This window comes from Hemiscyllium ocellatum, chromosome 17 (genome assembly GCF_020745735.1).
Source record: "Hemiscyllium ocellatum isolate sHemOce1 chromosome 17, sHemOce1.pat.X.cur, whole genome shotgun sequence".
Lineage (NCBI taxonomy): Eukaryota > Metazoa > Chordata > Chondrichthyes > Orectolobiformes > Hemiscylliidae > Hemiscyllium > Hemiscyllium ocellatum.
The window spans coordinates 21,070,914-21,215,092 of record NC_083417.1 but is presented as its reverse complement, the minus strand read 5'-3'; the positions used below and the strand labels follow the sequence as shown (position 1 = coordinate 21,215,092).

General features: G+C 40.4%; 2 protein-coding genes across 6 annotated transcripts; one reads left to right on the top strand and one right to left on the bottom strand.

Moving 5' to 3' along the window:
- Positions 1–31,774: 31,774 nt before the first annotated feature.
- hsbp1b (heat shock factor binding protein 1b) lies at positions 31,775–49,670 on the bottom strand. Its single transcript, XM_060837611.1, has 4 exons — positions 49,540–49,670; positions 41,969–42,035; positions 35,862–35,959; positions 31,775–33,119 (listed from the first exon to the last, which is right to left on the bottom strand). Exons 1-4 carry the CDS (start codon positions 49,582–49,584, stop codon positions 33,108–33,110), a joined length of 222 nt encoding a protein of 73 aa, XP_060693594.1. The 5' UTR covers positions 49,585–49,670; the 3' UTR covers positions 31,775–33,107.
- Positions 49,671–59,297: 9,627 nt separating this feature from the next.
- si:dkey-246g23.2 (solute carrier family 66 member 2) lies at positions 59,298–129,903 on the top strand. 5 transcript variants are annotated; one of them, XM_060837984.1, is made up of 6 exons: positions 59,298–59,694; positions 60,553–60,991; positions 71,223–71,356; positions 100,570–100,786; positions 115,784–115,876; positions 124,671–129,903. In XM_060837984.1, the coding sequence occupies exons 2-6, from the start codon at positions 60,774–60,776 to the stop codon at positions 124,843–124,845; spliced, it is 837 nt and encodes a 278-aa protein (XP_060693967.1). In that variant the 5' UTR covers positions 59,298–59,694; positions 60,553–60,773; the 3' UTR covers positions 124,846–129,903. The 5 variants fall into 5 exon arrangements, with proteins under 5 accessions (XP_060693967.1, XP_060693971.1, XP_060693969.1 ...); XM_060837986.1 differs by lacking the exon at positions 59,298–59,694 and adding an exon at positions 59,889–60,073; XM_060837987.1 differs by lacking the exon at positions 59,298–59,694 and adding an exon at positions 60,207–60,248.
- The last annotated feature ends 14,276 nt before the right edge of the window (positions 129,904–144,179 follow it).

The following is a 144,179-nucleotide window of genomic DNA, read 5'->3' as shown; positions in this document are numbered from 1 at the left end:
GCAATAGCGTGGGTTCAATTTTCTACATCGGCTGAGGTTATCTGGAAAGATTCTTTTTCTCACCCTCTCCCCTTGCCTGAGGCATGGTGATCCTCAGGCCAAACACCACCAATTCTCTCTCTTTCTTTCTATCGAGAGAGTAGTCTCATGGTTCATTGGGACTGTGGTGATTTTATCTCCGGACCAGAAGGCCTGTGTTCAAACCATTCCTGATAAAGGGCTTTGGCCCGAAACATTGATTTTTCCTGCTCCTCAGATGCTGCCTGACCTGCTGTGCTTTTCCAGCACTACTCTAATCTTGATTCAAATCATACCTGCTCTGGAAATGTGTCATCACATGCCTGAACAGGTGGATTTACAAACATCTAACTAAAAACAGAGCACTCCAACTGTGCACAGAGAGTGCCAGCCAACCTTGCGAGGGCTCCAGGGGATCTTCAGGGCTGAAGACTCAAGGGACCAAACAGAGGATTAACTATGGGGAATGCAGTTCCCAGTTATCTCCCTGGAAACATATCCTTTCTGGCCCCGAATGTTTTTTGTTGTATTGTTTTGAAACATACCTGATCCAGCTCTCGGGCATCCTGCCCACCTCTGCTGTGATCACCTCCCTCCTGCTAATCAGTTTCGGAGGTATCAAGCCTCTTACCAAGCAGACAGCATCAGACACTGGTTCCCAGTGTTTCAGTGGGATGCAGGCTCACCGTTTGTCAACTGAGAGAGTGCCTGTGTTAAGATGGCCAGCAATTCGCACTGGAGCCAGGCACAGTCTTGGGACCCAACATTAAAGTTCTGACATCAAACAAAAAACTGCAGATGCTGGAAATCTGAAACAAAAACAGATTGTTGGAGAAATTCAGCAGGTCCAGCAGTATCTGTGGAGAGAAAACAGAGTTACCATTTCAAGTCCAGTGATCTTTCTTCAGAACTGAACTCACTGGACTTGAAATATTAAGTTTGTTTGCTCTGCCAAAGCTGCTGAATTTATTCAGAAATTTCAGTTTTTGCATTTCAGTTCTGATGTTCACATTTAAATTCAGGCCACCTTCCCCCACACTGAAAATTAACTTCTTATTCTTTTAAATCTTAATTATTGGGAGATGTTTTAAAAATGTTTCATAATTGTGATTTCTAATGTTCTTTCCTTCTAACTATTTCATTTTTCATACTTAACGCGATGTTAAATGAGACATTTAAATTTATTTTAATTATTTAAAACATAGTTGTTTAAACCTGAGATCTCTTACTTCAGACACTCTTTTGCTCATTAATGCAGCTTCAAACTGATAGGTACAGGAGTTTTATAGCCTCCCTTACTCATATAACCTTGTAGAGGGTGTATGCTGTTTAAAAGCAATCCAAAGTGCAACACGTTTCACTGCAAAAACGCGTAAGAAGTCCTTAGATAAGTGCAGGTCCAGTAAATGGCTCATTTATCCATTTTGGTGAGCTGTGCAGCTGTGACTGCCCTGACAATTCACTGATGAGACCCAATGACCCATTTTCCATCAATCATCTATTTCAGGCCCAGAACAATTTCTAGTTAGAAGTGTATCAAGTAAAGAAAATAACTTAATCTGTCATCTAAAAGTTCAACATATAAATAAGTAGTTTATGGCTTTATGAATAACTGAGCCAAAAACTGCAGCAGAGTTCCTGATGCAATTGTTGGAAGACAAATCGGTGAAGATTGGTGAACAGTTGGCACCATTCTGTCACTGCTGGGAGCAAAATCCAATCCAATCTGATGTGGTATTACATACCACCACTGACAAATATGTTTATGGTAAAATGTTGAGATCTCTCATTGCTTCTGATATAATGGGTTATATCTGTGCAGTCAATGGCAAAACAATAGCACTTGTTGCTGACCTACAGAGATTCTGCCTACGAAGAGCTGGTGTCCTCTGCAGCATGTTTTTTCCTTTTCTGATGGCAGATTAAAACCTGTACCAAGTCAAAGCATTGTAGTGATTGTAGCAAGGTCAACCAGATGGACCTCATGGATTGAGTTCCCTGATTGGGGCTGTTAATCTGGTCCAATCAGGGAGCGCTGGATGACAGATATAAACAGGAGTATCCGCCACTGCTAGAGCCCACCTCCACTGCTGCTGTCTGGGACTTGGCTCAGGGACCCTCCCCAACAGGTCTGCCCCCACTGCTGTGACCAGGGGCCTGCAAAAAAAATTTAAAAATAAATAAACAGGAGTATCAGAGGTTCTGTTCACTCTGAGACCTGGCTCTGAGGGAACTGTATCAGTGTCAAGGACTCTCCATGTAAATAAAGGGTGATTTGGTAACAGGATACTGGCCTCTGTGCAGTTATTTCAGGTGTCACTTTTGATGTCTGCATTAAATAAATCAGCAGCCAACTACATTGAAGAATTCACACAGACAGTAAACTCAAAAGTTTGAAGTACTTTCACTTTTCACTTGTAAATTAAATTTTCAGACAGCTTTCAAATTCAAAATTAAATGATCATTTTGGAATTAAGATTTATAAAGCAAAACTTTGTAAAACGGTGAGGATTGTTTCATCACAATGGAGAAATGTACCTTTCCTGCAAATGGAAATGTCGTTTTTCAATTACTATAATGGTGATGAGCAGTAAGAACGAATGTGGTGCACTTTAAAAAATATTAATTAAGTCTCATTCATAGAGTCATACAGAATGGAAATAAACCTTTTGGTCCAACTCAACCATGTTTCCCAAAGTAAACTCATCCCATTCGCTTGCATTTAACACATCTCCCTCTACAACTTTCCTATTCATGTCCAAACGTCTTAAATGTTGTAATTGTAGCTGCCTCTACACTTCCTCTGGCAGCTCGTTCTAGAAACACATCACCTCTGGATGAAAAGGTTGCCTTTTTAAATCATTCTCCTCTCACCTTAAACCTATGCCCTTTAGTTTGATACTATACAGCGCACCCCCCCGCCCCCTCCCCCCCCCCCCAACCCCACCCCACCACCACCACCACCACCCAAGAGAAAATATCTTGGCTATTCACCTTACCTCCACCCCTCACAATTTTATATACATCAGCAAGGTTACCCCTCAACATCCTACGCTCCAGGGGAAAAAATGTCCCAGCCTATCCAACCTCTCCTTATAACTGAAACCCTTCAATTCTGTCAAAGGTTCCCTCAGTGATATTTCGGCCCCAATTTTAACTCCTGGGTTGAGATACAGAGTCAGGAGAAATCATGCAAGTTCATCTTGTATCACAGTGTAGACTTTGAGTGGACAATTGAGAATTCTCTGTCTGATGTCATCCAATTCTGGTTGCATTCTTGTTGCCTCTATGTGCAACTCTCTTTCAATTTCTCTCATTGACATTGTTTCGAATGTAGCATGAACTGCCACAAACTGTACAAACAATTCGGTCTCCCTCTCTAGTGAGGAGCTGTGATTGATACCCCCTCCCTTCACTGACATACTATGAATCACGTGCCTCTACTATTGCTTCCATTTTAGCATTGAATGGATTGATTCCACCACCTGTGAAGTTTTAGAAATCTGCTACACCCAGCCAGGATTTGAATGCATTTCTTGTTAATCCTCCCGACTGCAATCTTGCCAATTCTAATCTCAGCTTCTTGTCGTTTTCATTTCTACTGACTCTGTGAATAATGATTTCATCTCAGATATTGTCTCTTACACCAACTTATAGCCAACTAGCTATCTCTTGTTTCAGGAAAATCCATAATAAGTGGCAAAAGCTGCCACCTTCCTGGATCAGAAAGGAGAACCGAGTATTATTATCATCATTTTAGATAATAAGTTGGAAAATGTCTTGCTTATTGACAACTTGTGGTCCATAATGGGCATTGGAGTATGTTACCTTACTCCCATTTCATTCACTTGTCACATAAAAACACAGAGTTTGACATTACCATCTGGTTTTAGCACATACAATAACCGCAACTGAATCACTAGTGTCCCAGTCAATCAGTGCCTTGAACTTTGCCTCAACGTTCCCTGACAGACGAAAAAGTGTTCTGTTCTCATCAATATTTAGTCTCACTGGACAATTGTACAACTTCCCAATTCCTTGAAACACTGTTCCAAATTCTGTTCTAAGCTTTGCATATGACTTCACAGAGCTCACATCAATCCAATGTATAGCACCCGAAGTTTGGGCTGTTTCTCTGCTCAGAATATGTTCACATCCTCTTATATCACTATAAGTTGTGCCTCCACATTCCAGTCCCTGTCTCTCACACCTCGAGTGAAGCAGCCATCAGTTTGAATTGTGATTTTTATTGTATAAGGAGAGAACATTTTGATACATTTTTCGGATGTGCTCCTGAGTTTTCCTTGTTTTCAGTTCTTCCCACAGTGTACTGTCAATGACATGACTGCCACAGTCTAAATCTACACTAATGAGCATTTCAATACCACCAACAATTGTTGGCACTTTTTTGTGGTTGCTCCCAATGAAAGAAATACAGAATATCCATCATTGCTATCGTGTCCTCATCTCTTCATCATCTTCAACTCCACTCATAGTTGCAATTCCTATTTCTCTTCCTTTTGCACAATTTGCTACGCTTCTTTCTCTGTTCAATTTTGTTGTTGCACTTCTTGACAAAACAGTCCTTTCCCTCACACCTTGTGCATATCTTTCCCTTGACAGGATTTCAGGCATCCCTTTCATAATGCTGCAGGTTGTCACATATGAAATACTCTCTCTCAAACCATTGCTGTTTGCACTTACACGTACCTGGATTCCATTGTAACACTCAGTTAATGTCAGTCTTTATCACACTGACAATGGAGAGATACTGAATTTCATGCAAATTTCACATCTATCAATAGTATCTATGGCAGCTGCTGTTTTCAAATTATGATCCAATGTCAGAGCACCTCTTCTATTCAGCAGTTTACATCTCAACCTAGTCAGTTCTGCTATAATGTGGTCATTCCGTTCTCGTGCAATCCCGTGTTATAAGAAAATCATGTAGTAGCAGCACCATTTAAATTAATTGGGCCGGAATTGCATTATAAACGAAGTTCACGCTATAGAAATGTAGCCTCCAATTCATCAATCACATTATAGCAAATTTGCATCAACGAAACACACATACTGGCAGAACAACCTGTATATGACTTGTAATGTTGGGCAACCTTGTCCATTATCCAGTTATTCAGATTGTGGGCGACACAGTAGCACAGTGGTTAGCACTGCAGCCTCACAGCGCCAGAGACCCGGGTTCATTTCCCGACTCGGGCGACTGACTGTGTGGAGTTTGTATATTCTCCCCGTGTCTGCGTGAGTTTCCTTCGGGTGCTCCGGTTTCCTCGCACAGTCCAAAGATGTGCAGGTTAGGTGAATTGGCCATGCTAAATTGCCCCTAGTGTTAGGTAAAGGGGTAAATGTAGGGGTATGGGTGGGTTGCGCTTCGGTGGGTCGGTGTGGACTTGGTGGGCCGGAGGGCCTGTTTCCACACTGTAAGTAATCTAATCAGTCACATCGTAATGCATCTTGTGATCTTTGTCTCGTGATCTCACTTCCAGTATTCTCTGAAGCTAAATGCCTTGTCTAAGTTAGAAACCTACTTCATAAACTGCTCCAGCAAGTGTGTTGTGCTTGTTCTGGAATGCTTGGAGGGTAGATTGTCCAGTTCAAATACCTGTCCCCGTGGTCACAGGATCCAACTAAACCTGCACACATGGCACTTTATGATAAGCTGTGAATGCAACCTGAACTTTTCACATTATTCTCTAGGTGGACATCTGTTCAGTGAGTTCAAAAAATCAAGTTTCATTCAAGTTACCTAAAGGCAAGTAGTACCTTTAAAGACAGGTTGTGTTCTAGTTTCCAATGGTAGAGTACACTTTCAACTCTCAAAGTGACAGCACGAACTACAGAGAGGCTACCCCGATTTTCTGATGATGAATTGAAAGTCCTCATCTCAACAGTGGACCAGAGAAGGGAGATCCTGTTTCACCTGGTGAGATAGAAAACCTTCCAGACCTCAAATTTGTTGCCATTGGGAAGAGTTCCTTAGAAGATTAAGCCAGGAGCCTCCTAGGCCATGCCTGCAAAGCTTGAGGAAGTTCATTGATCTTACCAGAGCTGCCTTTTGACTCAATATCTGTTCCATCTGTAGCCTCATTACTTACATCACTCCCATTCTACACTTGTCATACATAAGACCGTAAGAAATAGGATTGGGGTAAGCTATTTCAACCGCTGAAGGCTGCTCCACCATTTAATAGGATCGCGGCTAAACCAACATTCATCACATCCACTTTTCTGCTCATTTGATCAAGTTCTGTTAGCTACCTAAGAGAATCTGTTACAATCCCAGCTGATAGTACTACTGGACAAGTCAGATCCCAGAATGAAATCTGGCTTGAAAGATTTATGTTAATGTGGTGGTCATTCATTGAAACAAAATCACACAAGGCAAACAGTTTCTTTAACAACTGTAAAAAATAGGAACAGGAGGGGGCCATTCAGCTCCTCGAGCCTGCTGTGCCATTCAATAGCATCATGGCTGATCTGGCACTCCTTACATCCATTTGTTTACTGCCTTCTGAAAGTCCAAGTACAACACATCTACTCACTCCCTCTCTCCTCTCTGGTTGACATTTCCTCAAAAAATTCTAATTAATCAGTCACAATTTCCTTTACATGAAGCCATGCTGACTCTGCTTGATTCAATTATGCTTTTGCAAATGTTCCTCTAAGTCCCTTAGTGATTGATTCCAATAATTTTCAATAGATGTTAAAGCTAGTCAACCTTTAGTTATCCAATTTTTAATTCCCTCCCTTTTTGAATAGGGGTATCCCTGTGGTAGGTTTCCAATCCTTGGGTACCTCTCCAGAATCCAAGTATATTTGGAAAATTACAACAAATGCATCCACTATCTCTGTAGCTGCCTCTTTTAGGATCCTGGAATGCAAGCCATCAGGGCTAGGGGACTATTTGCCTTTAGTCCCATTATTTGTCTAATATTACTTCTCTAGTGATGGTATTCCTCTGTATTCTTCAGTACAAATGGGATGCTGGATGCATCTTTCACCATAAAGACTGATACTAAATATCTGCTTAACTCCTCTGACATTTCTTTGTTCACTGTAACAATCTCCTCAGATTCATTTTCTTAGGGAACTATGTTCACTTTAACTTTTTTTTAAATAAAGAAGCTCCTCTTGTCAGTTTCTAAATTCCTTGCTGGTTTGCTCTCATAGTTTATTTTGATGTTTTTATTATTTTTTTCATAATCCTCCATTGCTGGATTTGGAATAAATCCCTAATACAGTCGATGAATTCATTGTCACAACTACCCTTTCCAATTTGATTAACCCAATCAACATGAAGATTAAAGCCATCTATAATTATTGTTCCACTACTTTTACATGCTCCTACTATTTATTGATTTTTATCCTTTCCTACAGAATGCCTACTCTTTGGAGGTCTGTACGCCACATGCACCAATGTCTTTTCTCCCATGCTGGTTTTTACCTCATTCAAATACATTCCCAGTCATCCAATCCCATATTGTCTCCAGCAACAGTCCTCAGCGACTGTCCTCATCTCTTTTAATAGTCCTGCTGCTCCTGTTTTTCCATCCTTCCTGTCTTTCTGAAAGGTCAAATATCTCAGAATGTTAAGATCCCAATTTTAGAACATAAGAACTAGAAGCAGGAGTGGGCCGTCCGCCCCTTCGAGCCTGCTCCGCTACTCAATAATATCGTGGGCTGATCTTTTGGTGGATTCAATTCCACCTACCCGCATTTTCACCATATCTCTTAATTCCTTTATTTTTCAATAAAGTTCTACCTTAGCTTTAAAAGCCATTACTGAAGTAGTGTCAACCACGTTCCTGGGCAAGAAATTCCATAGATTAACAACCCTCTGGATGATAAAGTTCCTTCTCAGTTCAGTTCTAAACCTGCTTCCTCTTATCTTGAGGCCATGCCCTCTTGTCCTAGTCTCACCTACCAGTGGAAACATCCTCTCTATTTCTATTTTATCAATTTCCTTCATAATTTTATATGTTTCTATAAGATTCCACCCGCCCGCTCCCCCTCCCCCCCGCCACATCACCCCCACCCCCTACCATTTTGAACTCCTTGTAACCATGGTTCTGTAATGGCAGTGAGATTATATCATTTACCTCAATTTGCGCCATCAGTTCATCTATCTTATTCTGAATGCTTCAAGCATTAAGACACAAACCCTTTAAGCTTGTTCTATTTTGGATTTCCTGACATTTTTATGCTTCCTTGGTGCAATATGACATTCACACATTCTGTCCCTTCCTTTCATTTCCTGGTAACAATCAGCCTCATCACTATCAGCATCTCGCCTTCTCCTTTACCTTTGATTTTCTGAACCAAACCACCTTCCCCCCAACCCCCAAATATTTAGTTTAAATCCCTATCTACAGCCTTCCGCCAAGACTCTGATCCCAGCATGATTCAGGTGGAGCCCATTCCTTTGGAATAACTCTTTCTTTCCCCAGTGCTGTTCCATGTATTCAAACCTATTTTTCCCACACCAATCTTTGAGCCACGTTCGATTAGATTAGATTACTTAGATTAGATTAGATTACTTACAGTGTGGAAACAGGCCCTTCGGCCCAACAAGTCCACACCGACCCGCCGAAGCGTAACCCACCCATACCCCTACATATACCCCTTACCTAACACTACGGGCAATTTAGCATGGCCAATTCACCTGACCCGCACATCTTTGGACTGTGGGAGGAACCCGGAGCACCCGGAGGAAACCCACGCAGAAACGGGGAGAACGTGCAAACTCCACACAGTCAGTCGCCTGAGGTGGGAATTGAACCCAGATCCCTGGCGCTGTGAGGCAGCAGTGCTAACCAGCAGTGCTCAAGTAGTAAACCAAAGATTATTACCTAAAACACAAGTTTGTTAGATGAAGAATGAAAACAAAACTAACAAGTTATGTGGACTTTAAACACTGTAGAAAAAAATCCTTTGCAAAACAAAGTTTCAATCTATTCCCCATATTCTTTAATATGAGTATCTGCCACCATAAAGACTGATGCAAAATATCTGATTAACTCCTCTGCCATTTCCTTGTTTGAAATTTAGGAGTTCTTTCCAAGGTAAATCTGCACAGTGGCATAAATATGGCTATTTTCAGCACTTTTTCTAATCTTTAGACCTAAACAGCTTTCTCATCACTCAGTTCACTAAGTATCAATTACTCCGTAAGATAGAGGTCCACATAGGGTTGTATAAAGCATAGCATTTCTGTGGGATTGCCTATTTATGATATCTAAAATATATTTAAATGGAATGCTTTCTCAAGTGTAAAGCTGTGTTCTGTGAAAATAAAAGACAACACTCACTTCTGCAGAAGGAGGTTATTTTCAGGAAGCCTGTAATGTAACAATTACAGTGATTAAAATAGAAGATTTTCCACACTGCACTACCCTCTGAGAGATATATGTCCTGCATTACTTGGTTCATTGTGAAATCAGATAACTGTCACATTCTGATAAATTAATCCCCTGGGGCACAGAACTTGTAAACTCCATGTTACAGTTCATGAGCATAATAACCACCCATTTCCTGTTGGCATAATGACTTACGCTTAATAATTAAGGCTGTCATCTATATTAAGTTGTCAAATCCCTTTCCCTATTTTAAACAAGTTCAGTATTCATGTTACGATTTACTGAATAAACTTTAACCAGAATTTCACATCTTATGATGAAAAGAATGACATGGATCTGCACATCTTGCCTCAGAACCACTAGATGTCTCAAAGTGCTCTACGGACAATCAAATGTTTTTGAAATGCATTTGCTGTTAAGGTAAATAAATACTTACATGTGAATGGTATTGAATCATGTTACTAAAATGTTAGCAAGTGTTTCACTCTTTGAATTTTTTTTTGCTTTAGAATGTGTAGAAAAATATAGCAGCCATTTTGGACGAAACAAGTTTCCAGAAACACATATAAATTTCTTACCATTTAAGATTATTGCTTGGAGATGCTCAATCAATCCTTTGAGCATGTGCTTGCACTTGGTTAGAGTAACAGAAAATTGCTTCTAATCCCCTGTTCTCTCCCCATAGTCCTGAATTATAGAGTCTTAGAGCTACAAAGCATGGAAACAGACCCTTCGGTCCAACTTGTCCAGGCTGATCCAATATCCTAAACTGATCTAGTCCCGTTTACAACATTTGGCCCATATCTCCCTAAACCCTTCCTATTAATTGACCCATTCAGATGCCTTTTAAATGTTGTAACTGCACCAGCCTCCACCACTTCCTCTGGCGGCTCATTCCATACACTCACCGCCCTGTGCTTGAAAAAGTAGTCTCTTAGGTCCCTTTTAAACCTTTCCCCACATACCCTAAACCTTTGCTCTGTAGGTTTAGACTCCCCTACTCTGGGGAAAAGACCTTGTGTATTCATTTTATCTATGCCCCTCATGATTTAATAAACTTCCATAAGGTTTTACTATTTCAAAATATTTATCAAATCTTCCCTAAAAACATGCAGTGGTCTTCTCCTTCCTTCTTCCAACAAAGTTCAATACAAATAAATTTCTCTGAAGTTCCTCTTCTATTCTTAATCTCTTAAGCCCTTAGCAAGTTTTTAAAAAAGTATATTTGTTCACCTCTTTGCCTTCTTTGCTCCAGTACAAACATTCTCAATATTTTCTCCTTTTCCTTATAACTAGTTACACATTCCTAGCACTATTCAGGTGAAAATAAGTTAGATGTAATGACAATTCTGTGACAACCCATCCAAAACTGCACCCAGTACTACTGCTGCGATGGAATCATTAATTTGCTTAATTATTTCTTCATTTTCTTGGGCACTGTACACATTATAAAACCTAACATTGCATTGGTTTTTGTTATGATATCTCCCAGTTTACATACACCCGCACATTAAGGGATTGATATATTTGAAGCGCTAAGTCACTTCTATTCATCCATACCTTTCAATGTCTTTAAGGGTTCAATCCTATTCCTGCTGTTTTCATCCAAAATGCATTTTTTTTTTCAAAATGAGATTATTTGTTGTGGTCTGCTGACATGTAGAGAGTTTTAGATTCTAACAAATTTCTAAGTGAAAACACTTCTCTTTGTTTCTACAATGGATTTTTGTGAATGGTTTTGAATCTATCTTTTACCATTTGTAATTATGAGTTTAGCTTTTGGTTCATTCTCTAAAGACAATATTCTTATCCCTTGTATTCTATCAAAATTTCACATCTTTTTAAAAATCTCTCTCTTAAGTTAGCTCTTAATTTTCTCTATTCCAAGGAGAACAGTTTTGTATTATGTCTCATATTAAGGAGACACAGTATGTTAGTGTATCTTTAATAGATGTGCCTTTTCATTACATCTGACATGAAGGTGTGAAAATCTTAGCCTGGTGGCCTGGCGGTTCAGTGGTTAACACAGCTGCCAGGGAGCCGAGTTTAATTCCGGCCTCAGCCAACTGTCTGTGTGGAGTTTGCACATTCTACCTGTGACTGTGTGGGTTTTCTCCAGTTCTCCTGTTTCCTCCCACAATCCAAAGATGTGTAGATTGTTAGCCACACAAATTGCTCTATTGTGTCCAGGGATGTGTAGGCTCGGTGGATTAGCCATGGTAAATGTGGGGTTACAGGATACAGTGGGGGCTGGGGCTGAGTGGGATGCTCTTCAGAGAGTCAGTGATCTCTTGATGGGCTGAGTGGCCTTTTTCCACACAATAAGAGTTCTAAGATGCATGTTAACCCAGGTCAGTTACAGCATGACTTGCTGAAGAAAGTGAATTACTCTTTTTAATTATTTCTTACTTTAATGAGTTGTTAATATAACCTTTGTAGTCTTACTTAGCTGTAATAAATATCTGTTGGATCTTTCAATATCACATTGTCCAACATTGTCCTAGTTTCTCATGATGCAAGGAAGGAATATGCATTGCCATATCAGTGAAGATGCCCTGCTGAAGGCAAAATACACTTCATGGCCAGGAATGGTGTCATCTCTAAAAATACTCCAACATCTCAATGGTAAATATTTGGAAAACCAACTGAACAAAGACTTTGGTCATCAGAGAGTGTGGACAATTGGTAATATCAGTTTCTGTGACAGCCACACAGAACTGTAGATAGGGCACTGAGCAGCCAGTAGAAATAGCTCATTTATTTTTGGATTAAATGTCACCTTAATTGATTATAAAAAGGATAAAATCACAAATATGGGCAAAATTAGAGGGTTACAAACCTCTACTGATGCATCAGTGTCCTACTTCTCAATCTCTTAAAAACAATGTCAAGGGCCTGTTGTTTTGATTTTAAAATAAAATTGCAGGTAAATGGCACTGACAGCATGGTCCCAAGGTGCTCTAAAGAGGAAAATGCAAATTTATTTTTTTTTCGGATGATTTCCTACTCTCAGAAGACTTACCTGAGTCCAGACTTCAGTTGACTCTGCCATTTTCTTTTTACAATTTAGTGTAGAAGAATACATCAACCACCATGTCATTGAATGATATCAACGGCTCAAGGGGCTGAATGACCTACTTCTGTTCCTATGTTCCTAAGAGGGAAGTCCGAATGAGTCATCAATCTTTCGTTTGTGTAAATATCACCAGCAGGCAGAAACCTGTTACTATAAGCCTGCAATTCTTAATGTTTTAATAGACCAAGATCAATAAAGGAAACCCAAAACAAAAGAAAAATGGAAAAGAAAAGGAGAAAGAAGCATAACTAGGAGAAGAAATCAACATCTATACAGTATTCTACTTCTTAAAATGAAAAACAAAGACCTACAAAGAGCAATGGAAGGCAAAAACTTAATTATGAATTTGGGCATCCAATAACACCTTGACTGAATACCAACTTTTCAATGGGTCTGTTTCACAGATCAAGTGATAGAAGGATGCCCCCTTTGTGTGGCAGAGTGAGCAGTACCTTTCAATTCTCTCAAGCAGGTTTGGTCAGACAGGTATTGCTTATTGTAATACTACAATCACAGGAAAATTGTGATTTTTAAGCAAATGTATCGCACATTGCTTAGCCATGTGTCTTTTGTAAAGTGAGAAAATGTTTACTTTTGATTTGAAAACTCTGTCATTTATACAAGCCAACTATTCCAAAATAAAGCCCAAAACAGCATCTCTGGCACTTGGCATCAGTGGATTTTACACATGCTTATTTGGCAACCTGCATACAACCAAGATATTCCTGCTGATCTACACATTGATGCTCTAGTCTATGAAGTTACACTTTAGTGAAAACCAGTGTGCACAGTTGCAATCAGCAACTGTTGAAAGTGAGTAATTAAATGAGCAGCAAAAGATCATTACCCAGGGACAGGCTAACAATATTGAAGACATACCTAAGAGTTTTTGTTTACTTTGGTCATATGGAAATGAATTTGGTGCATCACAACAAGTCATTTTTCAGGGCCAAACAAGTCCTTACACTAAAGCATTATGCCAAGTTATAATGTCTATGTTACACCAGGGAAACATGGGTATTGAATGCTGAAGACAGCTTGCAGCTGGATCTGTGTACTAGTCAGGGATGAACCACATGCGTCAATGATTTGTGAATACATGTGAGACATGCCAAAAGCATTAATTCCAGCAGCAGAGGGAGCTTCTTCATCACATAATGTTCTATCCAACCCTTGAAGGAAAGTAGAAACAGGCTTATTCACAGTGCACAGGGAAAATTACATCCAGTGATGGATTATGTCTCTAAATTTCTCATTGATTGAAGACGTAGCAACAAAACAAGAGCAACCAATCCTAACATGATGATTGCTATTTTCAATGTATTTGATGTTTTGGATCAGGTATGCCTAATCATGGACAAGAGTTCATTATCAAAATACTTAAAGACCAAATACTTTTGGAGGAGGGAGGGAAGTGACCCATGTCGAATCATCATCCAACTCTACTCATTGAAAAGATCTAGCAGAGTGAATGGTATGTTCTATCAACTTAACGATCAAGATTTTCACATTGCATTGCTGCATTTTCATTCACTATCAATGGGTTTGCTATCCCCAGCACAACTTATGATTGGAAGGTTCATTGCAAACAACTTGTCATGCAATCATTCTAAACAGGACATTCTTCTTCAAAGAGAGGAAATGAAAGAGACACAAGATGAGTGAGAAGGTAGACAACTACTACAATACTGCATTGTGCAAAGAGTGAGAGTTAGAAATACAAATATTTGGATACCATTAAAATAGGCAACTAACCTAAATCATACAGTTATTCCTGATGATGATGCTACTTTGTAATAGAACATACATCAGTTCAGAACAATGTATGACCCACCAATTCATGCATAACATAACTGAAGAAGAATGCTTTACAATGATAATGTTCAGTGACAGCAAGCAACAGCAAGACAACTAATTTGTTGAACAAAATACAACAAAGAACAATGTGTACCACTCTGGACAGGTGTATGATCACCAGATCAGGGTGATTGTCAAAATACCAAAGTGTTACGTGGAAGTTTGAATTGTTAGTCTTGTAACCTCTGTTTTACCTATTTATATAATTGTCGAAATAACAATACATGCCTATGCAAATTCCTGTACATTTGTTTTCTGGACATCTTTGGAAAGAGAGGGGACGGTGTGCTACATCAGTATACCTTTGAGAGACACAGCATGTCAGTACATCTTTAAGAGACATGCTTTCGTGATATTGTCACCATATCATTGCATATGACCAGAGAATATAAAGATCTCAGACTCCATCTTAACTCTGGCCATTTCAAGCGTATGCTGATGGAAATAAGCAGCTCTTTGAAGCCAAATAACTTAATATTAGCCCCAGATACTGATGCAGGTATACCATGTGAATATAACATTTGTCTATATTAACAAGCTGTAATAAACATTCAATATTTTCCAACATTGTCATAGTTGAGTCCCTGGGTACATCTTCTCTATGTCCTTCACAATACCTTTATATCCTTCCTAATGTGTGGTGTCCAGAATTATCCCACAATACTCCAGCCGAAATATAACATTTCAACAAAAGTTATTGTCAGCTTTAAAAGAATTGCCATCTGATAGTTACTCAATGTGTCTTTGCTCATATACTTCTAAGAAACTTCTGTGTTATATGGTAAAGATCCAAATGGTGCAGCACCCTTGATGTGAGATTTGAGATCTGTGTGGACAGAACTAGGAGAATGTATCTCCTCGACCACATTGATGAACCTTTAAGAACAATGCATTCTGAACCAGGGCATGTTAATCAGAATATTGAATGTAATCTCAAATCAGGAACAGAAAGGAAAATAAAGAGGGGGATGAAGGATAAAATTATGTGGGGGGGTTGGAGTAGGGATCAGTGGAGAAAGATGAGAGAATAGGGACAAAAAAAAGTAAGTACTAAATATTATTTTGTTTATCTTTATAAATAATTAACACTTACGAATGGGGTCCACACCTCGCACAGAGTCAGAGAGGTTGTTTGGAGCAACTGGAATTCAGTTGGTCATTGATAGGATACTTAGGGTAGATTTGATTAACCTTAATTTCTATAATACATTTAGCTTATATCTGTCAGTTGGGGTACAGGAACCTCATACAGTTTAATACAATGCCTCAGCCACAGAACCACAATGCATAAGAATGTAGATGCATAATTGGTCTATGAATACTTGTCTTTTCAGGAAATACAAAATCACAAAAGAATGATCCACTGTCCCTATAAAGAGGTGTATGCCTCTTTTTTGTTGTAACTGCATGTTTCAAATCTAGACAAGTGAAGTGGAGATTTGAATTCACTTTCCTTGGCCAACACCGCTGTCCCAGACTTACTGCCGTGCAGTGAAGCTCAGCGAAAGCTGGAATACCAGCATCTCATTTTCCACTTGGGGACTCTGCAGCCTTCGAGTCATAAAGTCATAGAATCTTACAGCATAGGAACAGACCCTACGGTCCAGCCAGCCCATGCTAAACATAATCCCAAATTAAACTATTCCCATCTACCTGCTCCTAGCCCATATCCATCCAATGAGCTGCTCTGAGGAAATGATCACTGTTTTATATCGAAATCAGCAACCCATTTCCAAATCGGTTTTCCAAATTCAGAGGATGGCATGGTGGCTCATTGGTTAGCACTGCTGCCTCACAGCGCCTGGGGTCTGTGATCGTTTCTAGCCTCGGGCAACTGTGTGTGTAGGATTTGCACGTTCTCCCCGTGCCTGTGTGGGTTTCCACCAGGTTGTCCTATTTCCTCCCACAATCCAAAGTTGTGCAGGTTAGGTGGATTGGCCATACTAATTTGTCCATGGTGTTCAGGGATGTATAGGTTAGGAGTATTACTCAGGGGTAATAGGACAGGGAATGGATCTGGGTAGGTTACTCTTCAGAGGGTTAGTGTGGACTTGTTGGGCCAAATGGCCTGTTTCCACACTGTAGGGAATCTATGATAACCTATCACCGGTCTTTTCTGCCCACCACTCTTATGCTGCACATTTAAATTATTGCTCTAAAATCACTTGTTGTAAGCAGTCTTCAGGGCCTGCCTCAGAATGGTCTGTGAACTCTGAGTTTGTATGTAGTTCCCTTTTAATTTTTGATCATTTGAATTTAAAGATATCCAGTAGCACAGCTTCATGTTTTAAACAATATAAAAGGCAGTTAGCACAGAACTGTTGCTGAAAGCCAAGTAAAATTTGTAATGGTTGTTAGCTAAAATACAATACAAAGGCTACGGGTTACATATGAAGATGAAAATTAGATCAGTCTCTGATATCACTGCAGGGCTGGTTTGCTTAAAGGTACTCTTTCTGAAGTAGAGGTATTGAAACTTGAAGTCAGGCTGCAATGATTGTACTGAAGAGAACCATCTGCACAATCAAACAAATATTTGAATATCAAATTCAATGTTGATAAGTCATTTACAGAAACACATTCTGTGGCACAGAAGATGACCATTCCATCCCTTATGACCGCACCTGCTTTCTACATCAGCATTAAGACTTAGTGCCATTCTTCTGCCTCTTCCCTGTACCATGGCACATTGCTTCTTTACAAATAACCTATCAATGCCCTCTTGAATGCCTCAACTGGCTCTCCTTCGATTACACTTCCAGGGAATGCATTCCAGACTCAAAGAACCTGTTATGTGAAAAAGGTTTCTACTTTTGCAAATCACATTAGATCTGTACCTTCTTGTTTTCTAACCCCTTTTAAGTGGGAACAATTTATTGCGAGCTACTCTGTGCAGACAACTCATTATTTTGAAAACATTTTTCAGATCTTCCCTCAGTGCCTTCTCTCCAAGGAGAACAGTCCATACGTCTATTTTCCTCACGGAATTTTCTTATACTTGTAAATTGCTTCTGCACAATTGCCAATGCATTCACATGCAAGAACACTCCTGCAAGTTAGTCAAACATAATGTCCTCTTTAAAAATCCATGCTGGCTCTTCCTAAACAACACACCTTTTTCACTGTGACAGGTCATTCTATCCTGAATATTTGTTTTAGACGTTTCTCCACCTCAAACGTTAAACTGTTTAAAGTGGGACATCAGCATCATTGACTGCCAGCATTTATTGCCTGTCCCTAGTTGCCCTTAAAGGTAGTGGTGAGTTGCCTTCTTGAACGATTGCAGTGCTTATGAGCTGATCTGTAACTGCTGGGCTTATCGACAGCTTAGTTTTGAACAAGAGTGGAATGTTTGCACTAGTACCATCACTGAGTCTAGGGAAGAATGAAAGATCATGGCTAATACCCCCTTAATGTCCACTCGCACTTCCTTCAATATCAATGGATGCATCATATCCAGTCCCAAAATCTTGTCAACTTTAAGTTTTGGCTGTCTATCCAACTCTTTTTATCAATTTTGAACTTTTGTCAGGACAAAATCTCTTCCTCTTGTCACTCGGACCTGAGTAGCATTTATCTCCTTGTTAAAGACAAATGCAAATTATTTATTTAACACTTTAGCTGTGCACCATGATTCCATGTGCAAATTCCTTTTTTATTTCCAGAATGCACATTATCCCTCTTTCGCGTTGGGGCTAGAATCAGGAATCACCAGTAGGGGGCAGAGGATAGTCAGCCTAACTTAAATAAATCAACCAGTGATTAAGGAAATTTATTTTCAACTGAAACATTTGCAACACACTGCTCAAATGAAGCTTCCGTTTGGTGGAATATGCCAATATTCTTGATGAGCCATGTTGCACTTTTTATGCCCATGCCACGTTGTACAGGTTTTCCAACTACCCTCCCTACATAAGGGGCTGAGGGGTAATTTTAAGGAGACCTCTTACACCCAACTCACTTCCATCCACTCCCTTTCTGCCCACTGCATCCAGATTGTTATGGCTCCATATTTCTGAATAATTTGCATCCAGCCACTAATTGAACATTGTTCTTGTGCAAAAATAATACATTTTCTGAGTTATTGATATGCTTTCCCATGGTGTAGCTAACAAAACTTTTAAGAAGTTAGGTATGAAAGTAAAATCAGTCAATTCATGTCCCCAGTGAGTGACATTTTGATGGTTGTATGTTAATATTCACGGGAGATGCTCCAACACATATGTTTGAAAACCACCAGCTTGTTTTCTGAGTGATGTGGATTGGACAACGGTAATTTATAAAACACACAACTGGCACTGGTTTTGTAAGTGTGGCTGAGAATCTGATTGAAGTTGGATGTACATGGTAATAGAGCAAATTACGCCAAAAGGTGGCAGTAGAGTGTGAGTATGTGTATCTGAATTCTCAGACCTGAAGGTAGTTTTCAATGGCCAGAAGTTATATAATTGTAAATACTTCATGAAGTTTTGTGAGTTTGCTTGAAAGTTTATTTTTGCTCCAGGGCTGGAAGAAAGTGTGTATCAGTGCCAACGTGTTCAGCCTTTGAATGGGTGAAGGGCAAGTTGCAAACCACTTGAAGATACTGATATGATCCGGATGATGCATGTTAGCATGATACTTCGGCAGCGAATGTGCATTCTTCAGGCATCAGGTACATAGCCAGCACAAATGCAAACCACACGTTATGTGTCAATGCATACACGTGTGTGACATAAATATATTTAAAAGTATTCCCTCATTCTTTGATGAATGCAGTCAGTTCCTAAACTCATACACATCCTTTTTTTTAACTTAATCTTTCAAAGGCCTCCAGAAAACGATGCAATCAGAAAACGTAAACAGTATTGAAAAGTATTAGTTTAACAACAGTCCAACGCATTTTTCTCCATTTGGTTTCTTTTAGATTTTAGAATTATGACTTTTCACATCTTTCACACACATGCGGTAGAAAAGAGAAGTGTGATGGCCCTCCATTGTTATAATCTAAGCTGTTATTACCAGAAAAGTTAGATACTACACAGAAACCAGGCTTGACAGATTATATTTTGATTTGTTGTGGTTTTGACATAAGTGGGTTCTCACTGAAACATAATTTCTCTGTCTTTATTGTACATCCTTTCCAACACATAGTCACAACAATAAAACAAATTTGTCACCAAAAGAAATTAAAATATAATAAACCAAACTAAATATTTATAATACTATTCAAGGATTTTTAAACACACAATAAAAGTATAATTAATTCCAAAATACAAAACAATCTTTCATAAATAGCAAAGAATAGTTTTTTATACAGTTACCAAAATACATCCTGGTACAGTACCTAAAATGACATTCATACAATACTCACATTAAAGTCTCTTGTGACTGCAACTTTTAAACAGGAACTACAGATAACGCCATTACGAGGCTATCACCTAACCGAGTTTCAATGTTCTTCAAAATTTGAACCCAATACGTCTGGTCAGCAGCTAACATCAATTCTTTACTCTAACCTAGCCTAGTTCACTAAATATACTTCCTTTCCCAGAAGCATGGCTCTAAGTAGCCACCTTATCCAGGGACTTAACAGGACTGTCCAAAATGCAAAGTAAAAGTGTCACATTCTAAGCTTGCGCTACACAATCTAAGACAAACAACAAACAATTAGTCAACAATGCACACAAACCCCTTCACTGTAAAGCTTCAAAAAATTGTTTTTAAAAAGAAATCACCATGGCTACAGATATACAAATAAGTTAGTTATTAACCTGCGACATGTGAAAAATCCAGAGGATACCAAAGACCAGAAACCTAAATTTACAATACATGATATTGAATATAACCCCATGGTTTACATGACACTATTCACTGGGGAAAGCTTGTATTTTCTTTTATTCAATGTTCCTTTGTACCAAAATGTGTTGAGGAGCATTTTAAAAGAGGATGAATTAGCTTCCTGATTATGACATAATTAAATTGCAAGAAATGACCATTGATCTGGAGTTACCATGGTGATGAACAGCTAGAGAGTAAAGGGTAAAATGAAAGCTCAAAGCAAAGCAAAATACAGTGAATGCTGGAGGTCTGGAAAACTCAACAGGTCTGGCAGCATCTGTGGAAATAAAAAACAGAGTAAATATTTCGAATCCAACGGAAAGCTAATTGCAGGATGAGGATTAATATGTTTTTTGGATTGACAGTTCAAAAGAACTGGAAATTTGTCTGAAGAGTAAACAGGCAAGGGTCTCTTCAAATAGAATGGTTTTCTGTTTTGCAGTCTTCGAATAGATCTTGGTGGTAAAACAGACCTTTCAAAATAAAACAGAAACTGTCACTGTGTATTGCATAGTTGCAAAGGATAAACACGAGAACAAGAAACTATAGAGATTGCAGATTGCAAATACGTATTGTTGGGAGTGTATATATGGTGCCAGATTCTGTATAAATAGGTTCGAAAAGACTTGAGGGAATTGAGTGCTATTAGAACTCCTACAACCTGAGTGAGAGAGTTCTTAGATGTGTGCCTTGTCTATATCTGAGGATTTCAAATTGATCAGTGCGAGTGAATATGAATCAACAGCTGTAACAATTGGATAAGAGTGAGAAATCACACACACATTAAGCACAGTTGGAAATATGAGGTTACACGTGGTCTCACACTTGTATGCAAAATAGTGCAAGTGCATTTTGCTACGAGGAGTATCAGTCACATTGACTACTTAAAGCAAAATTTATAAATTTGAAATATCCTTTGCTGCTACTTAATGTTTGAATTATGTTCATTTTAATTGGTCTGTTATTGAGAAAGCTTTAAAGCATGAAATCTTGTTCAGCAATTTTCCTTCCTTTGGCATTGTGGTGACCATTTTTCATTTAAAAAGTCATCATTCACTACAGGGAAGAGAACAGCAAGTTCCAATCAAATTATACAGTGCTCTGATCTGACTATACTTTAGATCTGTGTGTGGTTTTGGTTGCCAGGACATAAGTGACATAACATTAACCGCTGCAGGCAAGTGATTAATTTGTAGAATAGGAAAAGACTAGAGATATTTGGGATTAACAACTTAAAGGAAGGCATTTGAGAGATGTTCTCACAGAGGTGCATAAGATTGTTGTTGATATGGAAATTTAAATGATGGGGGTAAAACAAGTGAAGACTGGTTCAAACTAGTAAGAACTAACTTACAGACTGGCTCAGGTTATAAGTTTGCTCGCAGAGCTGGAAGGTTTTGTTTTCAGACAGTTTGTCACTGTGCTAGGGAACATCATTAGTGAGCCTCTGGTGTTCTGTCCTGCTTTCTATTTGTGTGTCTTGATCTGTTACGTTGGGTGATATCATTTCCGCGTCTTTTTCTCAGAGGTTGGTAAATGGGGTCCAAATCAATGTTTTTATTGGTGAAGTTCTGGTTTGAATGTTAGGCCTCTAGGAATTCCCATGCATCTCTCTGTTTAGCCTGTCCTAGGATGGATGTGTTGTCCCAGTTAAAGTGGTGTCCTTCTTCATTTATAAGTCAGGATATTAGTGATAGTGAGTCATGTCTTTTGGTGGCTAGTTGGTGTTCATGTATCCTGGTGGCTAGTTTTCTGCCTGTCTGTCTGATGTAGTGTTTGTTACAGTTCCTGCAGGGTGTTTTGTAAATGACATTCATTTTACTGGTTGTTGGTATGGAGTCCTTTAGGTTCATCAGTAGCTGTTTCGGTGTATTGGTAGGTTTGTGGGTTACAATGATGCAGGCCAGCATCTACAGGAAAGCAACACACACAGACCAGATACTTAACTACAGAACCAATCATCCCAACACCCACAAATGGAGCTGCATCAGGACATTATTTAAATAGGTCACAACACACTGCAGAACCCAAGAACTATGAGTGGCAGAAGAAAAATACTTATACAACATATTCACGAAGAAGGAGTACCCAATAAATACCGTCCACCGATTCTTAAACAACAAATCCAAACAGGTAGATACAACATGTCCAGAAACTTTAGCCACCATACATCAAAGACATCATAGAGATGACGATCAGACAACTCCAACCCCTTGGCATCATGGTAGCCCACAAACCTCCAATACCACTGAAAAGCGACTGATGAACGGGAATTTCTAGAGGTCTGGCATTCAAACCAGAACTCCATCAATAAACACATCAATTTGGACACCATTCACCAACCTCTGAGAAAAAGAACCGGAAATGATATCACCCACCTTAACACACCAAGACACATAAATTGAAAGTGGAACAGAACACCAGAGGCTCACTGATGATGTTACCTAGCATGGTGACTAAGCTTCTGAAAACAAGCCCTCCAGCTCAGCGAGCAAACTTACAACCGGAACTCCAAATCTTCTCCAAAAGTACTTACAGACTGGCATTATTCACAGTGAGCAACACTTGGAATGGGCTACCAGACAGCAGTCTGGAGGAGAAAAACTTGAAATAATTTATGCAACCATTAAATGTAGCAGAATTGCAATAGAACTAACTGAAATAGAAAAACTATGATTGGCCAAATGACCTTTCTCATCCACCTTGTTAACGATAAATATTTTATTTTAATGCAAGAAAGTTTAATTTTTAAATGACATCAATCGAGGCAAATGCTTCTCCAAATGTTTAAAGTTTTCTTTCTTGCAATCTACTCAAGTGAGGACTGAAGGCATTCATTGAAGCACTGGAAGGTGGAGGAACAATCCTTTAACTTTACCTAATTCTTTAAATGCAATCAAGGTAGACACAACATCAATAGTTCCTTTTATGAGAGTGCAGTTCATTATGTTATAAGCACTCCTAATAATATCATGCCATCAATTGATATGCCAAGCTGGTCTTCAAAGGTGTCCATGGTAATTTGCATTTATAAATAAGGTTTTCGAGACGACCTTAAAATGTGTGAATTCATTAGCAAATGCCATTCTATTCAAAATGAAGTAGCCAAGCTGTTTTTGATAATGCAGTCAAAAGGACTGAAGTTATATTGAACTACATTAATTATTAACAGTTTCTGCCATTTAATCACTAATGAGGAAGTTCTTTATAAAGATGAAATTATAAATAAAATAGCAGATTAAAAATGTTCGGATGAATCATAAATCACCTTTTGAATAGTGAAAAATATGTGTATAATAAGGTGAATGTGACCTTAACGCGTGCAAAATTACGGTTTTTTTTAAACTATCCCTTTTCCGCTCACAACATCGCACCAGGGCAGCATGGTGGCTTAGTGGTTAGTGGTTAGCATTGCTGCCTCACAGTGCTAGGGATCTGGGTTTGATCCCACCCTTGAGCGACTGTCTGTGTGGAGCTTGCACATTCTTCCTATGTCTGTGTGGGTTACTTCTGGGTGCTCCAGTTCTTTCCCACAGTCCAAAGATATGCAGGTTAGGTGGATTGGCCATGCTAAATTGCTTATAGTGCCTCAGGATGTGCAGGCTAAGTGGGTTATCCTTCGGAAATGTGGGGTTACAAAGATAGGGTGGATCTGGGTGGGATGCTCTTCATAGAGTTGGTGTGGACTCAATGGCCTGAAATACTGTAGGGATTCTATGAAAATGACAGCATAATCTTTTCTCAATTGAAATGTTTGATATGGAATGCTGCAACCCATTTGTAGGTTTAATGTGTACATTAAGCCGATGATACGAAGTTAGGTGGACAGGCAGGTAGTACTGAGGAAGTGGGGAGGCTGCAGAAGGATCTAGACAGTTTGGGAGAGTGGTCCAGGAAATGGCTGATGGAATTCAACGTGAGCAAATGCGAGGTCTTGCACTTTGGAAAAAAGAATAAAAGCATAGACTACTTTCTAAATGGTGAGAAAATTCGTAAAGCCAAAGTACAAAGGGATCTGGGAGTACTAGTCGAGGATTCTCTAAAGGTAAACATGCAGGTTGAGTCCGTGATTAAGAAAGCGAATGCAATGTTGTCATTTATCTCAAGAGGATTGGAATATAAAAGCACCGTTGTGTGACTGAGACATTAAAAAGCTCTGGTTAGGCACCATTTGGAGTACTTTGTCCAGTTTTGGTCCCCACACCTCAGGAAGAACATACTGGCACTGGAACGTGTCCAGCGGAGATTCACACGGATGATCCCTGGAATGATAGGTGTAACATACGAGGAACGGCTGAGGATCCTGGGATTGTATTCATTGGAGTTTAGAAGATTGAGGGGAGACTTAATAGAAACTTACAAGATAATACATGGCTTGGAAAGGGTGGATGCTAGGAAATTGTTTCCGTTAGGCGAGGAGACTAGGACCCGTGGACACAGTCTTAGAATTAGAGGGGGTCAATTCAGAACAGAAATGCAGAAGATATTTCTTCAGCCAGAGAGTGGTGGCCTGTGGAATTTATTGCCGCAGAGTGCAGTGGAGGCCGGGACACTAAATGTCTTCAAGGCAGAAATTGATAGATTCTTGATGTCGCGAGGAATTAAGGGCTACGGGGAGAATGCTGGTAAGTGGAGTTGAAATACCCATCAGCCATGATTGAATGGCGAAGTGAACTCGATGGGCCGAATGGCCTTACTTCCACTCCTATGTCTTATGGTCTTATTTGAATTGAGAGGTGAATTTGTCATATGAAGCAATGATTTGGAGGTGCTGATGTTGGACTGAGATGGACAAAGTTAAAAATCACACAATGCCAAGTTATAGTCCAACAGGTTTATTTGGAGACAATACCTTTCATTGTAAAAGGTTAGCTGGAAAATGAGATGGATTTATGAAGAATCCAGAGGGAAATTGTCACATAGAACAAGAGGATATAGCTAAAGTAGTAAATGAATATCAGAAACAAAAACAGAAATTGCTGGAAAAGCTCAACAGGTCTGGTATCATCTGTGAAGAGAAATCAGAGTTAACTCAACATAGTGGTAGGATGCTGAGGAAGGGTCACTGAACCTGAAATACTAACTCTGATTTCTCTCCTTAGATCCTGCCTGACATGCTGAGCTTTTCCAGCAATTTCTGTCTTTGTTTCTAATTTACAACATCTGCAGTTCTTTTGGTTTTTATTTAGTAAATGAATATGTTGCATTTGTCTTCTCAAAGGAAATTGATATGGTTTCAATAAAGTCAAAAGAAAAATCATAAATACAATGGTATTAAAAAAGTTATGCTAAAAAGGTTAGCATCACCGCAAGTTAATTCAGGTTCTGGAGAAATTAGACTTAAGCTACTGAAAAGACATGGAGCAATGTTTACACTTTTCAATTGTCATTAGATACAGTAATAGAAGAGGACTAGACAATTACAAATATTAAATCACTAGTCAATAAAGGTGAGATAAATAGGACAACTACAAATCTGACATGCCAATATTGGACTTGGGGAAATTAATAGATACATAATTACAGATAAAATAAACAGACTGGATGGACTTTTGCAATAACATTCCCAGAGTCTAATTTTGGGTCCAACACATTTTACAATTTTTGTAAATGATCTAGACTCCAATGCAGGGAACAGAATTACATTTGCACATAATATGAAACATGGCAAAACTGTCAATTGTGATGAGAATAATTGCAGAATTCAGGGTAACAGGCAGATGGAGTTCAATGCCAACAATGAGAAGCCATGCACTTTGAGATTATTAATATGAATAGTATACTATAAATCCTTTCATGTTGAAAAGAGTAGATGAACAGTAGCCTTGATATTCACATACATAAATCCTTGGCAGAAGCATTTCCAGTTGATAAAGTGATTTTAAGTGAAAGCATATATTATACTTAGGTTTATAAATAGAAACATTGTATCTAAAGGCAAAAAGACCACACTAAAACTTTAAAATCACTTGTTCAACCTCAGCTGGAATACTATAGACAGTTCTGAACACCCTGCTTCAGAAAGATGCAAAGGCCTTAGAAATACTAGCGGTTTACTGAGATGTTACCGGGGGTGAGGGATTTTGGTTATGAGAGATTGGAAAGGGTACGACTATCTGTAAAATAAATTCCATTTGAAGTTTTCAAGGTCACAAAATGTTTTTAAGGTAATTACCAAAGGAAACTATTCTCTTTGACAAGTGGCTTAATAACCGGGAGTTATGAATTTGGAATTAATGACAAATGATTGTGATGGGAGATAGTTTTTTTTTGGCTCAGTTGTTGGCATCTGAAATGCTGTATAATATAATAATGGTGATAGAAGTTGATTTCACAGAAAAAGAAGTTTAAAAAGATATCGGCCAATACTCATAAACAAGAAACTTAATTGTCACAAACAAATGGAGTGTTAGACTGAACATGATTGCATTCATAGTGCAATAGGATTCTATGATAATCAAAAACTTAAAAACTTCAGTAAATCAGTGCCATCCGGCAGCATTTCGGAATTTATTTTCACCTTGCTTTAAAAATGTTGCTAAATATTTTTCAAAAGCTGAGCTGGGTTTATCATTTTAAAAATCTTTTTAATAATTCTCAATGAGCAGCTGTGAGAAGATGGATTTTAAATAATTGAAAATGATGTTTAAAAATTCTACCTACCATTTAGAGGTTTAATTAGTCAAGACTAATCAGCTTCTTTGCCAATTAAACACACTAGTGAGAAGGACTTTGCAAAGTTGACAGGACTTTTTTTTTAACAAATACTGTTTCCCAGAGCCTAGGTTGATGCAAAGTGGTCTGTTCGGTTCCATTTCTTTTTTGAGATGTTATAAAGATTGTTAGAACTAAGTAGCTTACTGGGCCATTTCAGTCAACCCTATTGCTGTGTTGGAAATCATCAAGGATGGCAGATTTCCTTTTCTGAAGGACATTTGTAAATCAGATGGCCTTTCTGCAACAATCAGCAATGGTATTATGATTATCACTATGCTCTTAATTTCAGATATTTATTGAATTCAAATTCCATCATTTGCCATGGCAGAATTTGAACCCAAGTCCCCATGAGATTTCCTGAGCTTCTGGATTAATAGTCGAGTGAAAACACCACTAGGTCATTGCTGATGTAGTCAGTTGTGAGGACAGGACCTGCTTTCAGCATTATAATGTCGATAATGAAGAAACTGCAGAAACTTGAATTTTGATTTGCACAAAGCATAGCGTACAATTAAAATGATCTTTGACACCAAGTGGATCATTAACCAGAAGTCAACGGTTTGAAAGCAATGGCAAAAAATTATGAAGAGAGATCAGGAGGTTTTATCAGTTGTTGGCATTTGAAATGGTCTGATTTTTTTTCTATATGGCTATGCTTTTTGGCAATTTTTGGTAAACTGTGGTCAATTAGAAAAAATCCTCATGTTTAATGCAGCAAATTCTCAGTAATGGTTCTTCTCAGTGTGCACTTCTAGCCTCGAGATGATTCCAGAACAGCCTATCAGGTTGGAGAACCTCAAGGTGAGACCTGGCGAAGAGTTGTTTGGAGACTAAGTGCCAGCGTGGACTGGGTTGGAAGGACCGTTCTTCTGAACTTCTCATTTCTTTATTTTTCTAATTTTCTTTTCCTAAGAACTTGCACTGGAGAATCTGTACCTAGATATCTTGTGTACCTAATATTGTGCTGTAAGTGGCACCTTACAAACTTTTCACTATAATAGTGACAATAAAATGAATTCAATTCAACTGGATATGATGCACTTCCGTTTGCATGACACAACCTAGGCAGGTCTGACATCTTAATTGCCTTGGAGCACTGAAACTGACGTAAGATGAGGTATATCTTTTGACCTGCATGTAAGTAAATGGGAACATTATCTCGTGGTCCTTTGATGCAGTAAAACATTTGTTTACATTTATGCTTGCTTTGTTCTCCACCTCACTGCAGTTCTGCAGTTTATAATTTGCTACCTGACATTTTGTTCAAATTTCCTATTTTGTAACTAAATCCAAAAAAAAATTCAGCTGTGTTGCTGTCAACTGCATCTATTAACTGTCATGCCTGATGCAATGAAAAATCCAAATCAGTCACCATCCTAAATTTTTGATTAGTTTTCTGAACCAAGTGCATGCATGACTCTACATCAATGATTCATAAATACCAGCTAAATATTGTACTAACGCAAATAAGAGATTGCCATCTAGTGAAAAGGAAAAAATTTTAATGCACACATGCACCTGAGCAGTTTTCATTAGTTCATCACATACATGAATTATTTTTAAAGCTATTTCCCCTGCTCAATAATCAAACTTAATAAAATGCGCAAACTTAGCATAATTCTTTCTTCTCTCTCCCCAGCAGCTCATGGGTAACAGGATGGTTAATCTTCTCCTCACTTAGCAATTCCTAAGAAAAGTCTTGAGCAGACTTGCATCGCAGAAATTCTTTCTAGTGCGAACTGATTTCTCATCTTTTACAAAACTGCTTCACTTTGCAATCATAATTTCGGTTAGTTTTCAGACCATTGTACCAGCTATATTAAAGTCCAAGAAGGAGGTCATTCAGCCTGCTGAGTCTATGCCAGATCTCTGAAGAGCAATTCAGTCAATTTCATTTTCTGTTTGATTCCAATAGCCCGGGAAAATTATTTCCTGGAAGTGGACATGCAAATTCATTTTGATATTGTGGATTGTCACAAGTATGGTGGAAATAGAGTCAGTATTCTGAGCTATTATAATTCATCACAAAAATCATTTGGCCTCCTAACCCCTGTATCTTTGGCTCAAAACCTTAAATCTGTGTTTCCTAGTTCTTGCACCATCAGCTAACAAGAACTTCTTTGATAGACTTGAACTAAACCCAGCCAATCTTGTGCACCTAACCAAATTTTTCCTCAAGCTCCTTTGTTCCAAGGAGAACAAGATCAGTTTCTCAAACTTACCTAAAATTCATTATTAGAACCATCATGGTGAATTTCCACACTTTCTCAAGGACCCTCACACACTTCCGAGTGTAGTGAATCAATCTGACTGCAAAACTCCAGTGGCCTAACCATAGCTTTATAAATATTCAGTAAAACTTCCCAGTTTTCACACACAACATCCTACTTATGAAGCTCAAATGCCATGTAGTTCAATGTCTCAATGTCACACCACATACAAAATTCAACAGTGTTCTGTTCTTGCACACAGTTTGGCAAGAGTGCCATTATACCTATTACATTCCCTATTCCTTTATACTCCATCTGATACTTGTCTGCCTATTCAACCAGCCGAAGTCCTGCTCAGTCATAATTAATCAACTTCATCGCCTGTAAGTCTGGCCCCATAAGCAAATTTGGAAATGTTATTGTTTTCCAATGTCAAAGCCATTTACATATAGCAAAGAAGCAATTTGGAGCCTGAATTTTATTCTGAAGAGACCTGAAGTTTTCTTTTCCCTCTATCATTATATCATCAGAAAAAGTCAAACATTGATCAGACTCCACATTTGCAAGATATCAAACTTGCTGAGGTTTTTTTAAGATTAGATTAGATTACTTACAGTTTGGAAACATGGGAAATGCAGGGTTACATGGAAAAGGGTGGGGTGGGGAGGATGGGACTGGGTGGGGTGCTTTTCAGAGGGTCAGAGTGGACTTGTTGGGCCGAATGGCCTGCTTCCACACTGTAGGAATTCTATTTTTTAAAAACGTTATGATTTAAAAAGACCTGTTTTTGTCTCATCCAAAATGTGCAAACTTGTTCGGCCCAACAAGTCCACACTGATCCTTCAAAGAGCAACCTGCCCAGACCCATTTCCCTACATTTACCCCTACAGGCAATTTCACATGGCCAATTCACCTAACCTTCACATCTTTGGACTGTGGGAGGTAAACGGAGCACACTCCATGCAGACAGTTGCCTGTGGCAGGAATTGAACCTGGATCTCTGGCGCTGTGAGACAGTACTGCTAACCACTGTGCTGCCTGATGCACTAGTGATTCAAAGGTAAACCTCAATTTCTACATTTAAAGGGGCTATGGATGCTTAGGATTTGGACCTTTCCTTAAACCAGATTGCTTACAGTAATTTTGCCACTTTTATGCTCAGGACTATTCCAACAAAGCCCACAGGAAATGAGCTAACTTGATACCAATACATTGGGTATATATTCAAGCTAAATCTATGGATTGAGATTTGTGGGGAATTCCAAGTCAATATTTACAAATAAATATACTCTAAAATCAGAACTTAACGCCCTTCTATCTAAAACAAAAAAAGCAAACATCCCATTTAATGAAGACACCTTGTCCTAATTATATCAGAACTTGTGACCTGGAAACCGCACTAGTGCAACTTTTGTTTAAACTAACCATGGTTTTGTGTCAGTCAGAAAGATGCAAACTCATATTAAGGTCTCAAATTCATTACTTAGAATGTGATTCCAGTGCTACAGTGAGGGAGCACTGTATTTCCAAAGTTTGCACATTTTGGATGAGACAAAAACAGGTCTTTTTAAACCATAACTTTTTTAGAAAATAGAATTCCTACAGTGTGGAAACAGGCCATTCGGCCCAACAAGTCCACTCTGACCCTCCGAAAAGCACTCCACCCAGTCCCATCCTCCCTACCCCACCCTTTTCCATGTAACCCTGCATTTCCCATGACTCACTCACCCACGCTCCATATCCCTGAACACAATGGGTGATTTAGCCTAGCCAATCTATCCGACTTGCACATCTTTAGACTGTGGGAGGAAACCAGAGCACCCAGCGGACACCCACACAGACACAGGGAGAATGTGCAAACTCCGCACAGACAATCGCCCAAGGGTGGAATCGAACCTGGGTCCCTGGAGCAGAGGTAGCAGTGCTAACCACTGAGCTACCATGCCACCCCTGGTGAATAATGTTCAAAGAGCAGAAACCTCCGTGTCAATTGCCAGCCAACATCACCAAAGTGATTAGCCAGTTGTTCAAGTGTATTATCGTTTATAAGGATGTTGGTATTTTCAAAATGGCTAAACATTCGAGTTTATGTAAAATCACTAACTTCAAAGTAATTCATTCTGTATGAAGTAGTTGAAAATATTTCTGACATGTAAAGAACAGCCACCACCAACTCTCAAGGGTGCAGAAATGTTAATTTTTCAGTATCTTGGTTGTGTAGCATTTAGGTTTATACATAAGGATTTTGACAAATAAGTGTTACATCGTTTAAAGTACTAATCTTATAATCATTCTGCATATTTGGTTGGTAATGTGAACTATCCTATAGATTGGGTTGGGATATCTGGTCGGCATGGACCGAAGAGTCTGTTTCCAAGCTGTTACACCTCTATGATTCTATAACTGTTCAGGTTTTTAATCTGAACATCGTCAATGCCTCTCAACAAGGTCAACAATCACACATTTTAACCCTTTCAAGACTTTTTCTTAATATCAAGGTATTCCTAAGTTCTAAATATAAGTATGTAGAAGGGCCTGTTTCCACACTGTAAGTAAGTAATCTAATCTAACCTCAATAGTTGCTTGTTAGAAACTGAATAAATATGAACAAGTAGAAAGGATTTTAAAAAGCTTAAATAAAAGCCTAGCTGTTCAATTATTTTGAAATTACATTGAGATGATTTATTTTATGCCTTTTGGGGATAGTTTGCAAGAACAATACAAATAACACACAGCATTAAGACTATAAATAGCAGCAGAGTAAACTGAAATAACACATAAATCAACACTAGGTTGCCCATCACCTTTAGATTAAGCTGACCCCTGGATTAATGATTTATATATTTTATTATGATCTCCAAACATTCTGCTTAAGCAAAGCATGAACGTATGACAGAGAATGTCAGATGAAAGTGAAACACATTATAAAGTACAAAACACAAGAAGTCAGAACCAAAAAGTGAAATAAAAAACACTTCTATACTCACACTGTTTTTTTAATGAGATACATTGTTGTACAGAAGATCAAGTGTTTAATAAGCAAATATGAAATCACTGAATCAACATATCTGTTCCAATTAAATAGTTTAAGCCAATGCTTTTAAAAATCTAGAATGAGCATAATACGTTGTACTAATTAAAATATGCCAGAGCTTCTATTGCAGATAGATTTTCAATGCATTCAAAAAAAATTTGTATGCAATGAAATCTTTTCAAAAACAATCTGTGTGTGTCATAACTTAAAACATTGAAAATTCTACTCCTTCACCACTTAGAATTTTCTCTAACAATGTCACTACCTACAAGTTGATTATAATTGCTACCTATTAATATGTTAATCACATTGAAAAATACATGGCACCCACTAAGATTAAGCACAGGCACTCATATGTTAGAGCAATCTTACCCAAGATATATTCAGAAAAACAAGAAAGCCAATATTTAGAGTAAACTTACGATGACAACTGGCAAATTAATCACATTAAGTGCCATCCATCAAGGCATTACCAGGTTAGCAACAATTACATTATGAAGACTTAGGAGTTGCCCAATAAGATTGGAGTTTTCTGTATGACAACACCACGCTGGCTTCTGATAGTATCAAGAAAAAAGGAAAATTGGGCCTTCATGGTCTTTTACTGAAAACATCAAGGGATGAAAACATAGCAACAATGGCACAAATATAGTTGAAATGAGATCTTAAATCAACTTAATTTCAAAACAGTGTAGTGTGAATAATTTAATGAAAAATATTTTTAAAATTTTTTGTCAGAAAATGGAGTTTAATTAGCTACATCAAAATTGTCTTCTCCTTAGAAATATTTAACAGGTACCCAATTTGTAAACAATTGCACAACTTCCTAACGTGTACTAAAGTTTAAGCAACACATTTTTTTACAAAGACAATTCGAATACAGCTGTTAGTACATCCATTATTTTCAATATAAAAACGCATTTTAGCACAGCACAAACTCTTGAATTAAGTAAGTAGATTGGATAAGTGTAAAGACAAAGACTTCCATCATCCTTTTCAGGTTATTTGGGAGCCTGTGGAAGGGGAAAAAAAATATTACAATTGGTAAAACACATGGAAACAATAGTGCAGCCAAAAGTGCTTACCATGCCTCTGTTTACATTGATTGAATGTCAATTTCCATTAATTTCTTAGAATTCCTGAATTTTTGCTGCTACTTTGAGAGCTGTGCTCCATAATTCAGTAATTAGTTCCTGTGCAAACTGTACATTATTTGCTTTTACCATTATACTTAACTCTCAGTGCCCTGATCCTAGCAACAAGCTTCAAAAGCACAGCCTCCTTTTCTTTAGTTTTTAAAGAGTGGTCTCACCTTACTACATGGAAACATTAAATTCAGAAAGACAGAACATGAGTTGAATCATACATATTGGAAAGGTGGACACTAACATCATTTCATTTCTAAAGTCATCATAACTTCAAAAAGGAACTTTAAAAACTATCCATTCATGGGATGACGGTATCACTGGCTAGGCCATCATTTATTGTCCATCCTAATCGCAGAGATGGCAGTTTAGACTCAACTATACTGCTGTAGGTCTGAAGTCACATCCAGATGAGCAGAGGTAGGGATGGCAGATAAACTTCCCCCAAGATGTAGTGGATGGAATTTTGCAACAATTACTAACTTCATACAGTCATCAGGTTCAAACCATAAAGTCTGCACTGGTCAAAAACAACAACTATAATTCCATTTTCCAGAACTTGGCCTTGTAGATAATTCTTAAATGTCAAGGGTTTCTGCCCCTGTCATGCTACAGGCAGCAAGTTCCAGATTCCCACCAACCTCTGGACTGAAAGCCTGATTGCCAATAGCCTCTCTTTATAATTACAGACTTTCATTGACTTCAAATTTCCCACATGCAATAGTGAGATTCAAACCTATGTCCCAATAACATTAGCCTGGGGTTTTGATTACCAGTCCAGTGACATTACTACCACACTACCTCCCTGCAAAGCCTCATTTCCTTTAAATTGAGAATAAGTTGTCCACTGGTGTCAAAATCTTGTCAGTACTATTTTCGTCAATGTTTTCATTAATTTTAATATTAAAACCCGACATATTTATGGAACTGCAGTAGATTGCTGATCATTTACACATTATACTAAATAATTTTATGGACCATATCATAAGACTGTAGGTTTCATAAATGTCAACTGGAATTTATTTGCAGTATTTGTTATAACAGAGCCAGAAATATGTCTTTAACATCAATTTGTGGCTGCACTACTAAAGGGAACACTTCTTAATTCCTTTCTATATTAACAGCAACATTTTTAGTTAACAGGAACAATGCAATTTGTACCAGTCATCCATTAAACAGATTTTACTTCATAAAAATATTGTTAAGATGCAACTTTTTTTGCACTATTTATATATCATTTATTTTCAGCTTGTGTTCAATCAAGAAAGTATAGCAACAAAATGAAGAGCAGGATAGTAGCACACCAAGTAAAAAACAAAATCACATTTCACTCTAAATCAAGGTTCTCCCACACTTATTTTCTTAGAAGTTCAGTTCCTTGTTTGAATAATAACATATTAGTCAATTATCACTCCCTGTCATTCTGTCAAAGTGGCCATGCAAGAGAACTTGGACAGTGATTAAACAGCTGTTCAATCAAATCAGCATCACAGGAGATCCTTAGCCCACTTTCAGCAGTCACGAAATTACAGTCAGGAGTTATTTATCCTCGTCATAACTTAAAAGCAATTTTAATCTTCTCACAGATAAATTCTCAGACAAGGATTCAAATCTGGGACTTGACTGTCTATGTGACTGAACTACCTGTTCAACAGACTTATCAAATCGCTGGAGGAAGTAAACATTTTAGTATCTTTCACTTTTTAAGTTCAATTTATAATGCCAGTTATCAACTTCCCCTACAAACTGTTATTTTAAATTTTCCATTGAAACCCTTTTATAATTTCCGGTGGTTCAACAAAAGGCACTTGACAGCACTGTGAGGCAGCAGTGCTAACCACTGTGCCGCCCACTATAATATTTGAGACATGATTGTGATCAAATGAGCTTTTAATTTCAGATTTTTACTGAATTCAAATTTCACTAAATGCGGGTTCAAGTAGCACCACAGCAAATAGTGAAATTTGAATTCAGTAAAAATCTGAAATTAAAAGCTCATTTGATCACAATCTTGTCTCAAATATTATAGTGGGTGGCACAGTTGCACAGTGGTTAGCACTGTTGCCTCACAGCGCCAGAGACCCGGGTTCAGTTCCTGCCTCAGGCGACTGACTGTGTAGAGTTTGCACGTTCTCCCCGCGTCTGCGTGGCTTTCTTCCCACAGTCCAAAAATGGGCAGGTTAGGTGAATTGGCCATGCTAAACTGCCCGTAGTGTTAGGTGAAGGGGTTAATGTAGGTGAGTGGGTTGCGCTTCGGCAGGTCGGTGTGGACTTGTTGGGCCGAAGGACCTGTTTCCACACTGTAACTAATCTAATCTAATTAAGGCCACAGCATCAAAGATACCAAAAATATTGGCCAAATGTTCAGATTTTGATTCAAGTGAAATCAATGCATGTGCATACATAATGCATCCACAATAAGCTTTCAAACCTCTCAGGTTCCTCTAGATGTTAAAGTTTGTACTTATATTAACTAGCCAAAACCAAATAAGTGAATACTACAATTTGCTTAACAAATCATTCATAGGATTTCAAACTTGAACCAAGTGGAGTGAGTGGAGGGGACGGGGGAAGAAAGGAAAGGGTTTTCTAACTGTTTAATATTTTTACCTTGTTTTCTCCTCCTTCTATTTCTTCAACTCCTGCTTGCGTCATGAGGTCAGCAATGTTCTTCTCTAGGTCATCAATGCGAGCACTCATCTCATCAAGTGAAAGATGTCAAAGAAATATCACTTTCTTTGGAAAAATTGTATGCTTTTATTAGTAAGGATTGAAAATTTGCTCATTTGATTACCTGCAATAAATACTGCTGCTTGCGAATCTTATCAGATCGAATGGATCGATTGGAGAGACAGTTAGAAACAATGAGGAATTTGCAACAGCAACAGTATGTGATGGATGGCAGTTATGGCAGGGGGGAAAGTTTCAGATACGGTCACATAGATGGGGTTAACTCCAGGAAAGATAAGAGAGGTAGGCAGGCTAGTGCAGGAGTCTTCTGTGGCTATACCCATTTCAAACAAGTATGCTGATTTGGAAAATGTAGGGGATGATGGGTTCTCAGGGAACGCAGCACGATTAGCCAAGTTTCTGGTATTGAGACTGGCTGTAATGCAACAAGGGATATGTCGACTTCCAAAAGATCAATTGTGCTAAGGGATTCTCTAGTCTGAGGTGCAGACAGACATTTCTGTGGCCAGCAGCGAAAAATCAGAATGGTGTGTTGGTTCCCTGGAGCCAGAATCAAGAATGTCTCAGAGAGGGTGCAGAATGTTCTCAAGGGGGAGAGGGGTCAGCAAGAGGTCATTGCACAAATTGGAACCAATGACATAAGGAGGGAAAAGGTTGAGATTCTGAAGGGAGATTACAGAGAGTTAGGCAGGAATTTAAAAAGGAGGTCCTCGAGAGTAGTAATATCTGGATTACTCCCAATGCTACCAACTGGTGAGCGCAGGAATAGGAGGGAGCAGATAAATGCACGGCTGAGGAGCTGGTGAATGGGAAAAGGATTCACATTTTTGGATCATTGGAATCTTTTTTGGTGTAGAAGTGACCTGTACAAGTAGTATGGATGGCACCTAAATTGAAAGGGGACTAACATACTGGCAGGGAGATTTGCTAGTCCTGCTCGGGAGAGGAATCCAGGGAGATAGCAAGGAAAGAAATCAATCTGAGGCTGGTACAGTTGAGAACATAAGCGAGTCAAACAGTCAGGACAGGCAGGGACAAGGTAGGACTAATTAATTAGACTGCATTTATTGGAGAAAGGCCAATTTTGACGGCATTAGACAAGAACTTTCGAAAGCTGATTGGCAGCAGTTGTTTGCAGGTAAAGGGACAGCTGGAAAATGGAAAGCCCTCAGAAATTAGCTAACGAGAATCCAGAGAAAGTATTTTCCTGTTAGGGTGAAAGGAAAGGCTGGTAGGTACAGGGAATGCTGAATGATTAAAGAAATTGAGGGTTTGGTTAAGAAAAAGAAGGAAGCATATGTCAGGTATAGACAGGATAGATCGAATGAATCCTTAGAAGAATATAAAGACAGTAGGAGTATACTTAAGAGGGAAATCAGGAGGGCAAAAAGGGGACATGAGATAGCTTTGGCAAATAGAATTAAGTTGAATCCAAAGGGTTTTTACAAATACATTAAAGGACAAAAGGGTAACTAGAGAGAGAACAGGACCCCTCAAAGATCAACAAGGCGGCCTTTATGTGGAGCAGCAGAAAATGGGGGAAGATACTAAATGAATATTTTGCATCAGTATTTACTGTGGAAAAGGACATGGAAGATATAGACTGTAGGGAACGAGATGGTGACACCTTGCAAAATGTCCATATTACAGTGGAGGAAGTGCTGGATGTCTTAAAACGCATAAGGGTGGATAAATCCCCAGGACCTGATCAGGTGCACCCTAGAACTCTGTGGGAAGCTACACAAATGATTGCTGGGCCTCTTGCTGAGATATTTGTATCAATTGTCACAGGTGAGGTGCCAGAAGACTAGAGGTTGGCTAACGTGGTGCCACTGTTTAAGAAGGGTGGTAAAGACAAGCCAGGGAACTATAAACCAGTGAGCCTGACGTGGGTGGTAGGCTTTTTTCCCCTGGTGTATCGAAGGCTGAGGGGTGACCTTATAGAGGTTTACAAAATTATGAGGGGCATGGATAGGATAAATAGGCAAAGTCTTTTCCCTGGGGTTGGGGAGTCCAGAACTAGAGGGCATAGGTTTAGTGTGAGAGGGGAAAGATATAAAAGAGACCTGAGGGGCAACTTTTTCACACAGAGGGTGGCATGTGTATGAAATGAGCTGCCAGAGGAAGTGGTGGAGGCTGGTGCAATTAAAATATTTAAAAGGCATTTGGATGGAAGTATGAATAGGAAGGGTTTGGAGGGATATGGGCCATGTGCTGGCAGGTGGGACTAGATTGGGTTGGGATAGCTCGTCGGCATGGACAGGTTGGACCGAAGGGTCTGTTTCCATTCTGTACATCTCTGTGACTCTAATTATCATTAGTGAAAGAAACAGAGTACTCAACCTTATGTCAAGTCCAAACAATTTGCCAATTTCCATGGGATAAATCAAAATCTTCTCAAAAGATACCTAACAACTCCAAACTTTAGAATCAATTTTACATTTACATTTTTCACTTTAGCCATCAGAATGGCCTCAGAATTAGATGTTAATTTAATCTGATTTATTGCCATGTGTACCTAAGGACAGTGTAAAGCTTTGTCTGTGAGCAGTACAGGCAGATCATAAATAAGCAAGGACAGAGCATAGGGTGCTTGGACAGAGTGAGCCATACAAGTTACACCTTACAGAATGTGCATGAAGCATGATCAACATTAACTAGATTAATATTATTTGAAGTTAGAGTCCATTCATCAGTCTAATAACAGCAGGAAAAAAGCTGTTCTTGAATCTGTTGATGCATGTGTTCAAGCTTCTGTATCTTCTGCCTGACAGAAGAGGTTATAGGTGACCATTACTGGAGTGGGAAAGGTCTTTGATGATGTTGACAGCCTTTCCACGACAAAGATAAGTGTAAATGGAGTGCATGGACGGTAGGTTGGCTTCTCTGATATCCTGGGCTGTGCACACAACATTCTGTATTTTCTTACAGTCCCGAGTGGAGCAGTTATCATACCAGATAGAATGCTTTAGGTGAAACCAGGTGCTACTGGAAAAGTTTGTCAGGGTCCTCCTGGACATGCCGAATTTCCTAAGCTGCCTGAGGAAGAGGCAACGTGGTTGAGCCTTCTTGACCACTGCATCTATGTGGGAAGTCCAGCACAGGTTGTCGATTGTCATTCCTAGAAACTTGATGCAGTCAACCTTCTCACCCTCAATTCAGTTGATCTAGATGGGGAGGTGCTCTCCTTCGTTTCTGAAGTCAATGATCAGTTCTTTTGACTACATTGAGAAAGAGGTAGGTTTCAGTGCACCAGGACACCAAGCCCTCTATCTCCTTTTTACATTGTGACTCATCATTGTTTGATATCCATCCTACCACAGTCGTGTCATCAGAAAATCTGGAGATGGCGATCATTTGGAATTTGGCTTCAGAGTCGTGGGTGTACAGGGATTATAGTAGGGGACTTCAGGGTTGTGGGTACAATTGTACATCTTCACTGAATATCTAATACAGGAAAAGGTTGTGCTACAAACTAATCTCTACTAGAAACGGAATCAAACTGTCTAACTCTTTTCAGTTTACAACTGATAATGCTACATTTTTCGAAGAGTCCGGGCTAGATTCAAACTCAGGTCTGAGAGGTAAAACAGCAGCATGTGATCGTCGCTGCACTGTACGGCTGTCTATTGGATAACATTCAAACTATCTAGCACAACCTGGCAAATCTCACATTCAACATTTCAAGAAGCTCAAAAGATTCTTAAACCAATATTTTAAAAATGGGAACTAACACAACTGTCTAACTTTTTGCAACTATTTCTTGTAATCCCTCTGCTTTCCAATCTGTTTCTTCCGCTTTTAGACCCACTTCTTTGACCAAGATTTTGGTTTCTCTTCCCAATCTCTCCTCCTTTATCTAAGCTCCACAGAGCATTTTGGAATGTTTTGAAATGCTACAGGTGCGATATAAACACAACTTCTTATTGCCACAGAGAAACCTCAGCATAAACAAACAATGCACAATAAGAGAGGAATAATATTTTTGCATAGAGCATTTTTTTTTGCTAATCTACTGAAGTATTTATTTTCCAAACCAAACAACAATTATTGGGGTTATAAATGATTTTCAGACAGTGCAATCCGCAAAGCAATTTTGCAGGCTTTTGAATGGTTTTCAATAAACAATATCACTAAGTTAAAAAACACAACACAAGGTTATAGTCCAACAGGTTTATTGAGAAACATTAGCTTTCGGAGTGCTGCTCCTTCATATAAGGTCCACAGCCACCTGATGAAGGAACAGTGCTCTGAAAGCTAGTGCTTCCAAATAAACTTGTTGGACTATAACCTGGTATTGTGTGATTTTTAACTTTGTACACCCTTGTCCAACACCAGCACTTCCAAATCACAATAACACTAACATCTCCTCAGGAGATCCTCTGAAGGATCAGTGCTTAGCACCTGGACAGGCACTCAAATGAAATAATGCATTTCATCTAGGCAAGGTATCCCTGGTTTCTATGACAGAAGTGAATGCATGTTGTCTAGGCTATTGACTGCATCAATGATTTCTTCCATTTCTTTAATTAGGTTACCCAATGATGCTCATCCTATGTTATCATTATAATGTCCTAACTTGTCCTTTGGTTGAAGATAGCAGTCCTGCTGAAAGCAGCAACGATTACAGTATAGCATATAAACATTTTGAAACTCTGCATTGTTGAAGAAGCCTCCTGAGTTAACAGTTGAGACTGTCTTCCCAATATCGTGATAAAAAGACTCCTAGATATTTGAAAAGACCTGGTGCTGTGTGCTAATTTAAAATACTCCACAACTCTGGTTTAATTTTTAATTGAACCTGATGACTGACGTGATCATGAAATTGCTCATTTCAACCAACAGATCAATTTAAGACTGTCTGATATTCTTCAACTAAGAAAAATCTCCTAGCATAACAAAGTCAATCTTGGTACAACCATGGAATTTAATGATACATGCTGGCTTCTCTATATTCATCAGGATGCTGCTGAAACTTCAAGTAATCTCCTATTTAAAATGTACAGTTCTAGGTAAATCATCTGCCATTGAGCACAGCACACTATTGGATGTACAAGAACATTGAATAATACATTCTGGTCAGATAATTTGGAAACTTAGAGCTCCAATTGTATGCAGGAGTACATTCAAAGTGTAAGCAAGTAGGGAGAGGAATTCTGCTTAGTGGATAGCAAAGCAATTTAATCCAAATTTCCTCCATGTCAGGTGGACAGATCGGACTTTAACTTCCAATTAAAACTTATAAAGTAGTTAGCAATACCAAATTTGTATTCACAATCAAGTGCTGGAGCTGAGAAAAATTGCCACAGTTAATTCAACCAATCATTAAAAAAAATGCTCAATCACACATACAACACAACCATGCTGGTCAACCTGTATGTGTAACGAAATAATCACTTTACACTAAAGCTAACTTCTTCTGTATTGTTTCAAAGCAATTTAGTTTCTAGTTTTGGATTTGGAAGAGAGCATAGCACAGCAACAGGTTGCTAGTAGTGTCAATTTACCACATTTAAATGTACTTAAAATGAAATTTTCACCTACAGTAAATTATAGTATTATTTTAGGTGCAACCCAATGTCTCTTTTATATTGTGGAGCTGTCTCCATTGCTATATATAATCTCTCATGTCTGAAGACAATCTGAACAGGCTAGTAGCACAACAGCATTGGGCTACAGGACTACCACAACAACAATCTTGCCTTCAGAGACAACCTTTAATACAATAGGCTTGTAAGGTATCTCTAAGATCAAGATGATCACCCAGATTGGGTCTTGGAGTCAGTGCAGAAAATTGTGTTAATGTCTGCACAAAATTTATAAATAATAAGTTCTAATATAAGGCTACTGAGGTTTCCTTGGAATTTACATGCATTACAAAATTACATTGAATTTACAGAAACGGCTCATCCAGTCCAACTGGTCTATGCTGGTGCTTTTTTCACATTAAATTCGAAATCCCTTCCCACCATATTTCAATTAACTTTAACACTTGGAACTTTATTTGTCTTTAAAAGAAAGGATATTTCTACCGATGATCTGGTCAGACATTGTCTGGAATTTGTCTTGCATCTGTTGGAGCAGCGTAGTAACCTGAAAAATATAAATTAACTATGCTTTTATCAGCTTTAAAGCTGTAACTTCTTTAGTAGAAACTGGGTGCATCAGTCACCCACATTTTCTTTTCTTTTATTCTTTCATGGGATGTGGGCTTCACTTGCAAGGCAAATACCTGTTGATTATCCTTAATTGCTTTTGAAATGACTGGTTTGTTGGCCATTTCAAAAGATAGTTAAGAGGCGAATGCATTATTTGGAGTCTGAAGTCCAAGGATGTCAAGTTTTGTTCAGTAAAAGGCATCAGTGTTGCCAGGTGAGATTTTACAACAATGGATAACAGCTGCCATAGTCATCAATACAGTATTAAGATTATTTTTATATTCCAGATTTATTCATTAAAGTTAAGTTTCCTGATACTGTAAACATTTATCCAAAGCCTTACTAAATATTTAAAGAGTAAAACAAAACAATTATATATGACAATTCTGATTTGTGTACCTCAGACCTTGGTAGTGCACTGAAATGTCAATTTTGAAGCTGATCTTAAAGTTTGGAATGGACCTTAAATCCATAACTGCGTGACTCAAAAATGAGAATGGTCACTGAGCCAAGGCTCATGCATGGGGTAAACAGGGCCAGCCAGTATTAATTTCCAAAAGCTTGTCATGTTAGGTCAAATGTATACAAATCTTTGAATAAAGCAAGAGAATACAGTGAGGAAGCGCAGTAAATTTGAATTCAATTAATTTCCAAAATCACAGTATGTGTCTAAGTCGTAGCACGTGCTAACATTTCCCTCTTTCCATAGTTAGGGATGATATTTTCAAGCAAATGACAAGGTTAAAAGCAGGCAAGTTGTGCTAAGTGATTTTTCATTAAGGTCTCTACTAGGGATGATCTGGAAATTCAGGAGACAATACCTAAATGTGCTAAGCACCTCAGGATATGGAGTAAAGCAAATTATACTTTTTCATGCAACAAGTGTGAGGGGTCTGGAATGTGCTACCTGAAACTTTGGTTAATGCAGGTTCAATCTAGGCTTTTAAGAAGGAACTGGATTATCATTTGAAATGGCCAGAAGTAAAAAGGGAGAAGGCCAGGAAATAGTAATTGGCAAATTGGTCTTTTGAAGAACAGGCCAAAGAAACTCCGCCTGTGATTCTGTGAAAGCTAGCTACAAGACTTGGGGCATTGATTAGCATAACCAGCAGATAAGTGGCAGGTGCAAATAAATGCAAATAAATTGAAGCATTATTTTTTGGTTAAATTAGAAACATTAACACACCTTGCAGTAATAATTTGCTTAAATTAGAAACATTAAGACATTAAATTTTAAGCAGAAAATCTTGATATGCAGATACACCAGACAAATGGTGGCAATTCAAATAGGGATGTTAATTACAGAAAGTGAGATGTTTGACTTATAGATGTTTAGAATAAAAAGGTCACAATACTGACTTATGTAAGCATTAGTTAGGTAGCAATTTGACAACTGTGTACTTAAAGATAGAAAGGCAACAAATAATGTGCAGTATAGATTCATTAAGATGTCAACAGAAATAAGGGGTTAGAATATGGAAACTGACTTGTGAAATTGGTCCTAATTCAATCAAACAGAAAATTAAGGTGGAGACATGAACTTGATGAGGTTTTCAAATTATGAAGGCTGTGATAGTTAAACAGTCATCGATGCCACTGGTTGGTAAGATAGCTGAAAGCTAGTGAGTAAGACAAGTAAAAAGCCATACAAAAAGTAATTAGGATTGGAACGTTGACTTTTATTTTAAAGGTGAGGGAGCTACAATACAAAGGGGTGCAAGATATATTTGTCATATAAAGGCCAGATTAGATCCTAGTTAAAGTAAATGAATTCAGTTTTTGGCATCACAGCATTAAGGACATATTAGCTTTGGCTGGACATCAGTGCAGATTAACTAGAATGATACTTGAGATTAGGTTTGGGGAGAGATTATACCAATTAGTCTGTTTTCTCTAGAATTTAGAAGATTATGGAGTGGCCTGATCAAAGTCTTCAAGATATCAACATGAAAATACAGGTTAGATATAGATAAACCGTTTCCATTTGGTGGGGATTCTAGAACTAGGGGCATGGTTTAAGAATAAAGGCCAGACAGTTCTGGGGAAATGTCAAGAAGCAATTCTACACAACAAGGATGGTGGATTTGGCCAAGCTTGTCCTCACCCTCAACAACTTCTTTTAACTCGTCTAATTTTCTTTAGGTCAGAGATGTGGCCATGGATACGCCCATGGACCGCAGTTATGCCTGTTTCATCATGAGGTACGAGGAACATTCCTTGTTCCAGTCCTATTCTGGCCCCCATCCACAGCTCTTTCTCCAAGTTATCGATAATATCATTGCTGCTGCATCCCTCTCTCTTCCGGAACCGGACAGGTTTATCGATTTTGCTTCCAATTTCCACCCCACCCTCACATTCACCTGGACCATCTCTAATTCCTCCCTTTACTTCCTCGACATCTGTTCCCATTTCTGGGGATAGACTGGGCACAAACATCCACTCTCAACCCACCAACTCCCACAGCTGTCGGGATCATACATCTCGCATCTTGTTTCCCGTAAAGACTCCATTCCACTCTCCCAGTTCCTCCATCTCCATTGCATATGTTTCAATGAGGTCAATCTTAATGAGGAAACCTCTGAAACATGTCCCTTCTTCCACAACCAAGTATTCCCCAACACTGTTGTGGCACGCCCCTCAACCAGATCCAACCCATTGCCCACACTTCCCACCAACAGCGACTGGGTTCCCCATGTCCTTACCCAACATCCCACCAGTATCCACACCCAGGTCATCACCAGTTGCCATTTCCACCACCTCTAGCGAGATGCCATCACCAGACACACTTTCCCCTCTCCTCCCTTGTCCACCTTCTGCAGGGTCCATTCTTTCCAGGACACCCTGATCCACTCTTCCTTCACTCCCAACATCTTCCCAAAGCCCTATGGCATCTTCCCATGCAACTGAAGGTACAACACATGCCCACTTACCTCCTCCCTCCCACAGTATCCAAGGGCCCAAACATACCTTCCACGTGAAGCAGCACTTTAACTGCACTTCTCACAATCTAGTCTACTGCATTCGCTGCTCACAATGTGGTCCCCTCTACATTAGGGAAACAAAGCATAGACTGGGTGACTGCTTTGCAGAACATCTACGTTCTGCCCCCCCAAAAGACCCTGATCTTTCTGTTGCCTGCCACTTTAACACACCACCCTGTTACCTGTCCAACATCTCGGTCTCAGACATTTCAAATGTTGGCAAGTTATAAAGTATAAAACTTTAGTTAGGCTATATTTGGAATATTGCATGTACTTGGTGGTCACACTACCAGAAGGACGTGGATGTTTTGAAAAGGGTACAAAAAAGGTTTACCAGGATGTTGCTAGTCTGGAGGGTTTTAGTTATGAGAAGAGATTAAATAAAGTCGGATTGCTTTCACTGGAAAGATGGGGTCTGAGTGGCGGCCTGATCAAGAGATTTACAAAATTATGAGACGCATAGATAGGCTGGATAGTCAGAAGCCTTTTTCCCATGGTGGAAGGGTCAACTAAAATATAGCATAGAATCAAGGTGAGAGAGGGAAGGTTTTTTTTTGGGGGGGGGGGGGGGGGGGAGGTGGTCAGCACAGGGAAAATGTTTCAGAGTAATGGGTACCTGGAATGCACTGCCAAAGGTGGTGTGGAAGCAGGTGTGTTAGCAATGTTTAAGATATAGCTTGATATACCATGAATGGGAGGCAAACACAGAGGGATAGAAACCGTGTATCAGCAATAAGAAGCGGAAAAAATAAGGATTAAAAATTAGCACAGCCTTGGTGGGCCGAAGGGCCTGTTCCTGTGCTGTATTGTGTTGTACTGTATTACCTACTGTACCTGCATACTAGTTTTCTGCAACTTATGTATGAAGACACAGGGAGCCCTGCACACTGAAGCACTCTTCATTTAAATAATGAGTTGCCTTTATATTCCACCAACCAAAATAATTAACTCGCATTTCCAAATTAAACTTCATCTGTCAAATTTTGACCATTCACCTACCCTAACCATACTCATTTATAAATTTCTTATTTCTTTATTGCGACTTACTTTCCCATCTTTTTGAGTGGGCTATTTTAAAAAGCTAAAGATACCTGCTCAAAAGGAGGAACCTTAAAAGTTTTGGGAGTCTGAGAGACTAAGCAGCTTAACAAAGGCAGAAATGAGATTTAACGAATGATCTGTTTCTACACTGGAACATGCTATCATTCTACAGCCATATAAAATGGGGAAAACTAAACGCAGATGCTGAAAATCTGAAATTAAAATAAAAACATTAGTTTAGATTAGATTAGATTACTTACAGTATGGAAACATGCCCTTCGGCCCAACAAGTCCACACCGACCCACCGAAGCGCAACCCACCCAGACCTATTCCCTTACATTTACCCCTTCACCTAACACTATGGGCAATTTAGCATGGCCAATTCACCTAACCTGCACATTTTTGGATTGTGGGAGGAAACCGGAGCACCTGGAGGAAACCCACGCAGACATGGGGAGAATGTGCAAACTCCACACAGAGAGTCGCCTGAGGCGGAAATTGAACCCGGGTCTCTGCCGGTGAGGCAACAGTGCTAACCACTGTGCCGCCCACACTCTGGCGATGATAGCAAGTCTGGCAGCATATGTTAAGATAGAATCAACGTTAATGAATCAGATCAATCAGCTCTTATGAAAAGGCATTGGTTTGGAAGTTAACTCCATTTCTCTCCACAATTGCTGTGATCTGTTCAGCACTTCCAGCATTTGTGTTGTTTCTATTATATGAAGTGAGCTTTGGAATCAATGCAGCCGATTGAAATAACTTCTGATGCGTACCTCGGCTGCATGCTGGGAACATGAAAAATGGACAAAATCAGAGCACATTTAATTTTCATATGTGAAGTAAACTGTAAAATATGGATAAGAGGTGTGAATGTCAATACACTATGCCGTATGAGCTTCTGCTTGTGAAGTTTGCTGCCACTGTACTTTTTAAGTATAGAAAACTAAAGATCTTACTTGGTCTCGTGTAGTGAGAGGGAAACTGCTTCCTGGTCTAACTGGAAAAGTCTCTTAGGGCGAACTGTATCTTATTAACTGTACGTTAGCAACGAGTTTTAGATTACATTGAAGTGATAGACATTGTTGGTGCCCATGGCTACCCCTTTCGTGTGGATGACGTGGGAGAATTTGAAGGGGAAATTGTTGAGGGTGAGGACCAGTTCAACCAAATGAATAAGAGAAGGGTACTGGTGGGGACATTGGGAAAGGAAGAAATGGAGGGCTTGGTCATGGCGGATCAAGGTGTAAAGGGACTAGATGTCCACGGTGAAGATGAGGTGTTCAGGGCCAGGGAAATGGAAGTCTTGGAGGAGGTGGAGGGAGTCAATAGTGTCCCAAACATGTGTGGGGATCCATCCGCCATCGACTCAGCATGCTCCTGCCCCACCGAACTCATCTGGTCCTACCTCGACTCCATCCTCTCCCCCATCGTCCAGCACTTTCCACCTACATCCGCGACACCTACCGCACCCTCCATATCTTCGGCAACTTCCAGTTCCCCAGTAGACAGCGCTTTCTCTTCACTATGGACATGCAGTCCTTATACATGTCCATACCCCACAATGACAGCCTCCAGGCCCTCCGTTTCTTCCTCTCCAGTAAACCCTTCCTCCACGTCGCCGAACTGGCCCTCACCTTCAATAACTTTTCCTTTAACTCCTCCCATTTCCTCCAAATCAAAGGACAACCCCAGCTATGCTTGCCTCTATATCGAACAGCCTCTTCAGTATGTACACAGGCACTGTACCCCAATTCTTCCACCGTTACATTGATGACTGCATCACTACAGCATCCTGCTCCCAGGCTGAACTGGAGCAGTTCATCAACTTTGCACAAAACTTCCACCCTGCCTTCAAATTCACTTGGTCCATCTCGGACACTCTCTCACTTTTATTAACCTCACCATTTCCATCTCCGGTGACAGTTTCCAGATGGACTACAAAGCTACAGACTCCCAGACCCACCAGGACTACACCTCACCCAACCCAGTATCCTGCAAGAACTCCATCTCATTCTCCCAATTCCTCCACCTCTACCCCATCTATTTGGACGAGGAAATATTCCACTCGTGAGCATCCCAGATGCTCACCTTTTTTGAACAAGGTGCTTTTCCTCCCTCTGTCATCCAGACAGCTGTCTACCCCACCACCTCCATTCTACCGCTCTAACCTCACCCCACGCAATAAAGACAGAGTCCCCCTTATCTTCACCTGACACCCCACCAGTCTCCGCATCTAATGCATCATCCTCAAACACTTCCGCCAACTCCAAATAGACGACACCGCCAAGAACATCCTCCCCTTCATACCCTTCTCTGCCTTCTCCAAGGACCGCTCCCTCCAATAGTCCTTGGTTCACAACACCCCACCACTGAACCCACAGGTACCTTCCCCTGCAACCAGAAAAGGTACAAAACCTCCCCTACACCACCCCCCATACCTCCATCCAGGGCCCCAAACAGTCCTTCCAGGTAAGACAGAGGTTCACCTGCCTCTCTTCCAAACTAGTTTACTGCATCAGATGCTCCCAATGTGGTCCCCTCTACATCGGGGAGACCGAACATAAACTCAGAGAATGGCTCACCGAGCACTGCAGTCACCACCTATTTCAATTCGCCCAACCCCTCCCCTTCCGACATGATAATCCTTGGCCTCCTCCATTGCCAAAACAAACCAGAGGTCCCAAATAAGGAACAACACCTTGCCTTCTGCCTGGGCACCCAATAGCCCAGAGGACTCCACATTAAGTTCTCCAATTACAAATAACCTCCCTTCACAGTCCTTCCCCCTCACTTCCTCTGCACTCTGCCATTGACCAACCAGGTCATACTCGCTACCTGTTTTCACCTATCCCCAACTCACAACCTGCCCCCACCTTCCCCTTCATCTGTGTTTGGGTGAAGCTGCCTCCCCTCCCCCCCCACTTTGGGACTAGTGGACAGTGTGTTTGGGTGAAGCTGTCCCCCCCACTGGGACAGGGGACAGTGTGTGTTTGGGTGAAGCTCTCCCTCCTCCCCCCCCCCCCATTGGGACAGGGGATAGGGGACAGTCTGTGTTTGGGTGAAGCTCTCTCCCCCACCCCACCCCCCTCCCATTGGGACAGGGGATAGGAGACAGTCTGTGTTTGGGTGAATCTCTTCCCCCCCATTGGGACAGTGGACAGTCTGTGTTTGGGTGTAGCTACCCCCCATTGGGACAGGGGACAGTGGACAGTCTGTGTTTGGGTGAAGCTCTCTCCCCCACCCCACCCCCCTCCCATTGGGACAGGGGACAGTCTGTGTTTGGGTGTAGCTGCCGCCAAGGAGAGAGAGTCAGGAGGTTGAGGCCTAGTCTAATCGGCACAGCCTAAGCCTCCAGTCGCGCAACTCGCCCACCACCAGGGTAGCACCTTAAGCTCCCTCCATCCCTCACTCACCACTGCGGTCAGGTCCTGCACCGTCTTTGGGTCCGTCTCCGACATCTTGGCAGTTATTCGGCCTCAGTTGCTCGGTTACCACAACAACCCACGGCACGGTGACCCTGCCCACTCCGACAATACCGTGTTCTCGCGAGAATCCCCGCGCGCCCCGCTGCATCATGGGTGTTGTAGTCCTCTCCCTGCGCTCCCTAATGTGAATTGACAATGTGCTGAATCTGGATCAGTGGTGCTGGAAGAGCACAGCAGTTCAGGCAGCATCCGAGGAGTGCTGTGCTCTTCTAGCACCACTAATCTAGAATCTGGTTTCCAGCATCTGCAATCATTGTTTTTACCTGACAATGTGCTGAGTCTGGTTTTCCCACCAACTCTCAATATTCTACTTTGGCCTTATTTACTTGGTCTATTGTAACTTGCCATACCTTCCAACTCAAGCACATTTGGAAACAATCACGTATTTGCTTTCAAAATGCATATCAATCCATGGCACACAGGGAGCCCTATTCCAATATCCTAGAGGGAAAAACCATTAAAACTCAGAAATGACACATACTGATCTGACATATCTTGTTTCTCAGAATTGCTGTCTAGTACAAACCAGTATATCTATTTCCAAGATTTGTCTAATCCAGGTTTTCCCCTGTGATGTTATATTTAAGTTGAGTAAGTGTGCGAGGGGCTTGCAAAGGTTGTTGTTCCTGCAAAAATCACAAGGCTGAGTCATGGGGAGGGGTGAATGTTAAGCTAGATATGTTTGCACAAACAGTTACAAGTAGCTGTATCTTGCTTCTGCAAAAATCACAAGGCGGAATCACGTGGGTGTATACCAAAAAATAACTAACCGAAAAGGGAGGTGGTCGATTGGTAGAGACAGGTGTATTGACATGACAGTTGCAATTGTCACGCACATAGGGAGTTAGTATGAACAAGTTAACCAAGTAAGACCCAGTGTTGTGTCAGCAAACATAATAAGATCCAGCTATCAAGGGAGGGGGGGGGGGGGTTGTATGCCAACAACAGGCCACAGACAGATGTGGTAAGCTGATTAGATTAGCAGCACAGAGCAGTACAACTATCAAATATGAAGTAAAAGGGGAGTACTGAGAGACTCAACAGAACTGTGTAAATTGTAATGTAACCTCCTGATCGAAGTGCCTACTTTGTGATCACCCGGCTTGCAAAACCGTATGAATAAAGACTGCTTCAGAATTTGACTCGGACTGAAATTATTGAACAGTGAGCTTCGTTTCTCACAGCAAGGAATAACTGAGCACACAGAACGTCCTTTTTTCCACTTTTAAATGAGTGCTCCACCTGGTTGAATTTGCTTTCATATTGAATAATAGATCCACACAATAAATACTTAGACATGCAGAATGTGGCAAAGAAGGAAGTTGATGGGAGAAGAACAGGGGAATGTGAATGATGATGAGTGGGTATTATGAGATGGTGGGTTAGAGAAAAGAGGGAGCAGGAAATGGAAGGACATTGAAGATAGAAGTAGCCATTCAAGGGAAGCTGGGAATTTTTCAAGTGTGAAGGAAGAATTTTTGTCTTGGTTAGTGAATAAATAGCACGTAGAAGACAAAGAGAAAGTCAAAACATTTTTCATATAAAATGTCAGCAGAACATAGAGCATTTTACCACTATATTTAAAAAAAACATTTAAACCAAAATTACTTTGATATCTGGAAAGAGTAACACACAAAAGGCAGGAAAATGGGATTGACAGGGTTAATGGCTTGGATAGTACACTTGCAAATCAGACACACCACTCCTCCATAAAGTTAAAACAAGATTGATGCCTCTGATCAGGAACATGTCCAAAAGGAAAACGCAGTAAAATTTGCAAATTATCAATACTGGTCCAAGCCATCTTTTATTCTTCAAAATGAAGTTCAATGTGATGATACCATTCATTTGCAAGTAAGACTGTTTTTATTGACTTTCCACTTGGTGATGTCTTTGTACCAGTTTTCAAAATTATGCAAGGCGAGGAGCCAAAAAAATTGGCAGGGAATTACCATTTGCCAATCGTAAGTCATAGAGACAGAAACAGACCCTTCGGTACAGCTCATCCATGCTGACCAAGTTTCCTGAACTGGGTTCATTTGCCTGCATTTGGCCCACATCCCTCTAAACCTTTCCTATTCATGTAATTCAGAACATTACTAATTAACAAGCCAATGACTTTGTTAATGAACCAACCATTTGACTTTTTTTGGTGCCTACTGTAATCTTTTCTGGTGTCAGCCATGAAAATCTTTGAGACTACTTTACTGCAGTAATGACAAGGTGGCACAAGGACAGAAAGAAAAGATGTGCAAGCAGCACAATGGCTAAATGTAGCAGTAGATTCTGTTGGTGAAGGTTTTGAGCTTTAATGAATCTTCAATTACGAGAGATTTGGAGAGCAAAGGGTCTTTAAACTTGTAACCATGAATGACTTCCCATTCATTGCATTATCTCTGCCTCAAGATGTCCCTGCTGACAGTCGCAAATGTACAAGGTCCCCTCCTTTGTTCCTCGTATTTCTTCCTTCCTGTGGAACATCTACTAATTGGCCATCCAGCACTGTTACTGGACAAGCTGACACAGCAGAGCAGAGAAAATGGATGTGTCATTTTCGGTTCCGCCTCCTTCACATCACTGAGAAATATAATATTTGAATAACAAGTCTCAGTAATAATGGGCTTCCATAGTAGGAGGAAAGGAATAAGATGCATTAAATATTGTTTATGTTTCTATTCCTCTACTTGAAGAGAAAATGTGTCAATCTTTTTATTCACTTATGGGATTTAAGCCTCACTGAGGCTCAATGCTAGCCAGTATTTATTGCCTGTCCCTAAAGGTGCTGATATCTTATCATAATTCAAAGGTTAAAATACGGTCCTGAATAAGGCCATTGTACAGATTAATGTCTTATATCATAATGTTTCTTTACTTGTCTCAATTAATCTTCTCCCTGCTCTTTTTAACAGCCCTATGATATTCAACTTCACCAACAGAGATGAAAGATTGGGAATTTGCTCCTTGACAGTGCTGCTATATTGTGCAATGAAGAGGTACCTAGCATTAGGGTAATGCAGTATTACATGTAATCTTCAAATTGAAACAAAGCTAAGGATTTACTGATATAAAATACTGCACACAGAGTGATTGTTCTAATGTGTGACTCCTGCATTTGAAATTAAGGAGTATTAGAGATAAATATTGTTATGTACATAGTTGTGATGCTGAATTTCATTGTATTATCTCGAGAACCAGTGGAGTGTGTGCTTACACAAGTAACTATAATCCAATAGACAATGTCAGTACTCTTTATTTCTCTGTATAAAGACAACATGGATGATTTCTTGAGAGTAGTCAAGACTACCTATGGTCCATGAACCCAAGGATCCATTCCCAATGAAGTGCAGGTCAGATATCAGCGTCAAGATTAGAGTGATGCTGGAAAAGCGCAGCAGGGCAGGCAGAATCTGAGGAAAAGGAAAATTGATGTTTCAGGTAGGAGCCCTTCATCAGGAATCCGTGGGAATGGTGGCTGTCACGGTTTCACGGCTAATGGCGGGTGAGCAGTTCCCGAGGCTGGGGGAAGCTTCTGGAAAGTTTGAGGAGTGCTGGCTATGGAGGTAGATATATAAAAGTTTGTTGTACTTACAGTATTTGATGTTTGAAATTATGTAGAAATTCAGTTTGTTGAGAGTATGAGTTCTTCTTAGGATATAGTACAAAAGGGGTCCTTTGCAGTTCTGAGAGAGTGTGGCCCTCAGTTGAGGCATAGCTGACTGTAGAGAGATTAGGTGGCAGTGCATGGCTGCGAGTGTGGAGCGGAGGATTTGGAAGAACCGTGGCTGGTGGTTTTAAAGTTGTAGTCTGTACTAGTTTTCCTTTCAGATCCAAACTGTGCTGGTTTCAATATAGTTTGCAGTCCATGTGGGATCAGTTGGTTGTGGAGGCAGGCACTGAGGAAGCAGATGTGGCTGTGGTAGTGAGTCTGTTTCAGGACTTGGTTGAAGAGCTTCAGGACAGGGGAGATGACCTGGGGGGTTGCAGTGAGAGAGAGAGAGAGAGAGAGAGAGAGACTCACTGAGATCTTTGTAGACAGAGGAGGAGAACTTCTTCAAAGTAGGCATTCGTAGGATTCGTAGTAAGGTTAAAATCAACTCGGTGAAAGTGAGGACTGCAGATGCTGGAGATCAGCATCAAGATTAGGGTGGTGCTGGAAAAGCACAGCAGGTCAGGCAGCATCCGAGGAGCAGGAAAATCAATGTTTCGGGCAAAAGCCTTTCATCAGCATCACTTTCGCCTTTCGCCTGCAGGTCAGAGATATTGAAGTTGAGCGACCCTGAATATACAGGAAATCCAGGTACAACCTTTGCAAGGTCATCAGGGATACCAAGCTAAAATAAGATTAAGACCTAGACTAACCACATGGACATCTGTCATTTGTGGCAAGGTTTACACCGAGATAACGGGCTACGGAGCAAAGTCATACAGAATCACAGGCAACAGTACATCCCTCCCTTTTGAGGTCAATGCATTCTACACTCATTTTGAATAGAAGGGCAGTGAAATGATAATCCATCAGCCTCAGAAGCACCAGTACCCTAGGCCACTGCGTCAAACATTAAATCGGCCTTCTTAAGGTGAATCCATGGAAAGCAATCAGCCAGATGGAGGCCCTGGCCATTCACTGAGATCCTGTTTGACCAGCTGGCAGGAGTATTTGCAGACATCTTCAACCTCTCCTTACTATAATCCGAAGTCCCCACCTGCTTCAGAAAGACCACCATCATCCCAGTACCTCAATGACTATCGCTTGCTGGTTCTGACATCCATTATTATGAAGTACTTCAAGAAGTTGGTCATGGCTATCATCAGCTCCAGCCTACCAGATTGCCTTGATCTATTGCAATTCACCTACTGGTGCAACAGGTCCATGGCAGACATCATCTCCTTGGCCCTACAATCATCCCTGGAACATCTGGACAACAACAATACCCACATCAGGCTCCTACTTATCAACTACAGCTCTGCCTTCAACACCATAATTCCAAACAAACTCACCTCCAAACTCCAGTACTTAGGAATCTGCTCCCCACTTTGAAACTGGATTCTCAATTGCCTGACCAAAAGATCGCAGTCAGTAAGGATAGGTGACAACATCTCCTCCACAATAATCCTCAACACTGACGCTCCACAAGGCTGCATACTCAGCCCACTACAAAAGCCTGCAACACACATGACTGTGTGGCCAATTTCTGCACCAACTCCATATGCAAGTTCTGACAACACTGTCATTGTAGGTTGGATCTCAAACAAAAATGAGACAGAGTACAGGAAATAGATAGAATGCTTAACGGCAACAGACTGTGTAGAGACAACAGTCTCTTCATCAACATCAGCAAAATGAAGGAGCTGGCCATTAGGAAGTGCAGTGGAGGGCATACTGCTGTCTGCATAAATGGTGTTGAGGTGGAGATAGTCAAGTGCATCCAGTTCCTAGGAGTGATGATCACCAACAATCTGTGCTGGTCCACCATATTGACACTATGGTCGAGAAAGCACAGCAATGCCTCTACTTCCTCAGGAGGTTAAGGACATTCAGTATGTCCATAAAGACCGTAATAAATTTGTGTCAAGGCACCGTAGAAAGCATCCTACCTGGATGCATCACAGCATGGTTTGGCAACTGCTCTTCCCAAGACCGAAGGGAAGTACAGAGAGTTTTGAACACAGCCCAGACCATCATGCAAACCAACCTAGCATCCATTGACTCCTTCATTTTGACTGCTCACGAAGTTTCTCACTATCTTCAGCCCTTTCCATAATAATGCATAAGCTGTGATCATAAGCAATGAACCTAGTACTAAGCCAATTTCTAATATACTTGGATTGAACAAAGTTGTGTCTTGACATCAACGCCCTTCTCAATCTTTTGACTGCAATGCTCCACTTCACCTTTAGCAGGCTCGCTTCTTGAGTGCAGTTATTCCACACAACAAACAGGAATCTGTTCAACCAATGCTGTCCTCAGTTCAGCTCCAAAGCCATCTCATTCTCTGTTATTGAAGTACAGTATGCAAATAATGCTTGGGTCTTTCCACACTCAGAGGATGAACTCCAAGCTATTGTCAACACCTTCATTGAGGTAAACAAAAGTATGGGTATTGCACTAAACAATTATAGGACAAAGGTCACCAGCAGCTTGCTCCAGAACACTCCACTGCAACCTCCCACACCCTACCTGTCAAGAAAATCCACAACATGGCCTTGTTCAATATGGACAGCTTTCCATGTGATGACACTACGGCTTTAAGAGATGTATTTTATCTTGATTTGTTTTATGAAGAGAAGTTGAGACAGAGGTGAAAAGCAATCTTTTCCAAGCCAATAAAGTAAACAATTAAGAGTCCTTGGGATTTTTTTTAAATTTGAAAAAATAGAGGCAGCATGAAGGAGTGGGGTGAAGTTCCCACAGAACCAGGATTTTAGTTTAGATTTCAATAGCTATTGAGGTTTGGAAGCCACTATACATCTCTCCCTGCTACAACAAAATGCTTGAGTTCTCTTTCTCTCTCAGAGTTTTCTCTTGGTGTTCTTTCTACCAGGACTGAAGAACTCCATGTGAGACAATCTATTTTATTGAAATTGCCTTTGCCAAGGGTATGTTTATGGGATGTTACTCTATTGGAGCAGTTGCTGATGAGTAGTTAAATAATCTATTATTCTGTTAATTTTTCCAACACAGTTGAGTTTTTGTAATTCTTCTTCATTTTGTTTGTATTTTAAACATAATGTCAGAATAAAGTGTGGTTTACTTCAACCTTGGTAGTTTGACCAATCAAGTTGCATCCAGAACACATTGCCTTTCATTTACGTTTAAAAGTAAGAAAATGTTGGGGTTTCAGTTATATTCTTAAAATGTTTTGATGGAGTTTGGTCTGATATACTCTTATCCGGCAAGCCTGCTGTCAACAAGGGTAGACGTTGACTATGAGGTTTAAGACCACCTTAATTGTGTGAGCGCAGCCTTTGGTCACCTTAGGAATACAAACAACCCCTACATCAAGTACTGCCAGCCCATGGGGCAGGGTTTCTTGCTCAGTCTATTCAAACAGCAGTTAAGAATTAAGCACATTTCTTTGTACTTTACCTGGAGTCATGTGTAGGCCAGACCAGGGAAAGGTGGCAGATTTCCTTTTTTAAAAGGACATGCGGAGATTTTGTGTTTAATAAAATTAGTTGAAGAGAATCGAGTCAATGTTTCCCTTTGAAATAGCAGCTCCTGGTTACTGAGTCTAAGTGTAAGCATATTTCTGTAACAACATCTGAACCAATGGCCATCTTCCTAATCTATGTATAGCAAGGGCAACTGCAGCACTAAAACAAAATAGGTTTAATTGTGGAAAAGGTATTATTACAAGTAGCTTAATGATAATAAATTAATTTCACTATGGCTGGTGTAGAGATAGACATTTTCAGTTCATCCATGTATAACATCTGCATCACCCAACCTTAAAGGATACATCTGTTTATTTACTATTCCAATCTAATTAGAAAATATTTTTGTTCAAGTGCTACAGAAAGTACACTGGAAAATGTAGTTTATTTTCTGCTTTTAAATAGATTGATTTGGGAAGTTAACTTCTTTGCAATCAATTAATGCAAGGAAAACGTTGCTAGAACGCGTTGCTTCAATGATCAGCAAGTTTTACCGTGTTTACAAGCATAAGCTGTTATGAACTTTCACTGAGTCAGTAAACAATTCAGTCAGCAGAATCAACATTTGCAAGCTTGCATGGGCTTTCTGTGGGCCACGTGACAGTTTCGACATAGTTCACACAGCATCTGATAAAGGCATTAAATATTACTCTTAGTGGGTGTACGAGGACGAAATTCCTCACATATTAAAGTTTAGCCAAATTTACCCGATCGGCTGCAATAGCTCCATAATCTTTTACAGGTCCTGAGTGACAATTTGACAACGCTTCATTCTGTCAGTGTTGTTGGAAAGGTCTAGCACAAAGAATGCGAAAACAGTTTTCACACGCTTCAGGATTATGGTTTGCTATTTTGAGAGATGGAGAATTGTTCAGAGAGTAAATAATGGCCTCCCAATCTTCGAGGAACTGACCGGATCCTAATCGATTTATAATCGATTAGAATGGAGCACTGTTTACAAATATCCAATGTATAGTTACGGATTCTTTTCTCTGTTATTCTAGGCACAATTGTTGGGTTTGTTGCTTTTTTTAATAATCTGAAACATTCTGATTCCATGATCGCTGATGCTGCTGAGCAACAATAGCTTGTCTGCGTTTAAATAGTCACATAATAAAACTCCCCAAGGCGCTTAACGAGTAGATGTTGTCCGATAATATTTGACACCAGCCACATGAAGAAATCTAAAATGTAGGTTTTAAAGAGCACTGTGAAAGAAAAATGGGCAAAAACATCGCTTCGGTTGTGGGGTGGGGGTGTGATTGTGGGTGAGGGCGTGGAGACCAGGCATCTGGAGTCAAAGTCAACTGTGGACCCCTCCTGGATTACTCAAGAGGCCAGAACGATTGAAGTTAGTGGAATCGGCAGAAATGATAAAACCACGAGAAATAGATACAGAAGTAGACCGTTCGGCCCCTTCAGCAAGTTCCGCCATTCACTAGGATCATGGCTGATGGATGTTCTTCACGTCCACTTTCCTCGGCAAACGTGAGGACAACAGATGCTGGAGATCAGAGTCGAGATTGTGGTGCTGGAAAAGCACAGCAGGTCAGGCAGCATCCGAGGAACAGGAGGATCGACGTTTCGGTCAAAAAGCGCTGATGAAGGGCCTCTGCCCAGAATGTTGATTCTCCTGCTGCTATGCTGCCTGGCCTGCTGTGCTTTTCTAGCTCCACACTCTTGCTGTCCACTATCCCGCCCTTTGTAGTCACCCTTGATTCCCTGATTGAACCAGAATCGATCTACCTCAGCCTTAAACATACACAAGGAGCTCCCTCTGGCAAGGGCTTCCAAAGTCTCACAATCCTCTGAGAGAAGAAATTCCTGCTGGTCTTAGTCTGAAATTGGTGTCCCTTCCTTCTGAGACGGTGCCTAAACCCCTTTGTAAGGGGAATCATCTCTCGGCTTTTACTCGGCCAATCCTTAAGAATTCTGTGTTTCAATGATTTAAAAAAAACACACAACGCCAGGTTATAGTCCAACAGGTTTATTTGGAAGCACTAGCTTTCGAAGTGCTGCCCTCCACCTGTTGGACTGTAATCTGGTGTTGTGTGATTTTTAACTTTGTACACGCCAGTCTAACACCGGCATCTCCAAATCGTGTTTCAATGAATATCAGAGAGGATTGAGACCATGAAAAATCTAAAAACAACCGTTCCCGGTTTTTAAAACGTCTAAGTTGACTGTTAATATTCGTTGTAGAAAGGACAGCATGAGGGTTAATATTCAACAGTAATCTGTTCAGATTTAGAAACTGACCCGTCTCATGACACACGAAGTATTTGTTCCTCTAACAGTTTCCCCCACAGAAAGGCTCCAGCCTGAAGGGCAAAAGATATTTAATCAGGAGACTCCCTCTGTCGGCCATGGACTAATCACGTTATGAATACTCCATCCCTGGGACTAGTACTGGAATGTGGGGTTTCTGGTTTTGCGGTAGGGACGGTACACACTGCCCCATCACAGTTCTGTGCACCGCAGCATCGATCTGTAAAGAGTGAAACTGTATTTCATTAACTCAAGCACTGCAGAGTAAATTAGCACACCGGATCTTGTAATCACCCGTCAATTTGCAGAACACGGTCATATTTATAAATAGACACGGCTGGGGGGGCAGGGTTTTCCAACGCGGGCACTGTCTGGTTGACGTTTTCTCTCTCACAGCGAGTGACACTGACGAGTCAACGCGCAGGGGCAAACAAGGACAAGTAAAGGAGAAAGTCCCAGTTCACAGATCAGCTAAACACAGTCCTCGCCAGGTCCGACAGCATTTCAAGGTCACGGAGCTGAAATGTTGACACAGATGCTTCCTGGCCTGTGGAGTATTTCCCCTTTTGTTCATAAATATCGGATTTCCGGCAGTTAAAGCATTCCGCTTCGGCCCGATGAAAACAAATGGGGTCACTGCTCTGGTCCATCTCCCAATAGGTATGTCTTACCTATATACAGTGAAATGTCATCACCTTCAAGGCTATGGGTCAACTGCTGGGAAATAGGGTCAGTGCAGAGAGGGCGGTACAGTTTCGATGGGCCGAAGGGATGATTCCATGAAACTCTGTTTTCACACACACACACACACCACAGCTCGTTAACACCCCCAACAATTAAAGTGGGGTCCTGTTCACCACACTAAGTCCGCCTTGGGTTATGATTCACTGCAGAGGAAGTGTAAACGATCACTAAGGCTGCATGTGGTACAAATTGATCCAGCGAAGCGCCTGACAAGACTTGACAAGTTTAGAAAGTGTGTTTGTGAACGAAGGTGACTAGAAAGTGGTAACTCCTGAGGAGACGGCAGCCTTTCTGGGTATAAAGCTGTTTTATTTTCCCGGTCTGCAGAGAGCAGATGTATTGGGGTTTAGCAGTGCACATGAACCGTGCATGGGCGGTTTAGCAGTGTTTCAGGTCTATATGCAGGAAGTGCGGTCTTTGGGATGGTTTGTCGTACAAACAGTTTCCGAGACACGTCCTAGCGTGCCAAGGTAATGCCTATAAACCATCGCCTGGCAAATTATTGGACATGCAATTACGTCGCAGCGGCTGGCGGAAAGGTCGGCGGAATTTGCACTTAGTTTCGCCAGCGCAGGGAAAGGCGGGCTGGAATCTCCTTGCCAGTGGGTGATCACAGGGCTTTGTCAATCCCTCTCCGCCAATGAACCATTGCAGTAACACAATATGCACACCACAGCAGTTGGGGAGGGGGTCATTTTAAACCAAATCCCATCACTGCGAACTGAAATTAACCAACAACGCCGCGGTTTTGTTTGACTATTGTTTTCTGTTCAGCCTGCAGAACAGGAAGAAGGGCGATCACTGCGTCGGAACACGGAAAACTTCCTGATCCAGCGAGTTTAAAAGGAGTGTAAGGACCAGTCACTGAAATCATGGCAGTATCCAGCACATCCACAAAGCCCAGTCATTGTGACTCGCTCAATCTATAAAAGTACTCCGTGCTTCCCTTGAAGACAGCACTTTTCGCTTCTTCTGGTGGGGTTTGATCGCCTCAAATGGCTGATGTGGAGTCCCACAGTTTCCTCTCTGAGCTGGGCTCGGATTCCGCCTGGTCCTTGCTGTCCTGGGTCGCTTCCTTACTGATGGTCTTTGGCGGTGCGGCCCCCTACATCCCGCAATATCGCGACATCCAAAAGAGTGGCAGCGCTGAAGGCTTCTCCACCCATGTGTGTTTAGTGATGCTGGTGGCCAATATCCTGCGCCTCTTCTTCTGGTGAGTTCCCCACCCCACCCGATCCTGAACCCATTGACCAGACACACACTCGCAGTTGTTCTCGTTACGCTCTGTGGCACAGTGACATTGTCCCTCAGCTCCACGCTAGCAGGTCCGAGTTCAAGTCCTACCTCTCCTGAAGTAAACCAAGATAAACCTGGGCAGGATGGTTACCAATACATGTACAGGTTCCTAAGGTGGCGTGTCGAAAATGTGCCTATCTCTAGGCTAGAGGGTCTGGCTTCAAGTTCAAAAAGTGTGGCATCACCTGTCCTGAACAGCTCATAGAGATATAAAGGAGAAAGTGAGGACTGCAGATGCTGGAGATCAGAGCTGAAAATGTGTTGCTGGAAAAGCGCAGCAGGTCAGGCAGCATCCAAGGAACAGGAGAATCGACGTTTCGGGCATAAGCCCTTCTTCTGAAGAAGGGCTTATGCCCGAAACGTCGATTCTCCTGTTCCTTGGATGCTGCCTGACCTGCTGCACTTTTCCAGCAACACATTTTCAGCAATAGAGATATAAAGCACGGTCCAACCCGTCCATGCCGACCAGATATCCCAACCCAATCTAGTCCCATTTGCCAGCACTTGGCCCATATCCCTCTAAACCCTTCCTATTCATATACCCATCCAGATACCTTTTAAATGCTGGATTTGTACCAGCCTCCACCATTTCCTCTGGCAGCTCATTCCATACAAACACCACCCTCTAGGTGAAAAAATTTCACCTCAGGTCCCTTTTATATCTTTCCCCTTTCACCATAAATCTATGCCTTCTAGTTCTGGACTCCCCTACCCCAGGGAAAAGACTTTGTCTGTTTATCCTATCCATGCCTTTCATGATTTAATAAACATCTATAAGGTCACCCCCTCAGCCTCCGACACTCCAGGGAAAACAGCCCCAACCTGTTCAGCCTCTCCCTGTAGCTCCAATCCTCCAACTCTGGCAACATCCTTGTAAATCTTTTCTGAACTCTTTCAAGTTTCACAATATCCTTCCTATAGCAGGGAGACCAGAACTGCATGCAACATTCCAAAAGTGACCTAACCAATGTCCTGTACAGCCACAACATGACCTCCCAACTCCTATACTCAATATTCTGACCAATAAAGGAAAGCCGACCAAATGCATTCTTCATGATCTTATCTACCTGCTGGGGAGTGTTTAAGATTGGCTAAAAATCATTGATTTTATTTCCCATCAGCAGCTCTGTATCCTATATAGTTTTGCCTTTCTGCAGAACTGCCTTCATAACAACATGGAGATCACAGAATAATTGCAAATTTGGAAGTCATTTGGGTCACTTTAACTTTTAAGAGAAAAAACCAAAACAACAAAAACCAGAGTCACACAGCACAGAAACAGGCCACTCAGCCCAACTCATCCAAGCTGACCAGGTATCATGGAATCCCTAGAGTGTGAAAGCAGGCCATTTGGCCCATCAAGTTGACATTTATCCTCTGGAGAGCATCTACCCCAGACCCACCCTCCCTCCTATATACATAACACTGCATTTTCCACAGTTACTCCACCTCACCTGCACACCCCTGGGCACTATGGGCAATTTAGTATGGCCAATCCATTTATCCTGGAAACTGGGACACCTGGAGGAAACCCATGCAGATACAGGGAGAATGTGCAAACTTCATACAGACAGTTGCCTGAGGCTGGAATCAAACCCCGGTCCCTGGTGCTGTGACCACTCCCTAAACTGAAATGGTCCCATTTGTCTGTATTTGGCCCATACTCCTCTAAACCTTATCGATCCATGTACCTGTCTAAATGTCTTTTAAATATTGTAATTTTTACCAGTCGTGCACTATACCTTAGGGAGGTACAGTGGCCCAGTGGTTAACACTTTTGCCTCACGGTGCCAGGACCTGGGTTTGATTCCACCCTCAGGTAAGTTTGCCCATTTGTGATGTTTGCACATTTGCCCTGTGTCTACGTACTCCCATAGTGTATAAATGTGCAAGTTAGGTGGATTGGCCATGCTAGATTGCCATAGTGTCCAGAGATACATATGTTAGATGGATTAGCCATGGGAAATGCAGGTGTGTGGGATGCTGTTCACAGGGTCTGTGTAACTTGATGGGCTGAATGGCCTGCTTTCACTCAGAATCTCTGCAATTAAATTTCAGGATTTCAGTCCCACTTACCTTATCCAGAAGAACATTTCAAACATCATTCACACTGAATGAAGATGAATGCTCAAGCACATTTATATCTCATCAGTTGCATATGTTCTACTTTAATTAAATGTCTTGGGAGTACCCTTTGTGACCGCTGGACTATTTCAATGTACTTCTGACTGACTTGTAGTGTTCTACTTTTCTTAAACCTGAGGTCATCTAAACTCTGCTGCCTATGTCCTATCTCAGTCCATTCTCCCATTGTTCGCCCATCACCCTAGCTGCAGACGTATGCTGACTCCTAGTCACGCAAAATAAATCCTTAATTGTTTTCAAATCCTACTATGGCCTCCCCCTTTTCTATCAGGGCTTGAAATATGGGGAGGGCTGGAGTTTACCCATGACAACTGCTAAAATGTGCATGAACAATCATCGTAGAGGGTGACCGGTCAGAGAATGGTAACCTTTGTAGCTGCTGCTCCAATCACAGGTTGTTTCTCATCCATATTTGGTTCACAAGAAGGAAAGTGCGGAATGTCTGCAGGGCTGGCGTTGAGAATGAGGCTGCAGGAGGAGGAAGGTAGAGATTGGTTGAAGAATGAGACCATGGAAGGGTGAGAGAAAGCAATGGTGAAGGTGAAGCAGGATGCAAAGGTGGACCCATTACCAATTAAAAATCTGTCTAACTCCTCCTTAACTTTACTCACTGTCCCAGTATCCAGCACAGATTCACAACAGTTTCGGAGAGACCAGATATCCCAACCAAACCTAGTCCCACCTGCCAGCACCCGGCCCATATCCCTCCAAACCTTTCCTATTCATAAACCCAATCAGATGCCTCTTAAATGTTGCAATTGTACCAGCCTCCACCACTTCCTCAGACAGCTCATTCCATACACTTACCACCCTCTGCGTGAAAAAGTTGCCCCTTAGATCTGTCTTTTATATCTTTTCCCTCTCACCCTAAACCTATGCCCTCTCGTTCTGGACTACCCCCACCACAAGGAAAAGACTTTGTCTATTTATCCTATCCATGTCCATCATGATTTTATAAACCTCCATAAGGTCACCCCTCAGCCTCCTACACTCCAGGGAAAACAACCATAGTCTATTCAACTTCTCCCTATAGCTCAAATCTTCCAACCCTGGCAACATCCTTGAAAATCTTTTATGACAATAGACAATAGGTGCAGGAGTAGGCCATTCTGCCCTTCGAGCCTGCACCACCATTCAATATGATCATGGCTGATCATCCTTAATCAGTATCATGTTCCTGCCTTATCTCCATAACCCTTGATTCCACTATCCTTGACAGCTCTATCCAACTCTTTCTTACATGAATCCAGAGATTGGGCCTTCACTGCCCTCTTGGGCAGAGCATTCCACACAGCCACTACTCTCTGGGTGAAGAAGTTTCTCCTCAGCACTGTGCTAAATGGTCTACTCCGTATTTTTAAGCTGTGTCCTTTGGTTTGGGACTCACCCATCAGCAGAAACATGTTTCTTGCCTCCAGAGTGTCCAATCCTTTAATAATCTTACATGTCTCAATCAGATCCCCTCTCAGTCTTCTAAACTCTTTCAAGTTTCACAACATCTTTCCAATAGGAAGGAGACCAGAATTGCATGCAATATTCCAAAAGTGGCCTAACCAATGTCCTGTACAGCTGCAACATGACCTTCCAACCCCTGTACTCAATACTCTGATCAATAAAGGAAAGCATACCAAACGCCTTCTTCACTATCCTATCTACCTGCGACTCCACTTTCAAGGAGCTATGAACTTGCACTCCAAGGTCTCTTTGTTCAGCAACAATCCCTAGGACCTTACCATTAAGTGTATAAGTCCTGCTAAGATTTGCTTTGCCAAAATGCAGCATCTCACATTCATCTGAATTAAACTCCATCTGCCACTTCTCAGGCCATTTGGCCCATCTGGTCAAGACCCTGTTGTAATCTGAGGTAACTCTCTTCGCTGTCCACTACACCTCCAATTTTGGTGTCATCTGCAAACTTACTAACTGTACCTCTTATGCTAGCATCCAAATCAATATGTAAATGACAAAGAGTAGAGGACCCAGTACCGATCCTTGTATCACTCCACTGGTCACAGGCCTGCAGTCTGAAAACCAACCCTCCACCATGACCCTCTGTCTTCTACCTTTGGCCAGTTCTGTATCCAAATGGCTAGTTCTCCCTGTATTCCATGAGATCGAACCTTGCTAACCAGTTTCCCTTGGGGAATCTTGTCGAACGCCTTACTTAACTCCACATAGATTACATCTACCACTCTGTCCCCATCAATCCTCTTTGTTACTTCTTCAAAAAACTCAATCAACTCTCCGAAAGGGTTGTGAATCTGTGAAATTTGCTACCCTAAAGTGTGGTGGATGCTGGGACAGTGAGTAAGTTTGAGGAGGAGTTAGATTTTTGATTGGTAATGGTTTGAAGGGATATGGAGAGAAGGCAGAAAAATAGGGGCGAGGAGCATATCAGTCAAGACCGAATGGTGGAGCAGACTCGATGGGTTGAATGGCCCAATTCTGCCCCTATATCTTACTTATGAACTTCTGAACATAGTGGCGTCTGTTTCCATGCTGTACATTTCTATGACTCTAAGTAGTTTCTCCTCAACTCTGTTTTAAATTTGCTACCTCTTATGTTCAGACAATGACCTCTCATCTTAGAATGCCCCACAAGAGGAAACATCTGCTCCATGTCTATTTTATCCACTCCTTTATGTGGGGAAAAACATAGTGGATGCTATTTTTATGAATACAGTGTCAATTGGTAAATTTGAGGTTAAGATCAAAGATGCAATGTATGGGGAAGCAACTGCCTACAAGTTCCAGTGTGGTGCAGATGCAATAGAAATACATTAGCTGTAATCTTGCAGTTTGACAAAGGTAAGGATTTGTATTTATAGAAGTGTGCTTTCCTTTGTGTTGCCAATGGAGGATTCATTATTGAAGACATTGATGAATTATTCTAATTCTGTTTCTATGTGAGTTAAAATATTCCATATGTGACACAAGTACAGAAGTTAACACCAATAAATTGCTTCATCACTGAATTAATGTGTTGTGAGAATGAAAAAAGAGCCCCTGAAAACCAATAAAAATCTCTCAGGAAAAATCACAAAGTACAGCCTTTGTGGGGGAAATGACCTTTGCTCTCTATATGTGTAATTTCGTCCAATGTTACTGGTTTGTGAGATACCTGCACTCCTCAAAGTCGAACCTTTTGAGAATCCTCAAGTTTAACAGTTGCACTGCTGTATCTTCAGCTTCTAATGCTCTGGAATTGTCTCTCTAGCCTGATCAGTTTTCTTTCTGCCTTTAGCATTAACTCTTTGGCAAAGGCCACCTTAACATTTCCTAATGGGGCTCAGTGTCAAAACAGCTTTGATAATAATTCTATGAATGTGTCCTCAGATATTTTACTATAGTTACATTTGTAGTATAATGGAATATGAAGATGCTGGTAATACAACCGATGATGTTTCTCTGAGAGCAGCAGAGCAGATCAGCAAAAGAGATCAGACTAGAGAGAAGAGAAACATGTAAAGAGAGAGGTCCTGGACATTATGCTAGTTAGCTATATTCAACAATCTACATCACATAGATGTAAATAAAGCCTGTTGCAGTACTGAAGAGATTCTGACAAAACTCTCACCATTTCAGACCAAATGAAATCCTATCCATTCATTTGCAATCTTATTTGATGACTGAAATGCTCTTCTGACCATCCTTCCAATCACACCCCCGCCCCACTCCATAAACATTAGACCATTTAAAATCCCGTATGCTGTTGCAGTCATCACCCTCCTTGCTGATGCACTCAGGTTTCCCAATCACGATCATCACTCCAGTATCAGTAATACCTCATTGATGCAACATTTTTACGGGACCTTTAGATCTTGTTCGGATAATCCGAAATTCAGATAAGTGATGTTCAGATAACCGAGGTTGTTCTGTATTGCGAAAGCAAGGTGTCAAGTGTGGCAATAGTAAGGAAACCTCCAGAGCTAGGATCTGAAGTCAACTTATAACACACAAGGCACAGCAGGTAAACTGGAATACTCCAAAGACCAGGAAAGAATCTCAGAAAACTTCAAGTGTAATGTAGAAAATTTCAGAATATTTGAAGGCCAGATAGAACCTTGGGAGACTTTGAATAAAAGGCCACTGAGCAGGAAGACTTCAAAGGCAGGTATGAAACTTAGAAGACTTTGAAGCCAGAGCCACAGATGAGGAAGGATCTGGTAAGCTAACACATTGATCAGAATTGGAGATGCCGATGTTGGACTGGGGTATACAAAGTTAAAAATCACACAACACAGATTATAGTCCAACAGGTTTAATTGTAAGCACTAGCTTTCGGAGCGCTGCTCCTTCATCAGGTGACCAAATTGTGTGATTTTTAATTTTGTACACTGATCAGAAGACTTTGAATAAACGATAGAGCAAATCTGAGAACTCACCTAGGTCAGTGTGGCACAACAGATGATTGGGATGGCAGCTATAGCAGGGACATTGCCATTGCCACTGCCATTTGAAAACACAAAGGGTCACAATGAGACCAGAATTGGGAACTCTGGAAGTTGCAAATCCAGTACAACAGAACTGTGTCAGGCTCATAATGCAAATGTGCAAAGGCACCATTTCAGCACATTTTTATGTACTCTGGGTCCAACAGCAGATGATGTTCTGTTTTTCGTCTTTGTGGATGCTTCACTGGAGTCAAGTTGGCCGAAGTGGTGTTGGTGGTGACTCCTGACTCATAGGCCCTGGAATGGTGGCAGAGTATTGGTTGCAGAAATGGCAGAGTGGAGATTCTTGGTTGCATAGACCTGGAGGGGGACGTTTTCAGCAGCTGCTGGTCATTGACTATGTTGGCGTTGGTGCCTGGAGAAGGGACTTTGGCTGTGGTAGACCCGGAAAAGGGACCTTGCAGAAGGCCTGAAGCCTGGCCAATGAAGATGAACTCCATTGACATACTTGCTTCTTATTCTTTTTTATCTTAAAATGATTGTAGCGACAGAACTGTATCCCCCCTAGATATAGGTGACAATAAGTCATTCATTCATTCAACATTCTAGTATCACAAAGCTTTGAAGAATGCATTACAGAAGATGAAGGTTTTTGATACGTACTTAAGACCAAAGGCAAATCTTCACATGGAATGAATGAGGTTCAAGCAACAATCTCAGTGACAGGAAGAATTGATTGAGGTGTTTTGGACAGATTTATACCAATTGGCAGGGTTTTAACAGCACTGGAGCCTGTAAAGGTCAAATTAATTAGAGATCGTATCATAGAAGTTGTCAGCAATGAAAAATTATCAGACTTTCTTCAATCGAGGGAGGACCTCACATGGGAATAGGCAATCCAATATGCTACTTGGTTGGAGATCAGGGCCCACATTCGATCTACGCTTCAAGGAAACATTCTGACGCAGTTTGGTCGACCGCAAGACGACACCATCATTTTCCCAAACGCCCACCAAAACACTAAGACAGTGGGTTTCAACTTCATTGGTCACTTTAGGCCATTCAAGGTGTAGATCAAAGAAATGCCCCAAGTGCAGGGGGAGCCAAATGGTATCTATAAGGAAGACTGGGCTACTTAAAGGAATGTGACAAAGTGGCAGCACCTTTTTCACCAGAGAAAGAGAGGAAAAGTACTACCAAGAGAAAATAAATAACAGTCATATAGAAAAGGAAAAGTCTTAGAAATTAAGATGGAAGATATTAAATTAATTCAACATCCTCAGTTGAGGCCAATGAGAATGACCAGAGATTGTGGACCTTTTACTTAAGGATTTGAAACAAAATTCTGTTTCCCTACACCAACACGATTATGACACCAATCCTAAAGGTTGTGAGTTAATTTAGCCATTTGTGCACAGAGCTCTCCAGTTCATATTCAGTCAATTGGTCATTTTTGTGCTTTTCAGTTTTTGCAATTGCTCAGAGATTAGAGGAGTTGTGTAAAAGAGTGAAATACTCCCCAACTAATCACTTATCTGTTTCTCTGAGACTTTCCACTATTCAAGTAGTGATGTAGACAAAATTCTGTTAGATCTCACTCTCTCTTCATCTCTTGCTCTCACTCCTCCTCTTGCTCCCTTCATGTGGCACTCTCTCTCCTTTTGTGCTTGTTGTAGTTCCTGAAGTTGTGCTCCTCTTACCAGCTACTAACATGTTAGTTCTAATTGTTGCTTAATTATTTTAGTCTTAATCTGCCAGTTGTTTACACTGCACCTCCTTTTTCAATATACTAAATTCCCTTACTCACCAAATTCCCAGGCTCAAACCAGCTGAACTCAGTGACAAGCTACTGACTTCACCTACTTAACAAAACCATGTATACTAACTAAACTTTTACAAAGATAATTCAGAGCTTCTAGCCAGTAAAGTTAGTTCAACCAAGATATCTAATGAACTAAATGCTGCTGTCTCCTGAGTAGAGAGTTGGTTTATACATAAGGCTGAAAAAGCCTCTGATATTGAATTGTAGTTACATGTTAAATACAAGCTAGCCTGGATTTTATGAAGAGATCTGGATGATTTTACAGTTTAATTCAGTATTAATTTTAAGATTTTTGTGATTTTTCTTAAAGACAGTCACTACCATCAAGTTATGTCATCTAGTTCCCAAGATTAGAAATAATCATGTTGTGCTGGAGCTTCATTGTATGTACAGGTTTCTGCTCCAAGTGTAGCTGGTAAACTGATAAATGGTTACTTAATACTTGACTGCAGTATACAAATAAAAGTGATATCCCATTTGGACATTCTGATAACAATTAGTTCCAATTTCTTTGTAAATAATGTAATAATAAGCAACTGATTTACTCTATTGTGAAAGTCAAGAATTGATGTTGTTTAATATGTTTGCTCCCTTCCATAATCACAATTTTTTTCTTTGAAATTAAAACATTAGTACATTATAAATTGCAGTTGTGAGTTATAGGATAGCAGTGCTGTGAAAGAGAAATGAAAGACTTGTAGTTATGTAGGGCTTGTCATGACCACTAGACAGCACAAATCCTTCAAAGGCAGAGAAACAACATAGAAAACTTGTCAGCTAATATGCACACAGCCAATTCATTCAAAAGCATTGTGATAACGGCCAAACAGACTATTATTTTTGTGACAGTGATTAAAGGATAGATATTGACCGGAACATCAGATAACTCCCCTGCTGTTTTTTAAATTATGTCAGGCAATCTTTTACCCGAGTAGGCAGGTGGGGCACTCGAGTTAACATTACACCCATAAGACAGCATCTCTCATATCACTCCTTCAAGACAGCACTGGAGTGTCAACCTTGAATTTAGTGCTGTTATTTAACCTGTCAGAGAAAGATAAAAAGAAAAGCTTGTTTTATGATTCCTGTTACTGTGACTCTTTTTTAAAAAATGTGGATGTAACTGGTAGAAACAAAAAAAACACATACGCTGCAATGTTTCCCACATTTTACAAACTATTTAATGCTTTGACATTTTTTCCTGCCAGTTTTGACTTGTTGCTGGAGTATGGTTTACATCTTATTGAATACTCTCCAATATTTCTCCAAGAAGCTATTAATAGTGTTCAGGTTTTAACAGGAATTTATGAGGTTATTCAACAACATGGAGCATCTTGGCTGAATATGATTGCTTTTGTTTGATATCAGATCACTTTTTGAGTTGGGATTGTCAAATAGAAATCGGAGTCCAGTTAAGTATTCCCCTTTTATACAACGGTGTCTTGTGGCTAGCTATCATACAGTAACACAGAGCAACCTGACGTCAGCTAATTGAACAAAGGCAGGACTGTCTGTTTTTATGAAAGCTAAATCCTGCAAATGCTGGAAATCTAAAATAAAATTAATGCAGCTGGAGAAACTCAGCTGATCTGTAGAGAGAAAAATAGGTTAACATTTTGAGTTCGGTTTGAGTCTCCTTTGGAACTCTTTTATTTTATCCTGACAAATTCAATTCACCATTAAGGTGTTTTATATTTATATATAATTCTGTCATTTTATGTTAATACATTTCAAACACTTTGTATGATACATATGGATTTCCTTTAGCATTATTATTATTTATGCAGGTTTGGGAAACATTTCGAATTAACGCTCCTGTGGCAGAGCATTGTCTTAATAATCACTATGCTGGCCTTGCTACACTTGTGTTGCACTGTACAGAGTTCATCCAGAATGAGCACCAGTAGACACCTTTTTACAGGTTTGTACATTCATGTATTGATACTGTTGTGTATTACAATATATGTTTGTCATTTGGGATTACAAAGAGAAGCTGAAATAATTTTTAAGTTGGCAAAAGACAGTAAATGCTCATTCGTATTAATTCACTTTAGTTGTGAAACTTGTTTGACTCTAGAGCTGAAACCTTTACCCTTTTTCAGAATTGCACAAAAGATTCGCACAAAACCAGACTTTATGCTGAAATATCAAAATACCTTTGGCATTGTACTCAGAAAGTTAGTTCTTCTCACACTTTATACAGACATGGCAGATAGAACAGGCATATCATTTGCTAAACTTCATTTTAGCTGTTGAGGTCTGCAGCAAAAGATAATTTAGACAGATTTCTTGCAATATTTGTTAAAATGGATTGAAGCTAAAAGGAAGTCCCTGCTATTTACAAAGATTAGAAAGCTTTCAATGGCATAAGTGGTGTGATCTAAAAATGATCAATTTGAAATGATAACAGTTTGTACTCATAGAATGTTAGATTTGCTTGCCTTTGCACACACTAGCATGATTGTTTATTCAGTAAAATATAATCATTATTTATTGAAAACATATGGTCTGTGTATGAAATTTTATTGAGTTTATTTCTAAAGTTTTTGATTGCATTTTAAGTATTTTTATTACAAAAACAAATGAGATGAAATAACATTACAATGATCTAGTTAATGTGCATACATTTGAACTGTACTAACATTGAATTGGATGAAGGTAGCTACCTGGAAATAATTTATAAAATGTTAGTGATAGATAAATATCTGGATGAAAGAAAATCTAATTTTCTATGCAACTCAAAAAAAGAATTTAAATGTATTTTGCTTTTAAGTTGTAGATGATAGTCAGCTTGGCATCTGTTCTACTGTTCCACCATAAAATGCATTGTCACTGGAAGCGCTATAACCATGTTACCAAAGGCAGAATTAAATCAGTGAAGTTAATTAATCTGAAAGCAATTAAAAAATTTATAGCATCTCTCTAATTAATTTACAAAGAAGCTATTCTATTTACATTATCACTGAGCTGCAAAAACAAAGTGTGATTGCCTTCTATTTTATATTTAAATTATCAATGGATTATGTGCTTCACAGGTAAAGTGAGAATATCATAATCTGGGTTAGCAAACCAACAGCATTAAATTATTTAGGTCCTTATGAAAATCATTGGTTGTTTCTGCTCTGCCACCCTCAAAGGTAAGAGCTCCAGGCCATTGCTACCTATTGCATAAGAAAGTTCTTCCTCACATTCTCTCTGCATAGAGTCATAGAGATGTACAGCATGGAAACAGACCCTTCGGTCCAATCCGTCCATGCCGACCAGATATCCCAACCCAATCTAGTCCCACCTGCCAGCACCCGGCCCATATCCCTCCAAATCCTTCCTATTCATATACCCATCCAAATGCCTCTCAAATGTTGCAATTGTACCAGCCTCCACCACTTCCTCTGGCAGCTCATTCCATACACGTATCACTCTCTGTGTGAAAAAGTTACCCCGTAGGTCTCTTTTATATCTTTTCCCTCTTACCCTAAACCTATGCCCTCTAGTTCTGGACTCCCCGATCCCAGGGAAAGGACTGTGCCTATTTACCCTATTCATGCCCCTCATAATTTTGTAAACCTCTATAAGATCACCCCTTCGCCTCCGACTCTGTATGTCTTGCCAAAATCTTATATTTTAACCTGCTTGATATTACATAGAATAAAATGTCTGCAGAACTGATACATGAACATTAGATAAAGACTAATCATAAATGCACAACATTGTCTTCTACAGTCCAACATTCACCTGCAGTCATCAATGAGTGCCAAGTATGAGGCATGCCAATACAGTTGAATCTTTGACTGTTCAAGTGCCTATAAAGCATTATGGAGCATTCATAAATAATGTGGCAACAATATATTGTGCAATATTTACATTTGCAAAGTGAATTTTATATCATGTCAGATTCATGTTCTCATAAGCATTTAATTCTTTTCTTACCACTTTAGCTTGACAGGAACCTGACATCAGCAGCTGAGATGCGACCAGGCTGCTGAGTGTGATATCATGTTGCTTATGATGATTCATCTGTGTCTGTTTCAAGCAATTTGTTTAATGATTGCCACAAACCTAAGTGTAAGCACTTACTGCAGATGTCACATGACTACAGCAAGCCACCAAGTTCACTGTGGACAAATTCATTTCTTCAAGCATTCACCTCCTTATAAAAAAAATGCATGTATTACCATTTGCAGCTACTTGGAAAATAATAATTTGTTCACAAAACTGTGATTTGATTCTAGTCAGCCTCACTTTCATAAGCAATGCATGCATAATCTTTCAATTGAGCAGGTTGCATTGTCTTGGGCTGTTCATCAGAAACTTGGAGGAATCTTGTTCTTCTGGCAACTGCTGTTGCCATGGTAGGTTGCTGTATGTAATCTATTTCTGATGTTGGGTGTTGCTGGAGCTCTGAAACGGAACCCAACGCAAATGGAGAGATCATATCTCCTTGATCAGCTGCCAGCAGTTAAGGAACAGCTTCTCTGGTTTTACAGATATGTCTACAGTTATGACGATATATTGTCTCATTCACTTACACACAGCTGCTCTAAAAGGTTTTCGCATAAGCTTACTTTTGTAGAGAGTGTTGAATGTTTATACTCTGACTGGCTCCGCAGCTTTCAGGCTCAGCAATAATTTGGCAGTTTTAGCAGTCAATTTTGATTTTCTGTCATTCTCACCCTGATTTTGGCACTATTATTACTTCTGATCTCAGTAATATTTTTCACTATTGGAAGAGTAGTTTGCTGTGGAATGTCATTCCTACTTTCCATGCCTTCAGTAGGTATATATCTCCACTTTCGGATTGCCTTGCAGAAGTCTATTATCCTTTATTTCTTTGTGATCCTTTTCCAATTTTCAGTGCTGTCTCAGTCTTTCTATTTAACAGTGCTGAGTTTATGTGTGGCGTTCAATTTTCCATTTCTTCAAGAAGCACCTGAATTCTACATTTGTGAATTGAAGGCCATTATGACTCACCACCGTGTCTGGAGTGCCACAAAAACTGAAGTATGCTTTCCAGCATTCTACAGTCTCACTAGTAGCAGGTCTAGTGCCCTGTAGTCAGAATAATGCTTGACAGTGACAAGATAACCAGTTCATGTGAGTGTTAAAAGATCTTCGCCAAGCTTCATCCATCTTCTGTCTGGGTGTGGCACATCTTGAGTGGATTTTTAGTTTGCTTAGATTCCCTACAGTGTGGAAACAGGCAATTTGGCCCAACAAGTCTACACCAACCCTCCGAAGAGTAACCCACACAGACCCATCTCCCTCTGACTAACGCACCTAACACTTAGGGCAATTTAGCATGAACAACCAATCTGACCTGCACATCTTTGGACTGCGGGAGGAAACCAGAGCACCTGGAGAAAACCCATACAGCCACAGGGAGAATGTGCAAATGCCACACAGACAGTCCGAGGCTGGAATCAAACCACTGAGCCATCGTGCCATGCCAAATTCATTCACCACATCATTTTTGATATTGTATTCATTACACTCAATGTGGTCCTTAATTTCAATGCTCATGTTTGGCCAGTTAAGCACTTGCCTTCCTGAGAGTAAATTCAATTCTGTGATGGCTTGCACGGATATCATTCAAGATATCAGGACAATGACTTTATTTCCTCTGTACAAGATCCCAACCTAGTCTATCAGTTCATCTCCGTATGTTCAACGCTCTCTTATAGCAACAGTGTCCTTGGTGCTTCTTTCTGCAGCATTTGGAGAGTTGCATTTTGTGGCAAAGGTTTCTTGATTTGAGCAAAACATTTATGTCTTGGATTCAACGTCTCTGCTGGCTTGATGCTATCCAAAGCATGTCAAGCTGTTTCTTTTCACTGAAACCAGAAGATTTCACAATGTCTTCACATCATTAACTTTCTTCATGAGGAGTTCTGCTTTTGAAAGCATGTACATCTGTTTCCTTTGCTTATATTTCATGTCCGGGTGGTTAGATGAATGGACACTGCGCAATAATTGCCAGGCAGGAGTGTTCCCTTCTAATCAGGGAATACTTTGGCGGTTAAGAGCATTCAGCCTCCAATCTTCAAGTTAGTATCCTCCAAGGCAGCCTTTGAGATACGCAAGAATGTAGAATCACAGAGCAGAAACCGAAAGCCAAGTTTTGTTCTCAAGTGGACAGCCTCAATCATGATCGTGGGTTCACAACACACTACCTGTAACCTCACATACTGTCTGTGTTTGTAAGGTCTTCCTTACTGTTCTGTTTTGATACCATTACCTTGATAATTTCTAATCATCTCCCCACTTTAATTTGTTTGTACAGTTCTTGATTACTTATTACTTTGGTTAAATCCTAGGCATGTGACTCTGATACCTATCATGTTATTCCAGCCACTTGGTTCATCTCTAGCACCATCTCATTTTTGATATTTTATAATTATCTCTCTGCCTTAATTAATTTGTTCATAGGTCATTCCTTCACTTGTTACTCAGCTGCTGATACTTTACTCACACTATTTGACACTTTTCATCACCTGCAAAGATTTGTTATTCACCCTGTCAAAACTCCACTATTTGTACTTATCTGTTGACACTCTTAATTGAGCTGAAAAATATGTTACTGGAAAAGCGCAGCAGGTCAGACAGCATCCAAGGAGCAGGAGAATTGATGTTTCGGGCATAAGCCCTTCTTCAGGCTTATGCCCGAAATGTCAATTCTCCTGCTCCTTGGATGCTGCCTGACCTGCTATGCTTTTCCAGCAACACATTTTTCAGCTCTGATCTCCAGCATCTGCAATCCTCACTTTCTCCTAGTTGACACTGTTAATTACCTGGAATTATCTTGCCAATGTCTCTCTGCCTACATATTCTGTGCCTGGGCAGTCCTCTCCACTTCACCTGACAAAAGAGGAGTACTCCAAAAGTTTGTGATTTCAAATGAGCCTGTTGAACTATAACCTGACTTCTGACTTTCCCCACTCCAATCCAACCCCGGCACCTCCACATCATGTTGATATGATATCTCTGCAAATGAGGTAACATTGTTTGCAGATGTTTGGAGCAGTTTGAAATGGTTTAAGGAAGATGCTTTAAAGAGCCTTGTGGTCGACTGTCTCTTCACTTCTCCAAAACAGGCATTGATTAAAATGCTCACAAACAAAGACTCTGTACAGGAGCTTCTTCCAATCTGAGTATGGAGTAATTCAGTTTGCATTAATAATCTCTTATACCTGCGACGATTCTATCTTTCATGAGATCATCTTTCACTCGGCAAGACTGTCAGAATTCAGCTGAATGTGTCAGTGCCATCACCACTGATCATTACTCTGCCTTACCTCCTGAGCATGCCCCTATTGGACACATACCATTCACAAATAGCATTTCAGAGGCTTTGCAGATCAGTTAGCTCATTTGGCTAGACATCTGGTTTGTAATGCAGAGTGATACCAACAATGTGGGTTTACTTCCCATACACACTGATGATTTGGAGGTGCTGGTGTTGGACTGGGGTGTACAAAGTTAAAAATCACACAACACCAGTTTATAGTCCAACAGGTTTATTTGGAAGCACTAGCTTTCAGAGCACTGCTCCATCATCAGATTCTCTGCAATCACCTGATGAAGGAGCAGTGCTCTGAAAGCTAGTGCTCCCAAATAAGACTAAAGTTCCTCCTTCTCAACCTCTCCCCTTACCTGAAGTGTGGTGACCCTCAGGTTAAACAACTCTCTCTCTCTCTCTCTCTCTTTCTTTGTGGAGAGAGCAGTCCCCTGGTTTTAATAATAGAGGATTAAAAATATGTTTTCCAAAGTCTTCAAACTCTTTCCTGTTTGGATTCTCTGCTCCTCATTGAAGTTTGGAGTTCAATACAGCATGTAGCACTTTCCCCAGCATTGATAACAGGATGCTCCAATTAATTAAGGGTTTGTATTTAAATTTGTAGCTGTTTCATATTTTTTACACTGAGACTGAAATAAATTCCAATTTTGTCTCATATCCCCTTTCATTTCCATAGAATCGGGAAGTGGAAACTTCACAGCAATCTGACTCAACGTTGCAGGCTTTGGCTTTCATTATTTGTCACTGTTTTTCTTTTTCCAGTAGATAACTCACAGCCCTCAAAATTTATTCAATCACATCGTCACCTTTCTGGCATCATGTTTCAAATAACGTTGTTTAGTGCCACAGACTATAATACAAGCATTGACAGTAGAGATAGATATCACATGACTGTGGCAAGCCAACAGGTACATGTTGCACAAATTCATTTCTTCAAGCTGCTTCCTCTAGAGGTTTTCATTAATCATGTAGAGCACTTCCTAACATTGCTTTATAGCCTGGAGCAGACTGCAGTAGGGCACTGATGAAGCATTGGAACAGTAACATCCTCGCTCTGACACCTTGAATTATACTTTTAAAGGATTTGGTCATGATGGCAGAATGCAATGAGGCGTTGACTCCAGAAGATTGAATTGTAATGGGAGCAGGAGTAATGGGGTAAAAGATTGAGGGAGACTAAAGATTGTAACAGCTTGCAAAATCTAATTAAACCATAAGACCATTAGATAGGAGCAAAAATTACGCCATTCAGCCCATTGAATCTGCTCTGCCATTCAATCATGGCTGATAAGTTTCTCAATGCCATTCTCCCACTTTCCTTCAGTAACCCTTGATACTCAAGAACCTGTCTATCTCAGTCTTAATGATCTGGTCTCCGCAGCCTTCTATGGCAATGAATTCCATAGATTCACCACACTCTGGCTGGAGAAGTTTCTCCTTATCTGCATCCTAAAAGGGCTTCCCTTTACTCTAAGGCTATGCCCTCAGGTCCTAGTCTCTCCTACCAATGGAAATATCTTCCCAACATCCACTCTGTCCAGGCCATTCAATGTTGTGCATATTTCAATTAGATCACCCCTCATCCTGCTAAACCCCATCGAGTATAAACCCAGAGTCCTCAAACATTCCTCCTATGTTAAGAATTGACCAAACTGCTGAACAAAGAAAGGTAGATGTTGAACTTATGGTTTTGATATAAAGCATGGCTGCTTGCCTAGGCATTTTTCATGCACTTGCTGAACTATCACTTGACAGCCCGGCTTCCAATAAACATCTGCCTCTGCTAGGCGTTTGCATATGTTGCTGACATTGATTTGGCCTCCTCTTTCCACAGCCATTGGAGCTGATAACATAAGGACTAGAAGCATGACTAGACAATTCAGCCCCTCGGGTTGACTCTGCTGTCGGACTCTGCAACCATCTTTCTCTGCCTAATTCTCGATCATGATGTGGAGGTGCTGATGTTGGACTGTGTTGGACAAGGTCAAAAATCAGACAATCCCAGGTTATAGTACATCGAATTTATTTGAAAACACTAGCTTTTGGAGCACTGCTCCTTCATCAGGTATTATTGAGAGTGGAAGATCTTAGACACAGAACTTATAAGGAAAAGATCAAAGGGTCATACAACTCATGCGGATGAATTGAACACATAAGATGGCTTTTAAATCTTTAATCACTTAGAATGGAAGTAAAGGTTTTGATTGATTGATACGCAAATCCCAGAATTTCTTTCCAGTCACTGTCCTTAGACAAATTATGGTGACAACTTCTTCACTAAAGAAGTTCAGTCTCTTGTCAAGATGAAGAAAAGAAGGCTTATGTTAAGATGAGAAGTTAGGGTGCTTGAGAGTTGCAAATCAGCCAGGAAGGACCTACAGAAAGAGCTAAGAAGAGCCAGGAGGGGACATGAGAAGTCATTGGCAGACAGGATCAAGGAAAACCCTGAAGCTTTCTATAGGTATGCCAGGAATAAAAGAATGACTAGAGTGAGATTACAGCCAATCAAGGACAGTAGTGGGAAGTTGTGTGTGGAGTCAGAGCAGATAAGGGAAGTGTTAAATGAATATTTTTCGTCAGTATTCACACTGGGAAAAGACAATGTTGTTGAGGAGAATACTGAGATACAGGCTACTAGACTAGATGGGATTGAGGTTCACAAGGAGGAGGTTTTAGCAATTCTGTAAAGTGTGAAAATAGATAAGTCCCTGGGCTGGATGAGATTTATCCTAGGATTCTCTGGAAAGCCAGAGAGGAGATTGCAGAGCCTTTGGCTTTGATCTTTATGTCATCATTATCTACAGGAATAGTGCTAGAAGTCTGGAGGATAAGAAGGGGAGAAGAGACAACTCTAATAATTATAGACCAGTGAACCTTACTTTGGTTATGGGTAAAAAGTTGAAAAAAGGTTATAAGACATAGGATTTATCATCGTCTAGAAAGGAATAAATTGATTCAGGATAGTGAACACAGTTTTGTGAAGGGTAGGTCGTGCCTCACAAATCTTATTGAGTTCTTTAAGAAGGTGACCAAATAGGTTGATGTGGTGTTTATGGGTTTCAGTAAGGCATTTGATAAGTTTCCCCATGCTAGGCTATCGCACAAAATATGGAGGCTTGGGATTGAGGGTGATTTAGCAGTTTGGATCAGAAATTGGCTCGCTGAAAGAAGACAGTGGGTGGTGGTTGATGGGAAATGTTCATCGTGGAATTCAGTTGCTAATGATATATCACAAGAATCTGTTAAGGGGCCACTGCTGTTTGTCATTTTTATAAATGACCTTGTTGAGGGCATAGAAGGATGTGTTAGTAAATTTGTGAATGACACTAAGATTGGTGGTGTTGTGGATAATACCAAAGGATGGTGCAGTTTACAGAGGGACATAGATAAGCTGCAGAGCTGGCTGAGAGGTGGCAAATAGAGTTTAATATGAAAGAGTGTGAGGTGATTTACTTGGGAAGGAGCAACAGGAATAAAGAGTACTGGCAAATGGTAAGATTCTTGGTAGTGTAGATGAGCAGAGAGATCTCAGTGTCCATGTACATAGATTCCTGAAAGTTGCCACCCAGGTTAATAGAACAGGAGTAGACTCGCCAACTTTAGGGGAATTTAAATGGTCATTGGATAAACATATGAATGAAAATGGAATAGTGTAGGATAGATTGACTTTAGATTGGTTCCACAGGTCAGTGCAACATCGAGGGCTGAAGCGCCTGTACTGTGCTGTAATGTTCTATGTTATGAAAATAAAGGAGGTGACACGTCTGGTCAGACAATGTATTTTAGGCTTGAGGTCTTGTTTGGAGTCTGTCTGTGTCTTCACTTGGTTTTATTTCCAAAGTAGGAGTTTATAAAATGCCACATTGGCTGACTGTGTGTTTTTTGAACATAATAGGATGTATGTGCAAACACAAATCTGCAAATTGTCTCAGAACAGTGACTGGAAAGAAATTCTGGGATTTGCATATCAATCAATCAAAACCTGCACCTCCATTCTAACTGATTAAAGATTTAAGAGCCATCTTATGTGTGTTCAATTCATCCGTATGAGTTGTATGATCCTTTGATCTTTTCTTTATAAGTTCTGTGTCTAAAGTCTTCCTCTCTCTCACTAACACCCGATGAAGGAGCAGTGCTCCGAAACCTAGTGTTTTCAAATAAACCCGTTAGACTATAACCTGGTGTCATCTGATTTTTGAATTTATTTCTCGATCAGCCTTTGGATTACTCATTCACTGAAAACACCACTACACTACTGTCTCCCCGTATGCAATATTTCTCTATATTTTCCAATCAATCTGGAACACCAGAGGCTGAGGGGTGAACTTATAGAGGTTTATAAAATCATAAGGGGCATGGATAGGATAAGTAGAGAAAGTCTTTTCCCTGGGGTTGGAGGGGTCCAGAACTGGAAGCCATAGGTTTAGGGTGACAGGGGGGAAGATATAAAAGGGACCTAAGGGGCAACGTTTTCACACAGAGGGTGGTACGTGTATGCAATTGGCTGCGAAAGGAAGTAATGGAGGCTGGTACAACTGCAGCATTTACAAGGCATCTGGATGGGTACATAAATAGGAAGGGTTTCGAGGGATATGGGCCATGTGCTGGCAAATGGGACTGGATTAGGTTAGAATATCTGGTTGGCATGGATGAGTTGGACCAAAGAGTCGGTTTCCATGCTGTACATCTCTATGACTCCTTGACTCTAAGCTGCTCAGAGATGTAATTATACTTTACCTCAGGCCGTTTGGATCAGAGGTAGAGACACTACTACTGCACCAAACAACCCCTCGCCATTTCTCTCTTGTTTTCTTTTAAATTTAAACTATTTTTGTAATCAAACCTTTTCAGAGATGCTATCACACACCTCTGGAGCGGGCTGATTAGAACCACAGCCTCCAGGTCAAGGGATAGGACATTACCACTCCACCACAAGAGGGTCCCTCCATTTTTTAACAACAAACTAACTAAATCTATTTTTCTAATCAACCTGTGCAACTATGTTAGTACACACTTCTAGAGTAGGTGGGATCTGAGCCTAAGTCGCCCAGTCTAGGGGTAGGAATACTACCACTGTTCCATAAGAAGGCCCTTAATAGAAGGCATGCAATCAGGCTTGTCCAGGGGTGCTCTTCCTGTTGTCTGTGCCTGACTTTCATTTCCCTTTAAGGGGTGCTAGAAGCCATTAAATGACCTTTAAGACAAGTCTGGCATCCGACCTGTCAAACAGGTGTGCAGTCAATGTGTAGCATTGACTGCAGAAGCCTGTTCCACTGCAAAGTCTCTTCAAAGGATGCCCACTTTGAAGGTTCTCTGCCTCCCTCAGACATGGACTCAGTGGGTCCCTTTCTGAATGATTATCATCAGCAGGTGCATAAATAAAACATGCAAACTACCAGAGTCAATGCAAACTGCATGTAATGTGCTCTCTGTTTCCCTGCATGCCGGCTTTCAAGGTTTGTTCGCTGTTCTGGCTCAAGAATCATTGGAATTTATAATAGTTTCATGAAGAAAATAAATGGAGCTGGGGATTCACTGACGATTAGAATACATGATGTGTCAGTGCAAAACCTGCCCTAATTTTCTTATTACAGCAAAAATCTCAAAGACTGTGTTAAGTTTCATGTTTACTTAAATTTTTTTGGAAGGGGAAACCTTTTATTTTCATGCGTTCTTGCACATTTTTTCCTAGTTTTACGTGTTGTTGTCAAGTAGATGTTTAAACTTGGCTTATTTTAAGGAAGATAATTAAGCAAACAAGGTTGGGGAGGGGGGTGCAAATGTCATATTGAACACTTAAAATTAAAATTTGCAAAATGCATAATCATTAATATTTTGATTAATGAACAGTTCGGAAATGATGATTTATGGGGAAGGTTGACTTTGAGGATTTGGAACTATTTAGCCATTTGGTACCTTTTTTCACATATATTTAATTACTATTGTTTCCTGAAGGACATTCTTCATCCATCAATTATATCAGTGTTGGCAGGCTATGAACATCAGAGCTTGGCTGTACCAACTGAAAATCCTCACCTTCATATTTTTGAATAGAGGTCACTGACTAATGATCAAGAACAACAATTTCAGCAAGTATTTGTACAGGTGCATTAACACCATAAACATTAACACCAGTTCCTGCTCTTCTCAGAAACTGGGATAATTAATCAATTTTGCTTCCAATTTGGATCCTTCTCTCACCTTCCCTTAATCTATCTCTTAGTTCACTGTTCCTTTCTCTTCCATGACTTTCCTGTTTCCATTTCTGGGCATGATATTTGTTACAAATCCATTGACTCCCACATTTACTTGACTGCATTTCCTCACATCCTGCTTTCTTTATGGACTTTATTCCATTCTCACAGTTTTGCCACCTCTATCACATCTTTACAATGATGTCGCCATCCAGAGGTGTGCTTTCAGCATGTCTTTCATTTTCATCAATTAAGGATTGGCCCCAGCCCCTCCCAACACTGTCAGGGCCCTCAGCTAGTTCTGACCTATTTCCTGCACTCATCTCTTCCCCTCACGCCCAGCACAACAGTAAATGTTCCTCTTGTCATCATTTTCCATCCCTCCATCCTCTGCCTTCAAGGGATCATCATCCGCCATTTCTGCAAGTTGAGAAATAACTGATTTTCCAAAGGCACTTTAGAGCATTCAGGATTGTGTTCAACAGTTCCACAACATGAACCTTGTCCTCTATTTTGATTACTTCCCTCTCCCTCCTGCGCAAACTTCCCCACACCATTTCCAGTGTCTTGTTCGCATTCAGTAGAGCTGCCTTTCTTTCACCACTAACAGATTATTCACACCTCTACTTCATCTATATTTCCTTTTTATTATTACTAGCATCCCTTTGCCTTTTGCTCTGGAGAACCTTTACTACCTTTTCCATTTGATTCTCCTCCCCCTGTTTCTATAGCAAAAAAAAAACCCATCACTTTGCCATATTTCTTCAGTTCTGAGGAACTGTAATATCAGATTCAAAGCATTAACTCTGTTTCTCTTTCGCCAGATGCTAGCAAACCTGTTGAGTTTCTCCAGCATGTTTTGTCTTTATTATGGAGATATTACGATAGGTGAACAAAAGAGATTTTAAGGATTATCTGGGGAAGGAGAGAAAGGCAGAGAGGGAACTGTAGAGCTCAGGACCAATTTATACTTTGGGGCCTCTCTTATTAGGTGATGAATAGCTACTCTGCTATTCTTTTGGAACTGTGGCTCAGTTATATACAATGGAGTGCACCTATCCAGCTTGTAGAAGCATCCTAGAAAGCATTTAACATTAAAAATTGTCAATATGAATTCTTTTCTATATCAAAACATTTTTCAATGTAGAATCTGACTGTCCTTCCACAGAAAATTACGAACGCTACATGACTATGTATATTATTTAAAAAGGTGGAGAAGGAGAAGGTGGAGAAAAAGGTGTCTGAATTGGCATTCCTCTCTCAACAAACCCTACCAAGATTGAATATTTATCTTGTTTGCTGCTGACATTGTTGTCTGCAAATTGGTTAGAACATTCGGTCACAAAACTTCACTTCAGAAATGAAATAAATGAATGTGAAGCATTTTATGCTATGTTGAGAGTGCAGTAAAATACTAAATTAATACAGGTTATTTCATACCCAAATCCTTCCCTGGAGAACTTGGGTTGGCATGGTGGCACTGTGGTTAACCCGGGACCTGGGTTCAATTCCCATTTCAGGCAACTGCCTGTGTGGAGTTTGCACATTCTCCCTGTGTCTGCTTGGGTTTCCTCCAAGCGCTCTGGTTTCCGCCCACAGTCCAAAGATGTGAAGGTTAGGGGAATTAGCCATGCTAAATTGCCTGTAGTGTTAGGTGCATATGTCAGGGGTAAATGTAGGGGAATGGGTCTGGGTGGGTTGCTCTTTGGAGGGTCGGTGTGGACTTGTATGGCCGAAGGGCCTGTTTCCACACTGTAGGGAATCTCATCTTCCGAGAACCAGCAGAATAATAAGTTCTGAGACTTCAGTGATTTTCTTTGCCAATTTCAAGTGACCATCTAATTTAATTTACAAATAAAAAACTTGGCATCGTATGTTGTAATAACTACAATAGGTTATAATCAATAATAGGAGAATTGACATTTCGGGCATGAGCTCTTCTTTGGCTCATGCCCAAAACGTCGATTCTCCTGCTCCTTGGATGCTGCCTGACCTGCTGCGCTTTTCCAGCAACACATTTTCAGCTCTGATCTCCAGCATCTGCAGTCCTCACTTTCTCCTATAATCAATAATACACAATTTATTCAAAACCAGCCTACTCTTTGGAGTCGATAGAAAAATAAAGACAAGATCAGATCTTTTGACTTCTGTGGATTAGCAGTAACTTCTATTTAAATGTGATTTGATAAATTAGAGATCTACCAATTTGGAGATGTCACAGTGTCACAGAAAGCATGAGAATGCATGATAATTTGAATTGTGTTGTGCTTTTTATTGTAATGGACTAATTATAGTGGACTAATGAAGCTGGCTGATGTGTAGGGGAGATAGGAGACAGTTCAACAAAGTTCATCATTAAGATGATCATTAATACTGCAGGCATGAAAACATGAAATATGAAAAGTCAGTTTGGCCATTCTTTCTCTTCTATAGGTCATGCAAAGTCTGTTCAGTCATGTATTTTACAAAACCTATCCAATTCCTTGGGACGTTTCTGCTAGGTTATTTTTAAATTTTGTCTTGGCTAGTCAAGGCTAAATTGAGTGAAACAACAAGTTATGTATCTAACCTTGTATCGTACATCATTCATCTTCAACTGGTTGTCTTTACAGTTCACTTGATGAAGCTCCAAATCACAGAAATCTTAATGTGCAACACCTTAAAATATTAGGCCCTTAACCAAGTATTTACATTTCTTTGGTGCTCATATTTGGAAGGCTTTCCACTGATTACTTGTAGTTATTCTTTGAGGCAAAAGGTTCCTTTCATCTCAAGCCTTATTTGAAGTCTGAGAGTTATAGATCCGTATCCTACAGCTTGCCATCAGCCTTCAGTAGACAAAACCCATCAAAAATTCAGCCAATTTTTTAACTCTTTCACAATCTGCCGATTGACACAGATTTAAAACTGGGCCCAATGTCCTCAGTCAGTGTGTTTCTTATGTGCACAGTTTGTTATTTAATCTAACAGGTTAGAGAAATTGCCATAAAATAATGAGCATTTTAAAATGTTTACAAGAAGTATTTTTTTTGTGATTTTTATCTCCCAAATCTGAAATCTTGAACATGTTCACCTTGCTTATAGAGTGTATTTGGGGACACTATTGTGCCCACAAACGAAGACTCAGAACACAATAATCTCTGGCTGAGTTCTCAAGTTGTTTTACAGTGGTCACACTTTGATTCATGAACAACTACCTTTCTGAGAATCAGCTTGAAACTCCACTCTGTTTGATGGAAATCAATTATGTTGGTTTTCCATCAGGAAAAGCAGACTGATTTCCTTTGAGCAGTATAAAACTAGCATTAAACATAAATACTGAGTAGAGAATCCAAAAGGTACTGTTTTTGAATCAGAATATTTGACTTCTGCAATGTTTTCAAAGTGACTTCAGACTGCCCACTGTCAAGTGGAATTGAACAGAATTTCCATGGCACAAAGCCTGCTCTGTCCTTTAAATTTTAAAATAGTATTCTATTATGAGTGTAATGACCTATTTTTCATTCCTAAGTAACCATCTACAGTAACACCACATCTCAGATATCCAAGAGGTGGTCATAGTTAACTGCTGTTTACCATTTTTGACCATCTCTTCTTTGCAAAAAGCATGGACTGGTAGCAAAGAAACATTGCTCCACTTTAAGCTGATGATTTTCTATAATCAAGCTGTCAGAAGCAGTGTGCAATATTGAACAAAATAATCATAATGAGTGAGCAAGTGTTAGAGGAGTTGGAATCCTTGAAACTGGATAAGTCACAGGGCCAGATGGATTGTTCCCCCGGATATCAGGGAGGAAATAGCAGATGCTGTCAGGATTATTTTACAATCTTCACTAGACACAGAGGAGATGCCAAAGGCCTGGAAGAATGCAAATGTTCCATTGTTTTAAAAGGGTTTAAAGGAAATGGCACAATTATAGGCCAGTTAGTCTTACTTTGGTGGGGGAAACATTTTTAGAATCGAGATCAGACAAATTCCCATTTAGAAAGGCATGGACTAGTCATCTGGATGGGTATATGAACAGGAAGGGTTTGGAGGGATATGGGCCGGCTGCTGGTAGGTGGAATTAGATTGGGTTGGGATATCTGTTCAGCATGGATGGGTTGAACCAAAGAGTCTGTTTCTGTGCTGTACATCTCTTTGACTCTATGAACTAGTCAGGGTATAGTCAGCATGGCTTTGCTAAGGGAATTTGATTGAATTCTTTGAGGAAGTGACAAGGAGGACATGAAGGTAATACTGTTGATGTCTCTACACAGATTTTAGGAAGGCATTTGACAAGGTCCCTGATGACAGACTGATAAAAAAATAAAAGCCCGACATAGTAGTGTGATGAATTAGATTGGATGTTGGCCTAGTAACAGGAAACAAAGGGTAACGGTCAATGAATGCCCTTGCAAATGGAAAGCTGTTTCAAGTAGTGTTCTGTGGGGCTCCATGTTGGGAACCCTGCTGTTTGTTTTATACATTAATAATTTGGACTTCAATATGAGGAGCACAATTGGGAAATTTGCTGATGACACAAAAATTAGCCATTAGTGGATTATGTAGGGAATAGTTGTAAGCTCCAAACTTATTTCTATATAGGTTGATGGTATGGGCAGGAAAGTGGCAGATGGAGTTTAACTCTGATAAGTATGAGGGGGTGCATTTAGAGAGGTCAAATGGTAAAAGGGAATATGCAATAAACAGAAATGTACTGAGATGGTAGATGAAGTGAGAGATCTTGGCATGCAAGTGGCTAGGTCCTTAAAGGCAGCAGTACAGGTAGATATGTTGCAAAAAAAAGCATATGGAACGTTCTTCTGCATTGGCAGTGGTGTGGAATACAACAGGGACATAATAATGAAATGGTATAAGACACTGGAGAGATCACAACTAGAATATTGTGTGCAGTTCTGGTCAGCACCTTACAGGAAGGACATAATTGCTCTGGAGAGAGTGCGGAGAAGGTTTACTAGAATGTTGCCAGCTACGAGGTGAGATTGGAGAGATTGTGGTTGTTTTCCTTGGAAGAGAGAAAGGCTGAAGGGTGACATGAGTGAGGGATACAAAATGCTGATGGGTAGAGACAGAATAGACAGGATGAATCTGTTTCCCTTGATAGAGAGTTCAAAATCCAGGGGTTATAGATTCAAACTAAGTGGCAGAAGGATTAGAGGGGATGTGAGGAAAAACCTTTTTACACAGAGGGTGGTGGGTGTCTGGAAGTCACTGCCTTAGTTGGTGATGGGGGGCAGAGACCCTAAACTCTTACAAAAAGTATCCGGATCTGCACCTTACACTCTGTAGGCTGCAGGGCTGTGGGCCGTGTGCAGGAAGGTGGGAGTGAAAGAGCAACTGTCTGTCTTTGGGTGGCATGGACAAGTTGGGCCGAATAGCCCCCTTCTGTGCTCAATCTTTTCTCTGGTTCTATGAGTCATCTTCTAAAGGATAACCTACTTTTTAACCTCATCTGTACTGTGATTTGTGCTTGACAGGCATGTTTATCATTATCTTAGAGAAAGTCTGTCACAGTGAGTTTGTGTAACAGGTAATTACTTGCCGTGTATGGCTATAACAATATTTAAAAGTGTGTGCAAGTCAAGAAAGAAGTTTCTCCTTTTAACCCTGTGGGAGGGCATATTCAAATTGCTTTCACTGTGGTTTGCTCCTGAAATTCAGTTGATGTTATCTCTCTATCTCCTGGGAAAGGAGCCAGAAAGAGGTCATAGCTCCCTGCTAGTCTGTTGCACCTAAGCTGGGGATAGTTGTAGTAATTGAGGTCAAACTTAAACTCCATAGAAATAGAGTCCAGAACTGATGCTCCCAAAAGAAGCTTGAACACTTAACCACTTAATTGTCCAGTTCACTATAAACTCCAGTAGTGCATTAAGTTAAGAATTTATAGCATACTGTTATTACTAAGATTAAAAAGAATTACCTGGATTCAATAAATAAATAAGTAAATAATATTACCTCTGTCCACTCCCAAATTCATATATTTTACATTTGCAGAGTTCAGATTTATTTATCTTTTCTTGTTCTATTAGCTGACAAACGTTATAAAGGCTTTGTTGACTATATTAAAATAATTACTTCTTTAGATTAGATTACTTACAGTGTGGAAACAGGCCCTTCGGCCCAACAAGTCCACACGACCCGCCGAAGCGCAACCCACCCATACCCCTATTACCTAACACTACGGGCAATTTATCCTGGCCAATTCACCTGTCCCGCACATCTTTGGACTGTGGGAGGAAACAGGAGCACCCGGAGGAAACCCACGCAGACACGGGGAGAACGTGCAAACTCCACACAGTTAGTCGCCTGAGTCGGGAATTGAACCCGGGTCTCTAGGCGCTGTGAGGCAGCAGTGCTAACCACTGTGCCACCGTGCCGCCCATGACTATTCTTGTGACCACCCTGACTATTTATCAAATTAAATAAATATTGGGAGGGAAATACTCTTCAAATTAAGTTCCATGTGGAACAACCTATTCAACTTAATTTTGTATGCGGGTCTTTTCAATTCCTTTTCTGAGTTAAATAAAACAGCTGTCACCATCAATTATGGTTGTTCTTTTTAAAAAACTTTGAAAATTCAATTATCAGCATAAAATTAGCTTGCATTGTAAAACTAAACAATTCTGTGTTCAAGAAAAACACATTTTACTGGACTGATGACGGTATCATCTATTTGGTAATGTTGTTGACTGAAAACAATCAACATTAAAGTTGCTTTTTAAAGTATTCTTGATATGTGCAGACATATATTTGTATCTGCACTAGTATATATACTTACTAAAAATTTAAAAAGCAAAATGGAGGGAAGTCTCATCCCCACCTTCTAATAAGCAATTTTGATTTTTATTCCATATAGTTTCTATGCTGGGGCTGCATGTTAATGTACTGAAGTCATCACTACAAAATTATAACTTCAAACTGCCCTGACCTAATATAAGGAAACTCTGTTGTCACATCCATTTTATTCAAATAAATGATGCTTTGTTTTGGAAATAAAGCAAGAGCACGCTAACATTGAAAACCTCATGAAGCATAATTAGTTCACTGACTAATGAGCGTTAGGACAATATTTGAACATCCATTACAAACATATGAATCATTAATCACAGCAAATTATATTAAAGATAAAAACAGTAACAGGACTATGTATCCTCAGTGTCAAAAGAGATAATTAACTCTGTCTGACTTGCTATATTTCACCAGCATTTCATCTTTTTCTTTCAAAGGTCCAGGATCTGCAGTATTTTGCATTTACCACAGGCATCTTTTCTGAGAATCCCCACAATGATACCATCCAAACATGCTGCTTGCACAAAGATACGTACGCTACCAATTTAAAAGGCTATTATATTTATTTTGTTTTCCTTTATTTATTTCCTTTGAGGAAAGCACAGAACAAACCCAGACAGAAACTTCCTCATTTCCATATATAACTGCACATGTGTGAATGGTGGAACTTGCTGTCCTGTTGACTCCATAATGAACTGAATGCTAATTGCCTTAACATTATCCAGTTACAAAATTGCGACATAGTTTGTTTTAAGTTTTCATTCAGTTCTCTTAAGGAGCATTTAACGTATCATCTTATGACCAACATAAGATACCTTGGCTGTGTCATTATTACTGCTACTATATATGGAGCTACATTTATTTGTTTCACATGCAGCCATGTTATCACATAATTAAGTTGAATAAAGGAGCATAGAAACTAAATGAAATAAAAATCAAAATTGCTTGTTAGAAGGTGGAGATGAGACTTTCCTCTGTGCAATGTGCATGTGTGTTGGTTGTATGTGTGATTTAGAGTCATTGAGATGTACAGCACAGAAACAGACCCTTCAGTCCAACTCATCCATGCCAACCAGATATCCTAACCTAATCTAGTCCCATTTGCCAGCAATTAGCCCATATCCCTCTAAACCCTTCCTATTCATATACTCATCTAGATGCCTTTTAAATGTTGTAATTGTACCAGCTTCCACCACTTCCTCTGGCAGCTCATTTCATACACCACTACCCTCTGAGTGAAAAAGTTGCCCCTTAGGTCCATTTTATATTTTTCCCCTCTCACCCTAAAACTATGGCCTTCAGTTCTGGACTTCCCCACACTAGGGAAAAGACTTTGTCTATTTATCCTTTCCATGACCCTCATGATTTGATAAACCTCACAAGGTTCTTTTGAAGTTCAGAGAATGGTGGAGAATTAATAGACCATAGAGAAAACTGAAAGTCAGGTAAATTATAGTGTCATTGAGTCATAAACCTTATAAACAGGCCCTTCGGCCCACCACGTCTGTGCCAACCCACAAACAGCAAGCTACACGAATCCCATGAGGGAACTTGTATTCAAATAGTTGGGCTAGACTTCAGCCAAAGCACCACTGGCTAAAATGTTCATGTACTATGAGCACAGGGCGAGGAATGGTTCTTGTTCTTTTACTTCAAAAATATCCTTTATTCATAAAAAAAATCTGCATATACACATAGTCATAAACACAGTTCAGTTCTGTACAACAATACATCAAGAAAACAAACAAACATTTGAGTTTGACTCTATCCAATGTAAAAGCCAAAGTCATCTCTTATTTGTACAAGAATGTATTTACTTGCATTTGAGGCACTGGGATGGTCCAATAACTGAATGGAGCCCCAGTTAACTTCAGCAAGAAGACCTCATACGCTGTTTTTTTCCCACTGCGCCTTTGTGACAGCTGCTCCAAGCTTTAGTGCGTCCCTCAGTACATAGTCCTGGACCTTGGAATATGCCAGCCCACAACACTCAGTTGGGGTCAACTCCTTGCTCTGGATGACCAACCCATCTCAGGCAGTCTTTCCAAGAGCGTCTTTCACTGAGCTGATGGTCCTGTGGGCGCACTTGTTGTTTGTCTCAGTGTGTGTCCAGGGGAACAAACCATAGAGCACAGAGTCTCACGTCACGGAACTGCTCAGGACGAACCTCGACAAAAACCACTGCATCTTTCTCCAGACTTCCTTTGTAAAGGCTCATTCCAGAAGGAGATGTGTGACAGTCTGTAGAACCCCACAGCTGCTTTGGTGGCCACGTATGGTGGCACAGATGACCAGGCATACAAGAAGGATCTCACAGCTAAGTGCTGTTCTCACCACCAGCCGAGCGATGTCTTGGTGTTTGTTGGAAAGTTCTGGCAATGAGGCATTCTGTCAAATCACTTTGACAGTCTGCTCAGGATCCACCCTCTCTGTTACATGCAGGGTCTTGAGGACACAACATGCTGACCACTATTTTAGTCCCCTCGTAACGTTGGAAGCCACTTTTCCAATAGGGTGATGAGCAAGTGTTTCGCCATGGCATATAGAGTAGACAGTTGTTGCAGTCAGCATGTGAGCCACAATATGCACATGCTGAGACAGGGAAAGAGAGAATTATTGTAAAAAGCAGTCAGTAATTTTCTTTCAAAGACTCCATGAATTCATTTCATCTGTAGGCAAATGCATCATTGAGGACCAACCAGTACCAATGTTGAATAATTCAATTGGTTAGGCACCCTTCTCAGGTCAGGCACTGACATTGATGTGAAGACACTTTCTGACTTGATGATGCTGGGGTGTGAAGTAATGAGGGTGAGAAGGATCATCTATTCTTGCCAACATCATCATTAGAGGAGGTGAGTAGTAGAATTATAGCCAGGCCTTGGATACAGGGCAAGGAACAACTTAATCAGGTAACCTGACCAGCAGACCATCATGTAAGTTTACCTGCAACCTGTGGTTTAAACCCTGAATCCTCTCATTTTGCCTTGCTAATGCTAGGAGGAAGTGAGGACTGCTGATGCTGGAGATCAGAGTCGAGAGTGTGGTGCTGAAAAAGCACAGCAAGTCAGGCAGCATCCGAGAAGCAGGAGCACATCCAATGTTGATTATTTTCTTTCAGGTGGATAACCTCAGTGTTATCTTTTCGCAGAATAGGATTTTTCTGTAACCAGGGCATCATCAGAGCTGATTCAGAAATTGCTGGCAAAATGCAGCAGGTCTGACAGCTTCTGAGGCAGGAAAGCAGAGTTAACATTTCAAGTCTGGTGACTTTTCATCAGAACAGATAGCAGCTAAGAAAATGTGGTGTTTATGTTAAAGTTGGGGGTTGGTGGGGGTTGGGGAAGGGAGATGTGAACAGATAGTTGGCGATAGAACTCAGAGAGCAAGAGAGAGAGAGACCGAGCGATGAAAGGGGTGGGGAAACAAAGGGATTATACATAGGCGAAAGTGAGGACTGCAGATGCTAGCGATTAGAGTCAAGAGTGTGGTGCTGGAAGAACACCGTAGGTCAGGCAGCATCCAAGGAGCAGGAAAATTGACATTTCGGTAAAAACCCTTCATCAGAAAGGGATTATAGATGGCAGGAGAACAGAAAAGAAGCTGAATGAGTGACAATGAGAGCTGAAGGTAGCAGAGAATCAGTCGTCTATGCTGAAAGCCAACCATGTAATGTGATAATAGGCCTTAGAGTGGGTGAGCATGAGTTGGCTGTGCTAAAAGCAACTCATGTTATAAGAAGACTGGGTGTAGGGTGGACAAATAGATTCAGGCTCTAATGTTAGTCCACTTAATGTTGAGTCCTAAATGCTGCAGGGTCCCTGAGCAGAAAATAAGATGTTGATCTTAAAGCTTGAGCTGAGGCTTGATGGAACAGTGCTGCAGGCCTGCAATGGAAATGTTGACATGGGAACATAGTGGTGTGTTGAAGTAGCAGATAACTAAAGCTCTATGGTAATTTTTACAGACAGAACATGGGTGTTCTGCAAAGCGGTCATCCAGTCTATTTAGCTCCCTAGTGTAGAAATGACCACACTGTGAACAGCAAATACTGCAGACTAGAATGAATGAAGGTTGCTACAGACTCAATGGGCTGAATGGCCTCTTGCTGCAAAGTTGGAATTCTGTGATTCTATAATTCTAATGACGGATAAATCACTGATTCACCAGGAAGCTATGTCTGGGTCCTGGATGATGAGGAGGGAGAAGCTATTCAGGCAGCTGTTACACCTTCTCTTCAGCTCCCCAATAATATTTGATATCTTATTTTTCATTTATTTTCCTTCAGTTATGGAGAACTATATTATTTGCCTTTTTTGAGCAATTTCTCTGCTCCGTTGTTTCTGCAATTTGAACCATAAAAATATATAATATTTTTATATATGGTTTTAACCAATGCAATTTAATGAATGCAGCTTTTGAATGTATTTATGGTTCAGTTTGAGTTAAGATGATGTAAAGTGTTGCGCATTTTAACTAAAAGTTACTGAATGAACAATACTTTTGTTATTTTAAATGTTTATTAATCAGAATTTCAAATTAGCAAACAGGTTTATAAACAAGTTTATTAAAAATAATCAATGCACAATCCAGTTTGCAGAGCAAGAACCATTGAACTGAAATAGGAAATACAGAGGTGCCGAATCTGTGCAAAGGTGACATTAAATTTATAACTGTGTGCATCTCTTCCTTCCTGTTTTTCTGATAATGCTTTAAAGGATGAAGAGGAGAACCAGATGAACACAAACAGTGAACTTTTCTGAATGACTGGAAAAAGATAAGAAATTTGGGAAAATACAGCGAGAATGAAAAAAAAGAGATTCTTGAAGTTGAGGGGAAAAATATGATTTTCTCCATAAAGTTTCAATGGCTGTATGAGAATGTTGCTAGGAAACAGGGATGCATTTACATTTCATTATTAGCTCAGCTCCCCTCATTGTTTTGCAGTTTCCAATTCTTCCTGATGGCTGCAGCTCACCAGTGACTTCACAAGGACTCTTTGTTGACCATCATTCTCCGGTATCTCATGGCACATTCCATTGTTAGCAACCACCTCCACCCTTCCTTCACTAAAATAAACCTTCTCCCCACAACATTCTGGTCAATCTTGGACAAACTTAACACACTTCAGTACTTCAGCATTTCAGCATTCTGCTTTGGAGCTCTCATATATCTTACATTAGAAAGCTCTTGCCAGGTCAGTCTACACGCAGGGACACACACCTATCCTTTGCATCTGCGCAACATGCATCTCAGGTTTCATAACCACTGACTCACTTTGTTCTTTCTTAGTCACTGACAGCATCTCTGTTTTGCCTTCCCTTGCCTTTAGTGCAGACTGAAAACCAGGCAGCTTGTCACTGTTAAACAGATGAACATGTTGCTGTATGCACCACGTTACATCAACATCACACCTATAGCAGGTGTCAGCAGAGTGTTCAACAAGCACCGTGCATTTGATTCAATGAGACCGACATGTCTTAAGGTCTTTAATCAAGTCAAGGGGCACTATGGCCAGTCAGGGGATATTGTTTGATCTCAGTCTGGGGGGTGATGGGGGCATGGAAGGTTGGCCATGATCTGTCTTGCAAGTCAAGTCAAACCAGTCAGCTGTTTACAGGTAGGTCAGTTAAGTTGCTGTGGTGACATCAGTCCAGTGCGACAGAGGAATGGAGGTGGCTGGAGGAGCTGTTGGTGGTGATGGTGAGGTGTCTCTGTTGAGTGAAGAAGAAGTACAGGCATGAAGCTTGGAATGATGGTGTGGATGATAATCATTGAAGGAAGATATAGCATGCGATAGTGAGGGTGGTATAGCATAAAACTTGGTGGGAAGGTGAGTGTAGTGGTAGAGTTAGAGTAAGTATGAGGTAGTGGAGAGAGGATTATGGCACTCACCACCACAGAGTGGAGAAAGTCATTGGCATTCTTATGGCATTACTGACATGTGGAAACTGCGCTGACGTAGTTGGCCACCTCCATACAGGTTGACAGTGTCTGGTGCCCATGGTCTCCTGAGGACAGGGAACAGCCCTACTCTCTACCATTCCATATCCACCATGACCTCCAAGTCCCTGCCCGTGAACCAGGGTGACAACTTCCTTTCTCAGCCATCTCCTTCTGATTTGTGGTCAAGCAAAACACTTGAATTGGTTGTTCCTGGCTTGCAACTTTAGAACTGATGCTCAGCTAAGATTAAATATGCTGCCAGCAGTATGAATGCCAGAAAGTCCTGGCATTTGTGAGCACTTTCACCTCTCCTGACCATGTAAATATGCAAGGAGGACCTATTAGTTTGAATAACTATTGAAGTGAGCAGTGGAAGATTGCACGACAAAGTTGTCAGAATGTAAAGAGAGAACTTCCATAAACTTCTCAAAATTGAAATATAGCCAAAATATGGGAAGTTTCAGCTTAATAAATGTATTGTTGAGATTGACCCTTTCATTTTCTTCAAAACTATCCCATTGTTATTCTTACCCTTGAGCAGGAAAACAAAGCAAAGAGTGACCTCTGCTAAAGATCTTGGGCTTAACTCACAATTCCTTTTCCCCAGCATATTATAGTCTCCTTGGCCTCAGATTGTGAGCCAACTTGTTTTTGTACAGTTGCATAAGCTGTGCCATATGTTCCATTCCCTTGCCCTGTGTTGGTCCTGTTTGTATATGTCAAGGTCACCCACTGAATTCTTTCATATTAGTAAATGGCCTGGAAGGATGCTATCAACGCAGCTCAAACTATTTAATCAAAATCAGGCAGCAGTAGCAGGGCCATTGTGAGAAGTCCTTTTGTCTGACTGCCAAAATTGATTTTAAACCACAACTTTATTAATGCCTTTCTGGTTAACTACTATTTTAGCAAAAGATTTGAACAGTGCAGCTCTAGGCCAAGAGACAGATGCTAGAGCAAAGAATTTGAGCAACTTTTCTTTAATTATGCTTACAGGACCTCAAATTTACAGGAGTGACCTCCAGACCACAATAAGAAGAGTTAGTCAGTGTCAGCCAGGGAATCCTCCTTCCCCATCCTTTCCCCACCCCTGTAAGATTCTCTCCATGGCTCATTCAAGTCCGAAAACAATTTCTTCAGTCCATCTCGAGCAGCGGCCTGCTGCAGCTCCACATTGTGTTCCAGCCCATCAGCCAGCTTCCACTTCCCACTACTTTCACACGGGCAAGGGAATGGAGGTGTGCAGCTCGGCTGCTGGTGTTAAACCATTTTCCAGGTCTCACTCAGCTGAGAACTGGCTATTTCTCTGTGCTCTCATCAACATTTACCCACAGAATTCCAACCTGAGTTCAACACTCAAATTTGTTCAGGTGAAAGTGCAAAGCTTGCATTGACTTCAAAAACAAAACTTTGCATTTATATGGTGCTTCTACATCCTCTTTTAAATTCGTTCAAGGGTTGTGGGTGATTTATTGCCCATCCCCGACCCGTTGGTTCGACTTTGATTGGTCAGGGTGATACCATGACATTGCAACAGAGATTGCCAATCTCCATTACCTTTCCTTGGCCTCAATGAAAAATGTTCAATGTTTATATGAATTACTTTTGCCGACATGAAGTAGGTCCAAAATGGGCAGGTATGTCACACTGTGTCCCTGACTCATAATCTTAAATTGGTTTCCTGTGGCATACTAAGCACAGTCTGGATTATTTAAAAAATACCATTCAATTGCCCAATCATATCTAATGTTGGACATTGTATTCTGAGATTTGCAAGCTAGATTGGCATGCCGTACATGGTCAACTTGATGCGTTGTTGCATTTGTGTAGCATCTTCAACACCACAAAATGTTCCATAGGAGTGTTATGAAACAAAATTTGATGTAAAGCCACACGAGGAGATATTATGCACAGTGACCAAAGCCTCATTAAGGCTTCTTTAAAAAGACAGCTTTTATTCAACAAGTTTGAACATCATTTTACAGAGTAAAAAGTTCTTATCTGTTCAGTAATTTCTTAAGGTTTCCTTTTGTGGGAATTTCAACAGCATATCCTGACGAGGAAATGGCCAGCTCTGCAAGTAGTTGATGGTGTTTCACCTTTAACTATTCAAGTGCAGACATCATTAGTTGCTGTCAGCTATACAATTTAAATGATGATGAGCACTGACAGCTCTACTGTCATTACAACCACAAAATGTACTCCTGTCATGCAATGGGAGAGCAGCTAAACAAAATGTACCTTTGTATAATTTGGCAGCTCTCCCCAGCTGTATTAAAAATGCATGGTGCTGACAAGGTTTGACTAATCGTTTTGTTTCCTTTCTTTAAGGAATCCTTAGGGATGCAAGTATATGTATTCCTTGTTTTCCTAATACTGTAAAAGTGATTGATGGATCTTCTCCAGAGTTGAATCAGACCTACTGTGCTTGAAACCATTGTCACTACATTATTGAATTTTCAAAAGACTGTTTTCTAACCTTGTATAGGCCAATCCAATGAACATCAAGCAGCACAAAATTGGTTTCTGTTTATGACTGATGATTAAAGCTCATGGTCACATTTTGCAGGAGTTCATTAGCTTGAGCATAATTCTTTTATATTTTTCCAAACTTTAGTGCCTCCTGTCATGTGTCATCTCTCAATTCTCAAGGTTTTTTGCTGTGTTTTACAATGGCGAAAAATTGCCTCTCATCAGTTTCTCAGTCTGGTTAGAAATAATGATAGCACACAATTAAAACAGAAATACTCTCAAATTATTCTAAAAAGCATGGGAACCAACTTTTTTAGAGAGCAGTAGGTGCCCAGAATGCATTCTATAGAATTAAATTACTTTTATCTCTAATTCATCAGAAAAATAATCTAATTCAATTGCTAATACAGAACATCAGTACTGCTGAAGAAAAAGACAAATTTTGTGCTCAGCAGGAAAATTTGTAATAAATAAAAAAGTAAAGAGAAAAAGAGATTTATGCTACATGAATGGAGAATGCTGATTGATTGCAAGTGGACTCTGATTTGTAGAGGCATTGCCATAGAGATTACACTAGTTAATGATGACTGACAGTTAATTGTCAAGCTCTGTTTACATTTTATCAAGGTAGCCTGACTCTGATTGTCAAGTTATTGCCCTAAGTAGTCAACCAGAGAATTTCCTTCAGCTATTCTGTTGCATTGTAATGGGTGCAAGTTTCCACATGTTCCTTCAGTCTGCAAATGCAGGGCTTAAGGGTTACTGGGAGAATGGGGTTGAGAAACTTATCAGCCATGATTGAATAGTAAAGCAAACTTGATGGGCTGAATGGGCTAATTTCTGCTCCTATGTCTTATGGCCTGATTAGTTCATGCAGCTTCTGTGTACAGGTGAGACCAACTAACTGGTTGTCAGCATAATTCTTCAGAGTCAGGATTATGAAGCAAAAGTTATTCAGTTGCATATCAAATCTAATATTAGATATTGTTGAGAGTTTTGCAGATGTAAGCTAATTGGGTTTATCATTACCTTACTTGTTGTAAGCAACTGAAGGGATATGATGTTGATATGACATGCCAGATTTTGGGGCATATGGCCTACAGTTAGCTGTCCCTTCTCATGCCACATAAATGTTGCTCTTCCTTTACTTTGATCTGTCTTGCGAATTATCCTGATAGTGCAAGCCAAAAAGATTTGACAAATTGTGTCTTTTTCGGCAAAAGGGAGGAAGGATATTATTAAGCTGGAAAGGGTTCAGAACAGATTTAACAGGATGTTGGCAGGTATGGAAGGTTTGAGTTGTAAAGGAAGGCTGGAAAGGCTGGGTCTTTTTTCACTGGAGCGTAGGAGGTTGAGAGGTGACCTGATAGAAGTTTATAAAATAATGAGAGGTTTAGATACAGTTCATGGTAGTCTTTCTTTCAGTAGAATGAGGGATTTCAAGACAAGGGGGAGAAGAAAAGTTTTAAGAAGACATGAGAGGCAAATGTTTTACAAAGGGGGTGGTTTGCGTGTGGAAGGAACGTCTCATGAAGTGGTGGATTTTGGTACAATTACAAAGTTTACAAGACATTTGGATAACTACAGGAATAGGAAAGCTTTGATGAGATATGGGCCAAGAAAAGGCAGGTGGGACTCGTTTAGCCTGGGATTATGTTCAATATCGACTGGTTAGACCTAAGGATCTGTTTCTGTGTTGTTCCATACTTGAAATTAGCACGGTTACATACTTGAAATTCTTTTGTGCAACAGCAACATCTTTACACTGAGCTGGACGTAAATGGAGTTAACTTCCAGCATTAGTGATTGATGCAGAAGCTATCACAACATTCAGATTAAATTGGATAGGTAGATGAAGGAAAAGGACATGAAAGAATATTGTAAATGTGCTGAAGACTATTTACTCATAAAGATGATGTAGAGTAACACATTCACATAGGTCCAATAATTCATTCCTGTGATGTAACTATTATTCAGAAGTATTGTGTCATAATTCTTAATTCAGGAAATAAAGTTACTACCTGTGATTTTTGTTTGTGTGTTAGAGTTGCTGGCAAGGTTGCAATATGTTCTCATCCCTCGTTGTTTTGAAAAGATGGTCATGAGCCTCCTTCATGAACTGCTGCAATCCATCTATCAGTATACCTAGACTGCTCCAAACAAGGGATATAGAACCTCTCTAGATAATGGGAGACTTTTAAGATAATTCTAAAAGGTATATTTCCCTCACATCAAACACAATATAGCAGCATAAGGCATATAAAGATAGATACATTATTTATAAACATAATTAGAACCTCTTAAAAAATTTTGGTTTCAATCCTTTTAAGAATAATTTCAAAACTATTTCTGTTCTAATTGTGCATTTTCATAACTTGTAACAATGTTCAGTTGGTACATGTATGATCAGAATCATTTTTCTTTTCTCTCCATAGATTTTGATCCAAGATATTTTTGGGCATGGAGCCGCTTCCTTGATTACATCCAGTTCTGTTTAACATTCACTGCGTTGTGCCTCCTTATTACGTACCTGCTTATTGACTCTGAATTTTACGTGGAAAGTCTTGGCTTTTCAGCTGTCCTCATTGAAGCCATGTTAGGAATGCCTCAGCTTTTGCAGAACTTCAGGAACAAGTCAACAGCAGGAATGAGGTGAAAAAACATTTTCGCTCATAAAAGTTCCAATAATTTTTAAGACTTTAAATATGCTTGCTTACATTAAAAAAAATAGCAGCAGCAATGTTCATTTTTATTATTTATTCTTCTTACAAGATAACATAAAGCATGGGCCAGAGATATGTAGCAAATATAAAATATCTCAAGTACCAAAATGATTCTTTTTATCAGGCATAATAGACTGATGAATAAGCTCAGACTGAAATAGATAGTGGTCTGACTTCAAGACAGCAAATAAATCATCAATGTTGTATAACAGTGCAAGGGTGTGAAAGATTAGATTCCCTACAGTGTGGAAACAGGCTCTTCGGCCCAACCAGTCCACACTGACCCTCCGAAAAGTAACCCACCCAGACCCATTGCCCCTCTGACTAATGCACTTAACATTACGGGCAATTTAGCATAGCCAATTCACATTGCACATCTTTGAACTGTGGGAGGAAACTCACACAGACACAGGGTTAATGTGCAAGCTCCACACAAACAGTCGCTTGAGGCTGGAATCAAACCTGGAACCCTGGTGCTGTGAGGCAGCTATGCTAACCACTGAGCCACCGTGCCACCCTACCAAAAGGGTTAATATTAAGAAGTGCCTTAAACACCATCATTATGATGTTGCCATACATTCTTGGTTGGAAGGACTGTTTAGATGACTTACAGTGTGGAAACAGGCCCTTCGGCTCAATAAGTCAACGCCGACCCTCCTGAGAGCAACCCATCCATATGCATTCCCCTGCATTTACCCCTTCACCAAACACTACAGGCAATTAGCATGGCCAATTCACCCAACTTGCACATCTTTGGACTGTGGGATGAAACCGGAGCAAACCCACGCAGACACAGGAAGATTGTGCAAGCTCCATGCAGACAGTTGCTTGAGGTGGGAATTGAACCTGGGTCTCTGGCGCTGTGAGGCAGCAGTGCTAACCACTGTGCCACCATGCAGCCCACCTGATGATCTCAAAGAAGTAAGCTGTACTATCAGGTTCTTCCTGATACTCCTCTTGTTCTCTAAAGTAATGTCGCTGTCATCAAACAATGTAATTATGCCTCGATGCTGTCATGCAATAAATTACATCTTGCTTAAGACAAGAACTTCTTCATGCTCCACAACTAAGTGGTTTTCCTCTACCACACTTGATACTTGACAACAGGTCTTGAGGATCCCTACCCTGAAAGAGGATGGTGGCAGCCGATCAACCTTATAAAGAACAGTTGTAGAGAGTGCTCATATATACAACATGATAAGCAATGAGATGGATACAAATACAGGAGTAAAGAATCATTTTTAAGAATGGCAGAGGATGGGCGATGGAGCTGCACAAGGACCCACGATTATTCATAACTTATCTTACCAATTTAGATTGTGGAGTCAGTGATTCAGTTTCTGAATCAGGGATCACTCTGCATTGAAAGTGATAGTCAACACTGAGGAGACTACAATACGTTATAAGAACTCTTGAATAAGTTTGCACAATGGGCATACAATTACCAAATGAATTTTAATATAGATCAGTGAGGGGTAAGAAAAATTAGATGGTCATATATTGTTTGGAAATTAATAATTTAAATTGAATACTAGAACAAAAGGAACTAGGGTGAAAATAAACAAGCCACTGTAAGTCTTGCAGCAGGTAAATAAGACCATAATGAAAACAAACCCAAAACAGAAGCTAGAATTCTAGTCACCCACACCCTTGAAGGAGTCTTAGGTTGGGGGGGGTGGAACAGAAATCTAAAATGGGGTGGCATTACAAATGGGCATTGTGTCTGTTGCTTACCTGGCTCTAATAAAATACAACCAGGGCCAGAGGCCTATATTAGATGAACTCTGACAGTCTTGATATATGCTATGGAGAAGGGTTATGTGCGGGTCTGATCCCTCCTATTTGGGCATCACGTCTCCAATGGAGGTACCCCAAATAGTCCCCATTTCCGCTCTATTCACCCCGCCCTACCAATAACATGCCCCAAACCCCCCTCCCTGGGGCCAGAGACCACCGCACCTACTTTCAGTGATGATACTTAGGTGGAACTGAACTAGTTTCAAAAGACTTACTGCCTTGGTGGCTAACTGATTGTCAGGCAACTCCCAGAGGCAGAATTGCATCCTGGACACGGCAAAAGTCTCAGTCTGAGCTAATTAATAAACTGTCAGCTGTAAAGTAATTTGGGACATTCCATAGATTTGAAGATAGGCTGTCCCTCATCTTTTCAGGGAGGGGTTGGGACTACCATTTTCACTAATAATTCTGGTGTCAGACTATTTTCTAGAGGAATGAAGCATAAAAGTGCAGAAGTTGTATTAAATTTGTTGTAACTCTGTTTATAATGTAAAGTATATAGAAAGAGAGGGTGAAATAAAGATTTCCAAGAATAATACCAATGTATACCCATTATGGAAGAATAAACAGAAATGGGGTAATTTTATCTTGAAAAGACAAGCCTAAGGGATCATCTTAACGACCTTTGTATAGAGGTCTGAAATTATGAAAGGCTTTCATGGATTAAAGATACTGAAAATGTTTACACTTGTGGGAGACAGAAACTAGAGGCATCAATATGACTTAGCAACCAAGACATCAGTTAAGAACTTCAAAGAAAACTCCCATAACTTACATAAATGTGAACCTCACTACCATTGGTTGTAATGAGACAAATAATGCTGATACATCTAAAGGGCAACTCGATAGCATGGCATGATGTTGACTGTGAATAATATATATATATATATATATGTATCAATTGAGTTAAGTTTGAAATTTTGGAGTTTGAAGAAATGACATATGGATTTTTCTGGTGTCTGCGGGAATTAATAATTAACCTGAGTCTTTCTATAGTCATGGTGATTTTTAATCAATAGTTTGTGAGAGCAAGTTCTCAGAACTAATGAATTTTTATTTATTGTATGAGTTTAATGAATTAGCAAGGTAAATAACTGTGTCTCAATTTTTGAGTTAGATTTTTCCCAGTTTGCTTATTTTTTAAGCATAGATGAAACACTCATCGCTTAAAAAGAGATTTTTTCAGTCTTAATTTGAATTATGAGTAAGTTCTACAGAAGTTTGCATATGAAAAGTTACAAATTAGATAATATATCACTGTTTATGTTATAGGTAAATAGTTTGGTTTATTCTATTTCACTTGCATTTCTCTTGCTTCAATGAGCTCCTATTTTATGGTCTGCAACATAGCATGTTCATGTTTCAGTGCCTGGTTAAAACCAACAAAATAAAATGTGATTCATAAAATTCCAGATTTCAGTCTGGGATCTAACATCTTCAGTAATAACATCATTTATGATCATAACAGTAGGAAGAAGGAAATAGGAATAATGATCATAGTTACATTAAGAAGAATGGGAGAAGGCAAGAGTAGAACATAAACTATGACATTGTTCGGGTTGAACGACCTCATTCCAAGCTATATATTGTGTGTAGCTAGCTGTGATATGTAGAAGAACTCTTCTTATTCATTATGATGAAGGAAAGCTCCCAGTGCCTTACAAAACTGGTAAATAATTGAGCATCTCCGATTCTTGACCTTATACCAAGATAACAGTGATAAATTTGTGATAAATACAATGTAGAGCTACAGCATGGAAAGAGATTCTCATCCAGTTTTCCAATAACTTATAATCTTGCATGCTACGGCATTTCAAGTGTTCATCTAAATAGTTCTTAAAAGTCTTGAGGATTCTTACCTCTCCCAAATTTGTAGGCATGCACTTGGTAAAGGAGCTATGAATTTCATTAGTGGAACAAACAAATAAATGGATTAATGGTCTTTACAAACTTGCACATTGATTTCAGAAAATTTTGGAAGATAATTGGCAAGTTGGGGTTTCCATTGTGGACATTGGACTACATATCTGTACTGCTATTTCCAGTGAAGTGGAATGGGGTAGCATAAAAATAAATAACAATACATTGGGCAAAGTTGTACTTTTGCTACTGGTGGTAAACCCAGCATTCTGGTTCATCCACCAACCATATACTCCATTCAATTTTGCTTTCCATTGAAACCAACATAAAGGTAAACCAGGCAGGATATGTAACAAAACAAAATCAGAGAATACTGAAGAAACTTGGCAGGTCTAACAACATCTGTTGAGAGAGAAACAGAATTAATGTTTTGAGAACAGTTCTGAAGGAGTCATATCAGACTTGAAACATTATTTCAATTTCTCTCTTCACAAATGCTGTCAGACCTGTTGAGTTTTGCAAGCATATGTGTTTGTTTCATACTTCCAGCATCAGTAGTATTTTGTCTTTATTCGAGGATATGTAATGGGACAGATACCAACATGAGGGTTTCAGCAAAACTGCATCTGCATATCGATGAAATATTGTAGTTCTCTTGGCTAGACTGCATTCAACAGATAGACAAATCTTTTGATTCTGAGCTAGTTACAACTCACACATTTGGGATTTTATCCACATTGTGCCAAGTTTCACTTTGTAAAAACTTGCAGATTTATGATTGAATAATCCATCAGATTGGAATTGCAAACAATGCATTAACCAGGCAATTATGTTATTGAAAGCAAGTGAAAGACTGCAGATGCCAGAGAAATCAGAGTCAAAAAGTGTGGCGCTGGAAAAACGCAGCAGGTCAGGCAGCATCTGAGGAGCAGGAGATTTGATATTTGGGCATCCGCCCTTCATCAGGAATTTGGAGGGGGGAAGGGGGCTGAGAGATAAATAGGAGGTTGGAGGTAAGGTAGCTGGGAAGGCAAATGTAGATGCAGATGAAAGGTGATAGTGATAGGTCAGAAGGGAGGATGGAGCGGATAGATGGGAAGGAAGATGGACAGGTAGGACAGTTCAAGGGGGTGGTGCCAAGTTGGATGGTTGGATCTGGGATGAGGAGGGGGAAGGAAAGATAAGGAAACTGGTGAAGTTGATGTTAATGGTGTGTGGTTGGAGGGCCCAAAGGCAGAAGATGAGGCATTCTTCCCCCAGTATTTGGGTGGCTTGGATTTGGCAGTGGAGGAGGCCCAGGACTTGCATGTCCTTGGGGGAGTGGGAGAGGGAGTTGAAGTGACTGGCCATAGGGCAGCGGGGCTGTTTGGTGCATGTGTCCCAGAGATGTTCCCTGAAACGTTGGTGAGTTGGCGTCCTGTCTCCCCAATATAGAGACCACATTGAGAGCAATAGACACAGTAGATGAGGTGTTTTGATGTGCAGGAAAATCTCTGCTGGATGTGATAGGATCTTTTACGGCCTTAGATGGGGATGAGGGAAGAGATATGGGTGTAGGTTTTACACCTGTTGCGGAGGCAAGGAAAGGTGCCATGAATGGAGGGGTGGTGTGGGGCATGGACCTAACCAGGGAGTCATGGATGGAATAGTCTCTGCGGAACGCAGATAGGGGTGGGAAGGGAAATATATCTGGCGTTGGGGTCTGATTGTGGGTGGCATAAATGATGGCGTATAATTTGCTGTATCCGGATATGAGTGAGGTGGAAGGTGAGAACCGTGGTGGGGAGGGTGGGGGTGGGGGGGTGGGGGAAATGGTACAGTATAGTAATAATGACAGGAACGCTATTATCACTGCACTGTATCATTCTACATTATATAGCAGCTATACAACTTTACGTATGAATTTCAAATGCGAAATTTACACCCTTCTGATAAGACCAAGTTACTGAAGTGCACATTATGAGCTATCTCTTGGTGTCTTGTCTAGACTTCTTAACATGTATGTACTAAGCCATGAGTTCGGTCAACGTGAGACAGCTTTCTTATACTTCCTTATGTCTGCACCTAGTTCCAGTGCCATTCAGTAATTTTAAAAATCTCCTCTAAATGTAGTTCAGTCAAAGCTGTCAGGAGATCAATCCCATCTTGTTTTAACATGTAATAGCTTATGATGGTACAGTGTTTCCTCCTTATAAAAATAAGAGGAAATTCAATTGAAAGTATGCAAATCAAATTTATTCTTTCTTGCAACTTTCTCAAATTATGAAGTTCAAGGTATTTACTTCTAGAGTAGATTACCTTCCAAAGATACAAATCATAATTGGAATCAGGTACAATACATTAATACTTGTTAAAATGCCTTACTTATCAAAATCTTCAAACACAATGTATATCTCTTCTATGTGTGAAGATAAATCAGAAAACTTCAAGAAATACATTTTTGCCAAATAGAGTCATAGAGATGTACAGCATGGAAATGGTCCAATCCGTCCATGCTGACCAGATATCCCAACCCAATCTAGTCCCACCTGCCAGCACCCGGCCCATATCCCTCCAAACCTTTCCTATTCATATACCCATCCAAATGCCTCTTAAATGCTGTAATTGTATCAGCCTCCACCACTTCCTCTGGCAGCTCATTCCATACACGTACCACCCTCTGCGTGAAAAAGTTGCCCCTTAGGTCTCTTTTTTATCTTTTCCCTCTCACCCTTAAACCTATGCCCTCTATGCCCTCCTGATGAAGGGTTTTTGCCCGAAACATCAATTTTACTGCTTTTCTGATGCTGCCTGAACTGCTGTGCTTTTCCAGCACCACTCTAACCTAGACTATGCCCTCTAGTTCTGGACTCCCCCACCCCAGGGAAAAGACTTTGCATATTTACTCTATCCATGCCCCTCATAATTTTGTAAACCTCTATAAGGTCACCCCTCAGCATCCGACATTCCAGGGAAAACAGCCCCAGCCTGATCAGCCTTGTAAATCTTTTCTGAACTCTTTCAAGTTTCACAACATCTTTCCGATAGGAAGGAGACCAGAATTGCACGCAATATTCCAACAGTGGCCTAACCAATGTCCTGTATAGCCGCAACATGACCTCCCAACTCCTGTACTCAATATTCTGACCAATAAAGGAAAGCATACCAAACAACTTCTTCACTATCCTATCTACCTGTGACTCCACTTTCAAGGAGCTATGAACCGACACTCCAAGGTCTTTTTGTTCAGCAACACTCCCTAAGACCTTACCATTAAGTGTATAAGTCCTGCTAAGATTTGCTTTCCAAAATGCAGCACCTTGCATTTATCTGAATTAAACTCCATCTGCCACTTCTCAGCCATTAGCCCATCTGGTCAAGATCCTGTTGTAATTTGAGGTAACCCTTTTCGCTATCCACTACACCTCCAATTTTGGTGTCATCTGCAAACTTACTAACTGTACCTCTTATGCTCGCATCCAAATCAATATGTAAATGACAAAGAGTAGAGGACCCAGCACCGATCCTTGTGGCACTCCACTGGTCACAGTCCTCCAATCTGAAAAACAACCTTCCACCACCACCCTCTGTCTTCTACCTTTGAGCCAGTTCTGTATCCAAAATGGCTAGTTCTCCCTGTATTCCATGAGATCTAACCTTGACAATCAGTCTCCCATAGGGAACCTTGTCGAACGCCTTACTGTAGTCCATGTAGATCACATCTACTGCTCTGACCTCATCAATCCTCTTTGTTAGTTCTTCAAAAACTCAATCAAGTTTGTGAAATATGATTTCCCACACACAAAGTGGTGTTGACTACCCCTAATCAGTCCTTGCCTTTCCAAATACATGTACATCCTGTCCCTCAGGATTCCCTCCAACAACTTGCCCACCACCAAGGTCAGGCTCACCAGTCTATAGTTCCCTGGCTTGTCTTTACCGCCCTTCTTAAACAGTGGCACCACATTTGCCAACCTCCAGTCTTCCGGCACCTCACCTGTGACAATCCAGAATTGACATGCTTAGATTTGCTTTGACTAATAACTTAAATATGAATATTAGGGTGATTCTTTATCTTTTAATTACAAATAATCTGCTTTATTCCTTTACTGGTTGAATAACATTTTGTACCTCAACTAATAAAAATAAGGCATATTCTAATTTTATTTTGCACATTGTGCTTTATTCATGAGGCACAGATCTGACCTATTGAATCAATGAAGTAAAATACTAAAAGATTAATATTTTTGCTTAATTATTTTTATTGAAAATCATTCATGATCAAATAAAAAAAGTGAAACCTAAACACAAGCTCATTTCTTGTCAAAATAGTAACACATGTTTGTGTCCCTGGTTTAGAAAGTTTCCTCCTGCCAGTGGACCCCTGCCTAATGCCTTATTGTAAAGCTATGACATATCATTATAGAGACACAGTCCTCTGAGTGAAATATTGAATTTAGATTCTGTTTGTTCCTTTGGACGATAAAAACACAAGACAGACCAAAGAGACTAAGAAGTGTTTCTTGTATCCTAGCCAATATTTTTGGAGAACTTACTCCTCCACTCTCTCAATATTATTTTTCCTAAATAATTGTACTGTTCTAGATTTTCTAAGACATTCAAATGTTTATAGATTATCTCCAATTATGTAGATTATTTTGTCTGTGTTTTAGTCACATATTGATGACAAGTATAGTGGGCCTGATTATTGAAGTGATAATGATAGTGAAACTGTCAGTGTTTGCTGTCATTACTCTACTGAGAATGACAGCTGCATTGGGAATCTGTGGTCTCCATAGCAAGCATGATTTGAAGAAATTTTCCCTTCTGTCTGTTAGACACACTGAAGAACCCCTTGAAAAAGTTGAACCTTGTTAAATATGTTGGAACTGAATTTTTAACAGCATACTAACTTCATAACTGTTATTAAACACCCTCCCTGACCCTGAAAAGTTCATTTTATATTTGTCGAACATCAAATTTCTCTTAAATTTTAAGGAGTCCACAATTTTTGCTTCTTTTAAAAGTTTTTTTTTCATTTTAAAACTTTTTAAAACTTGTTTTAATTTTTGACTTAATTCAATCAGAAATATTTATTTTTCTATCTGAATTTTAATTTGCAAGTGAAAAGTATTAAATGCATTTATCTTCCTGGCTTGCTTTGTATGAATACATTGATATAATTGGTTTGCATAATTGTTTGCTGATATCACTGCATGCCAAAAGTTTCCCTTTTTAAAGAACAAATTCCTGGGATTTGGGTGTTGTTAACAATACCTATAATTTATTGCCAATCCCCAACTTTCCCTTTGCCCAGTTGAGAAAGTGGTGAAGAGCTGTCTTCTTGAACTACTGCAGTCCATGTGGTGTAGGTACACCCACAGTGCTGTTCGGAAGAGACTTCCACGACTTTGACCCAGCGACAAGGAAGGAATAGTAATATAGTTCCAAGTCAAGATGGTGTGCTTCTGGGTGGGAGCTTAGGGAGATGGTGGTGTTCCTTGTATCTGCTGCCCTTGTCCTTCTAGATGGTGTGGGTCACCATTCAAAAGGTGGTGCTGAGGAGTCTTGGTGAGTTGCAGTGCATCTGTTCATGGTATATACTAACGCTCAAAATGCATGGGTTGGCATGAGGTTCCAGCTGCCAAAAACTTTGAAATCACAGTGGAAAACATTTAATGAAAAGTCATCCCCATAAATGGAATACTCAGAACCTGTTATTTCAATAAGGGAGTGGCTCTCTCTCTTGCTTACTGCTAATACCTACCAACAGCAAATGCAGGACTGGGGCAAACTGAATTGAAATGCAGAGACAATGTAAGTGATGGCAGCAAAAGAGGCTAGTCTGGCTGAAAATGGAAGAGAACAGTTTTGAACTTTCTCAGTGAAGGAATAATGTCTTCTATGATCATTACTGTCGTAATGAATTCTGTCAATTGGATAATTTAATACTGGACAGTTTTATGTCCTCAAGATTAATGTTTATGTGTTGTGATTATCTCAAAGAGGCTATCATAAAATTACTTGAAGTACAATGACTGTGTTAGAGACAAACATGGAACTGCTTAGTTCTGACCTGCCCAGTCTTTATATGTTCATAGTATTTTGTTTTTCCTCTGTATTGCTGTGTTTGTTAGTTATTCTTCTTTTGAAAAAAGGAATTTGTTGCTAACCTTTGCCCTGGTCATGTACTAATTTAATTACTACTTGCCTTGAAATTAATGCTTGCTTTATGTTTTGCAGATGTATGTTTAAGGGAGCAGTGATGTTTATTGTGGACAATGTTGAATTGTATCAGCCTGATTTTATGCAAATTCAAATACCCTATTTGTCAACTAGGTGTAGGAGGTAATGTTGGTAATGTCTGCATCATCAAACAAAGCAGTGAGTGAGAATGAAAATTGTCCTCTGAAAATCAAAATGTAATGCTTGAGAAAATCTCAAGAGCAGACCTCAGAGGGGGAAAAGAAATGACCCCTGGAGCAAATTGCTCCCACTGTGTGTTATTGGCTAAAGGAGTGAATGTGATGGTGGATTGGATGCCAAGCAAATGTTCTGCTTTGTCCTGAATAGTATTGAACTTCATGAATATTGTTTGGTCTGTGGCTATCCAGGCAGATGGAGAACATTCCATCTGACAGCTGACTTATAGTTTATAGATGATGGATAGGACAGGGGAGACAGGAGGTGAATTACTGATTGCAGGATTCAGATCATCGACCTGCCATTGTAGCTATTGTATTTGTATGTCAGCCTAGTTCAGTTTTCAGTCAATGGTTACCCCAGGATGTTAATAGCGAGAGATTCAGCAATAATTATGCCATTGAAAAACAAGGGGAAATGGTTCAATTCTCTCTTGATCAAGCTGTTATCTCCTGGCATGTTGTGGCAGGACAACAAATGTTACTTGCTACCTAACAGCCCACACTCAAACTTTGCTGTATATGAACACAGACATCATTGGTATCTGAGGAGTCATAAATGATTTTGAATATTGTGCAATCATCAGCAAATATTTCCACTTCTGACATTATGATTGATGGAAAATCATTGATCAAGCAACTGATGGTAGTTGGGTCAAGGACAATACCCTGAGGAACTCCTGCAGAGATATCTTTGTACGCAATCATTCTTGGCGATGATTAGCTTCCAAGTTCACAACCATCTTCCTTTATACAATGTACTACAATACAGCACAGGAACAGGCTCTTTGGTCAACAAATCCTGTACCAGTTCCTAATCCTTATTTAGACCTACTACTTACTGCCTTTACGCTGTTTCCATCCCTCTGCTCGCCTCCCAGCTTAAAAGTTGCTAATATGCCTGTGTCCACCACCTCCACTGGCAGTATGTTCCAGGCACCCACCACGTGTGTGAAAAATTTCTCCCTCACTTCTCCCCTAAACTTTCCTCTTCTCAACTTGATTTTGCGCCATCTTATAGTTATACTTTCCACCGTGGGAAACAGTCTCTGAATATCCATTCCATCTATGCCTCTCTTAGTTTTGGGGACCTCTATCAGGTCATTCCTTAGCCTCCACCTTTCCAGTGACAACTATCGGAATTTATCCAACCTCTCCTCATAACTAAAACCCTCAAGACCCCCAGGCAACATCTGGTAACCTTCTCTGCACACTCTCCAAAGCATCCTCATACTTCTATTGGTGTGGCAGCCACAATGTTCCAAATGTGGCCTAACTGAAGTTCTACAGCTGGAATATAACTTGCCAACTTTTATATTCCATGCCCTGGCCGGTGAAGGCAAGCATGCTGTATGCCTTCCTGACCACCTTATCCACCTGTGTTGCCACTTACAGGTATCTGGGGACATGTATGGCCAGATCCCTATGTATGTCAATGCTCCTAAGGGTTCTGGTATTTATTGCATAATATATAGTAAGCACAACGGTCCGAAATGCATCACCTCGCATTTGTCAAGATTCAACTCCATCTGCCATTTCTGTGCCCAAACCTGCAATCTACCTATATATCCCACTGTATTCTTTGGCAATCCTCCTCACTACCTGCAAATCTACCAATTTGGTATCATCTGCAAACTTACTAATCAGATCACCTATATTTTCCTCCAGATCATGTATATGTATTACAAACAAAAAAGGTCCGAGCACTGAACCCTGTGGAACACCAGTAGTTACTGACCTCCTTTCCAAAAAGCCCACTTCCATAGCTACTCTGTGTCTTCTATGACTAAGCCAGTTTTGAATCCATCCAGCCAGCTCACCCCAGATTGCATGAGACTCTACCTTCTGTATCAGCCTGCCATGAGGTACCTTATCAAATGCCTTACTTATGTCCATGAACACAGCATCCACTGCCCTTCCCTCATCCATCATTCTTGTCAACTCCTCAGAAAAGTCAAACAGACTGATGAGACATGGCCTTCCCTGCAAAAACCCATGCTACCTATCACTAACAAGTCAATTCACTTCCAAGTGTGAATAAATCCTGTTTGTGCGAGGTATGACTTTAGCCAGTGGAGAGTTTTCCCCTGATTCCTGTTGACTTTAGCTTTTTCCAGGGCTTCATGATGCCACACTGAATCATTTGCTGCCTTGACATCAAGGGCAATCACTCTCACTGCACCTCCAGAATACAGCTCTTTTGTCCATGTTTGGACTATGGCTGTAACTAAATCAGGACTGAATGGCCCTGGCAGAACTCAGACTCAGTGTCAGTGAGCAGGTTATTCCTTTGTAAGTTTAGCTTGACAGCACTGTTGATGATTGAGAGCAGGTAGATAGAGTGGTAACTGCCTTGCATTTGTCACACATTTTTGTGGACATGAGATAGCTGGGTGAGTTCCCATATTGAACAAAGTGTTCTGACAGAGAGTCATACCAGACTCAAAATAGTAATTCTCTTTCTCTCTCCACAGATGCTGCCAGAACCGCTGAGTTTCCCAGGATTCCTTGTGTTTATTCCAGCATCTGCAGTATTTAAGTTTCCATATGGCCTGGCAGATGCCAATACCTCAAGCTGTACTGGAACAGCTAGTTCTGGAGCTGACCTTTGATAATTATTGCTGAAAAGTTTTTGAGGTTCATAAGCTCTGCAGTATCCACTGCCTTAATATCATGAAGTGGATCAAACGTGTAAACTATATTAATGACTTGGGAGAAGAAAGTGAACGTACTGTAGCCAAATTTGCAGACAACATTAAACTATATAGAAAAGCAGATACAGGCAATTTACAAAGCACTATTTATAGGTTAAGCAAGATAGCAAAAAATCGGCAAATAGAGTATAATGTGGGAAAATTTTGAAAGGGAGAACAGAAGAACAGTATTATTTAAATGGGGAGAAACCACAAAAAGCTGCAGCACAACTGGACTTGGGGGTATTTGTGCTCAAAATATAGAAAGTTTACAAACAGCTACAGCAGATAATCAGAAAGGCTAATGGAATGTTGGCCCTTATCTCCAGGGGGTTGGAGTATTAGATTAGGGAAGTCTCACTCCTGTATAAGGTGCTGGTAAGACCACATCTGGAGTATTGTGGGAAGTTTTGGTCCCTTTATTTAAGGAATTCTATAATTTTATTGGAGGCATTTCGGAAAAGGTTCACTGGGATGATCCCTGGTATGGAGGGATTGTCTTATGAGCAAAGGCTAAACAGGTTGGGACTCTACTCACTGGAGTTTAGAAGAATGAGAGGGGATCTCATTGAAACATACAGAGATTCTTCAGGGCTTGATCTATTGTGTGGTGAAGTAAGCTTGAGGGATGGAACAGTCTACTCCTGTTCTTGTTTCTTATGCTCTTATAGACTGGCATCTGTCATGCTGGGAGCATGAGAAGGAAACCAAGACTGATCAACCAGTTAGCACTTCAAGCTGAAAATAGATGCAAAGATGCAAATGGTTTGTCTTTTACACTGATGTTCTGGATACCCCATCATTAAGAATGAGGATATTTATGAAGTCCTCATGTTAGTTGTTTAATTGTCCACCATTATTCACATCTGGACATGGCAGGACTGTGGAACTTAGATATGATCCAATGGTGGTGAGATTGCTTTGCCTTGTCGACTTATTGCTGTTTCCATCGTTTGTACCCCTTGTAGTCCTGTATTATAGCTTCACCAGGTTGTCACCTCATTTTACTGATGTCTGATGATATGCCTGGCATGCTACTCTACATTTTTCATTGAAACAGAGTAATTTCTTGGATTGATGGTGATGGTGATGCCAAGCTATGAGGTCACAAATTGTACTTGAATGTAATTGTGCTGCTGCTGATGGCCGATAGTGTTTCAATGATGCCTATTTGAGAGTTGCTAGAATAAAACAAAGAATTGTGGACATTGGAGATCTGAAACAAACAAAAGCAGAAATTGCGAGAGAACCTCAGCAGGTCTAGCCGCATTTGTAAAGAGAAAGCAGAATCAATGTTTCGAGTCCATTGGCCATTCTTCAGAACTGGATTTCTCTTCACAGGCTGCCAGACCTGCTGAGATTCTCCAGCAATTTCTGCTTTTGTTTTTTTACAGTTGGTGGATTTGATCAAAGTCACACAACACGATGAAGAGTATCCTCATTGTGAAGATTGACTTTGTCTCCACAATGACTGCAACAACTGTGAAATAGTCACTCCTACATACACTGTCATGGACAAGAGGCTACTGTAACAGGCATTTTGATGAGGATGAGATCAGGTATGTTTTTTTCTGTTGTTGGTTTCCTCACCTCCTCCAGACCCAGTCTTGAATCCAAGTCCTTTTGCACTCAGCCAGCCCAATCATTCGTGGTGCTGTATATAGAAGTAGTCTCAGTAATGGATGTTGAAGTTCCCCACCCTGAGCACATGCTATGACTATGCCACACTCATTACTTCCTCGAAGTGATGTTAAATGTGGAGGAGCAGCACTGAGTCATCATCTGAGGGATTGGAGATTAGTTGTAAGTGATAATCAGCAGGATATTTCCTTCTCATAAGACATCATGGGATCTGGAATCTATGTTGATGACTCTTAAGGCAATTCCTTTCTAACTGTATACCACTGTGCCTCTAACTCTGGTTGGTCTCTGCTGGGGGTGTGAGCAGTACTTTCAGGGTTTTGAACGAGAGTGTCTGGAACATTGTAAGGTATGAATCAATGAGCATAACTATGTAAGGCTGTTACTTGAATAATCTGTGATACAGGTCTCCACATTTTGAGAAAACCCCCCAGATATTAGTAAGGGGGACACTGCACAGGGGGACTGGATTTGCCATTGTTGTGTCCAATGCTCAAGCTGCATGGTTCATCTGTTTTCACTCCTTTTTTATAGACTTTGTAGCAGTTTGACACAGCTGCATGATTTACTAGGTCATTTGAGAAGGCAACTAAGAGTGGATCCGGAGTCACATGTACTCCAGACACGGTAAGGGCAGCTGTTTTCCTTCCCTGAAAGGTAATTAGGATAGATGTTAATCAGGTACAGAGATCATTTGATCATTGTAGTTGGCTTTCTTTGAAATCAGTTGCAAGTACCCTTAATTCACTCCTGACTGAAAACTCCCAACTCAGTGTAATTTTATTATGGAAGTTGAGATTGTGATGTACTACAGTGTTGGGAAATGGAGCATTTGTATATACAGTGCTCAAATCAATCATTTACAGCTCAGGGTATAACATACTGGTAAAAGGTTTGATATCAAATAAACATACGCTGTCAGAGCCAAGGTGCTTACCCTTAATCTCAGTTGAACACCATTAATCTCAGAACAGTGACAATATATTTCCAAACCAGCAGCTAATGTCCAGAAACACCAGCAACTCTATTTTCCAAAATGGGCAATTTTATATCCGACTCTTGAATGTAAATGGTGAAAAATGGTGAAGATCTGCCTAATTTTCATGTAGTGTAGGTTAGAGTGGTGCTGGAAAAGCACAGCAGGTCAGGCAGTATCCGAGGAGCAGGAAAATTGATGTTTCGTGCAAAATCCCTTCCAGCACCACTCTAATCTAGACTCTGATCTCCAGCATCTGCAGTCCTCACTTTTGCTTAATTTTCATGTAGCATAGCGATAGCTTCTGTTTCAGAATTGGAGCTCAAACTTATTCGTGATATAATTTCTGAATTTTACAGGCCAAGAAGTTTGAAAACAGTGACTACTTAAACAATGGTCAGTACGTACAGAGAGATATTGCAGAATGTATTACAGAATGGCAGAAGTAAGTAGATCCTCATTTGGAATAGTGGACGAAGAAAGAGGAAAGTGTCAGGAAGGGTTGCAAGAGTGGAAGATGACGATGTTAAGGTCAATTCTGGGAACATTACAAAGGCTAGAATGGTAGAGATGGTGAAAGAAAATATTTCAGAGAATGAGGAAAGGGGACCTGAAGAAGGGAACCCAGTGATGGAGTAGTGAGATGAGAAACAGGTTTGTATAGGAGGACACCAGGATTCCAGTGTCACACAGAACTAGAGGACATCAGCAGAGGTAGGGAAGAATTTTAAAGTAGGTAAAAACAATGACTGCAGACGCTGGAAACCAGATTCTGGATCAGTGGTGCTTTATTCCTGATGAAGGGCTTTTGCTGCTCGTTGGATGCTGCCTGAACTGCTGTGCTCTTCCAGCACCACTGATCCAGAATCAAGAATTTTAAAGTAAACACTATAATCTTTACATGATTTCTTTTGATCATAGGAAGCCAACTGAGCTTGGTGAGGACAAGGAAGATGGAGGTATGGGTTTTAGTGTAGGTGGCAACATGAACTAGATGGATTGTATGCCTTATATATTAACAAGGCTGGATGTAGGGAGAAAATATATATTGGATATGTCAACTGTAGAGAGCTGGAAGGATTCAGAGGTAAGTTGGTTGAATGTAGTGATGACATTAACAGGCACTAGACAATATGGCCCTAAGTCAAGTAGTGAGCACATCTATGTCTGAGAAACTACAGATTGCCAATCAAGACAACACCCTGAGCCTCCTGAAGTGCCCCTGTTCTAACAGATCAACAAAATTCAGCTTCTACCAGTATACTCTGAGTTATATGTAGTATCTCCTGAAAGCTGCAGTCCCACTCTGTCCATTTACAGTTCTCTGAATGACAAGCTCCTGATGCAGCTTGTGCTGATCATATTGTTCACTGTCCGACCTCCAATTAAAGGCAATTGGGAGGACACCCATTCTGAAAAAGTATTTGAAAAAGTGTCCAAAGTGTAGCAAGTAAAATCTCAGGAGTACTGAGTATTTATTGCAGCATCTCCAAATGTTTTAATTGGTTGCTGTTGTGTTTCCAGTTTGCTTTTACAGTTGGGTTTCAGGAAAACTGGGAAAGCCAGGAATGCAGCCTTACATCTGAATTTTGGTGAAATATTTCTCCAATTCTGTACTTCATATATATTAAAAGAAAACCTACCTTCCAGAAGAAAGTTGAACACAAATGGCCCAATGCATGTGGAAGGCAAGGGTTTAGACCTACCTGCTTGCTGACAGACTTATATTTTTCCCACTTTTAATCCCCCTCACGCATCTACACTCAAACCACGCAGTCTTCCAAGTTAAAATTCCTCTCAGCTCTTTAATTCAGAATTTTAAAGGGAGTAGAAATACAAACTCTAAATTAGCCTGACATTTTTTCATTAGATGTAAACTGAAGGTGCGAAATTTCTACTTATCTAACCATGACTAATGACCTACTTGGAAGTGCAAGGAGCCTAAAGGAATATTAAGTTACTTCTAAAGTACTACAGATGAAACATCAATACTTTCCATGTATTTCCTCATTTCTGGAGCCTGAAGTAAAACAAGTGCGTTATGTAATGTGTCCAATTCTTCAAATTACAACTTTGCTAGAATATTACTGGCAAGGATCATACATTATCAGTAGCACTTTATCAAGAATACTTTGAACAGATTTTTTCTTTCTTTTTCTGTGCCCTTTTACAGAAGGACATATATCTACAAGTCAGGTTTTTCCAAACACCCTATGAGACAGCAAGTGCAACAATCATTTCCAAAACTTTAAAAACCCTGTTGCACTTAAATGATAATTATTTTCAAACTTTTATGGCCTTTGACTTTCATAAATATTGCAAAAGTAAACCAAGATTTCTTTAGCAAGTCAAAATGTGTTGACAGTTGGTAAGGTGGCTTAAAAATACCTTGTTGAGGATAAACAGGAATGGGTCTTGCCAGTGTTGCCCGCATCTTGTAAGTGAGTAAAGAAATATTATATGCTTCAAGAAGTCACTCAGTTGACATTGTCAGGGCACAGTTTTAATTGTAATTTGGAGGTGAGAAGTCAAAATAAATTTCTTGCCAAGTGAAAATAGCAGGGAAGATTAGAACCCAAGAAAGGTCAAAAATGTAATCAAAACAGTTTTTTCTTCATTTCCCTTGTGAGTCCCAGGCAGATATTCCACCGTTCCTGATAAGAAAAGTGTAGGCTTTTGCTGCTGTGCATCTGCTCACCCTTTCCACTCCACCTCCTCACGCATTTTCCTGGAACATTATTGGACTGGATCGGTTGCTATTTTTGTCACTCCCCAGTATCAGTAAGCAGTCTCCTGATCATGTTAATTTTTTTTCTCTTGTGGCTTCCCAATGTTTTCACAGCCAGAATAGGCTTCGAAGTCACTAGTGGGATTTAGGTAAAAACAACGACTGCAGATGCTGGAAACCAGAGTCTAGATTAGAGTGGTGCTGGAAAAGCACAGCAGTTCAGGCAGCATCTGAGGAGCAGTAAAATCCCTTCATCAGGAGACTGCTTACTGAGACTGGGGAGGTGACAAAAATGGCAACCGATCCAGTCCAATGATGTTCCAGGAAAATGTGTGAGGAGGTGGAGTGGAAAGGGTGAGCAGATGCACAGCAGCAAAAGCCTACGCTTTTCTTATTCCTGACGAAGGGCTTTTGCCCAAAACGTCGATTTTCCTCCTGCTCAGATGCTGCCTGAACTGCAGTGCTTTTCCCGCACCACTCGAATCTCGACACTAACGGGATTTAAATGAAACTTGGGCTGAAACAATTCATGCTGCATTTCTTGTACAGCAGTTGAGTCACTAATTACATCTGGCCTGGAGATAAAATTAAGCTGTTGAATCTATTATCCATCACTGATATAAATGAGTCTTTAACTACATTGTAAATACTATAAATCTTGAAATCATGCCTGTTGTTGCTGTGCTGTTTTGTGTTTTTGTTTTGTTTTGGGTAAGACATCACAAGTTACCTTTGAGTCGGATACTTATTAAGACATTTCTCTATCAACCAGATATTGCAACAATGATTTAAACTTTATTGCATGAAATAAGGCCCTTCATTCAGATTTTTAACGTTGACAGCGTTTTGCTTTCATGACAGTGTTCTCAATGCCATACACTTTAGAAATACCACAATCCTTCGATGAACAAGTGGGAGATGATTCCAATATTAGATCTACATGGGTTTGCAGCCTTATCATTGTTGCCTTCCATAATTCAATTGAAACATTCATTGAAAGATTTGCTGGCTTCTTTGTTGGATCTTCCAGTCAGCAGCTAAGTCAAAAAGTATGTATTGATTCCTGGTATCTGATGAGTTAATTCATCACAACCCAGATGATGTTAGGCCACTTTCATTGGTCTCTGCATGCACTACTTACAAATGGAAAATATGCCAGTCTTTCAGTGTTCTCTGTAGGAAGTGTGCATGTGTGAGAAGGAACATTGGATTCAGAAATATTATTTGTCAGACTAAAATACATTGGGCAGTACAGTGGCTGAGTGGTTAACATTGCTGCTTCACAGCACCAGGGACCTGGATTCAATTCCTGCCCTGGGTGACTGTCTATGTGGAGTTTGCACATTCTCCCCATGTCTGCATGGGTTTCCTGCCACACTCCAAAGATGTATAGTTCAGATGAATTGGCCATGCTAAATTGCCCTCAGTGTTAGGTGCATTAGTCAGGGTAAATAAGGTAGGGGAATGGGTCTGGGTGGGTTACTCTTCAAAGGGTCAAAGTGGACTTGTTGGGCTGAAGGGCCTGTTTCCATGCTGTAGAGAATCTGATCTAACATTCAGTATTGTTTTGGAAAGACACTTTTCCCTCGCAGGATCTCAGTGCTTTTAGGAGTGGATAATAGGATGTAAATTTTGTGAAGAAAAATTGTTCAGGGCGCATATTACTTTAGATAGCATGAAAATCTGTATGTTTTGTGTAACCCTTTATAATTTATCCATTTCATCTCGTAGTTTGCTGCTGCATTTGTAAAGGTAATTACGTATAGTTTGAAATGCTTTATCTGGTGTAGTAATTCTGATGACATTTAATATCAACTAGGCAATAAATCAAGATCCTTGTAAAGTCCACCTTCATTTATCACAGATGAAAGTGCATCCATTCTAACGGTTTTATGTATGTTACCAATCAAAATTATGAAAATATGATTTGGTTATATGTTTATGAAGGTCAAAAGCTCTTAACAAGAAATTAGATTGTGCAGATGGTATAGAGAAGAGCAATGCACATCTCTGGGCAAGTTCAGGAGAAATTAATGTGGAGGAGATTGTCACTGCTGTCAAAAGCATCTGTTTCTGAGGTGCTCTCACACCCATTTGCAGAAACTTTATTTTCCTGGGATTTTTATCGTTCTACGCAGGTACGGTGTATGGCAATGGAGCTCTTGTGAAACTCATTCATTCTCAAGGTCACTAATGTTGCAGATTCTAATTCAGTAAAAATTTAAAGTTTAACTGGGCTAGAGCCAGATAAATGAGTCAACAATATATCTGCCCCAAGATGACCAGAAGCTAATCATTCTTTTGACAGTGATTGAATCCATACTGGATCTTATACTATTAAATGACATGTTTACATAGCAAGAGGACCTGTGAAATTTCAATTTAAAATTGCAGTTGTTCCTTATCATTGTTGCTCTCATTTCCCAATTAAACAAATCTTGATTTTAAATTTCTCATCCTTGTTTCAATTCCTTCAATAAATGAAGGAATGGCTTTAGCTGATCCTATCTCTGTAATCTTCTCGAGTTCACAATCCTCTAACTTCTTCCTCCAATTTTGGTCTGTTGTGTATCCTCAGTTTTAATTGCTGCACTATTGGTGGCCACGCCAATAGCTGCCAAGGCTTTGAGCTCTGGAATTTTGTCTAAATCAATCTTTGTCTAGGTTTTGGTACCTATCCTCATATTTCTTAGGTGGCTCAGTGTTTGATTCTGCTTCTGTGAAGCACTTTGTGATGTTTGACTGTTAAAGGCACTGTATAGTTACAGTTGTAGCTGTCACAAACAACAGCAATTTTAGGCTGAGCTAAATTTGAAAAGTAATAGTGAACCGATTTGATCCGAAGAGAATAATATTTCTTGTGTTGCAAGAGTGATTGACCATTGTGACTGAGACCATTGTGCTCAACCCCTCTATGTGCCTTTCTGATTAATTAAATCTCCAGAACTATCGATAAAGGTAGTGAGCAGCGATGTAGGATTTTCTTTTGATAATGCAGTTACACTTGATTATTGTCGTAATGAACATTTATTTTTCATTTTAATATTAAATCTCTGATGTTGGTGACAGACAATGCATAAAAAAGCAAAGTCATAGAGTTTAATATTTGAGCTGAATGGTAAGTCTTTGTGTAATCAGACATTAGCCCAGATTCTGCAATTTATTGATTTATATCAGAGCTGAAAAAAACGTGGGGACAGTGGGCGAATTTGAAAGTCCGCAAAATGAATTCACACATGGGATGACTAATTGGGAAAATTTGCTGCGTCAAATGGAATGGAAGTGGTGAGATACTGCTTCCATAGTTACAGGGTGGTTCTCTCTAATGCATGCTGATGATAAATTCATCAGAGGGCATGGGACAGAAGCAACTTGACAATGAAGAAGCAGCGATCAGTTAGGTAAGTAATGATGGTAAGTCTGGTCAGGACGAGTGTAGGTGGAAGGTAGAAGGCAGTTGCTAAGAAGTTTAGGGAGGGAGAAGGAGGCTACAAGAGGAGACTGGACAGGAGAGGCAATCTGCAAGAATGTTATTGGGGAGTTGGAGGTCACAAGAGGGGTAGCAGGTAGCCTGCAGAGGAGAGTGAACTTGTCATCAATGAGATGCTCAGCTAACTCAAATCCAATTTAACTTTAAATCAATGAGACTGTGAATTCTTTGTAAATAAATGTGGAATCTCTAGTTTAATACTACGTTATATTAAGGAGCTACTGAACTTGGGAAAATTATACTGTATCCTATTGAATTGAACATGGTTAATTACTAAATTTAAATCTGGGATTAAGATCCGAGATGTAATATAAAGGTTGTAAGTGCATGGAAAAAAAATTGCAGTTTTATGCACATTTGATGGAATTGCATTAGTTGTGATCTTAAGAAAATGTCTTTCAGGTGATAGTTTTTTGTATGCAGAAGTGTGTGTGGGAGTTATTTTGAAAATAAAACTTCTGTGCTCAACATGTTGCCTTATACTGATTTGAGGATTGTACTGTTTGGGAAGTTAATGCTTTCCTTGTATTGTGGCATTAAATTTAATGGGGAGCTGGTTATTAATGAGAATATTGATGAATCACTATAATTCTGTTAGTAAGCTTTGAGAAGATATGTAGCTCAGGTCTGTATGTAAGTTTGCTCACCATTTCATGCTGGAAGGTTCGTTTTCAGACATTTCATCACCATACAAGGTAACATCATCAGTGAGCTTCTGCTGAAGCACTGGTGTTACGACCCACTTTCTATTTATGTGTTTAGGTTTCCTTGGGTTGGTGATACTATTTCCTATGGTGATGTAATTTCCTGTGATGATGTCATTTCATGTTCTTTTTCTCAGAGGATAGTAAATGGGGTCCAAGTCGATGTATTTGTTGATAGAGTTCTAGTTGGAATGCCATGCTTCTAGGTCTAGCTCCTAGAAGCATGACATTCCAACTGGAACTCTATCAACAAACACATCGACTTGGACCCCGTTTGCCACTCTCTGAGAAAAATAACATGAAATTACATCACCACAGGAAATGGTATCACCAACCCAAGGAAACCTAAACACATAAATAGAAAGTGGGCCGTAACACCAGTGCTTCAGCAGAAGCTCACTGATGATGTTACCTTGTATGGTGATGAAATGTCTGAAAATGAACCTTCCAGCTCAGTGAACAAACATCATCCATAGTTCTGCTTTTCTGTGAATCCAATTACTGCATATGTCAAGACAAATATAGTAGTATTATTACTAACTCACTGTATCACCTCATTAATTAGGTGAGAATGAAAACCGAGCTCTGGAAAATCAAAAAATAGCCCTCAGAATATCGAAGGAGAATCGTTGAAAAACTTATTTTGTCTCCTGCATCATATATTTTGTTTTTAACAATTTTCATTAAAGGTTTTGGGAGTGAATTTAATTACCACTAGGAGAGTGGAGGATGTAAGTGCATGATAGTGAAGAAGCACTGATTCTGCATCCTGTTTGAAGTTCCATTTCCTCAATTAATACCTGCACATGCCAAAGTTAGATTTCACCTCGAAATAAAAAAAAGGTAGGGCAATAGGTCAAGAACCATTGAGGATGATGTATTATTATTAGAAGGACATGAAATCTGCAAAGGTTAGAAGAACAGAGATGTAAAGGTCAGTTTTATTACTCTGGTACAATGCAGAAATCCTAGTATGACATATGTAATGTATTATCAATGGGATGACAAGATAATTGACAAAAGAACCAGAGGAGGGAGATAAGATAAGCAGGATTTGTTTTACACAGTGAGATGTTATAATCAAGAATGCACAGCCTGAAAGAAAGTTGGAAGCAGATTTAGTCATATCTTTGAAAGAAAATAATTGAATATATACCTATAAAGCCAATTTCCAGGTTGTAGGAAAAGAGCATAGGAGTATGTCTAATTGAAAACCTCTTTCAAAGAGCAAACATAAGTACAGTAGACTGAATGACCTCCTTTGTGTTGTGAGGTTCTATGGGGATAACTTTTTTAATGCTAAAAATGGAGTAGGTTTGATTAAGATAAGATTTTTTTAAAAGAAACTCAAATCTGTTTTTAATTCCTGAAGTGTCTTAATAATTTTCTTATATTAACAGTACTACATAATTTACAAATTGCTGTAAGTGCCATTTAATATTATATTAAATTAGTATTTGACAAATCACATTATTTGAATGCAGCATATTAATTTTCACTTCTTTCAAATCTTTTCTTTTCAGCGTGAAGATGGTGTTGTTGTGGACCCTGGGTGATATCTTTAAGACAACCTACTTCATTATTAATGCAACTCCAGTACAATTCTGGATTTGTGGAACTGTTCAGATTTGCATTGACATTGCAATTTTCTTTCAGGTGTTCATCTATGGACAAGGAGATCATGAAAAATATATGTAACAAAATTGCATAATGACAGAGAATGGCTGCCTGGGCAGCAAAATATGATGCACAGTGTGGCTTTAATATGTTTTTCTTGCCATTTCTATGGAAGAATATCCTGTGCTATCACAGTATTGAAAGTATCCAAAGTGCCTTAACCAAAAAACAACCTCTGCCATAATTTACTTCCTGTTGCTGTCCAAACTTTCCAAAACATAAACCAAATCATACTTCTAACATATATGAAGATGAGGTGTCTTTAAATGTCTCATCATTTAGCTATCAGCCAATGAGAACAGCAGCAACAAGAACAGAGAAGTATTCACCATTGTAAATGATGCATTAAGGTCTGACATGATGAATGTCGCGTGTTTATTTGAAATGCTAAAAATAGTCTTGTTTGATGTCCTTTCCACTGTTTTATTCCATTTCTACTTTCTCTTTGTATTTCATTGTCTTCTTTAAAAAAAAAATCAATTATGCAGCTTTATACTTGACCTTTCCCCAAGTAGTATATTGGTTAGTGGTCAGCCATTTGATACAGCAACTAAACATGAAATTTAATTTGGTATAATATAAATGCACAGTGAAGCCTTTGAGTGAATAATTGGAATAGTAACCTTGAATAACGAGTGTCATTAAAAAGGGCATCATTACTGAAAACAGTTCCGATTCTAAAACTTATTTTTATTGGAAAAGTGTTTTAAAAGATATTTCCAGCTTAGTCAGATATTTTTTTAAGTACCCTAAAGGAAAATAAAGCTTCCTTTTGCCAAACTGTTAAGACAACAAAAAGAAAATTCTGTTATAAAAAGCTAACTCTTATTTAGATACTAATTTAACAGTCCAACATAAATACACTCGTTGTACCACTTCTGGCTCAAAAATACTCTACACATTGTGCCTCTAGCAATACTTCAGTCATTAGATCCAAAGCTTGTTTTCTTTTGAAGTATTTCTTGTCTGTCTGAGATGGAATTTAGGGGGTTTTTTTTCTTTTATGTTCAGAGGTGACTGCCTCCAGTTTACAGAAAAGATGTATGTGTGACTGTGCTGCCTTCCTGCATTTGCCAATGTGAAACCAGGTCAATGCAAGCCTTAGCCTCATTAAAATGTGATATTTGTTAGGCACAGAATGGCTATAGATTGATTTATGAGCTGAGCTGGTATATCAGATCAGGTCAGTTTGGTGAGACGAGGTGGATTCTTGATTCAGAGGTGGGTCTCAAATGGGGCAGAAGGGCAGCTGATGGTAGATGCACAAGGAATACTGTGTGGAAGTCACTCTGGTTTTTTGGATTGTTTTGTGAACTGCTACCAGGGGTCTCCTAAGAACTGTACTGATTAGGCTTCATAGCACCCCCTACCAGTGGTGCATACCTAAAAGTTACCATTGAGTCCCAGCGCCAGCCATTTCTCATACTCACACATTCTCCTGCCTGCTTCAGGTGGGCAGCATATTCACACAATAGGCGGGCTGCCTGAAAATTCCATTGGATCACTCCTAGCAAAGAAAGGACAGCCAACAATTGAGAATCGCCATCAATATTTCAGAACAAGGGCTCTCAGAGTCATTAGTGTGGTGCTGGAAAAGCACAACAGGTCAGGCAACATCCGAGGAGCAGGAGAATTGACATTTTGGGCATAAGCCCTTCATCAGCCTTCAACGGCTTTCAGAGTTATGTATGAGCATTGTTTTTTTCTATTTTGCCTCTAACACTCACTTTAAGCTGTGAGCAAAAATTGGAAAAAAATAACAAAAAAAGAAGTCTAATAAAACACTGGGACTACATTAGCACATAAATACTGTGGCAATGGGAGCAGATTAGATGCTGCAAATGTACAGCAAGGAACTCAATGCCTTACTTTCCAAAGCTTATGCAAGGCATAAGTTCAGTGTGTGATGAGACATTCCCCTCTTGCCTAGAAGAGTGCAGCACCAACAGCATTCAACTAGCTCTTCACCATTTAGGACAAAGCAGTCCAACCATCAACATTTTCTCCCTCTACCACCAAAGCACAGTGGCAGCGGTAATGGTAGCAATTCACTCAGATCTTTAGCTAGCATGCTCCAACACACGATCTCTTCTACCTAGAAGGATAGCGGAAGCAGATACATGGGAAAACCATTATCTGCACCACCATCTACCAACTTGAACACGTGGACGCCATGCTAGTTTGGAACTTTATCATGTTCCTTCACTGTCACTGGGTCAAAATCTTGGAACTTCCTGTCTACTATTGCTGTGGGTATACCTACTCCACATGAACTGCAACAGTTCAAGAAGGAAACTCATTCCTACCTGCTCAGTGGCAACTAGGGATAGGCAATAAATGCTGACCTAGCCAGCAATGCCCACATCCAATGAATGAATTAAATAGAAATATTCAGTTTGTCAGCCAGTAGCTGCAGAGAGAAAAATATAGTTAACTTTTCAGGCCAATGACCATTCATCAGACTCTACAGAATTTTGCTTTTTTATTAACTAAAAGTCTGTTACTACTTTAGTTTATCAGTATCAGCATATTTCCCTTTGCCTTAACGTTTAACAGACCAGAGTACATTATGTGGAGTTCTATTATCTGATCAAACTATTAATAAGAAGTTAATTCTAATTGTGAAATCCTAAAATTGTAATTGCAACATTTTACTGTTTGAGAATCCACATCAATTTTACACGTTTCCCTGGTGCTGTTTGATGTCTTGGTATCAATTTGAAAATATAACATTTGTTTTTAACTTCTTTCCATAACTGATTAGTTCTTTTACATCAGGATATGAAATGCAGGATATTCTCAGCTGCTTCACCAAATGATCGTTATACCTTTGGGAAGAGTCTGATGGATCTGTTTGAAAAATGCCTAAACATTTGTGAAATCCCATTTATCCTTTTTAAGGCTGGACCCTTCCCAACTAGTATTTCTGAGCAGGTACATTTGTGAATGGGGAGTCAATGTGTTGAGAGTTTCACCATGCAAATTTGGATGTGAGTAGCCCATTATATAAGGCATAAGAATCTTCAGTTTGCCAGAGATGAGGATCACCAGAGGAACTAGCCCCAAGAGATCGATGAAACTGAGAAAATTGCATGGGATCTCTAAAGAGCAACACCATCATTTCTGAGTGAAGCTTGGTCCTGGGCTTCATAACCATCCCCTCTTCTTATCTTCCAGATGGAAGTCAGTTGAACTTCCTACAGCATGAGGCAGGCAGGTGCCCATAGTCAAGCTCATGCTCCCTAACTTAACCAAATTCCAGCCTACCACTGCAACGGTGAGAGTGTTAGTGCTACACTGTGTCAATGGTGAAATACCAAAGTAATTATTGCAATTGAAGCATTTATAATTTGGGGGTTCTTACGTCGGCTTTTCATTTATTTTCATCTATAACATTTTGCACAATTTGTTTTTAAAAGTATGCTTCCAATATATATTTAAGTTACATGAATAAAGTAGAATCTACTAGTGCAATGCAAAAGTTAGTTAGATGGTTTGTGCATAGGCAATTATAGATGGTGATTTTTTTTCCTCACCATTCAGAAAGGTTTGATTTCTTAGTTTATGCTGTTACAGAATGTCCTGCCACAGTGATTCTCAGGTTCAGCTTCACTGAAATCCAGCAGGGCTGGGCGTCTTTATATTACATAATTAATTATGTTTTGTGAACATGAGTCTTACACTGACAGTGAATTTACCTAAGATGCCTATGCCAATTATTGTCTTACAGATTGACTTTGGACTGTTACCTAATACATGCATCTATAAGTAAAGATGATATTACAATAACAACTGAAAGAATGTTATATATTGATGTGCTTTGTCATTGATTGACATTAATCCATCATTTCTTTTGCTAAAGCCTTTTAATAATTTAAGGATGTTGATCCTCTTTAACAGATTCTTGCAATATGCAGAAACAGTTTTCTTGTGTAATTCCTGTCAGTATAATCTGAAATATGTTGGTTCTATCCTTTTAAATGTTATCATAAATAAATATCTGACATCACTGCAGGATTGATTTCACTACACAATCTGAAATTGTAGCCAGGCGCTTAAAAAAAACATGTAAAATGACTAGCTTTAATATAACAGTATAACATTTTAGTTCAGCTATTCATTCATTTATGCATGATAGACTTTTATATTCATCTTGATAATAATTAAGATGCTTTAATACAGAACAAGTATTCTTTGAAGGCATTCTTGATACAATGTACAACTTACAGTGACTGAACAAGTTTGTACATATTTCCACTGGATACCGCAGTGAATTTAAGGCGGTGACTACTCTCCGATTTTAGGTTATACTGACAGAAACAGCACAAGAAAAAGTTATGCTCACAACTGATTTATGCCAAGAGAAATATCTTGCACAACGAAAACTTAATCTCAGCTGCTTGAATCTATATTATCTCCCAGTGGTGGTGCTTCACATCTAGTTTCCATCGATGAAATTCTCTGTCATTTTATTACTTGGAACATGTGTAGAGAATTTCTGCTACTTAGCTAGTTATCACTTGCTGAAACAGGATTGCCAGAACAAACAGTTGGCAGTGAAAAATCTGAGACTTCCTTGATGATGTCCAGTTTTGCTTTGTATGCTGCCAGTATCACTGGAGTCTCATCTGTGAGATATCTATGACATTTCTAGATTTCTCTGGTTGGATTCTATTATACCACCTGTTGTATACAACAGAACCAATGAGCTTTTCCCTAGGGTTATGTCTCACAGTTCAGTAAGTGTTACTCAGGAGAATGCAGGAGGTGGTTTTGTGAAGATGCCAACCTTGTCAGATGAGCTGATCATGTTATTGAGCTACAATGTTATCAATCCTATCTGTTGAAGCCCAAGCTAAGATTCTCAGAATTTCTTCAGATGTGTGCTCAAACATTGCAGATGAGTTTATATCAATCTATGCAAACAAGTATCTTTGTTTCTTTTGAATCCTGTGGGTCAACATAACTTTTGATAATGTTTATATAAACTATCCTGTTTATCTTCAAGTACTGTTTTGTAAAGAAGAAAGAAATTGTGTTCAGACAAGTAAATGTCATTGTTCAAAATAGTAGGAGAATGCTGCATTTGATGTCATGCTTAATATTCCATTGTTAATATGGAAAGCAGTATCAGATTGCTGTATTAAAGCACTTTGTAAAAATATTGATCCTTGTTCATATTAGTGAATCATTAATTGTGGATTTTCCAAAAGCAATTTGGAACCCCGCACTGCCCGGTTCTACCTCTTTCCCAAGATCCACAAGCCTGACCACCCTGGCTGACCCATTGTCCCAGCATGCTCCTGCCCCACTGAACTAATTTCTACCTACCCCGACACTGTCCTAACCCCCCTAGTCCATGAACTCCCCACAAATGTTCAAGACACCATCCATGCCATCCACCTCCTCCAAGACTTCTGTTTCCCCGGCCCCCAACGCCTCATCTTCACCATGGATACCTAATCCCTCTACACCTCCATCTACCATGACCAGGGCCTCCAAGCCCTCCATTTCTTCCTCTCCCGACGTCCCCAACAGTACCCTTCCACCGACACTCTCATTCGTTTGGCCGAACTGGTCCTCACCCTTAACAATTTCGTCTTTGAATCCTCCCACTTCCTCCAGACCAATGGGGTAGCCATGGGCACCCATATGGGGCCCAGCTATGCCTGTCTCTTTATTGGCTACGTAGAACAGTCCATCTTCCGTAGTTACAGTGGCATCACTCCCCACCTCTTCCTCTGCAACATTGATGACTGCATTGGCGCTACCTCGTGCTCCCGCGAGGTGGTTGAGCAATTCATCAACTTACCAACACATTCCACCCTGACCTTAAATTTACCTGGACCATCTCTGACACCTCCCTCCCCTTCCTGGACCTCTCCATCTCCATTAATGACGACCGACTTGACACCGACATTGTTTATAAACCCACCGACTCCCACAGCTACCTGGATTACACCTCTTCCCACCTTGCCTCCTGCAAAAATGCCATCCCACATTCCCAATTCCTCCGCCTCCGCTGTATCTGCTCCCAGGAGGACCAGTTCCACCACAGAACACACCAGATGGCCTCCATCTTTAGAGACCGCAATTTCCCTTCCCACGTGGTTAAAGATACCCTCCAACGCATCTTGTCCACATCCTGCACCTCCGCCCTCAGGCCCCATCCCTCCAACCGTAACAAGGACGGAACCCCCCTGGTGCTCGCCTTCCACCCTACCAACCTTCGCATAAACCAAATCATCCGCCAACATTTCCGCCATCACCAAACAGACCCCACCATCAGGGATATATTTTCCTCCCCACCCATTTCCGCCTTCCACAAAGACTGTTTCCTCCGTGACTACCTGGTCAGGTCCACGCTCCCTCCTCCCCCCAACAACCCACCCTCCCATCCTGGCACTTTCCCCTGCCACCGCAGGAATTGCAAAACTTGCGCCCACGCCTCCTCCTTCACCCCCATCCAAGGCCCTAAAGGAGCCTTCCACATCCATCAAAGTTTTACCTGCACATCCACCAATATCATTTATTGTATCCATTGCTCTTGATGCAGTCTCCTCTACACTGGGGAGACTGGGCGCCTCCTAGCACAGCGCTTTAGGGAACATCTCTTGGACACCTGCAGCAATCAACCACACCACCCTGTGGCTCAACATTTCAACTCCCCCTCCCACTCTGCCAAGGACATGGAGGTCCTGAGCCTTCTTCACTGCCGCTCCCTCACCACCAGACGCCTGGAGGAAGAACGCCTCATCTTCTGCCTCGGAACACTTCAACCCCAGGGCATCAATGTGGACTTCAACAGTTTCCTCATTTCCCCTTCCCCCACCTCACCCCAGTTCCAAACTTTCAGCTTAGCACCGTCCCCATGACCTATCCTACCGGCCTATCGTCTTTTCCACCTATCCACTTCACCCTCCTCTCTGACCTATCACCTTCATCCCACCCCCATCCACCCATTGTACTCTTTTCTACCTTCCCCCACCCTACTTCCTTACCAATCACCTTCATCCCCAACCCCAATCACCTATTGTACCCTATGCTACTTTCTTCCCACCCCCACCCTCCTGCCTGTATTCCTGATGAAGGGCTTTTGCCTGAAACGTCGCTTTCCCTGCTCCTTGGATGCTGCCTGAACTGCTGTGCTTTTCCAGCACCACTCTACTCCAAAAGCAATTTAACCTTAATATATGAGTTAAATTTAAGTTAATAATGCTTTGAATTGAGACAGAACTAAGAATGCATTCAGTTTGGTCTTGATGCATGAAACATAGAACATAGAGCAATAGAGCGCAGAACAGGCCTTTTGGCCTTCGATGTTGGGCCTAGGGAATGAAATAAAACTTTTTTAAAATTGCAACCTGCTGGTTGTTATGGAGATTGGCAGCTCATACATGTGGGGCTCCTATCCCATGATTTTATTTTAGATAAAGTATTTAAGGGTCAAGTATCTGCTGCATTGACTGGCTGCCTCTTTGTGCCATCTGAGTTAATAATAATGCTATGACATAAGGAGCAGGATTAGGCCATTCAGCCCCTGAAGCCTAACCCACCTTTCAACAAGATCATGGCTGATCTGCCGCAAGTCTCAACTTCTCGTGCACCAGCTCTGCTCAGCCCATTAAATCCCTGATATTTCAAACATCTATCATCTCCTGTCTAAATCCTTTCAGTGGTCTAGTCTCCACTCTCAAGGATAAAGAATTCCAGATGTTCATTTCAGTTTTAAAACAGGATCTCTACGTTCTGAACCTATGTGCCAGAGTTCAAGATTCCCTGACTAATGGGAAAATGTTCTCAACATCTCTCCTGTCAAGCTCTCTCAAAATCTTATATGTTTTGATAAGATCACCACTCATTCTTCTAAGCACTAATGAATAAAGGCCTAAACTTTTTAATAAATTATGCATCCAGCCTCTGTTCTTAAACACAGTCTGCCCCAGAGGTACTGAACTGTAACTTAAACTATAAAACTAACTTTTACTAACTATTATCGCAATGATTCAAAACAACGAAAAGGAGGTTTTAATAGTGGAGGTCAACAAGAGGAGAAATACTATAATTCCACTGTAGGCTAGGAAATCACAATGAATTTAAAAGAGATTAAAGACAGGTGGCCAGTAAGGTCAATTCCTCGGAAGTAGAAGTGAGATCCTGGCAACTCTATTATAATAAATCTAATGAGCTTATATAGGTGGTCAAGTCTGGTGAAGATTTAGAGATACCGGTGTTGGACTGGGGTGTACAAAGTTAAAAATCACACAACACAAGGTTATAGTACAAAAGGTTTAATTGGAAGCACTAGCTTTTGGAGCGCTGCTCCTTCATCACCTGATGAAGGAGTGGCGCTCCGAAAGCTAGTGCTTCCAATTAAACCTTTTGTACTATAACCTTGTGTTGTGTGATTTTTAAGTTTGGTAAATGCATATTTATATAACATTTCTTACTTATCATTCCAACAACTTCTCAAGCTGCTCAATGCATGACAAGATTTAAAGTTTCAAGACTTTTACAATAACATAAAATTACTTAGTAGGCAATGATTGCACCAAATGATATACATGGTAACGCTCATTAATGTGACCATTAACCCTATACTGCATACATACATTTTACAGAATGCTTCTACAGGATTAACATCTTTGTAAGAAGCAATTCTGCTGTCTCCAACTCTCTTACCCACCTAACCATGGGAAATTTCCCATCAGCGGGATTCCGTCAGGATGCCAATCCTCCCAATTTTACAGGTAGCTTGCTGACAAACCCATTTCCACAGAACTGAGAAAAATCACGCTTGAGTGGAGCCACAAATCAAACATTGTACTGGTGTGTGCTAAATGTATTCCATTATAACTTATCGAAATGGTAATTCGGTTAACCTGACAGGACCTATTTTTAATATGAATTATTATATCACTCACATACAGGCAGGACATGTGTACAATTGAAGCTACTTAAGTTCAAATCCAAGGACAGCTCCAGCACGAGACCCTGTAATTGAATTATTCTCAACCAGTTGTACAAACATACCCCACAGTGTTTCTGATTTTAATAGAGAACATTCTGTTACTAACTGGTAAAAGCAAGCCAGGATTTGCTTGCAGTGAGATACCAAGTACTGAATAAATATGTAATGTGTGTGGTGCTGAGATGAAAGAACAGAATTAAAGGAATAAACAATATGTAAAAATAAATCTCACAGCTATCACTAGTTGACTGATCTCAGCACTGGCCTCCACAGCTCTTTTCCAAAATGCATAGCTCCTTGAAATTGTTAGCACTGTCCTCAAAATGTCTCAATTATTTTTATGTTTGAATATTGTTGTGCCAGTAAGCTTCTTCTTCTGGGTGTATGGGGTAGTTTCTTCTGGAACAAAATTTTGTTATGACCCGAGCTGATGCCATTATCAGAGAAGTCATATCCCAGACAAGAGCCCGTCCTGATGGATCAGAATTTTATCTGTTTTGTTTTAACAAAATGGTCTCTTGCTCAAGTATAGCCATGCAATGCTGCTGCTTTTACTTCAACATCAAAAAGGAAGTTTATTCCAAAAGAAACAATCATGGAATAGAATTATCCTAACTACTTCTAATACAAATTCAAAGGTTTGAAGCATATAGTAAATGTATAATCCCATTAATTCCCAAAAAATTCTTAGAGTCATAAAGTCATAGAGATGTACAGCATGGAAACAGACCCTTCGGTCCAACTTGTCCATGCCGACCAGCTATGCCAACCCAATCTAGTCCCACCTACCAGCACCCGGCCCATATGCCTCCAAACCCTTCCTATTCATATACCCATCCAAATGCCTCTTAAATGTTGCAATTGTACCAGCCTCCACCACAGCCTCTGGCAGCTCATTCCATACACGTACCACCCTCTGCGTGAAAAAGTTGCCCTTTAGGTCTCTTTTATATCTTTCCCCTCTCACCCTAAACCTATGCCCTCTAGTTCTGGACTCCCCAACCCCAGGGAAAATACTTTGTCTATTTATCCTATCCATGCCCCTCAATTTTGTAAACCTCTACCTTTGTAAATTGAAAAGAAACAAAACAGCTTTTGCATGGTATGGTTATCATAATAATCATATGCCATTCGTACAACAGTCACACTGGAATCACTGTATCTAATATCTTGGTAGGTTTAAGTCACTTGGGACCTCAATTAGTAAACAAAAACTGCAATAGCGTCTTCCTGGAGCCATCATACACTTGAGATTCTCTGCATTTATCAGATTTTTTAAAAAAAGCTTACAGGTCTTTATCTGATCTGGAATCAATACTATTCTTTCACTCGAAGGACCTAGCTGACTGTACCCTTCACAGAACTGCTCCATGCAGCCATCCTGTTCCAAGATCTTCTCAAGAGTAAAATCTTACCCAAAGTGAAAAGTGAATCTAAATTCTCCCACTTATAAGTCTTTCCCTTAAGCTTAAATAAAATTCCAAAACTGAGTCATACACTGTCTAAAATCAACAAAATATACCATACACAAAGTCATTAACTCCACAGCCAGGCTTCATAACTATTTTAAAAGAATTTGCCATTCATAGAATCCCAAACGTGTGGAAACAGACCATATGGCTCAACAAGGCCACACCGACCTTCTGAAGAACAACCCACTCAGACCCATTCCACTACCCTTTTGCTTGACATTTACCCCAAAACTACACATCCCTGAACACTACGGGCAATCTAGCCTGACCAATTCACCTAACCTGCACATATTTGGATTGTGGGAGGAAACCCACACAGACACGGGGAGAATGTGCAAACTCCACCCAGATAATCGCAGAAGGCTGGAATTACACCCGAGTCCCTGGTGCTGTGAGGCAGCAGTGCTAACCACTAAGCCACCGTGCCACCATAAGTCAGCAATTAATATCAGGCCAACAGAAAAACTCACTGGTTACTAACTCAAAAACCAGACCATAACTTTTTCACTAATTTACGGGATAAGGGTATCACTGGCTAGGCCGCATTTCTTGCCCATCCCTAATTGCCCAAAGAGCTGTTAACAGCCAACCACGTTGCTGTGGATCTGGAGTCACAAGTAGGGTGGCAGTTTCCTTCCCTAAAGGATTTTAATGAACCATGTGGACTCTTCCTGACAATCAACAATAGTTTCATGGTCATCAGTAGACTCTTGATTCCTTTTTATTAATTTTATACAGAATTCACAATGCCCCATCTACCATAGCAGGATTTGAATCCAGGTTTCTGGATTAACAGTCCAGCAATAATACCACTAGGCAGTGCCTGTATGTACTCTACATGCACATTGTTGGCATCTGATGTGTACTCGCCTCACTGCCCTCATGCCACATTTCCAAACAATAAACAGTAGCTTTTGTGCATCCATGCTGCACTTTAGAGCACATTGTCAGGCATCTAGTTCATAAATCTGACAGTCTGCACCTCAGAGCTGCTAGCCTGCTGTCTTAGAGCAGGCTAGCACTTTGCATTCAGCTGCATGTTCCATTGGCATTGAGTTGCCTTGTCTCTTTGTGTTTTGGCACCTCAGTTTGACTTCAAAGGATCACTACTTCTGTCTTGATTGGCAGTTTACCACACACACAAAGCCAGGCACCTTGTCACACTTATTAGCAGTCATCAGTCAAGCAGGTGGACATGCTGCTGTACTGCACAACATGAAATCAATCTCACACCTACACCATGTGCCAGCAACTTATGCAGAAAATGGCCTGCATATGCCTTAAGTAAACAGCCATGTCTCCAAGTCAAAGGGAAGTAATTCCCAATTAAGCCCAGAGCGACACCCTCCAAATCAAGGGTGCCAGCAAAGTAAACCAAGAGCAACCTCTGATATTGGTCCAAGGAATTAGACATGGTCATTTGGCTGCTTAAAGTGTCAGGGTTTGGGAGTTCATACTTCTCCCAGTGCAGGGAGTGGGTCATGGTCAGCCCTCTGGGCATCTGCAGGGACACAGTCAGGGAGCTGTATGGATATTGGCCAGGCATCACCATTTGAGGCAGTCCAGCTGGGATCTGCAGGAATGAGTCACAGTCAGTCCTGAGGCTTCATCCACTACAAATTAAGGCATATGTGATATTGGGGTCACTGCTGCAGGAGGGAGGCTGAGGAATTCAACTGCGGGAATTGGAATCAGAATGCTGGGATGCAGAGGGATTACAAGACTGAAGGAGGGCAACTCAATATATCAGGGGAGGGATGAAAGAGCATGGGAGGTAATGAGGTAACATGGATGTGGTTGGGTGTGCAATCATCAACTGTAGGCAACACACAGGTTTCCATAGGATGCCAGTGCACTACTATATCTGACATGATTATTTGATATTCCTTGGGATAGTGATGGAAATGGGGCTGGGGTACAGTGGTCTGATCGTAAGGTTGGAACTGGGGATGTTCAGATAATTACGCATCATTCACCACAATTCACAACTCCTCAAATACTAAAGCAGTCCATGTCCAAATGCAATAAGATCTGGATAATATCCAGACTTGGGCAGAAAAACGACAAGTGAGAATTTGGCTACATGAATGCTAGGCAATATCCGGCTCTAACAGGAGAGAATCTAATCATTATCCCTTAACATTGGATGGCATTACCCTCAATGAGTCTATCGATATCCTGAGTGTTACTGTTGACCAGAAACAGAACTCACCAGGTATATAGATACTGTGGCTACAAGAACAGTTCAGAGGCTAGGAATACTGCAATCAGTAACTCATCTCCTCATTTCCTAAAGCCTGTTCACCATCTACAAGACACAAGTCAGGAGTGCAATGAATATCTTCCATTTCCCTGGATCAGTGCTGCTCCAACTGCATTCAATCATTTTGAGAACATCCAGGACAAAGCAGCTGACTTGACCAGCACCACATCCACAAACATTGATTGCTTTAACCACTAACGCTCAGTAGCAGCAGTGTGTGCCATTCTCCAAGATACACCACCGAAATTCACCAAAGATCCTTAGACAGCACCTTCCAAACCCACAAATACTTCCACCTGGAAGGAAAAGAGCAGCAGGCACATGACCATCTGTACACTTCACTTGAGCCACCATCCTGATTTGGAAATATTTCGGGATTCCTTCCCTGTTGCTAAGTCACAATCCAGGAATTCCCTCACTAATGGCATTGTGGGTCAACAGTGGATTGAAGAAAGCAGCTCAACATGACTTTCTCAAGGGTAACTAGGGATGGGGAATAAATGCTGGCCAGCCAGCAACGCCTATGTCTCCTAAGAGATTTTTTTTTAAATCCGCCCACCGTTAGAATGTGGTGCAGGAGCTGTTCAATCACATCAAACATTAAGTAGATGTTAAGGATGGGTAAGCTATACACCTTTAATATTGTGGCTGCAGTTAAGCAGAAACTCATATACAGAGATGATGGTGCAAAGTGAACATAAATTCACTAATTTTAAAACTTACTTACACAGGTCTTTCATCCGTGCCACCTATGTGCTCTGAGAAAGTCTTTGCCTTTTGTTTCCACCATGTCTCAGTGCAGTGCTGGGCTCTACCATTGATTTGGAGGGAACCTGTACTTTAAATGAAACTCGTTGACCTTGGAAGTTTGGTTGAGCAACGCTGAGGGCATTTGTGTCGAGAGGGCATTGACATGGTGGATATGCTCTGGCCATAAGTGAGCACACTCTCCTTGGCTTGAACTGCCATACGAATGAGTGATAAGAAAATTACAGATGCTGGAATCCAAAGTAGACAGGCAGGAGGCTGGAAGAACCCAGTAAGCCAGGCAGCATCAGGAGGTGGAGAAGTCAACGCTTCAGGTGTAACCCTTCTTCAGGACTGTGGGTGGGTGTGGGAGGGAGCTGCAGATAAAGGGAGAGGTGGGGGCAGGGTGTTGAGGTGGGGATAGGTGAAAACAGGTAGAGGGTATGACCTGGTTTGTCAATGGGAGGATTGAATCCAGCTGGTGGCAGGGAGCAGTGGAAGGAAGGGGGAGGAGCTGGGAAGGGAGTCAGGGAGTGGAAAGGGAGGTTATTTGAGATTGGAGAACTCAATGTTGTGTCCTCCGGGCTGCAGACTGCTCAGGCGGAAGATGAGGTGTTGTTCTTCCAATTTGAGGTTTGGTACATTGTGGCAATGGAGGAGGCCGAGGAAGATCATGTTAGGGAGGGAATGGGAAGGGAATTAAAATTGTCGGTGACTCGGAGGTCCAGTCAGTCCCTGTGCCCGGCTGAGATGCTCATCGCACCGTAAACCGTAAACCTTTAGTTTACATTTGGTCTCCCCAATATAGAGAAGACCACATCTGGAGCAGCAGATACAGCAAACTAGGTCGGAAGAGGGGCAAGTGAACTTCTGTCTCATCTGAAAGGACTGTTTGAGGCCCTGGATCGAGGTGAGGATGGTGGTATACTGGCAAGTTTTACATCTTTGGTGCATAAGATTGAGAGAAGCAGAGAAGGTGGGGGTGGAAGGCCTGGACTCCTCATGATTGCCCAAGAAGGCCACTGGGGAAGGTGCGTGTTGTGATTCCTCCTCTGGCTGGGCATATACTGGCACCAACAGGTCTCCTTATGAGGAAGGGATACCTAGAATAGGTTCAATGACCCTCATCTTCCTGGCATCTTGTTAGTACTCACTGATATCGACATCAATGGAAACCAGGTTGATGCGCAAATTGAACAGCCTTGACTGGGGGACCTGGCTCTCCATGGCTGCCTCCATGGAGGCCACCAGACACTCACACTCCTGCAGCTACAGGATCCCACAGCCGTCCTGATGGCCTGCAACATTTATATCGGATTGCCTAATGCCCCTGACAAACCTGCCTGATGCTCCTGTGTCCATTATGCAATGTTATAATTGTCAATACCTTTCCTGTCTGGGGCTGGCCAGGTATCTGCTCTCTGGCAGTCCTCTGAGTGCCAGCCACCTGGAGCATTTCTCCCTTGGGCAGCTTTGGAGATGTGGCACCAAAGTGCTCACCAATGGATGCTCCTGACTCAAATTTCAATCAAAGCCCCCTCGAGATGTCAATGTCTGAGCTGCTGGAGGGTGCAGAAGTCAGTCTTGCTAGTGCATCCTCTGAGTTACCAATCATCTCTTCTCAGAGGTAGAGAAGGTGAATGTCTTTTGGTGCAGTCCTCTTGACAACAGACACTGACAACAAGCCGCTTGAAGCTGCAGGTGACAAAAGGAAGAAAGGATCTGAATCAAGGGGTAGAGTTTGTGGTCTGATAATAATACATTCACTGTGTAGGGCAATGGCAGAGTCGCTCTATAGTGGACAATGTTTCTTAGTTGGCTGCCAAGACATGAATCTTTCAGCACATCCATGGGGCAAGGCCAAAGTCCACTCCTCGTGGGGAGTAAGTAGATGAACATTCAGTGCCCAACCATCCATCTTGGTTCTTTTGATGGGTGCCATTTTCTCCTGGAATAAGACAAAGAGAGGGTTTGAGTGAGATGAAAGTGAATGCCACACATATTGCAGGTGGGGGGAAGGTGGGGAGGTGTCCCGTATTAGTGTGCAGGCAGTGCAGAGGGCAGGTGGGTTTGGCTGTATGGTGTCTTTGAGGGGAGTGAGAGCAAGTGGAAGAAGATGGTGCAGGCAATTGTGAGAGTGACAGAACATGAGCCATAGTGGGTGCAGGAGCAGAAATAAAGTGAGTGTTGAGGGGCAGAGGAAAGAGGGTGACACTAATGGATCTTCATCCTGGTCACAGATCTTCTATCGGCAATTTGTCTGGACCACGGAGAGCCCACTGACCTGAGTGGTAACCTGAGACCAGTTTGACAGGATTTGGTGTCATGGCTGACTCTATCTGTCCTGGGGGAAAAGGACAGCCTATCTCTGCACTGTCTTGTCCACCAGGATCTCCAGGCCCCTTGCCCACAAAGTGAGGTGCCCATCTTTCCTTGTCTACCAGGATGAATATCTCCAATCATACTGAGCATCTGCAGCCTGCCAGCCTATGACTCTATGACTCTATTTGACCGGTAGCAGAGCATCCTTTAAAACATTGTCGGAAATCTTAGCAATGATGAGGATTTTTGTCCACAGTGAATGTAGGAATCAGGCCTGCATTGGCTAACACGGTCACAATTGGAGCATTATCGATAGTTAATGGCGAGGTTGAGGTGATAGAGGAAGAAAACCTGATGGGCCTCACAGATAGGAATGCTTCATGAAACTGCCACTTATCCAATTCCTGGTAATATTCAGCCCAGAGTCACTGAACAATCAGGCATTGTGGATGAAAACATCATTTCAGTGTTGAGGGGGCTATAGAAGGGATACCAATGGCTCAAAAGTAAAAGTATAGCTGTCACTTGTAATTTTTATCAAGGAGTTAGACATAGTGTTTAAGGATAAACAGATCAAAAGGAATAGAGAGAAAGCAGAAACTGGGTACTGAGTGAAATTATCAACCAAGATCATATTGAATGGTACAGCAGGCTTGAAGGGCTGAATGATCTGCTCCTGCTCCAGTTTTCCATGTTTCTGTGTACACTAATTGTGTTTTAATTCTGTGGAAATGGTGGGCAACTAGTTGAGCCCCCTAAAGATAGGCACAGGCAAAATCATATGCTTAGGTTTGACGCAGCGTGGCCACATAGAGTCATGAATAATAGTGGACAACTAAACAACTCACTGAAGGAAGAGTCTCAGTGACAGAGGATCCCAACACATCAGAGCATGAAATAAGGTTGAAACATTTGTCGCAGTTTTCAGGCAGAAGTGTCAAGTGAATGATCCATCTCACTCTCTTCCAGTGGTCCCCACCTTCACAGAAATCAGTCTTCAAGCAATTCAATTCACTCCATGCAATATCAAGAAACAATGGAGGCATTGAATAATTCAAAGACTATGGGCCCTGACAAGTTCTGGCATTTGTATTAAAGCTCCAGAAATTGTCACTCCCCTAGCCAAGCTATTCCAGTCCAGTTAGAAAACTGGCATCTACCTGGCAATGTGGAAAATTACCCAGATGTGCCCTGTACACAAAAAGTAGGACAAATCCAACCCAGCCAATTACTTCCCCCTCAGTCTACTCTCAATCATCAGTAAAGTGGTAGAAGAGATCATCAATTGTGCCATTAGGCAGCACTTGCTCAACAACAACCAGCTCAGTGATGCCCAGTTTGGGTTTTGCCAAGGCCTCATTACAACCTTGGTTCAAACAGGGACAAAAGAACTGAATTCTAGAGGGGAGGAAAATGCGACAGCCATTGATATTAAGGCAGCATTCAACAGTGTGGCATCAAGGAGCCCTGGCAAAACTGGAGTTAACGTGTATCAAAGGCAAATTCTCACTGGTTGGAATCATAGCTGATACATAGGAAGATGTGGTTGTTGGAGCCCAGTCATCTCAGCTCCAGGACATCTCTGCAAAAGTTCCTCAGGATAGTGTCCTAGGCCCAATCTTCTTCATCAATGACCTTCCCTCCATCGTAAGGTCATAAGCAGGGACATGTTCGGCACCATTTGCAACTCCTCAGATACTGAAACAGTCTATGTACAAATGCAACAAGATCTAGACAACATCAAGGCTTGGATTGTCAACTGGCAAGTTCTATTCATGGTGCAGAAATGTCAGGCAATGACTTTTTGTAGTAAAACGCAATCTAACCACCACCCCATGCCATTCAATGGTTTCACTCCCACTACCAACATCCTTTAAGATTGCCATTGACCAGAAACTCAACTGCAGTAGCCATATAAACATAACAGCTACAACAGCAGGAATATTGCAGCAAGTAACTCACCTTCTGACTTTGCAAATCCTGTCCATCTGCAAGGCATAAATCAGAGGTGTGATGGAATTCTACTCAAGAAGCTTAACACAATCCAGAAAAATGCAGCTGGCTTCATCGGCACCACATCAAAAAACATTCATGCCCTCTCCGACCACTGAGTAGCAGCAATGTACCATCTACAAAGCGCTCTGCAGAAATTCACCAACGATCCTTAGACAGCATCTCCAAATCCAGGACCACTTCCACCTAGAAAGACAAGGGCAACAGATACATGGGAATACTACCATCTACAGGTTCCCTTCAAGTCACCCACAGCCCTGACTTTGAAATATATTGCCATTCTTTCACTGTTGCTGTGTCAAAATCCTAGAATTCCATCCCTGATAGCTTTGTGCCATGGAATCATCGAGTCATACAGCATGGAAACAGATCCTTCAGTCCAACTTGTCCAGGCTGAGCAGGTATACCAAACCAAACTAGCCTCATTTGCCTGTGTTTGGCCCTTGTCTCCCTAATTCTTTCCTATCCATGTACCTGTCCAAATGTCTGTTAAATGTTGCATTTGTACTCATTGCTACTAGAATTTCTCTGGCAGAGTGTTCCATAAACATATCAACTTCAGTGTCAAAATTTGGTCTCAAGTCCCTTTTAAATGTTTCCCTTCCCACCTTAAACCTATGACCTCCAGTTCTGGACTCCCCGACCCTGGGAAAAGCCCTTGGCTATTCACCTTATGTATGCCCCCATGATTTTATAAATCTCTATAAGGTGAACCCTCAGCCTCTGTGCTCGAGGAGAAACTCTTAGCCTATCCAGTCTCTCCTCATAACTCAAACCCTCCAGTCCCGGCAACATCCTTTTAAATCTTTTCTGCACCCTTTCCAGTTTAACAACATCCTTCCTAGAGCAGAGTGACCAGAATTCCATGCTGTCAGTATTCTAAAAGTGGCCTCACCAATGTCTTGTGCAGCTGCAACATGACATCCCAATTCCTATACTCAGTGCTCTGACCAATGAGGGCAAGCATGGCAAATGTCTTCTTCACCTCGTCATCTATCTATGATGCCACTTTCAAGGAATTATGTACCTGCATTCCTAAGTCTCTCTCTGTTTGACAACACTCCCTAAGGCCCTACCATTGGACTGGTTTGTCTTACCAAAATGCAACATAGCTCCTTTATCTAAAATTAACTCCATCTGCCACTCCTCATGCTACTATCAGGAATGTCAAAGGATACCACTTCACATGTTCACTGGTATAGCATCTCGCTTAAATGGAAAATCATCAATTTTAGAGAAAAAATGTTACATCGAGAAATTTCTGGACATCAAGAAATCCAGCACCCAAGAGAATCCATCAGAATGGTTCATCCCAGAAGATATGAAAAAGATAATGTAGAGTCTTGTATTTAAATCCCACAAAGGACGAGATGAACTTCCCAAATCCCCAAAGGCTTTTTGCATTATAAACAAGACACATGTTGGCATACTCGCAACTTGAACGGCTGAATGTATCTCCAATGTCAATCTGGGACAAGCAGCTCTTTTGATTGTTGAAGGTAATGGAAGTGCTCCCAGCCATTCTTTGCATCAATGGCACGCTCTTGATGCATTCCATAACAAATAC

Excerpts from the sequence above, each read along its gene's own strand:
- hsbp1b (XM_060837611.1), bottom strand. The coding sequence starts at position 49,584 with ATGTCGGAGACGGACCCAAAGACGGTGCAGGACCTGACCGCAGTG. Across the intron at positions 42,036-49,539 it reads TGCAGGACCTGACCGCAGTG|GTTACTACGCTGCTCCAACA; the intron begins GTGAGTGAGGGA and ends TATATTTTTCAG. Across the intron at positions 35,960-41,968 it reads TGACCAGATCATCGGTAGAA|TTGATGAGATGAGTGCTCGC; the intron begins ATATCCTTTCTT and ends GACATCTTTCAC.
- si:dkey-246g23.2 (XM_060837984.1), top strand. The coding sequence starts at position 60,774 with ATGGCTGATGTGGAGTCCCACAGTTTCCTCTCTGAGCTGGGCTCGGAT. Across the intron at positions 60,992-71,222 it reads ATCCTGCGCCTCTTCTTCTG|GTTTGGGAAACATTTCGAAT; the intron begins GTGAGTTCCCCA and ends TTATTTATGCAG. Across the intron at positions 71,357-100,569 it reads CAGTAGACACCTTTTTACAG|ATTTTGATCCAAGATATTTT; the intron begins GTTTGTACATTC and ends TTCTCTCCATAG.